Source organism: Phacochoerus africanus, chromosome 4 (genome assembly GCF_016906955.1).
Source record: "Phacochoerus africanus isolate WHEZ1 chromosome 4, ROS_Pafr_v1, whole genome shotgun sequence".
Classification (NCBI taxonomy): Eukaryota; Metazoa; Chordata; class Mammalia; order Artiodactyla; family Suidae; genus Phacochoerus; species Phacochoerus africanus.
In genome coordinates, this window is record NC_062547.1 from 27,502,039 (window position 1) to 27,646,217 (window position 144,179).

Consider the following 144,179-nt stretch of genomic DNA (forward strand, 5'->3'; position numbering starts at 1 on the left):
GTTGCTTAAAAAAAAAAAAAAAGAAATCAATCACGGGTCTGTTTATTTATTACAGTTTCCATGGCAAGAGCCAAACAACTGTTTCAAAGCAACAACAATAAAGGAAAGAACCTCTCAGGCAGGCAAACCCTACAGAGAAAGTAAAAGTTATAGGCCCCCGCATGAGACGATGCCATGTGTCCTTCCCCAAACCAAGGGGCCTGGCTCATCAGGGGGCTGGCCACATGCACAGACAAACTCCAGACAACAAGAACCCACTCCTAGAAAGGGCTCACTTTCCTATGTATGTTTGGGGATCCTGTTGCTAAGTTTCTCTTTCAAATGGCTTCCAAGTATCAGACCGTGAAATCTCTGGGGCTTTCCGGGCCACCTAATTCCAAGTAATCAGGAATCTGAGTAGGGGCAGAATGCTGGCTGACCTCTTTCTACAAGCCGAGACCTAGGATCCGGGCCACTGAGATGTTTAGCTAGCTCTCTCCACCTGGACAGAGTCAGCAGGTGAAATGTTTTCTAGGGCTTGGGGAGGACAAATCCAAAGCTGGCCCTTCTCCCTGTGAGAAAGCAGGGCCACCAGACTTATTAGTAACAGAGTAGTAAACTGCCTCACTGCAACCTCATCCCTACCTGTCACCTTTGCCCTGGACCCAAGTGCCTTGGCCTACGTCAACTGCAGCAAATTTGCTTTCTCTTCCAATAAAGGCTCCAAGTATCTAATCATTAGTTTCTCCAACCATCCAACCTAATGACAGTGTTCTTGACTAGCTTCCAAGAGGCCCCCCTTCCCCAAGGAAGCGAGTGGAAAATTAGGCAGAGAGAATGGTGAAAGCAGCAGTTTCTAATCATTAACTTGCCTTTTTTTTTTTAAAGGGAGGAAATTCCCTCTGTGGATTTCCTTACAGCAGAAATGGTATCTCAGCTTTGGACTTGCCCCTACATTCATTCATACTGGTACTTTTTATTCAGTTTTGATAGTAGGTAGGTTCCCCCCTGCCTAAAAACCCAGGGGAAAAAACCCAATTCTTTAATTTACTCACATCCTGCTAGGCTTTCTTAGCCTAATCACTTCACACCAGCTTTACCTTCAACTGCAACACCCTAGTGTGAAGGAAGGGGGACAGGTTTCTTGGAGGTTTCCCGGATCTCAGATCAGAGGGAACGAGGGACCTCTACTTGGCTCCCTCGCCCCCATCCCCAACAGCAGGGGTCCCTGAGGCTATTAAAAAAAAAAACCCACAAAAAACAAAAGGTCAGCATACTCAGTCCTAGAAGAAACCTTACCTCCAAGATTTGGGGGGGGGGGGGCAGAAAGAACAAATTAAGTAAAGTAACTGACAAAATCTGGTAACTGCCAGTTCCTGAGAACCCAAGAGATAAACAGTGAGAGTTATCCCCAACCTGTAGGTGGATGAAGAGAAGAAATAAAAGAACGGGGTGTGCTACAGATTGGGAGAGGAACTCCCCTCCTGTCCTGGGGGTGCCCCCGTGTCCCTGGCTTTGGGAGACCACTCGACCAGCAAGGTTGACAGCTGCTCACACATACAAAAGCACATAACACTTGTTCCACTTGCAACCTGGGCCTGGGGGCTGGTTTTATCCAAAGGGTGATTTTTAATTTTTTTTTTTTTTTCCTTTCGTGGCAGTTCACACTGTGCCTCATCCTGGCCTTTATATTGAGGCTAAGCCACACGGAGGCGGACATTAAAAGGTGGTCAGGAAGGAGGCACGCGTGGAGGAAGGAGGAAGGGGCAGTAAAGAGGGGCCATGGTGCCCCCTTTGGTTGATGATAGTTGTGATCTTGGGGGAGGGGTGGTGAGGATTGTGTGTAGATAATATGAGCCCCAGGCTAGTCCAGATAACATGTGAGATAGAACTATAAAATAAAGACACCCATTTTACTGCCTGGCTGCTGAACTGAATACGTATGTCAACCACAGGTCATTATTTTTTTAAAACCCCGGGCTGGCGAACCCACTTCCAGCTCCTCGTATGCAACATCGTTTACCACCAAGCCCAGTTCCACAGCCCTGGATGTATGGGCCACGGCAATGTGGAACTCTGCCCTCTGAAATCCCCATGCCTCCTTCTAGTTTACACGCTGACTCTGGCATTATATTCTTAAACTATAAAGTCTTCCATTTATGCCCATTCCGAAAGCCTAAGCAAACAAAACTAGTCTAAGAAACGGCCAGTTTACTCTGGAAATCTGATCCTCTCCTTGCCCAGGAACCACATGGATGGCAAAGAGCTCACATGTCAGTTCTCCCTCTGTCCCCAACAGCCCTTGGACTTTGGGAGAAGGCCTGTCTTTTCTTTGGAGTTTAGTTTTCTCCTTTTTTAAAAAATGAGGCGCTGTCTAGACAAACAGCCCGACGCCGTTTAGCTGTAAATTCTATGTTTTGCAAGGCTGGAAGATCTGAGACTGTGTGTGCCAAGAGGGCTTCAACATGTAAGTACTTTATTCACCCTTTTAATCCTCTCTAGAACCCTATGAGGCAGGTATTATAAGGATGACCCCGATTTTTTAGTTGGGGAAATCAGAGAGGTCGAACAGCTTGCCTTGTGCCACACAGCAGTGGGAGAGCGGGGGTAGGAACTCAGGCAGTCAGCTCTAAGGTGAGGGCTCGTAACCTCCATGGATACAGGACCACAGGGAGACCTGAGGACTCAGCTTTCATGTCTGCGTGCTTAGGTGAGAGAGGGAGTCTGAGAACCACAGTTTATCTGCCAGTGGACAGCACTTACAAAGAGCCAAGACAAAAAGGAGCCAGTGCCTTCTCTACCACCTGCTGGATTCCCCTGCATTATTTAGTGCACACATCACCATAGACAAACACAAGCCACTGTTTGGCAATGGATGATTCTGGCAGCAAAGCCAGAAGTCACTAAAAAACAAATCGATCGGGTTGGGATCTCTTTGCCACCTGCTGCCCTAACTGTGCAGTGAAGGGGCACGCAGGAAAGAGTCAAAGGATACTGGATGAGGGAACACCAGAGGCCAGGCAAGGAGGGCAACTTTCAAGACCGGTTTAGAAAAATAAGCCGTCTCTAAGGGTCTTCCAAACATGGTCAGAGGTCCTGACTGTGCATTCTGGACTCTCAGCTTTAGCCTCTTTAAAAGCAGGTGCCTTTCCCTAAGCCCCAGGCTAATCCAGCAAGATCTTTACGGAGGAAAAACACAACACGCTTGCTCACGTTTAAAACTGGTCCAGTAAGAACCCTCAACCCCAAGAACTCTACCAGGAAAGCTCTTGCCAGTTCACTGCAGAGAAGTAGTGATGAGCATTTATACGGCTATCTTGATTCTAAGCTTATAGCACCAGGGCCCAAGATCCTGAATTGGGCCTCTTTTCAATGCTTATTTACTATAGAGAAGTTTCATTAAAACGAGTGTTGTTTAGTTCTGTGCCCTTTGGGTTTTTTCCGTCATTAATCCTTTTGGAGCAGGGTGGGGCTGGGCTGTGAACAACACAATATAACTGGTTGCAGTTGTCCTTATGCAACCCAGCACATCCACATCCAACTTTTGGGGGAAACCAACATAACTAACTGTGCAGTTCTGTATGGCTTTAGGTTGCTAGGGGTCATTGATATGCGTTATCACCAACTTGGAGAAAGTCCTGTATAGTGATACTTTCTTTGACCGTATTGAGCAAATGGCCATGTGGCATACATGCTACCGCACTGAATGAAATACCTTTCTTGCCCTGAGCTAAAAGCACACTGTAATAAGAAGCTGTAGATTGTCTGCTACCATGTCACTGACTGTGCTGTTAACCCAGGAGAGCTATGAATCACCCTTCGTAACTTTCCAGCTAACAAAACAGGTTCCTTTTGATACAATCTCCCATTTATCTAGATTTATTTGTTCTGAATCCTGATGCATGCTTAGAGCATATTTCTTACCAAAGACAGCTCTCCCTCAGTGTTTGTTTAATGATAATTTTTATTTCAAGCTCTTCCTGAATAGTGTTTGCCCTTTCTCAAGGCTTTATATTCTTAGGAATACCTGAGTCACATGCTGTCAGAGTTCCAGCACTCACCAATCACAGGCGGGGGTCACTGAAGAGATTCCGTCTTTGAGAACTGAGCTCAGAGACAAATCCCTTGTCTTTTTCTTTCCTCTCTTCAAATTCATTTTAATTTCTGAGCATGCAACAGTTCATTTATTTGTTCAGCCACTGGCTGAGGAATTACCATGTGCCAAGCCCTTTTGCTGGATGCCGGAGACAGAGCTGAAGAAACATGGTCTTCATAATTGGGTGAATAAGAAAGGTCATGATTAGATACAGTGGGAAGTGCTCTAAGGAAGGATCCACAAGGCATTTGCAGGTGTGCAGAGGACTGTCTGACTCCACCTGAAAGGTCCCAGAACACACACAAGAGCTAAGAAGTGATGCTTGACCTGAGCTTTAAAGGGCAAGTAGTGGTCATTCTGAGGGAGACCAAACAAAAGATGGTTCCATGTGGATGCAGGAGAGGGACACAACTGAGGGAGAGGCTGGAGAGTCACGTTGTCCCTTGGGCTAAGAGAGGAGCCATGGAAGGAAAGAGAGCAGAATTCCAATACAGAATGGTATCATGAAAGGACAAAATGCCCGCTAAGTTTATGAAAGTTAGTGATTCTATTTCCCCCTGCGTGACGACTAGCACTGCTTTTTGGCCCCAGGGACAGCACACAGGGCATGCGGAGACTAGTCAAGGCTTAGCGCCGGTTCACGGCATCAGTCTACCTTTCCCAGAGACTTACAGCCACGACCTTCCTTGGGCTTTCAGAGAGCTGCGCTTGTCCTGACTCTGGTCTGCAGATGTCACAGTCTAGTGATCATCCTGGACGCCTTCCTGGGATAGGATCTTTCTGCCTAGGTCATGGAATGGGGGCTCCAGGTAGCAGAGAGCACTATACACGGCTCTTGCAGATGGGAGGAGAGTGGGATGGCAGAGACACAAGTGAGCAAGCCCCTCTCGTCTAACCTTCCAAATATGGGGGTGAGGGAAGCGGTGAGAAATGCAGTGTAAGGGACGGGAGACCAGTAGGTTTCCTTGGTGCCCTGAGCATGCTGCTGCTGCACAGAAGAGTCCACGTGTCCAAGCTGGAACAGCTAAGGTAAAAGGAGAGTAAACAGTCTCAGCCCAAATGTGAGGCACTAGCAACTTAGTAAAACAAGTCACGTGGTTTGCTTGCTGCTGTTTCCAATCCCTGTTCTCCATGCCCAAGAGCAGCCTGCCTGTCATACCAAGTTAGACACTTTCCCTTTGAAATTAGGCATTCACAGAGTTTAAAGAAGCTTTTAGATAGAAAATATCATTACTTAAAGCAAACTCAAATAATGCCCTAATCATCTATTTTCATGTCTATCTGTAGCATACCTCATGGACTAATGTACTTAAGGTTCATCAGAGGACCTGGAACCTGCTTAGGAGCACAATTTGATTCCCAATGATCCTTGAACAAGTCCTGCCACCTCCTGCCCCCAATGGGTTTTTACAATTTCCGTGAGAAGTTGTGGGTTGAGCTAATTAATAAAGAATAGGATTCTGTGAGCTAGTACAACTTCAGGTTTATCTGATTTCATGTGCCGGCCTCCCTGTTCCACAACCCATAATTTTTCCCCTCATATATGTTTTATAATTGATGTTTCAGGAATTTAAAAGACAAGTTTAAGGCTTTCACTAAGGCTAAGGTTCCTTCACTTTCATTAGTAACACACTGGCCAGGATGTGTTGTAGGGACAGAAGCAGTTTCAAAATTGCTGGCTCAGTCACGGTGCCTGCAAGTGACTTAGCCTGGGTGTTGTGACTGTCCCCAAAGGTACACTTACGGGGTATGTCACTCCCCATTTCTCCCCCCACGCCTCAGCTGGGTCGCATTTCCTATTTCACAGCTATAAGTCAGGTTCTGGATACCGTTCAGGGAATACAGGTGCAGTATGCTTAATGCAACAGGGGTATTTCTATGACCATTTACATCCGTGAGGATTTTGTAAGCACCATTTAAAATGGTGCTGTCGGAGTTCCCGTCGTGGCGCAGTGGTTAACGAATCCGACTAGGAACCACGAGGTTCACGGCGTTGCCGTGAGCTGTGGTGTAGGTTGCAGACAAGGCTCGGATCCCGCGTTGCTGTGGCCCTGGCGTAGGCTAGCAGCTACAGCTCTGATTCGACCCCTAGCCTGGGAACCTCCATAAGCCGCGGGAGGGGCCCAAGAAATAGCAACAACAACAACAACAACAACAACAAAAGACGAAAGACAAAAAAAAATAAAATAAAAAATAAAATAAAATGGTGCTGTCTATGTAACTTGATGATTTTCACAAAGCCGAAGACCTTCTGAAAACATGACATTATTTCCTACTTTCTGAGTTCTAATTTCAGGTTTTCCTGAACTAATTTTAAAAAACGATGGAGGCTCTCTCGTTCTTTTACATTTGTCGAGCAGGCTCCACACCCACACAGGAGCCAATCACACTTTGCTGTTAAGCTTTACTAAACAAAGACATGAAAATGTGGGCTACCGAGTCAGAACTTCCCCATGAGTCAGTAGCCAGCAAAAGATCTCAAGGTTCCAACTAACCAGCCTTTCACATGCAGCCCACAGCCTTTCATATCCAGTTCTGCTTTTTCAGTATTGTCTAAGGGCCTGATTTCTGGTTAGGAACTGAGAAAATGGGGTGGTTTCTACCTCTGTATGATACATGGTGGGGCTAGCCAAGATACCCCATGCCAACAGTGGTAGAAAAAGGGGCCAAGTCCCAGGATCTCAAACACGAGAACTCCCTCTTCTCAGCCCCCATTCTACCCTCTCCCCCATGAGGTTCCAAAGGGATACAATATATGAGCAGAGAACAAGGCCAGGCGAAGAAAGACAAAGTGGTGATGGGACTCCTGCTTCAAATCCTGATGTGAGGGATCTGGTGAGCTGGCTTGGACAGAGCAATGGTTCCTACGTCTGGTTGCCCATCAGGACCACTTGGGGAGGTTTGGTTTTGTTCTCAACTATAGTTTTGAGTATTATCCCAGATTTATCCCCAGGGGTAGGGCCCCGGATTTTTTTTTTTTTTTTTTTTCTCTCATTAGGGCCGTACCTGTGGCATATGTAAGTTCCCAGCTCAAATCAGAGCTATGGCTGCCAGTCTACACCACAGCCATAGCAACACGGGATTTGAGCCATGTCTGTGACCCACACCACCACAGCTCGTGGCAACACTGGATTCTTAACTCACTGGGTGAGTGGGTTAAGACAGACTGAATCCGTGTCCTCATGGATACTAGTTGGGTACTTAACCCACTGAGCAACGGGAACGCCCCAGATTCTGCATTTTAAAAAGCACAGCACAATGTTGCTGTGGCTGTGGTGTAGGCCAGCAGCTGTAGCTCCAACTGGATCCTAGCCTGGGAACCTCCATATGCTGCGGGTGCGGCCCTAAAAGAAAGCAAAAAAAAACAAAAACAAAAACAAAAAAAAAAACACAGCACATTGGGATGTCTCCTGGCCCCACCACTGCTGGCATCAGGGAACCAGTGATTTGAGTCGGAGGGCCTAAGGTCAGTGATGAGCTGAGGCTGGCTTGTCCCAGCTCACAAGAGCTGACTGCTGAATTTTCAGGCATCATGCAAACCGTTATCAAAAGTTATATAAGTTTACTATTAAATAAATTATATCAAAACCAAAGCTAATACTCAAAGCTCATCATGTCCTACTCACTCACCACACTTTACTATTGTCTGTGTTCTTGAGGTTTTCACATCTGTTGTATATGGAGTGGTGGGAAATGCTATGTAATGGTCCACAGCCATGCATCTCTTCCCAAGTCCATGCTCAGGGAGATCACGTTGGTAACTTGAGATCCAAACATTTATACCATGGAAATCAGCAAACACTAAAAATGGGGGCTTGATTTATTACTGATTGTCTCTAGATATAAGAAAATGATGGAAAAGTGTAAATAATGCATATTAAACTTAAAAACATGTCATGCCTGTAGCTAGCACATTGTGAATAGCGCAAAAGTAGAAGAAATAGTCTTTCAATATTTGAAAATTGCCTGACTTTAGAGAAGATGTTACTCTCTCTTTGCTGAAAAACAAGTAAAATTCCAAAATATGATGTCTTCCTTGTTTCAGCAATCAGTTGACTATTTCATGTAAAGAAAACCATCAACCAACATTCATGTGGGGAACCAGACTTAAAGCATTCTTTGAGAATCACTGCGTTGCTGTGGCTGTGGCGTAGGCCGGGAGCTGAGCTATATAAAATATATAATAAAGGGTATTGTATGTTTTATTGTTTGTGAACTTTGTATTTTATCGAATTCTTACTGTATGCATGTACTGTATTTAATAGTATATTAAATAAGAGTATATTAAAGAGAAAATTGTATATTCTATTAAACTTGTGAGTTACATGTATATTTTTTGTATATCAGGAAAATTTCTAGTAGACTTAAATTTCATTATATATGGATACACACTTCTTTCTAGAGAGCCGGTTGTTAGAACATTTACCAGCCTACCACCGCCCAAGCCAAGAACAAAAACAGGCTGGGCAGCTTCTTTGCTTTCTATCCTACAGGTCCACACCCTTATCTCAGCTCTTTAGTTTACCATTCCCCTGTCGAGAGAAACACAAAGAATTGTATAAGAACACAAATCAATAGGAAGAGATTTTCATGAAGATGCAAAGCAGGTAATTGAATTGGCCTAAGCCAGCCCTTCCTACGGAGGATGTCTTGAGATCTTCCAAGCAGAGGCAATCTTAGGCTGATCAGACACACCCGCCATGTGGAAAAAAATTAGGGAGAATCCTAACAGATGGCACGCTTGAGACCATAACCTAATAAATGTCCTTCCCCTTTAACCCACATCAATGGCTCCTCGGGAGCGGAGGAGGGATGGGTAGAGCTGTCAAAGTAGTGAACAAGAGGTCTGAATCCTCTTGTCAAATTTGGGACATGTCTGGGGTACATAAAGCTCAAAGATCTCCCCCTTTCACCAAGCAGAGAATACCATGGTTCCTTACACATTTTAATACTATCATTGCTCATGATTTAAAAATATCTTTCTCGGAAGTTCCCGTTGTGGTGCAGTGGAAACGAATCCGACTAGTATCCATGAGGACGCGGGTTTGATCCCTGGCCTCACTCAGTGGGTCAGTGACTCGGCACCGCTGTGAGCTGTGGTGTAAGTCACAGACACAGCTTGGATTCTGCATTGCCGTGGCTGTGGCGTAGGCTGGCAGCTGTAGCTCCAATTTGACCCTCTAGTCTGGAAACTTCTATATGCCGTGGGTACGGCCCTAAAAAACAAACAAAAAATCTTTCTAAAGGTAAAATAAAGCACAATTAGCAAACCAAGATGTATAGAAATTTTTAAAATTCTGCTGTAATCTCGTTGTTTGGTAACTTTAAACTAATGCTAATAGCCAACACTAACCTGTAAGGGGTTTCCTTTGTTGCAATGAAACTTCAAAGTGTTCATTTAACAAAATGGTTAGACCTCCCTAATCAAATCAGATTTCCAATTGTCCATGTTACTTGTGTGTCCTATTCCATGAATCTATTCAATACTATAAGCATTTTTCCGTTTATCACAATTTTATCTCCCCATCCAATTTCTTCCTTTCTTCCTTCCTTTTTAGGGCTGCACCTGTGGCTTATGGAAGTTTCCTGCCTAGGAGTCGAATTGGAGCTACAGCTGCGGGCCTACACCACAGCCACAGCAACGTGGGATCCAAGCCACATCTGTGACCCACACCAGAGCTCATGGCAATGCCGGATCCTTAACCCACTGGGCGAGGCCAGGGATCGAACCCCCATCCTCATGGATACTAGTTGTGCTCGTTACAACTGAGGCATAATGGGAACTCCTTCCCCATCCAAGTTCTTAATGATTCTTCTCTTAAAAAAACTAAAGAAGCAAAAGTCTACCAAATATCTGTTTTTATCTGAGTACCATGAGGCAGAAACTCCTGCTAAAGAGTCATCCTACAATTAAAGTGTAATTTTTCAATTATGAGAAAACACAATTGGTGCAGATAAGGTAAACTGCTTTTGAATGTTTACTTACGTTACTGCAAATATACATGCACAAAAAGACTTCTCTGATCTCCTAATAAGAGATGAGTCAATGCTACCATCATAAAAATGTTCACTTAACTACCCACCTGAAAAGGAAACTGACCTTGGAACCACTTAGAAAAAAACACCACGTTATGGGCTAGTCCTGACAAAAGGTTAAGTAATACTTTTACTTGATCGGTATGTTCCCGAAACCAAGGCACAGAACGAGACTCCCCAGGTCCTTAAAAAAGGAATGTGTTTGGTGAAGGTCAGACTGACACATTTAGGGGCTGTGAGGGATGAAGAGTGGGAGAATCGCAGCCAGCCCAGCATCCTACAACATATGAGCCTTGTGTTATATTTTATGAATTAATCACTACATTAGTGATAGTAAGGATGAGGGGTGGGAAACGATACACTTCAAAGAAAAACATAGCCAAGACAATCACAAAACGATCTGGGGAAAATCAAAGAGATATTTCTACTTACCACACTCTGGTATCCGCACAGAAAGAACATGTACTTTCAACCACAAAGACATTTATTAAGTTAAAAAAATTTATTAGACTTTTCTTTTTCCATAGCTCATTATCTCATAGCAAAACTAAAGTACTCTTTGGTCATCCCCCGATACCTTGCCCTCTAAATAAGAACACCGAGGTGTTTTCCTGTTGGCCCCTTAATTATTAATTCACGCCAGTTACCAGCCTTTCATGAATCAGGTTAAAGGGATATAACACTCATAAATATTAACATCTAGACGACACTAAGGTTATTGCGGCTTTAGACAGAAACTTATTTCCGTAATATTCTCATTTTTATAGTCCTGCAGCAGGTGCAACTGAGAAGTTCAAGAAGCTGTTTTCACATCAACAGAGAGACATTTCCCCAGCTCATTAAATGGGCTAACCTCCAGGATTACCTATTAGATTGCTGTTTTAAAAGAGGAATCTCTTATGGGGCTCTGGGACCAACCTGTCTGTCTTGAATCCCATCACTGCCACTGTTAGCTGTGTCATCTTAGACAAGTTACTTAACATGTCTTTTGTGAAATGCTGATAATACTAATACCTATCTTACAGGGTTGTGATGAAAACTTATGAGTTAATAATACATATAAAACATTGAGAACAATGCCTGAAACGCAGTAGTTAACTTTTTTCTTTTTTTTTTTTTAACAGCCACACCTGCAGAATATGGATGTTTCCAGGCCAGGGGTTGAACTGGAGCTGCAGCTGGGGCTCCAACCATGGCAACACTAGATCCAAGCCACATCTGCTACCTTGTGGCAATGCCAGATCCTTAACCCACTAAGCAAGGCCAGGGACCAAACCTGGTCATCCTCACAGAGACAATGTTGGGAGAACAGTCGACTGATCCACAACAGGAACTCCTAGCTATTACTATTATATTACTATATTTTCACAGCCAGCATGTGTATGGTTTGAAGAAAAGGTTTGAATCTACTCAATGGGAATGAAGTAACTAGGTAAATAGAAAAATTATATTGAAATATCTAACTATAAAACAGTAGTACTGTCAAGAATTTCTGAAATGACATTTTAAAAACATTAATTTATTTTACTGGATTTTCCATTTCTAAAGTTTTTCAGGAGGCTATTCCTCCCAATATTTTCCAAAGCTGTCATGACTCATGGAGGACTCAAGAAAACACAGAAAAGCCCTGTACCCCCCTGAATACTGAGTTTCCAATTTCACCCAGTTCACTCTCAGCTGAAAGGAATAATGCCTTTAAAGCATCCTCTGAATTTTTAAAAGGAAAGTTAGTTTGCTCTCAGGAACAGACACATCCATAAATCTTAGCATCCATTTCCATTCTTCTGAAGTTGCATCAAAGCATAGGTACAACGAGAATACCTGGAGTTCTCCTGTGGAGCAGTGGGTTAAGGATCTGGCATTGTCACTGAAACAGATCAGATTGCTGCTGGGATGCAGGTTCGATCCCTGGCCCAGGAACTTATACGCCATGGGTACAGCCAAAAAGAGAGAGAGAGAGAGAATACCTGGAAACTCATCATGACATTCTGATTAGTATTTAATTAACAAGTTGAGATCAAACACACTCTTAACAATTTATCAATACTTATATGATTTGGTGTCAAAATGAAATGCCCACAAACAGCATAACATTTAGTAAGCAATGAAACCTAGTTAACTGCGGGGGAGTATAACACACGAAGAGCTACGTGGTGCTCATAGGTAAATAAATTGGGCCTCCACATAGCAAACATCTGCTCTGAATTAATAAATTTAAAGAATAAAAGTTGATATTTAGCATGAAAAATACTGAGTGGTAAAAATAAAACTTGATTTTTACCTGCTCCTATAGTTGTGCTCAGTCAGCTGGAGAACTCAGAGATGATGAGGATTCTCTGAAAAGAAATGGGACAGATGGTCCCCCAAGAAGCAAAACAGTGGGTGTAAAGTTACCTAAAGAAGCAGCTGTCCTGGCAAATGACTTACTCCATTAACAAAATGCATTTGCACACATAAGACACCTTCAAAAAAGTAGGGGCTGGAGAAGAGGGAGGAAAGTGGAGGTGTTAAAACACCTTTCCATTACACAAAGCATGAGCCTTTCTTCCTACATCAGCCTCTTTCTCTAGGCATGATGAGCTGGCAAAGAACATTTTCTTGGCAAGTGGCAGGGTGTAAACCTCTCTCTGCCCATGCAACTCACCACTGGGTAGCCGTCCTTCCCATTAAGTTTCTAAGCTTTGTTGGAGTTAAAAGTTATAATGATATGTCCAGGTACTGAAAATGAACTGCTGAGTTTGTAATAACAGGTGCTAAATATCTGGCTACTAAAATTAGAGAGACCAGAAACCAAAAGGAGATCGTTATAACCAGCAATGTAAAAACCTGCTTCAAATGTTACTTCCTCTATGAAGCCATCCACTCAACCCAGGCCCTAGGCATGGACTCTGATTACAGAACTTACTGAACTGCATTTTACTTGGCCGGAGTTTAAGCTGACTGAAGGTAGGGACCATTAGCTATGAATCCTCAGTGCCGGCACACAGCAGACGCTCACCATTGCTGAATGAATAATATCTCAGTATTTTCTTTTGTGTCACATCTTAATGTCTCGCCTAACAAATAGGTGAATATATTGGAAATAAGTTCTACCCACAAAGTAGGTCTAACATAGACTGCTATACCTTACTGAGATGCCTTATCGTTTGGCGTTATTCCAAATTATAAGGTCACATTTTACTTCCCAGCCTGTCTGGCTGGGCTGTGGTGCCAGCCACCAATTTATCATTTCTAAGATTCAGTGGTACCCTTCGACAGCTGCTCTGAACTACTGCACAAACTGATGACTCTTCCAAGCATCTCTCCTTTATAGCAAGCATGGTAAGTTTCTCAGCAGAAGGCGCCTGAGAGACACTGTCAGTTCTAGCTGCTGCTGGCTACTCATCAGGTGTGGAACAGCAACCAGCGATGCTCTGCCCCTGCCACGTGCCCAGAATGGCAGCCCCAGCTCAGCCTGGTGACCACCTTCCCACAGGGCCCTCCCAACACAGACACCACGTGCTCCAGGTCCCCAACTTGCTATCTCACCATGACCTCCTCAGTGCACCAGCCCCGTGGCTGGGGCTGACCTGTGCCCTGCAGGGTGGCCTTGCATTTCCCAGTGACTGCAGACAAACCTAGCCTGGGCAATGCAATGAACCTGTCACCCAGTAGGCTGCACACATTGGACACTGACTGGTAAGGTGGTCAAAAGAGAAGTATGGATCCTGACTGATACAGTCATCAAAATAGAAGCCCAGAGCCTTCAAAAGAAAAACTGACGTAACGAACTTTAGCTCTGAACGTGGATTAAGGACATCTATGTAAAGTAAAATGTTCTACATCTTTTTTTTTTTTTTTTTTTAATCCTTAGTGGTACTAAGTCCCTAATTTCGTGGAAGCTTTTATTTTTCTAAGCCTTCTATTCAGGGGTAGAAGTTATGACATTTAACTTCAGCATTTCAGGTTAACAGTAGCTGTCCGTAATGAAAAAAAAATGTCTAGCACTTTCTGTGTACAATCACAGAGAGAACTAGTACAGAGAAAATATGCATTGATTTAAGGGTGGTCATATAGCAGACACATTTTACTACAGAAGAACAGGAACTTCAATTACTACAAGTGGAAAATGCCATCTCTGAATAGAGAACTACCTCATCAGCAATAAGACAGCCTAGGAAGCAGTATACTGCAATGTGGTGAGCTTGAATTTTGATGCTGCAAAGACCTAGGTTCAAATCCCAGTTGTGACCTATTGAGCTTTGGCTCAATAACATAATCCCCAAGCTTGTTTCCTTTTCCTGTCTTGTGATGATGGTTGTAAAGTGGGATAAACCTATGTTACAGAATTGAGAAGATTAAACAAGATAAGCAACTGTTAATTTTCCTTCCGGTTTCCTCATTTTAAAGGTAAGAGAATATTGAGGCGCAAAAACAAGGTTTTTACCGAGAGCACAGTAATTTATAGAAGAAGCTGAAACCAGGCTTAAAGTACTCTTGATTTATGTGCGCAAACTTGGGAAATAAAGTACATAGAGTACTCTATTTAGAAATGGAGTACTCATTGGAAATAAAGTACGACCAGTACTCCATTGAGAAGGACAGTAATTTATTAAGTACCATACTACAGCTGCCTGATAAATGCCACTCCTTATCACACTGCTGATAGGAAGTGTACAAGTGCTACTTTCGTGATTAAAAATTTGACCTATTTAACACCATCAAACTCCTAGAAGAGAACAGAGGCAAAACACTCTCTGACATCAACTTCATGAATATTTTCTCAGGTCAGTCTCCCAAAGCAACAGAAATAAAAGCAAAAATAAACCCATGGAACCTCATCAAACTGAAAAGCTTTTGCACAGCAAAGGAAACCCAAAAGAAAACAAAAAGACAACTTACAGAATGGGAGAAAATAGTTTCAAAGGATGCAACTGACAAGGGCTTAATCTCTAGAATATACAAGCAACTTATACAACTCAACAGCAAAAAAGCCAATCAATCAATGGAAAAATGGGCAAAAGACCTGAATAGACATTTCTCCAAAGAAGATATACAGATGGCCAACAAACACATGAAAAAATGCTCAACATCGCTGATTATAAGAGAAATGCAAATCAAAACTACCATGAGATACCACCTCACACCAGTCAGAATGGCCATCATTAATAAATCCACAAATAACAAGTGCTGGAGGGGCTGTGGAGAAAAGGGAACCCTCCTGCACTGTTGGTGGGAATGTAAACTGGTACAGCCACTATGGAGAACAGTGTGGAGATACCTTAGAAATCTATACATAGAACTTCCATATGACCCCGCAATCCCACTCTTGGGCATCTATCCGGACAAAACTCTACTTAAAAGAGACACATGCACCCGCATGTTCATTGCAGCACTATTCACAATAGCCAAGACATGGAAACAAACCAAATGTCCATCAACAGATGATTGGATTCGAAAGATGTGGTATATATACACAATGGAATACTACTCAGCCATAAAAGAGAATGACATAATGCCATTTGCAGCAACATGGATGGAACTAGAGAATCTCATACTGAGTGAAATGAGTCAGAAAGACAAAGACAAATACCATATGATATTTCTTATAACTGGAATCTCATATCCAGCACAAATGAACATCTCCACAGAAAAGAAAATCACAGACTTGGAGAATAGATTTGTGGCTGCCGGATGGGAGAGGGAGGGAGTGGGAGGGATCAGGAGCTTGGGGTTATCAAATACAACTTATAAGGAGATCCTGCTGAGTAGCATTGAAAACTATGTCTAGATACTCATATTGCAACAGAACAAAGGGTGGGGGAAAAATGTATACATGTAAGAGTAACTTGATCCCCATGCTGTACGGCGGGAAAAAAAAAAATTGACCTATTTATATAATACTTTATGCTTTATGAAGTGCTATGACTAATATATTTTATCATTTTTAAAGACCTATTTTTTTAGTGACAGGAGTAATAATTTCATAAACGAAGACACTTCAGGAAAATAAGTTATTTAAGGTGTGAATAAATGGAAATCATCACTAATTTATGATTTTGCTAATAATTTCTCAGCTTTTAATAAAAGTCCAAGTTTCTCTTAACAGTATATATCATACATAGCAGAGGTTAAAATTAGAGGTTTAAAAAGTAGCTACTTAACTGGGAAGAAAAAGACTGCTTGGGGAGTTCCTGCAGCAGAAACAAATGCAACTGGGATCCATGAGGTTGTGGGTTTGATCCCTGATCTCGCTCAGTGGGTTAAGGATCCAGTGCTGCCATGAGTTGTGGTGAAGGTTGCAGACGGGGCTTGGATCTGGCGTGGCTGTGGCTATGGTGTAGGCCAGCAGCTGTAGCTCCAATTAGACCCCTAGCCTGGGAACCTCCATATGCCGCAGGTGAGGCCCTAAAAAAAAACAAAAAAAAACAAAAAAAAACTGCTTGGGTTTGTTTGCAAATACAGATAAATGATAAAGAGTGAAAGTAAACTTTATATGATCAAAGAAATAAAAGACTGCCACTAACAGAGGCTAATGGTTTTTCAAAATACATCTTTATATACCTTATAATTTCAATTAAATGGTGTCTTCAATATTACGCGAGTCTAGACAAACTACATCCTGCCTGTCCCCATCTCTTGAAATCAATAAGAGACCCTAGAATGTCAATTTCGAAAACAATCTATAACTATTTACAATGATTTTATTAGAGGACTGCTGCGTTTCCCATTTATGAACAGTCTAAATGTCTCCTGAAATACACCACTTGCTGAACATAACACATCAGAATCTTAACCTTTTATACACTGGTGATGGGGGCCACTGAGGACTTGGGTTTTGCGCTGGGGAACAGCATCACTGTTGCCGCGTTCCCTGAAGGCACACACCCACCTCGTGGATTTCTAATATACCACAGCAAACAAACATGTCAAATATTCTTACATTTCTCCCTTCTTGAAAGCCACCTGACCTGGTACAGAATCTAATTCACTGAAGCTTTCATTATAGCAAAAGCTTCTAGCTGGTTCTGCTGACTGTTGCCCTTGACCCTGTTTTGACTTCTTTGCATACAATGGCCAGACTAATCCTAAAGTTAAGTGTGCCCTGTTACTTCCCTTTTCAAGTCAACAAGAGTTTCCCGTTAATAACAGCACATTACAAATAATGGTTAATTCTTACCTGCAGCACACTTGGTTCTTTCATTGCTCCACTTCGCCTGAGATAAAGTCCGTCGTGATGCAATGTGTAATGAGGACAAATTTTCCTTGAAAACTAAAAGTTAACTGCCATTGTAATTTTTCTCCCACACTCTAACTACAACATATTAACTTAGAGCACCACCTATCTTTCAATAGAAGGTTAGGAAACTAGTTTTACTTTTAGCAACGGCTGGCCTGTACAATTTAGCATGATATTAAGTCCCAAATGCAAAAAGAAAAGAAAATTCTAAGAAGGTTCATTTGACAGTGCATAAAAGATCATTCTACCAGAATACAGAAAATTCTTAGTAATGTTTTAAACAAGGGAGTCCGGCCAGCTGTGTACTGAAGATCTTAATCTTCCACAAAAATGGTCAGTGAACAAACTGTAGCTGGAAATGTTAACTAGAAGTTGCGATTAGGGAGAAGCAGGGCTGTTTTGACTTCGAAATTCTAACACTCCTTGATATTTTCAGGTATTAACTAGAATGTGTTGCTTTTTCTGTAAAAGTCTTCCCAATATTTAGGTCATTTCCCTTGTTTAAATGAGGATAAAAGTATAAATACAATATAAATATATTGTATAAATATACACTGTATAATATATTTATACAATATAAGTATAAATAAATATAAACACAAATAAATATAAATTTATAATGTGGGAGACAGTCTGCTCATACAGCACACAGTTCATCCCAGTCAAGAGCACCACACCCTCTTCTCAAATCCGTGTTATTCTCTGACCTCATGCTGCAACAGAATTATTTTTACAAATGGCAATTTTCTTACATAAACCTAAGCAGCACAACATATTGGAGAAAATACTTCTAGTCAGAATGAATGGGCATTTGTACCAAAAGTCAAACCATGAGAAACAACTGATTACGTGAAAACCTGGCTGTGACATCCACGAAGAATGGAAATGTCTTGAATTTATACAGCATTTCTCCTGAGCGGTTCGCCGCAGCTCTCTAAGGCAGGCGGGAGTGGGGATCATCGCCCATGTCACCTACAGGGAAACAGATGCACTAGAGTTTAAGTGTGTCAGACCACTGGAAAAACAGAACTCCCAGGGATTGATGGTGACCTACGGCTGTCTCATGCCCTATTCCTCAGATATAAAAATTAAGAGAAAAAAAATTTTACTTAAAACTGACTGAAAATCAATGTAACTCATCAAAGTTATTTTGTAAATAGCATTTGGTTACAATTTGCAGTATAACTCAATATGACAAAAGGTCTGGAGATTGTTTATAAAAAACGGCTCGTTAAAATTGAGTGGAATAAGCATCTTCTTAGCAGTTGATGTACTGGGGCTCTAAGCATTTCAGAAAGCTCTTTTGTGAGAGCCTAACTTGCTCATCGTGCCACAGCACACAGCTTGGACGACACAGTCACTCTCTTGGTGATTCATGGCAGCAAACACTAACATGAGTCTTTCTGTGACTGGTTATTTAAATCGTCATCCCATTCTGGTTATGATTACCTTGTCAGATGTAGCAGAATTGTTAAAAGAGAGATATCAAGCTCTTCTAACCTTTACAACAATCGGGCAAATTTTCATCTTATCAATGGAATAATAGGGACAGTTCTCACAAGCTTCATAGGCCTTCTACTCTCTTTCCAAAGTTTTACACTCCACATCCATTATTTTCCTAATGTCATTTTACAGTGGACCCTTGAACAACATGGTTTTGAACTGTGCATGTCTGATTATACGCAGAGCTTTTTCAATCCATATGTACTGTAGTCCTACTCGAGCCCTAGTTGACTGAATCCCCAGATGGGGAACCATGGATATGAGAGTCAACCATAAACTTTACACACAGATTTTCCATTTCATGGGTCCACACCCCTAACCCTGAGTGATTCAAGGGTCAACTATAATTTTAAATTCTTTCTCCTCCTATAGAGTCCCTTTTAAAGTGGAAATTACTAATCCACTTCAAGGCACTAAATCTCTGTGCCCTAACATGTAAAATACAACACAAATGTTTACTTTTTTTTTTACATTTTTATTTTGCAATATAAACATGATTAAAATGCACTATGAAACAACATTTTGTGTTTACATCAAAACTAACTTAAAATGTTTGGTAGGAAATAGCATAATTTTTTAAAATATGTTCCAACTCAGTATGAAGGTGAGCAGTTTATTTCTGAATTTTATTTAGGTATTTTAACTATAGTTTATTATTGAAACAAACAAAATTTTTGGTCTCTTTTTCTTCACTTTTGATTTTTCTTTAATTCTTCTTTTTTAGTTCACAGTGTCATAGATGTGTAAAATAGGACTGATAGAAACCACTCTAAAACATATGGCTTTATATACATTAAAAAAAAAATCCAATAATGTTGCCACAACCCCTAATACAGTGTGATGATTCTTATTTACTAGTATCCAGAATAAACTTCTGTACATATTAAATTGTTCAAGTATAGCTAGAGCAGTGCTTGTAGAAGTGAGGTCCCACCGCTACGTTAACGGGCATCTCTTTGAAGACCGCTTCTAATTTCAACACAACTCAGGTAGAGTTCTACCAATTAGTTGACTTTACAATATATCATACATTCTCAATTATTCTAAAATGCTCCAATAAGCCAAACATACGATTTAATTGACACCTAGTTTAACATCCATTTTGTACAGCACCAGTGGTTAAATTAAAAATGGATCTGACTAACCAAATGTTCTTCTTCTTAGTTACAGCTTGTTACTTAGTTCTATAACATTAAACCCGGGTTGATAAAGAGGATAACCTGGGTCAAACTCTTTCATCTTAAATAAATAAACATTTCATCCACTTCACACTTAAATACCTAATCGTTTTCATATAGTGTAGGTTTTTCAGTAACAGCTATACAACTGACGAAGTCAAAGACCAACTTCTTATCTCAGAGGACTAGGCAAGTCGGAAAGGATTCTCCAGGTTTGCTTTAAAACTTTCAAGAAATCTGGTGGCCAGCTCATCATCTACCACTCGGCTGTCGCTTGACATTGTGACGGTGATGAGCTGGTGCTGCTGCAGCTTGGCATTCCCCTCTTCATCCTGAGTGAGCTTCAGCACAGGTCGGAATCTCCCAACAGCCAAAATGCAGGCTTGCGGAGGGTTGATCACTGCAGTAAATTCATCGATGCCAAACATCCCCAAGTTGGAAATACTAGGGGAAAACAGAAAGCTCTGAAGGTGGGATGTCCTTAATCAAGAGTCATGTATTTTCACTTTATTAAAAAACTGTGCCACAGAACCTTATACCAAGTTATACAAAGACCAAGGACAAACAGTATCGTTTACAATGGTATCGAAAAACAAGCATCAACACATAAAAATAGTGCATCTAATATAAACATTTATTCGGCATTGAATCTAACAAACATTTATTCGGCATTGAACTGCAAGTCCTAGGGCAGAGGAATATGGCAAGAAAAAGACACATAAGGTATGAGGACTAGAAAAAAAAAGAACCTTTATTATTCACAGATGAACTGATTGGATACAAAGAAAATTTAGATCTCTACAGATAGCTAGTAAGATTAAAAAATGAATTTTAGCTAAATTACTAGATAATATGTCAATATAAAAATTTATCTTATATTTACACACGAGTTGCTTTAATTCTAAAATAAAATTAAAAATATCATTTACAGCAGTATAAAAATTAGGAATACAGCTAATGAAACACACATAAGACCTCTAAACAAAAAAATTCAAAACACAACTGAAAGAAATCAGGGAACTAAGTGAACAATGGTTACACCATGTTCACTAAATGGAAGACTCAACACTTCAAGGATGTCAATTCTCCTTAAACTGATCAAATGATTCAAAGCAATTTCAATCAAAACGCCAGTATGGTTGGTATGTATGTGTGTGTGTATGTATGTGTACAAAAAGGACAACTTGATTCTGAAATTTATTTGGAAACACAATGCCAGGAAAGACAATCTTGATGATGAACAAAATTGGAAGATTTTCATGATCAGATATCAAAAGTTGTAGTTTGCTGGTATTAAGCAAGGGAAGGACAAACAGACCAATTGAAGAGAGAACACAGGAAAAGACCAAATATCCATGATCACTTTCTCAAGTAAGCTTTTCAATAATTGAGGCTGAATCAATTAATTATCCACATGGGAATAAAAAGAGAATCCTGACCTTTATCTCTCCATGACAGATAAAGTCTGATTTCATATGGATTACAATCTACATGTGAGAAGTTATAAGGCTTCTACGAGGTAAAAAGAAGAATAACTTCATGACTCTGGGAAAGACAATTTCTAGCAGAAAATAAAGAGTACTGGAGTTCCCGTCGTGGCGCAGTGGTTAACGAATCCGACTAGGAACCATGAGGTTGCGGGTTCGGTCCCTGCCCTTGCTCAGTGGGTTAACGATCCGGTGTTGCCGTGAGCTGTGGTGTAGGTTGCAGACGCGGCTCGGATCCCGTGTTGCTGTGGCTCTGGCGTAGGCCAGTGGCTACAGCTCCGATTCGACCCCTAGCCTGGGAACCTCCATATGCCGTGGGAGCGGCCCAAGAAATAACAACAACAACAACAACAACAACAAAGACAAAAGACAAAAAAAAAAAAAGAAAGAAAATAAAGAGTACTAACCATAAAGAAAAATACTGATAAATAGGACTTTATTAAAATTCAGAACTGTTCATTAAAAAACACCATCAAGAAAGTAGTTTCAAAGGCAAGATACAAAGTAGGAAAAGGTTATTTGAAATAATATATACCCTACAAAAGTATGTATCTTGAAAAAGGAATGCCTATAAAACATTTTTAAAAACAGACAAAAGCCTTCAAAAGGTATTTTATTTGAGTTAGCAGATACCTAAATTGCTGAGAGATAAATGAAAACAGTATTCATGGGAGTTCCGACCATGGCTCAGTGGAAAGGAATCCAACTAGTATCCATGAGGATGCGGATTTGATTCCTGGTCTCCTCAGGGGGTTAAGGATCTGGTGTTGCCATGAGCTCTGGAGTAGGTCATACATGTGGCCCGGATCCCTCGTTGCTGTGGCTGTTGTGCAGCCCAGCCGCTACAGTTGCCATTCAACCCCCAGCCTGGGAACTTCCACATGCCACAGGTACAGCCCTCGAAATCAAAAACAAAATGAAAGAAAACAAAACACAGTACTCAACATCATTAACTGCATGTCTCTGACCACAAAGAGTACCACACCAATTCACATTAAAATGTAAATCCTAACAATACTAAGTATTAATAATTTGGAGCAACAGGAATTCTCACATACTGTCGATGGAAGTAAAAAATGGTATAATCATTTTGGATAACTCTCTGGCAGGATCTATGAAAGCTACTAACCCAGCAATTCTACTTTCAGGTCTAGACAATAAAAATACACACATTCACCACAAGATACTAATAAGAAGGTTCATGGCATCATTATTTGTAATACCACAAACTATAAACACAAATGTCCAACAACAGTGAAACGAATACTAGCATATTTATGTAGCCTACTACAGAATACTATAACTGCAATAATAAATAAATGACTGCTACACACAACAACATAGGTAATCTCACATTCATGTTGACGTGAAAGAAGTCAGACACTGAGGGATGTGTATTTATATAAGGATCAAGCTAGTAAAAACAAATCTTTAGTGCTAATATTTGGAATAATGGTCACCCTTGAGGAGGTGAGAATTAGGAAAGATCAAGAGAGGCTTATGGGATGCAGGCAATGTTCATTACCTTGCTTTGGCTGGTTACATAGGTTTCTCCACTTTGTAAAATGTTCTAGCTATACTCAGTGTACTCTACTGTATGTTAAGTTATAATTAAACAAAAATAGAGTTGCTAATAACTTGGGCCAAGTGTTAATATTTTCCCCATAGTACCTTAAAATAAATCAAAAGTAGAAAAAAAGTAGTTGAGGTTTATAAATCTATCGTATGGCAGACCCGGAATGTCATTCTATGAACATCTGAATGGGTTAACTAACCCCAATGGATTTCTACTAGCTCTGATATAAACACCTAAGCCGTCTGAAGAATATTTTCACATATTCTCTTGTCTAAATAAAGTATGACATTTAGTTTAAAATAAAAAGAAAGTTTCAGAAAATAAACAAAAGGTGTTGACATGCACCTCATAAGTTTTATATCTGTTTAATGCTACCAATAAGGAAGAGTTTAAATTTTACCTAAAAGATCCTCCTTGGTACTCTTCAGGTAACAATTTTCCATCTCTGGCTTTCTTTGACAGAGCCTGAGAAAAACAGAAACAGTATGACAATCGACACTATGTTATACAGTTGATTTTGTCATTTGAAATATTTGTATAGGGGACATTCATCTCTGATATGCCTTGATTTGACGTTATAAGAAACGTTTACAAATGTATATATGTGCGTACATACACATATGTACATATATGTATACATCTGTATATAACACACGAAAAGAAATGAGTAAGTTAGAGCACAGATAATCCAAGAAGCTAAACATGTGAATCAAAACTCCAGAAAAATAACTTCCCTTTAAAAATTCTTCAAATATTAGAATTACGTTATATACTATGTAGAATGTTTCAGTGGCTTTTTTTATGTAACAATGCAATTTTCTTTTTTGCCTATAAAATTTTTTTCTTGTAAGGCAAAGTATTAGAAGAGGCATTCTTATCAATTAGGTAACTTTTAAATAAGTTATTCAATGGCAATAAATTCACAACCAACACATCGATTTTTATCTTTCAGTGTCTGCTTCTTTTTTTACCCATTATATATGTGTGTGTATATATATATATATATATATATATCTAAAACTATATATTTATAAAGTTTATGAAGTATATATATATAAAAAACTTCATTTTTAAAAATTCACAGAATTTTATATTTACTTTGCAATATTATAAGCACCTCTGTGTTATTATTCTTTATAACTGATTATTTAACATCAGTTTAACATTTTAAAGACTGCATCTGCCACAAGTCAGTCACTTTCCTAGTGTTGTAATTGGTTCATTTATTTCTTTTGGATTATTTCACATAAATTCTCAGAAGTGGAATGACAAAACCTTAAAAAGTACACATTTTTTTTGTTGTTGTTCTTGATCCTATATCTAAAGCAGTTACTGAATGAGCCAGTTTAATTTAAACGACCACAAAGAATATAAGGAACATATAAGGATGTAGTAATTTCATATCACTCCAACAAAACTGATGTCTAAAAAACTTAGAGAAGACATAATAACACTCAGAGTGACAGGAGCAAAGTAGAGAATTTTCCTATACTTGCACTTGCTAATTAACCAGACTTAATTTTTATGTTTCAACTCTTTAAAAGTAAAGAGATAGAGTTACTACATACAAAAAACTAATGAATTATTTTATGGGGGAGAGTAGGTTAAAATGAAGCTTTTGTCATTTGGGTAGATGATATACATCAGGTCTTACTTAATATTCTGTATTATAGTCCTAACAGACATAATTACAATCACCACTAATAACTATCTAATTTTAAACCATAGATGATTTAATTTTTTAAAAATAAAACATTCTTTAAAAATGTAAAAATGATCTCAACACATCACTGTGTCTTACTGCCAAATGAAACAATTATAGATTTTTTGGATATAGTTGCTTATGAAACTCTTTGGATCGAAAATGAATATTAAGAGATGAATTTAGACTTGCACAGTCCTTGGAATATCAGAAGTAGAACAATCTACAAATGCATTTTCCTGCCTTAAGCAATCTAACCTCACATGATTTGAACAGGCACATAACACAAGAACTTTGAAAGGCATTTCTCTGAGGGAAGATGATCTCAGCACGTCCTGATGAGTTACCAGGCTAAAACAAATCAAAAACAGATTGCAAGCACATAGAATACACTTCCAAAAATCCCTCGGAACAAAAATACATCAGCAGGCTATTCCTATCAATGGATTCTTAAGAGCTTGGAACTAGAGTAGATTCTGATGAGGATCACTGATTTTGAAAATACCTAATTCTGATATTTCCTGGTAATGTGAGCTTAAAAAGCAAAGCACATGCTACCTGAACCATCCAGGTGACAGAACATAATATAAGCTGACCAATTAATTATTGACTAATAAATTATTTCTAAAGCATATTAATGCCTTACCAATTCATTCAAAAAATTTACTGGGTATTAATGAGGTAGACTTTGCCTCTGCCTCTTATAACTGTTATAATTAACACAGAACAGACAGGGATCTAAGCCTCGTTGCAGTATTACTTTATTGAGGGGAATACAAATTTGAACTTGGCTGAGGCATGCTTGTAGCCCCACATATTGACACTCTTTGGATTACGGAGGGTCAAAAAGGACTTGGTGCAGGCGTTCTTCACCTGGGGTCCATGGATAGATAGCCACAAATTCCTTAAAAAATTGTCAATACCAGTTTTTATTGATAATTTTCTTTTAAATAAATTCACTGAGAAACTACTATTTTCCAAGCACTTTCTAAACTGGACATACAGCAATGAACAAGACAGTCAACATCAGACAGTGGGGAACATAAAAGGGCTGACCAAAAAAAATAAATAAATAAACAAGGTAAATTCAAAGACTGATAAACCTTAGGAACACAATCAATGGGGTAATGTCAGGAAGCTACTTTAGCTATGGAAGCCACAGAAGGCTTATTAAGAAAGTAGCATTTGAACTGAGAAAGGCCTGAGTTTAAATAAATCTCACTTCTACTGCTTTCTAGTTGCAACACTGTGGGCAAATTTCTTAAAGGTGCTAAAACTCAGTTTCCTCATTTTCAAACTGGGGAAGTTAAGGTTCCAACTATACCACAGGGCTAATAGGATTAAATGAAGCACTTAGGCTAGCGTCTGGTACATCATAAGATATGGGAGAGTGGACTGCTGATGGCATATGGCAGAGCAGGAGAGAAGCAGGTAGAATGGGAAGCTCAGAAGAGTAGCTTCTGAGTGCAGCAAACCTAAGAGCTGCTGGAAATTACAGGAAATGCTCAAGGATGACCAGAGGCCCTGGCATATTCCATAAGGTTGGGACTGCCCTTCCCACTGCTGAGAAGCTGCTGACACTACATTCTTACCACCTCAACTTAGGTTCTTTTAGGATCCAAGGAATAGGGAATGCTAACGTAGCTGCTTGCAGAACTCTAATACAGAACTAAAATTGGTAAACTGCTTAGAATCAAAGAACTTTCCTATAATGATTTTTAACTCTACAGTTAAAGGAGACTCTGCAATCTGACCTAATCTCAATGGAATTTCACAAAACCATGAAAATACATGTATTCTCACTGCTGCTAAAAACCATTTAGAAACAAAGGCATCCGGGATCCTAGAAAACCAGCCTCTACCACTTTAGCTTTTGAAGTGGCCAAATACCACTTCTCAATTAAGAAAAGCAGTTGCATTTTTATCTATAAAAACAATCTGCAAATCTTTCCAAAGAGGAGTGAAGAAAGACTTAAATATGTCCACTCCACTAAGGTCCTCTCTAGTTATATTTAACTCTATGGTACAAGGCTATGCCTCTTAAACCAGGTTACCTTACTCTCATTTATATATTTGGGGCAAGTAGGGCAACATATTTATACAGCTTCCCAAAGAAGTCTTAGCTTCTACTTTTATTCCCCTTATAACTTATTTTACCATGATACACACCACAGGTCCTTGATAAATGAAAAAACAATCACCTGTTCAACTGAATCGGAAATTTGCAAAGTTAACACTTTACGACCTGTGATACTTCTGCCAAAAAATACCTTTGGAAAGCACTGAGGTTGTCAGAGCTGACCTAAGACCTGTGTTCTTCCCTATTCAATGTGATATTTTTGGTGAAACCTGATTCTTCCATACTGGACTGACAAAACTGCTTTTAAAGGAGTCCAGAAAGAATAAAGTACTTTTGCTCCTGGAGCACTAAGTATGTTTACTGGTCTCAATTCTAGAGAGGAAATGAATAAAATAAACTTTTAAGAACAAAATGCTGTAAAAAGTGAGGTCTGTCCATTACCACTTTCATAGAAATATAGTTTCAGCTTTAACTTTAAAATCTATCTAAAATACCATCTTTAGAGTTGAATTATAGACTTTGGGAAATAAAGCAGTTGTTCCTAACTTATACATATGTTTGCTTCTGGATTTTTGAATGTAAAATGTTCTTAAAATGGGTTATACCTGGATAAAAACCTATATACATAACGGGTAATCACTCGGAAATACCAAAAATATTTATTATTAAATTTTTTTTTTTTGCTTTTTAGGGCTGCACCTGCGGCATATGGAGGTTCCCAGGCTAGGGGTCTAATCGGAGCTACAGCTGCCAGCCTACATCACAGCCACAGCAATGCCAGATCCGAGCCGCGTCTGCAACCTACACCACAGCTCACAGCAACACTGGATCCTTGAGCGAGGCCAAGGATTGAACCCGCAACCTCATGGTTCCTAGTTGAATTTGTTTCCACTGTGCCACAACGGGAACTCCAGAAATACCAAAAATATATATCACACAAAGACATACATATCTGAGTGTAACCAGATCATGTCAAGACTTTTCTAGAAGGCAAATTCTAATGTTTTGAAAGTACGGTATTGCTTAAGACCTACCTTTACAGAGTCAGCAATTTCCTGTAGACCCTTAGCAGCAGCATCTTTTATGATTGGGGTAATTAAACCTTTATCTGTTGCCACCGCCACTGAAATGTCAATAAAAGGTAGCTGCTTGGGGCCCTCTCCATCCCAGCTCGCATTAACGTTTGGCATTTGCTAGAAAGCAGAAGTGGAAAAAACACGTTACTAAAGAAGTAGCTGGAGACCAAGGCTGTTACAGAAAAATAACTAACATTATTATTTTTGAAAGTGCATAGAGCTAGAGTGAAGAAAATAAATAAAAATTTGATTTGAAATAAGCAGTTTGGACCTCTATGTTGAACAGCCTTTATTTTTGAGAAGAATAACTAAACATAGTCTTTTTTGAAGCAAGCATGAGGAACTTCTGACGATGTACATTTGGATCTTTTTATATCATGGTTAAGAAAGGGGCTTCCTTTGTTAAACCTAATTGCTAGGAAGTATTTAACGTTTGTTAACCCTCTTGCCTCACATGATGACCGACATGACCCTGAGGAGAAGAGGGGAGGGTGGAGGGGTAAGGACATTCAATCACTTTATTTCTGTGGCATGAGGAAACCTGATATTCTACTGTAGCCCTGGGAGATATTAGCAGGCCCCTTAATAAATGACTACTCTTTTTAAGAGCGGTTTCCTAGGCTTCATAAACATATGCCATTTTCTATATATGAGCATGTATATATTTAATATACATACCACTTCACTAAGGATGAAAAGAAAAAAACAGAGGAAATGACTAAATGCCTGGAAACTGTGTATTGATAAAGTTGCCAAATAGCACATGAGAAAATGATGCCAAAAATAGAAATCAAGAAATAATTTCTCCTCTCAAAAATTCATTGCTTTCTACTAAGGTCCAAAACTCATAGTAAGTCATTTAATAAGCACAGCAAACCACAATTTGATTCCATCCAATCTATCAAATTTTACTTCTGACCACTCCCCTAAGATGGATTTTCACTTTCCTCAGGCGTCTCACTGTTATGCTACATTCATTTCCATTTCATCACTGTTAATTGCTCTTTTCACTTCTCCATCTTTCAAGGCTCAACTCTTCCATTCACCAATGCCACTATGTCAAAATAATAAACAGTAATGTCCCAACTCCTTAGAAGACTTTAAATTCTTCACAGACCAACAATGAAGTAAAAGAAGAAGAAAAAAAAACTTTCATAAATGAGTATCTGGCAAATAAATTTAATTAGAAAGTTATGTAACAAAAACCTCTGGGATAAAGCTTTCAAAGGGAAAGCATCTTAAACCTTCTTAGGAATAAAAAGTAATTATAATGAATTACACACTCAAGTTTTCTAATAAAATATTTCTAACCAAAATAAACCTAGGAAAAGGAAGGAAGGAACACATAATGAAACAATGTAAAAGGAGTGACAATACAAATATGTGGTAATAAAATATGTAGTCTGAAACGGAGTTCAGACTAAACCCCAGGCACTGAGGACTTTAAAAATTTATAGGAATGAAATGACGCCATTTGCAGTAACATGGATGGACCCAGAAATTATCATACGAAGTGAAGTAAGTCAGACAAATATCATATGAGATCACTAATACATGGAATCTAATTTTAAAAATGATACAAAAGAACTTACAAAACAGAAACAGACTCAAAGATTTAGAAACCAAACTAATGGCTACCAAAGTGGAAACATGGGTGTGTGTGCGCTAAATGAGGAAGCTGGGATTAACATATACCCACGGCTATATATAAAACAGACAAGTAACAAGGACCTACTGCATAGCACAGGGAAATCTACTCAATATTCCGTATAACCTATAAGGGAAAAGAATCTGAAAATGGATCTATGTATAACCAGTTCATTTTGCTGTACACTAGAAACTAACACATTTTAAGTCAATTATAATCCAATAAATTTTTTTTTTGGTCTTTTTTTTTTTTGCTATTTCTTGGGCCGCTCCTGCGGCATATGGAGGTTCCCAGGCTAGGGGTCGAATTGGAGCTGTAGCCACCAGCCTACGCCAGAGCCACAGCAACGCGAAAAATTTTTTTTAAATGTTAGGAAACAAGTGCAAATGACTCTAGGCTAATAAGTATGGAAATCCAGAGGAAATGCATGATTTTCTGCGAATATGTACATTTCTAAAATTGATTCAAGAAAAAGCTGAAAACTAAACAGCTTGATAATTACGGAGGGAGAAAAAAACAGGAAAGTTGCCAAGGCCCCCTCCTCAAAATAGAACTAAACGCAGATACTTTTACTGAATTCTATAAAGCTTCAAAAAATAAAAATTTTTATGATACAGAAATAAACACACAGAAAGGAAAGGGACAACACACCCAAACTTATTTTATGAAGCCAAAGATTCAACATAAAAGAAAAGCTTGAAAAAGCTAGCACACAATTTAAATTACAATTTATGGTTTGTTACAGATATATAAAATGAAATATTAATAAATAGCTAATGATCTCTAGAGAGTCACTTGAAGAAGGCAAGAAAGATTCTTAATTAGAAAATCATCAATGTAACTCAAAATATTATTTGGTCAAAAGATAAAAACCATATGAACATTTTGATATCAAATGGCTGAAAAGGCATGCCTTTAAAATTCTGATTGTACTCTCCAAGAAATAAAAATAAACTCATTATAAATGAACTTCATTTTCTTATTTCTATAAATTCATTAAAAATGAACTTCATTTTTTTATTTTTATTTTTTATTTCTATTTTATTTTATTTGGCTACATTCGAGGCTTGAGGACGTTCCTGGGCGGAGGATGGAACCCACACCACAGAAGTGACTTGAGCCTCAACAGTGACAACTTCAGAGCATTAACCTGCTGAGCCACCAGAGAAATTCTAAATGCACTTTAAATATAACTCTTAATAAGCGGTGACCCAGAAAATAGCCTAGTCACAGAAAGAAGGCATGACAGCAAACGGTGCTGAGCAGGAAGTGAGGAAGCCTGGGTTTTGGATCTACCTCTCTAGGCAGAAACCTCTCTGAACTGCAGGCTCTGACGTTCACCTGCCTTCTGGCCACGCCCACTGGGACACAATTAAGCTTCCCGAACTTAATTTGTCCCAAATCCAATTCTGCCTCAAACCCTGCCTCAAAGCTGCTCTTCTCCCATTTTCCCAATCACAGTGGATGGAAAATTCCATTCCTGCCACTGCTTGGGCCAAAATCTTTGTCTTTCTTTCGCTCACGCTCCACACCCAATCCATCAGCAAACCCCGGTGGCTCTGCTTTTAAAATGCATCAGCATCTCCATTTGACCCCAGCTCCACGGCTACCACCATAGTCCCACCCTCCACAAGGGCTCCCCGCTGACACGCTGGCCTCCCCACAGGCTGTGTTCCACACCAGCAGTTTTAAGTCAGATCATGTTAGTCTTTCACGCAAAACCCTCCAAAGACTTCCTCCTGATCCTGAATAAGACCTGCTCCTTCCCATGGCCAGCAGGGCCTCCTGCACCTCGGGCCCCCTCAGCCCCTCTCTTCTTTTACATTTAACCTCATCTCCCACCCGCCCCACTCCTGCGAGGTCCACTCCAGACACACCTCGCCCCCAGCACCACGTCTCTGAGCGACACAACCCACTCCTCGCAGCCTCGGGGTCTGCCGTCCCCTCTGCCGGGAGTGCTCTTCTACCGCCTCTCACAAGGCGCCTTCTCTCTTTCTGCAGCCCTTGCCTTAATTAGCCTCTGCCAGGTGATCACCCTAAGGACTGAAAATAACACTGCTCGTTACCTTCTCCCCTCACCCTGCTTTCTCTAGCTCCTCAGCACTTTCATTAACTGACATATGTATCTGCCTCTCTCCACTAGACTGTAAGTCCCAGGAGAGCTGAAAATATGCGGGCTTTTTGTTCACTACTATATGTTTGAAGCCCAGGGTTTAGCACAAGAAGGGGGAATCAATTAGTATCTGTAGAATAAATAGTCTTTCTTTTGCCATAATTAGTTGTAAGCCTTTTTAATTCTCAGTTTCTTCATCTGTAAAACCGAGGGAGATTACACGATAGAATACGTTTAGCACTAAAATTATAACATTTTTGTGACTTAAAAATAAGAGCTCTGTTTATCATATGAAATCGCAAGACATGAGACTACTTTAGAAGCCAAAATTACGTGGGGTTTGCCACTTACCTTAAGGGTAACAGCTGCTGCCTTGATGATAAAGTCATTTACTGATACTTTAATGTCATCTGAAAGAAAACAAGCATATTAAATAAAACTAGTGTTCATAATAAAACATTTGCATTATTTGAGGTCCTGGATAAATATTAACCATGAATGTAAAAGTTTACTCCTGGGCCTGATTACAGTTCTTTTAAATTGCTCAGATAGCATACTCAAGAACTTAAAGGATACATTATAACCACAATCAGAAAGAAAAGAACAACTCCTGTGTCTCTTAAAAAGACAAATGGCCTTGTCTATGGCATGTACAGTCAGGAAGTTTATATGATGATTCATTTTTTTCCCCACATCCTTTTCAAATGTTCGTATCCTGTATATGCTTTATAATTCCCTGATTATATCAAAACAGTGGTACATGCAGTCACTTTAACAAAAGAGAGAGAGAGAGAAAGAGAAGGGAGACATTCAGAAATTTCTTTTTACTAACGAGGTGTACAATGAAAGAAATTTAGGACTACTGCATTAAACAAGAGCTGCTTTTTAACTTAACAAAAATAGGATACAGTAAATGCCAGAGATGAAGCAATGTTGGCATGGGTCCTGATGCAATGAATAAAATGAGGTTCTCTGTCTAGTTTTATGATGAATCCATTTAAATCAATTTCCTTCCAGAATACATAATGATTTTAAGATAAAGCTGGGGCCCCCTCCCTTCCCAAAGAGCTGATCATAACTAAAGCATCTGGTAAGCCTTTTCCCAGTGGGCATGAAAGTGTTGGAAAATGTAAACTACATGTGATTCTTTATTGCAACAGCTTCCAGAAAGAGACTTTAAGATCAAGATCTAGTCAATGGTATGTGGCAGGATATACAAATCCTGTTACTATAGCATAATGGAATTTTACGTGAACAACCGCTCATACCAAAGGCATGCTAAGATTTCACAAAGACACTGGATTCATTACCATAAACCTAAATATTGCCAGACTGTCATGGTAACTGTCAGCTGCTCTTCTAATACACACCTCTTACAAATCAGATCTCCAGAAACACAAACATTTTGGTTTGTTTAGATTCCCTTTAGGAATAAATATATAAATGGATTTCCAGTGCTTAGGTGTTTAGTGATAACCACATACAAAAAGATTTGGTCTGCACAAATCCACATATGCAGACAGAAGACTTTATGAAGTCACTGTGCTTGCCTCTCTCAGCCTCCTTCTCACTTTGTCTACTTTCCATAGGGTGTCCACAGCAAAGACTTCCAAATCACCTACCAGCTGCTGGTTTCCAAATCTACTGCCCACACCCACAGTCCTCCCCCAAAATCCCCCACCCTCATCATGCTCCTACATTTGACCATTTTCTCCATCTTGAAACATGTTCTCTTTCTGGCTTCTGTGTCACTAGACTCTCCTGGTTTTATTCCACTCTGTGCTCACTCACATTTAGTCCCTGCCTCTCAATGTTGACATCTTCCCAGGTAATACCTTTCAGTTCGACACCCTTTATATGACAATGATTTCTCCAAATTCCATCTCTAATCCTGATGGCTCTGGAGCTTCAGACTCACACAGCCACTTTCTCACATGACATTTCCACTTACATGTCTAATATGCATCTCAAATCTAACATGTGCAAAGGAGATTTTTTTCAATTCCTTTATTTATTTATTTATTTATTTATTTATTTATTTATTTATTTATTTATTTATTTTTGTCTTTTTGCCTTTTCTTGGGCTGTACCTGCGGCACATGGAGGTTCCCAGGCTAGGGGTCGAATTGGAGCTGTAGCCGCTGGCCTAAGCCAGAGCGACAGAGCTGGCCTACGCCAGAACCACAGCCACAGCGATGTGGGATCCAAGCCGCGTCTGGGAACTAGACCACAGCCCACGGCAACACCGGATCCTTAACCCACTGAGCAAGGCCAGGGGTCGAACCCGCAACCTCATGGTTCCTAGTCGGATTCGTTAACCAGTGCGCCACCAAGGGAACTCCCAATTCCTTTATTTTTAAATGAAATTTAAAACCTACAGAAAAAGGTTTTTTTTAGTATTGAAATTTTCCATACAGAAAGGAGAACATTGGTACCATTTATTAAGAAGAGAGTAGGAAATACACTGTGAAGGGAATAGCAAATATTCTCATTTGCATATTGTTACAAAATAAAGTATGGAACACACTTATAGAATGTTGTATGCTATAACCTTATATAAGAAAGAGGAGTGGAGATACCCAGATAACGTAGGCTTTTTGAAGACATACCAGATAATCCTAACTGAAAGGATATACCAAATCTGGACCACACAAAAGTATTACACCAATCCATACCTCCACCGAAACAGTACTATTTCCTGCCTCATGAGAGGCATTAGCCTCCATATCATAACTAAGTATGATCTCAGATCTATAACGGAAGCATCCAGACTTAACCTTTTGAATACTGATCCGTCTCTCTGAAATAGGTTTCCGTTTGAACTGTTAAAAGCTGCCAGGTTTGAAAGGCTTGTACCTAAACTGATCTCAGTCCTGCTTTCATTTAGGATGTAGAAAGCCACAAGAGAAAGTTGTGCCCATCCTAACAAGGTGAAAGGAAATGCAAAATAAACTACAAAATCGTAACTTTCTTGGGGCCCTTCAGGAGCTAAGGTTACACCAAGCTTTACATCTACGAGTTATAGACATAACATTTACAATTAGAGTTCCAAGGAGAAAACACATTAAGCAGAAGATAATGCTATTTTTATGTAAAATAATGAAACAAAAAAACCTGTTCCCTCAAAATTCTAAACCCAGCAGAAATAGCTTTCAAAAATGAAGGAGATACACCCATTAGAATGGCTACTATCAAAAAAACCCACAAAAAGTAAGTGTTGGTGAGGATGTGGAATAACTGGGACTCTTGTGCACTGACAGTGGGAATGTAAAATGGTGCAACCACAATGGAAAACAGTATAGAGGGTACTCAAAAAACTAAAATTAGAATTTACCATAAGATTCAGCAGTAACACTTCTGGGGGTATAACCAAAAGATCTGAAAGCAGAGACACAAAAAGATGTTTGTACATCTATGTTCACACTGGTATATTCACAACAGTATATATATATATATATATATATAAAAATAGAGTATCACTCAGTCATAAAGAGGAAGAAAATTCTAACACATGCTACATTATGAGTGAACCCTGAGGATAAATATGCTAAGTGAAACAAGCTAGGGAGCTCCCGCTGTGGTGCATTGGGATTGGCAGCATATTGGGAGCCAATGGGATGCAGGTTCGATCCTCAGCCTGGCACAGCGGGTTAGGGATCTGGTGTTGCCGCATCTGTGGCTTACACTGTGACTGTGGCTCCCGATCCCGGGCCCAGGAGTTCCATCTGCCATGGGGCTGCCCAAAATGACTCCCCAAAAAAGAAGAAATATGCTAGTCGCTAAAGGACAAGTACTATATGATTTCATTCAAATCAGATAGGAGTCATATTCATAGAGACAGAGTAGAATAGTGGTTGCTAGAGGCATAAAGGGAAGAAGGAATTACTGTTCAATGGGTACAGACTTTCAGCTTTGCCCAGTGAACATGGATGGTGGCAACAGCTACACAATAATGTACTTGATGCCACTGAACTGTATGCCTGAAAATGGTTAGGATGGTAAATTTCACGCCATGTATATTTTACCAGAATTCATAATTAAAGGAAAGGAAAAAATGGAGGAGAAAAAGACTTTCCTAGACAAAACCTGGAAGAATTTATTGCCAGACAACCTGTACTACAAGAAATATTAAAGAATAAATAAAAAAAGAAAGTTCTTTAGGCAGAAGTGTGATATCAGATAGCACTCTGGATCCATACAAAGAGATGAAGAATGACAAAAATGAAAAATATGGGCAAATACAAAAAGACTTTTTTTTATTTTAAAAACTTTAAATAACTATATAGCTGATTTGCTAAAGTAAAAATATTATATATATATACATATATATTCTGAAGCTTACATCACATGTAGACATAAAACATAAGAATAAAGCATAAAGGATGAGGGAGGGAATACACATACTATAAAGTGTTTACATTATAGATGAAGTGGTACAATAAAAATGTGAAGGTAGATGTGATAAAGAATTATATTGTAAACCCTAAAGGAACCATAAAAAATAAACACATGAATAAATACTGAGAGCGAGAGATAAAATAGAGAATAAAACGAAATCATAAATAAAAAAGCAATCCAAAATGAGACAAGATACAGGAAACACAAAGAATAAGGATGGGACAAATTAAAATACAGGGCAATAATAGTACAAAGGAAAAATAAAGAACAAAATCACTAAATGTGAAAGGTTTAAACCTTAATAAAAAGAGAACATGGGATTGGATAAAAAAGTGAGAACCAACTATATCCTGTTTGCAAGGAACCAGTTTAAATACAGGCGTGTCTCATTTTATTGAAATTTGCTTGATTGCCTTTTGCCTTTAGGAAGCTTTGTGGCGATGCTGCTTCAAGGAAGTTTACTGGGGCCATTCTCCCAGCAGCATTTGCTCACTTCATGTCTCTGTCACATTTTGGTGATTCTGGCAATATTTCAAACTTTTTGGTTACTATTATATTTGTTATGATGATCTGGGATTGGTGATCCTTGATGTTAACTACTGTTGTTTTGGGGGATGCCTTGAACCACACACATTTATGATGGTGAATGTAATCGATAAATGTTTGCACGTGTTCTGGCGGTTCCTCTTTTTCTCTCTTCTTGGACCTCCCTATTGCGAGATACAATATTGATATTAGGCCAGTTAATAACCATTCAGTGGTCTCTAAGTGTTCAAGTGAAGGAAAGAGTCACATATCTTTCACTTTAAATCAAGAGTTAAAAATGATGAAGTTTAGTGAGGAAGGAATGTTGAAAGCTGAGAAAGGCCAAAAGCCAGGCCTCTAGCACTGAACCAATTGGCAAAGTTGTAAATGAATGCAAAAGCAAAGTTCTTGAAGGAAATTAAAAGAGCTGCTCCAGCGAACACATGAATAATAAGAAAGCAAAACAACTTTATTACTGACATGAAGAAAGTTTTAGTGGTTTGTATAGATCATCAAATCAGCCACAATATTTCCTTAAACCAAAGCCCAATCTAGAGCAAGGTCCTAACTCTGAAATTCTACAAGGCTTGAGAGAGTTGAGCAAGCTACGGACGAAAAGTTTGAAACTAACAGAGGTTGGATGATGAAGTTTAAGGGAAGAAGCCATCTCCATAACATAGAAGTGCAAACTGAAGCATCAAGTGCTGATACAGAAGCTGTAGCCAGTTATTTGGAGGATTCAGCTAGGATCATTAATGAAGGTGGCTACACTAACAGATTTTCACGTGGACAAAACAACCTTCCATTGAAAAAAGACGCCATTGGGAGCTCCCATTGTAGCTCAGCGGGTTACAAACCCAACTAGTATCCATGAGGATGAGGTTTGATCCCTGGCCTTGCTCAGTGGGTTAAGGATCCAGCATTGCTGTGAGCTGCAGTGTAGGCCACAGAGGTGGCTTGGGTCTGGTGTTGCTGTGGCTTTGGCATAGGCTAGCAGCTGCAGCTCCTGTTCAACCCCTAGCCTGGGAACTTCCACATGCCACAATTGTGGCCCTAAAAAGCAAAAAAAGAGAAAGAAACAGAGAGAGAGAGGAAAAAAAAGTAAGCAAGCAAGCAAGCAAGCAGCCATCTAGGATTTTCATAGCTGGAGAGGAGAAGTCAATGCCTAGCTTCAAAGCCTCAAAGGATAGGCTGACTCTTGTTAGGCAGTTGGTGATTTCTAAGTTGAAGCTGTGCTAATTTACTATTCTAAAAATCCTAGGGCCCTTAAGAATTACACTAAATCTACTCTGCCTGTGCTCTATAAATGGAACAACAAAGCTTTGATAACAGCATATCTTTTTACAACATGGTTTACTGAATATTTTAAGCCTGAGTTCCCATCATGGCTGAGTGTTAACAAACCCAACTAGGATCCATGAGGATGTGGGTTCGATCCCTGGCCTCACTCAGTGGGTCAAGTATCCAGCATTGTGTGAGCTGTGGTGTAGGTCGCAGCCAGGCTCAGATCTGGCGTTGCTGTGGCTGTGGCGCAGGATGGCAGCTGTACCTCTGATTCCACCCCTAGCCTGGGAGCATCCATATGCCACAGGTGCAGCCCTAGAAAGCAAAAAAAAAAAAATTAAGCCCATTGTTGAAGACCTACTGCTCAGGAAAAAAATAAAGTTGCCTGTCAAAATATTACTGTTCATTGACAATGCACCTGGTCACCCAAAAACTCTGATGGAGATGTACAATAAGGTGAATGTCATTTTCATTCCTGGTAACAACCATTATACAGCCCTTGGATTAAGGAGTCATTCTGACTTTCAAGTTTATTATTTAAGAAATACATTTCATATAGCTATAGCTGCCATAGACAGTTATTCCTCTGATAGATCTGGGCAAAGTCAACTGAAAACCTTCCATAAAGGAGTCACTATTCTAGATGCCATTAAGAACATTTGCAATTGATAGAAAGAGGTCAAAATATCAACATTAATAGGAGCTTGGAAGTTGACTCCAGTCCTCATGAATAACCTTGAGGGGTTCAAGACTTCAGTGGAGGAATTAATTGCAGGTGTGGTAGAAACAGCAAGACAGCTAGAATTAGAAGTGGAGCCTGAATGAATATGTGTCTGAATTACTGCAATTTCATGACAAAACTTGAAAGAATGAGGAGTTGCTCTTTATGGATGAGGAAAGTAGTTTCTTGAGATGGAATCTATTCTTGGTGTGAAGACTGTTGAAGTGACAACAGAGGATTTAGAATACTACATAAATTTAGTTGATCAAGCAGCAGCAGGGTTTGAGAAGACTGACCTCACTTTTGAAAGAAGTGTACTGTGGGTATAATGCTATCAAACAGCATTGTTGCTGCAAAAATTGTTTGTGAAAGGAGCATCAATCAAGAAACTCCACTGTTGTCTTTTTTTTTTTTTTTTTTGCTATTTCTTGGGCCACTCCCTCGGCATATGGAGATTCCCAGGCTAGGGGTCCAATCGGAGTTATAGCCACCGGCCTACGCCAGAGCCACAGCAACGCGGGATCCGAGCCGAGTCTGCAACCTACACCACAGCTCACGGCAATGCCGGATCCTTAACCCACTGAGCAAGGGCAGGGACCGAACCCGCAACCTCATGGTTCCTAGTCGGATTCGTTAACCACTGCGCCACAACGGGAACTCCTGTTGTCTTATTTTTTAAAAACTGCCACAGCCACCCTAACCTTCAGCTATCACCATCCTCATCAGTCAATTGCTATCAACGTCAAGCCAAGACCCTCCACCAGCAAAAACACTACAACTCACTGAAGGCTCAGATGATGGTTAGCATTTTTAGCAATAAAATATTTTTAGTCATAATGTTATTGTATGCTAAATAGACTACAGTTAGATGAAACGTAACCTTTATATGACTGGAAATCCAAAAAAAAAAAAAAGGCGTACCTTGTTTTGGCAAAGGATTTGCTTTATTGTGATGGTCCAGAACTGAACCCGTTGAGTTCATTAAGAGTACAAAGATGTAAGAAGACGTAATATAAAAATACAGGAGTTCCCATCATGGCTCAGTGGTTAACAAATCCGACTAGGAACAATGAGGTTGCGGGTTCGATCCCTGGCCTTGCTCAGTGGGTTAAGGATCCAGCGTTGCCATGAGCTGTGGTGTAGGTCACAGATGTGGCTTAGATCCCGAGTTGCTGTGGAGTTGCTGTGGCTCTGGCACAGGCTGGCTGCTGTAGCTCCGATTCGACCCCTAGCCTGGGAACCTCCATATGCCGCGGGAGCAGCCCAAGAAATGGCAAAAAGACAAAAAAAAAAAAATACAAATCAAAGAAAGCTGGAATGGCTATACAAACATCAGCAAAAGTTTGAGGATAAAGAATATTATACCAGAACAGCCAGAACATTATATGATGGGTATAACTCATCAAGAAAATGTAAAAATCCTAAATGTGTATGTGCCTAATAACAGACCTTCCAAATACTTGAAGCAAAAACTGATAAAACCAAGAAGGGAAACAGACAAATCTACAACCATAATTAAGGATTTTAATGCTACTCTTTTAAGAATTAATAGAACAGAGAGATAGGAAAACAATAAAGGTATAGAAGATAAAAACAACACTATCAACCAACTTCACCTAACCAATATTTATAGAACTCGCTTCAAAAAGCAGAACGTAACATTCTTTTCAAGTACACGTGAAACATTCACCAAGATAGACCCTGTTATCCTGAGAGAGAAAAACAAACCTGACTTCATGTTGGCTCTACTCCTTTAGCTCTTAACTTTGTGCTCTGCTGCCTGAGCTGAGTCATACTGGCTCTGCCCCTTTGCAAATGATTACCACCTACAGCCTGAAATATGCACAGTAGCTCTTACTAGAAGAGCTGCCTCCCAGGCCTGACCTTTAAGGGTGTGTACTTTCCTATTCATATAGAGATGAAAGCTGAAGAACAGAAAATAACAATGGCCTTGCTGGAGGTTTACAGGAACACTGTGACCACATTTACCTGGAGCCGTAAGAACAAAGGATTCCAGCACCAAGAGGTCTGCGATAACCAATCACACCCTTTACCCTTTTAGCACAAAAAGAAGCCTGAATTCTAACTCAGGTAAGATGGTTCTTTGGGACATGAGTCTGCCGTCTTCTCAGCCTGCTGGCTTCCAAATAAAGTTGCTACTATTTGCCTCAACACCTTGTCTGTTGAATTATTGGCCTCTCATGCAGGGAGGAAGATGAACCTGGACTCAATAACATTATGACTATCAAATAAAATCTCAAAGACTTTAAAAAATTAAATCATACAAAGTGTGTTCTCTAAACACAATGGAGTTAAACTAGAAATTATAATAAAGATAACTGAAAAGTCCCTAAATATTTGGAAATTAAATTTATAATTCTAAATACATAATGCAATAAAAAAAAGAAATCCTAAGGAAAATTACAAAAATCCTGACTCAAATAGGAAGGAAAACAAAATATGTAAAAATTTATGGGATACAGCTAAAACACTACTTAAAGGGAACTTTAAAGTATATGCTTACATTAGAAAATAAAGTTTAAGTTCCCATCGTGGCTCAGTGGTTAACGAATCTGACTAGGAACCATGAGGTTGCAGGTTCAATCCCTGGCCTTGCTCAGTGGGTTAAGGATCCGGTGTTGCTGTGAGTTGTGGTGTAGGCTGCAGACACAGCTCGGATCTGGTATTACTGTGGCTCTGGCGATTAGACCCCTAGCCTAGGAACATCCATAGCCAGGGGTGCAGCCCTAAAGAGGACAAAAAGACCAAAAAAAAAAAAGAAAGAAAGAAAGAAAACAAAGTTTACTAGAATAAATAAAGTTTATTATATTATATTGACATTAATTTTCACCTTAAGGAACTACAGGAAAAAAGAGCAAATTAAAGCCAAAGCAAATAGAAAGAAGGAAATAATAAAGTTGAGAGTGAAAATCAACAAAAACACAATTATAGAAGTAAGAAAAAGTTAGTAAAATCAAATACTGGGTCTTTGAAGATATCAATAAAATTGATAAACCTCGAGCAAGACTGATCAAGAAAGAAGACAGATTACTGACATAAAATATGGTAATCTCAGAGCTCCTGCTGTGGCGCAACAGGATCTGTGACATCTTGGGAGTCCTAAGACGCAGGTTCGATCCCTGGCCTGGCACAGTGGGTTAAAGATCTGACATTGCCACAGTTGTGGCTTAGGTAGAGACTGTGGCTCAGATCTGATCCCTGGCCCATGAGCTAGCTCCATATGCAGCAGGGTGGCCAAAAATGGGAAAAAAACCCAAAAAATGGTAATCTCACTTCAGAATATAGTCACCCCTCACCAACATCATATGCTATCACTTACATGTGGAATCTAAAAAAAGGACACAGTGAACGTCTTTGCAGAACAGATACTGACTCACAGACTATGAAAAAATTATGGTTTCCAAATGAGACAGGTTGGGGGGTGTGGGGGATGCGCTGGGGATTTGGGATGGAAATGCTATAAAATTGGGATGTGATGATCATTGTACAACTATAAATGTAATAAAATTCATTTAAAAAAGAGATTTTAGTCATCCCTTAGTATCTGAAACCTCTTGGATACAAAAATCCGAGGTGCTCAAGCCCCTTATGTGAAATAGTATAGTATTTGTATATAACTGATATACAGCCTCCCATATACTTTAAATCATCTCTAGAATATTTAGAGTACCTAATACAATGTAAATGCTATGTAAATAATTGGCAGTGCATAGCAAATTTAAGTTTTGGTTTTTAGAACTTTCTGGAATTTTATTTTTTTAACCTGTGGTTGGTTTAATTCACAGATGCAAAAGCTGTGGATAGGAAGGGCTGACTGTATACAGAGATGTTAAAAGTATAATAAGGTTGGAGTTCCCGTCGTGGCGCAGTGGTTAACGAATGCGACTAGGAACCATGAGGTTGAGGGTTCGATCCCTGCCCTTGCTCAGTGGGTTAACGATCTGGCGTTGCCGTGAGCTGTGGTGTAGGTTGCAGACTCGGCTCGGATCTTGGGTTGCTGTGGCTCTGGCGTAGGCTGGCAGCTACAGCTCCGATTGGACCCCTAGCCTGGGAACCTCCATATGCCGCGGAAGCGGCCCAAGAAATGGCAAAAAAAAGAAAGGACCAAAAAAAAAAAAAGTATAATAAGGTAATGTTGTGACCAACTTTATGTCAATAAATTTGATATCTTAGATGACATAACAAATTCCTTGAAGAACACAAAGTACCAAAGCGCATTTAAGAATAAATAAATATCTACTTCAAAAATTTAATTTGTAGTTAAAAATCTCCCCATAAAGAAAATAGCAGGCTTAAACAAGTTCACTGGTAAATTCTACCAAACAATTAAAAAGGAAGTAAAAACCAATTCTATTCAAAGACTTCTAGAAAATAAACGAATAAGGAACATGTCCCAACTCCTCATGTGATCTAAAAACAAACTCAGAGAAAAAAAAAAAAAAACCTCAATAAAAGAAAAACTACAGGCAGGTATTTCTCATGTACATAGGTGTAAAGATTCTCAGGAAAATTTTTGAAAATGGGTTAAAACAATATATGAGAAAATTTTTAATGATTAAATGAGTTTTAATCACCCATTAATGAGGAGTCACTCATGTAAACAAAGCTAATTCAATACTTGGAAATCAACCAATATAACTGACCATCTTAAAAGGGAACTGAAGGATTATTTCAAAGGATGCACAAAAAGTATCTGACAAAATTTCAACATTCATTCATGCTTAAAATTCTAAGCAAGATAGGAATACAAATTTTCTCAACATAAAGAAGGGACTCGTCAAAAAAACTAACAGCTAATGTTAAAGACTGAATGCTTTCCTTCAAGATAAAGAACAAAGCAAGAAAATTTGCTTTTATCACTTATATTCGTCACTGTAACAGAGGTCTGAGACAGTGTAATACTGCAAAAAAGTCAAATAAAAGCTATATAGATTGGAAAGAAAAAAATAAAACATAAGTTCATACTAAAAACTTGTCTCTCAGCAGCCTTAGTTTTAATTGATTTGGGGGAAGAACATTACAAATTTAATAACATGAAAGTACTTTTTGAAGAGAAACTGAAAAATTAAAATGTAAAAAGAAGAGTGATATCTATGATGTATTTATAATCTAAAACATTCTTAAATCAGTTTTGGATTTTATAGCTTCTAAAATACTAAGAATTGCTTGTTCAGACATCATACCAAAAAGTATGATTTATTCAGTACTATGGAACCAATTTATTACTAGTAGGAAAACAGAACCAATTCTTTCCTAGCACTAAAATATGCCCACGTGATGAAGCTGAAATTAAAAAGCTACACAGTATGTACTTTATAAACAAAGGATTTCATAATAGTTTAGCATGTGTATTACATTAAGTAAATTCAACTTTACTAACCTCTGGCCAGATTTTGTCTAACTTTTAAAACAGCTCCAAGGTCACAGTCAGCAGTAGCATAGGCATGAGGTATAGTACTTTTAGATTCAGTTAATCTCTTGGCGATGACTCTTCTAATATTGCTAGCAGGGATTTCAGTGAATGTGCCCTGCAAAGAGCAACATAACATATCCATTAAACCATAAATGGAATTGGAAAAAACAAGCAAACAAACTGTATAACTGAAATCCAGTTTTAATTACTCAACTTATGAAAATGAAGATGACTATAGTAAAAGTATTATTAATATTACTTTTTTTTTTTTTTTTGCTTTTTAGAGCCGCACCTGCAGAACATGGAAGTTCTAAGGTTAGGGGTTGAATCAGAGCTACAGCTGCTGGCCTACACCACAGCCACAGCAATGCCTGATCTGAGCCACATGTGCAAGTTACACCACAGCCTGCAGCCATACCAGATCCTTAACCCACTAAGTGAGCTCAAGGGTGAAAACCGCATCCGCATGGATACTACTTGGGTTCACAACCCACCGAGCCACAACAGGAACTCCAATAATTTTTAGTATAAAAAGGAATATAAGAAATCTGAGAAGTTTAACTTTATATGACTGTAGAAAAAAGCAGAAAGAAGTACTTTTCAGTTGTGAATGGAACATCCACATGACTATGTTTAAGACCATCAGGAAGAAATCTACCAAATCAGGGGAGTTCCTGCCTTGGCGCAACAGAAACGAATCTGACTAGGAACCATGAGGTTGCAGATTAGATCCCTGGCCTTGCTCAGTAGATCAAGGATCTGGCATTGCCGTGAGCTACAGTATAGGTCGAAGACACAGCTTAGATCTGGCACTGCTGTGGCTGTGGTGTAGGCTGGTAGTTGTAGTTCCGATTAGACCCCTAGCCTGGGAACTTCCACATGCCGTGGGTGTGGCCCTAAAAAGACAAAAGGACAAAAAAGACAAAAAAAAAAAAAGGAATCTACCAAATCATAAGTAATTTCCTCTCATGGGTGTGCTTATTTGAGGTATCATCTATAAGCCTTTAAGTAGCTTTTGGTAAAAATCACTTCTTAATAAAACTCAAAGCAATCAATAAATCAACAAAACTACAGGCAATTCTTAGGAAAAAAAAAATAGCCTACAGTAGAAAAAGATAATATAATACACCAGATAATCTGCCAAATCATTTCTATTTTGGTTTGGAATTAAAAATAAAAAAATCACCTGAATGTCTTATTTTCAAGAAACACAATATAAAGTATGAATGAGATAATAAATCTTCCTGTAAGCTACATGTTTGAACCTCTAACGAAAACATGATGGGCTTTAAGTTACATCTCTTTCCTTCCTTGTCCTTCACTCCATTCTGGGACTGGATTACAATCACTTAATATAAAACAGCCAAAAGTATGGCTGACTTCTTTTTCACAAATGGTCTATCAAGGAATTAAACATTTTATGTTAGCAAAGTGCTTGATCAAATACAATAAACGATACCTACATACTGTAAGAATCTGAATGTAAGGTTTATCTGCTGAATTTGAATAACTTCTTTTTAAAAATAAGATTTGATTACTCATGAACTTTTGAGTGTGTAGTCATGAATCATTAATGTGCGTTTTAAAAATCTTTTTCATGAACCTTGGACTGTTTTTAAATTTTTTTTAAATATTATATTGGAATATATTTCTCCATCAGAAAAAGCAGTGTAGGTTTACTTATTTATTTTTTTAAAGTGCCATCCCATTTTAAACAAACCTGATTATCCTGCATGTCTTCTGATGGGAAGCAAATGACATAAAAGGTACTAAGAAAGGGAGTCAGGAAAAATGGAGTAATTTGAAAACAAAAAAGGGGCTATTATACCGCATGTATCCAAGAAGGAAAGAATGATGAGCTTCACAGTAAGACTATCAATTCCCTTAGTCAAACAAAACAAAGCAAAACCCTATGTACAAAACAGAGCTGGCATCAACTACCAATTACTAGCATCACACCCAAGAAAAAAAGGACAGGAAAAGTTATCATGATTATAGAGCATACACATGGCACTGAAGTTATAGAACTTGCAGCAAATTTAAAATGAATCATAATTCTATTTGGAAGTTAGCACTTTACAAACAAACTTGGTTCATAGAAATGTGCAAAACAAAACATTTAGAGTATTTTTGTCTTTATCACTTAGAGCTACTATTAAGACAGATTGGCAGAAGTACTTGTAAGACATACAGTTAACGGTTCTCATTTTCCCTTTCACTTAAATCTGAAAAATAGCAATCCACTCAGATGACATTACCGCTACATTAGGCTGTCCAGGAATTGAGACTGGAGGGATCATTGGCCGGGGATAGGATGGCGTGGCTGTGGCCTGTGGGGGCAAAGGCGCTGTGGGAGTAGTTGGCAGGGCTGGGCTGGGTCTGGATTCAGTAATCTTGCCCATTTCTTTCAATTGGACCAGTTTGAGAGCATCCCTGGAGATAAGAAGGGAATCAGAAAACCATGATTAGAAACCAAGCATATGCAGGAGAACTTTCAGAAAGTGGAGGCCAGATGTGCAGGGAATATAAAGAAACATATAGATGTCCAAACTATAAAGCCAAACGGATTATTTGAGCTACACAAGAAAATCTTGTCTCTCACCTGTTCTACTGGTTTACATTGTCCAACGGCTACAGAATTTGCACATTTCAAAAACTAAAGAACAAACAGAATTTTATCAAAGTATTGGGTATAGACAGGTATTTTTTAAAGGAAAATCAGTCTTTTATTCTGAGGGGGTGTCTTTTGGTAGACGAGCAATTCACAAATTAAATCATATCCTCATTCTTTGTACTCGTGAAGTAATTTTCACATAGCATTCAGAAAGTAGGATTACTGCGCCTATGACTTTCATTAGGATATTTACTAAACCATTGTTTATTCTAGTGCAAATTAGCTTGCATATGGCCAGGAAATTATGCCATTTAAAATTCTGCTTAAATGCTATCACCACAATCTAATGCAGTAAACAGAACCCACAGCATCATTTAGAAGGAAAAATAACTAAACCAGTAACAGACTTGCCTTTGCATAACTCTGTAAAACAAAAGTGATTTTGGTCATTAAAAAGATATAATTAGACTACTATGTCCGGTTCTCAATCTATTCTAGATTACAGTGGGTATAAGGTCATGTGTTTTCTGAAACAAAACAGCTTTTTTTTTTGAAAATTTTAATCGACAATTCAAAAATACTTTAAAAATGTTTTACATTAAAATATATCTAAATTTTTTAATAAAAAAAGTTTAACATCTAAAAACAACTTCAGGGTGACACAAATCTAAAGGCAAATTATATCTTTAAAATTTCTTAAACACAGTTAATGATTTGGTATTATCACATGGTAGGCAGAATTCTAAAATAGCCCCAGTATTTCTGTTCCTGGTGTACACACTCCATATAATCCCCTGAGTGTGGGTAGGCCCGTGAATATGCTGGACGTCACTCCCATGGCAAAGGTGATGGATTTTGTAGGCATAATTAAGGTCCAAAATCAGTTGACAGTGAGTTAATCAAAAGGCAAACTATCCTGGAAGGGCCAAACGTATCACATAAGCACTTTAACTTTCAGGAAGTCCTGAAAGAAGAAATTTTGAAAGCCTTTTTTTCCCTTCTTCCTTTTTTGGCTGCTGTTTGGCAAATGCAGCTCCCACACCGGGGATCAGATTCAAGCCATGGCTATGACCTACACTACAGGTGTGGCAACACTGGATCCTTAACCCCCTGAAATGGGCCAGGGACTGAACCTGCATCCCAGCGCTTCAGAAACACTGCTGATCCCATCGCGCCACAGCGAGAACTCCAAAAAGAAGAAATTTGAAAGGAGAAAGATTCTCCTGCTTGTATTGGAGAAGCAAACAGGCGTTTATTTATGAACTGCCTATGGAGATGATGCAATGGCAAAGGCCTGAAGACAGCCTTTAGGAGATGAGAATAATCCCTGGGTTACGGCTAGCAAGAAAACAGGGGCCACAGTCCTAGGAAGTGAATTCTGCCAACAACCATGTAAGCCTAGAAGAGTCTAACCTTCTGGCCCACACCTTGATTTCAGCCTTGTGAGACCAAGAGCTGGAGAATACAGGACTTCTGACCTAGAGCACCATTAACTATTAGATAATAAATGGGTGTTGTTTGAAGTTAGTAAGTTTGTTGCAATTCGTCATGCAGCAATAGAAAACTGACACAGGCAGAAATGCTCTAGCCTGGGGAGGGGTGTGTATCATTAGAGAGATTTCCCAATATGTACTGGTACATTTTTGAGGAAGGAGGGTCCATGCTTTTTATGTCAGATCCAGAAAGGAATGCATAAACTTAACATTAAGTGCAACTAACTTACTCATTTCAAAATTAAAGAGTTGACATTTAAGGTAAGAGGTCACACTGACAAAAAAAAAATCTTAAATGTTGCATCATCCTCAATCCCTAAGTACTGAAACAAGGAATGAAAGTGTTAAAATGATCCTCTTGTGTCTGTATGGTGGTTATGTTAATGATATAATCTCACACAAGCCATGTGAGGGAGGTTTTATTACTCCCAATGTATAAATGAGGAAGGAGGCTCAAAAGGGTTCAATTCCATTTCTAAGTCGATTTCTCAAGCACCTACTCTATTCCAGTGTTGTAGATCTAATGTTAAGCAAAACACTTCCTATTAAGGAGTGTTATTTCTATAGGGGAGTCATATATTAATCAAGTCAACAAATCGATAGTGATGCACTATGAAGAAAACAAAGCAGAGGAATGAGACTGAAATTGAGAGTTGTGGGTGAGAGAGAAGGCCTTAAGAATGAATACTTCTATGGAATGACTCGAAGGAGCAAGTCTCAAGAAGAGTTGGGAAAAGCATGTATCTAGGTAGAGAATAACAAGTGTAAAGGCAGGGAAATTAGGGCTTCTAAAAACAGAAGGAAGGCCAGAGTGGAAAGAGTGCAGTGAACACAGAGGAGGGGTTTGAAAGATGAAGCTGGAGAGGCAGGCAGCTGCCAGCTGCCAGGGCTGGGACAGACCCAGGTATGGCCAACTCCAAACCCTGTGTATTTGCTGCTATCTTCCTAATAGCTATGCACAAAGTGTGCAGATTAAATATAAACTAAGGCAGAGTTGAGTAATTTTTTCTCATAAGAACAGGCTAGAATAGAATTAAATGAGCATATCTCTGAAACTAACAAAACACTGTAAATCGACTATATTTTAATAAAAAAAGAATAAAAAATTAAAATCTCAGAAAGAAATAAAGACTAAATGTCTAAGGGAGAGCTCTTTCTATTAAGGCTTTTGAAAACAAGCTTACTTCTGTTTGGAAATTCATTTTTAATTTACTTATGATATTTATAAGCATTTTTCCAGTTAACTGTGATAACATTTACATGTGAAGTAAGTGACTGCCAATACAATTCACGGCCACAGAGATAAAAGTGTAAGCAATGAATAAAATAAGGCCTTTTACTGATTCAGAAAAATGCTCTCAACAAAAAGTATTTCTCTTTTAAGAGCTCTTACAACCTAACATTACTAATTCCCTTTCATCATATAAGGTAATTAACTACATCTAACAAAATCTATTATTAATTTGAGTTTTAAATTGAATTAAAAGTTGAACATCAGAATGGCATATCCAAAATACATTGATCTCCTTATACAGGGATTCCTAGTGTATCTCTCAGCAATTGATTAAAAATAAACAACAACAAAACAATGAAAACTTGAGGAGACTAGAAAATCTAAAATAATGCCTAAATACATGAACTTGAAAAAAGGTTGGTCACACTAAAAAGACACATTTCATTTCACTATCAATATAACTATTACTGTTTTATCAAGAAATGACAGCTTAGGTTCATCCTTAAAAGTAAGGAGTCATTAGTCATAAACAAGTAGAAAAATAAATTTTGGCTACATGTCCATGGGTTCACAGTAAACTTTTACTGTTGATTTCAGTTATAAAACCTCATAAAGCAGAAATGTTAATTACTGTTCGGTAAGAATCATAATTTAGTGTCTGTAATTTAGAGAATGACTTTAATGATTTCTGTCCATTAAATGATTAATCAGTCTAAGCTTGAAGAATGAGGTGGACATAGACAGCTCTAAAAATTAGGAGAAAAACTCATATTCCATACACTTCCGCAGAAAGACACAGGATGTTTTTTGGTTGTTCACTTGAGGCTTCTTTACCATACCCCTTAATTCATTTGGGAGTGTTACGGATTAGTTTTAAAAAGAAATATTACCAAAAACACACTAGACACGACTGTCATGTCTACCACTTTTTTTTTTTTTCATCTTTTTGCCATTTTCTTGGGCCGCTCCCACGGCATATGGAGGTTCCCAGGCTAGGGGCTGAATCAGAGCTGTAGCTGCCAGCCTATGCCAGAGCCACAGCAACACGGGATCCGAGCCGTGTCTGCAACCTACACCACAGCTCACGGCAACGCTGGATCCTTAACCCACTGAGCAAGGCCAAGGATCGAACCTGCAACCTCATGGTGCCTAGTCGGATTCGTAAAACACTGAGCCACAACGGGAACTCCATGTCTACTACATTTGTGATGCTGTTATATGAATATGAACATTAGCTACAACTGTGATTTAAGTCATAGATATACCAAAAAAAGTTAGGCTGCAGGCCAAGAACCTACGTGTGTTCTGCTTCCAACAGTGTCCCTGACACTTGTTTTCTTAAAGTACATGTACAGGCAAAAAAAGTATGTATGCTTTTGCACAAAATATATTCTAAGCAATATGTTTGCGCTAATGTAACATTAAAACAGCAACCATGGAATGCCCTTGTGGATCATTGGTTTAAGGATCCGGCGTTGTCACTGCTGTGGCATAGATATGATCCCTCACACGGGAACTTCCACATGCCTTGGGCATAGCCAAAAAGAAAAAAATAAAACAAAAAAAAGCAACCGTAACACTTAGGATCTCCTTCCTAAATACAATGGATCATAGACATCTCCCCAGCCACTGTGTAATGACTTTTCTACTCGTGCTTTCAGTTGGCAAGGTAAGGAGGAAGGATGTCCCTCATTATTTCAAGAATGTGTGTGAAGGTATTTGGGGGCAGCTTATGCCAAAGCCTGCAATTTGTCAATCTTATCAGAAGATGACATTTCTGTAGATAAGATGAGGACTTTTTTTTTCCCCAAAGCTCACTTCAGTATTTACTTAAGACATCGTTATCTTTAATAGTAGACAAGGCAAAAATTCTCAATAATGCATGCTTTAAGGGTCCATTTGTCTCATAGAATCCTTTGCAATATGTCATTTTTTGAAGACAAAAGGTCGACTCTCTTAATGGTAGGGAGTTAAGGAATAAGGACAGGGAAAGGACTGGGTCACAAGAGGAAAAAGATGGCGAGATATTAACAACATAACTCTTTATCAGTCCTTCCTTAGGGTATCCACCAAAATCACACCGTTCAGTCCTCGTTAGGAAATGTCAGACCCCATGATAACTCTCAATGTGGGTTTAAAAAAGATATTTGTTCGGAGTTCCTGTCGTGGCTCAGAGGAAATGAATCTGACTGGTATCCATGAAGACACAGGTTCAATCCCTGGCCCCACTCAGTGGGTTAAGGATCTGGCGTTGCCACGAGCTGTGGTGTAGGTCGCAGACATGGCTCAGATCTGGTGTTGCTATGACTGCGGTGTAGGTCGGCGGCTACAGCTCCAATTAGACCCCTAGCCTGGAAACCTCCATGTGCTGCAGCTGCGGCCCTAAAACGACAAAAACAAAAAAAGATTATTTGTTCATCATCTATGTGTTAAGCGCATATAGAAAGAGAACGGACAAAGGAAGAAAGCTCTACTTTTTTTTTGTCTTTTTGCCTTTTCTAGGGCCGCTCCTGTGGCATAGGGAGATTCCCAGGCTAGGGGTCGAATCAGAGCTGCAGGTGCGGGCCTACGCCAGAGCCACAGCAACGCAGGATCCGAGCTACATCTGCAACCTACACCACAGCTCACGGCAATGCCAGATCCTTAACCCACTGAGCAAGGGCAGGGACCGAACCCGCAACCTCATGGTTCCTAGTCGGATTTGTTAACCACTGCGCCACGATGGGAACTCTGAAAGCTCTACTTCTTGATCCCACTGCTGTTATACCACTGACCTGCCCTCTAAAAGGTCACTTGTCACCAACTTCAAGAGCCTTTTCTTAGATCCCTTCCTCCTTAACTTTCACCCACCTCCTAGATATCATCCAACCCAGGAATTTTTGCCTTCTAAAAACTTTACCTATTGATAATCTCAACTATCACTTTATAAGACATCAAACTTACCTTTCTAGTCCTAAACTACCTCTGAGATGCATCTTCACCTCACTGATCCTAATATCTGCAATCTGGCTTGTCCACACTGACAATATGCTTCAAGCCTAACACATTGGTTATTCCATCCAGACATGCTTCTGCAAATCCCTTATTTCTATGTATGGGGCTAAAACATCATTGTCTGGACCAGAATCCCAAGTTCACCCTTTGACTTGTGGCTATCCTGGTCTAGCTCTGCCTCCTATCCTTTACAGACTTCTAGATTCTCTCCTGATAATGCCATCTTCATCAGTAACCCCCCTTTTATGTTCCCACAACATTCAAGTATTCGTTGTCTCTTATCTGGACAACTTTATGAGCCTGTTAATGTATCTCCTTACCTCAAGTCCTCTGCTGCTCCAATTTATCTTTCACAAGTTTATAAAACTGATCTAAGGTACATCTATGGTTATCTCACACGTCATCAAATTTTCAACAATTAATGAATTACACATAGGCTCTCAACTCTCGGATACACAGGTAAGTCTACCAAGTTACACAGAAAGTTGTTTTGTCTCATTTTTACAAAGACTTTTTTTACTAAGGTATGGATTGGTAAAGGATTAACCAAATTAAGATACAAGTAGTAGATACTAAATAAAGATTAATGTGGGGGAAAAAACTAGGCTAAATTGCCTTTCAGGATTCTTTAATTTTTTATGGAGAAGTGAAACTTTTAAGTTCATTAATTAAAAACCCAGGGTCCAAGTTGCTGTCTTTCAGCCAGGGGTCAGAAGATCTGATTTCCAACTCGTGTGAGTATGGTACAAACTTTACAATATGTGTTTAAGAAAACACACACATACATGTTTGATTGACAAATCTGTAAGGCTGTAATACAGATAAACAAGGAATTAAAGCTATATTGCTTTTGCTAAAAGAAATATCCAACAATAAACAAATGCTTTAATGGAGAACAAAGTAATCCAATTAAAAAAGTCAACTGGTCTAGTACTACCACTAATAATTTTATAACTTTGCTCAATCTCAACTTGTAAAAATGCTGGCCAATATTACTGATCACTTCTTATCAGTATTAGGTGAACAAGGAACAAGCGTTAACTCAATTTGAAAATTTAATGTTATTCTAGTAAAAATGTGGCATACACCACTACAGCTCACATTAGTTCATATGCTTATTTGATTAATTTTTGTCCTCCCCACTAGATTAAGCTTCAATAGAGCAGGGTCCATCTTTTTTAATATTGTTCTTGAAAGACACAAAATCTAAACAAATGGAAAGACAGTGTTCTTGAACAGGAAGACTCAACCTCATAAAGATGTCAGTTTTCTCAAAGTTATTTTCAAATGTGATACAATCTCAGACAAAATGTTTAAAATTCATTTGGAAGAATAATAAAACAAAAACAAACCAAGAAAACTCGTTTGTTGGAAGAGAATAAGGATAGTTTTATCAGATTTTAACACTTACTATATAATGTTTCTAATTAGGAGTGTGGTCCTAAAAATGTGAGGTACTAATTCATGGACAGATTGACTAATGGAATAGAAAAGAAAATCTTTTTTTTTTTTTTCCTAGGAATGGAAATAGACCCAATCGCATATGGAAATCCCTTTGATCATACACGTGAACAAAATCCAAATGGATAAGAATGAAATTTTTTCTTGAGGTATATTTGATTGCTTGCTTATTTCATAAAAATTTAAAACAATACAAAGTTTCACCATTCTGTACTCTAATTTTCTTCATTTATCATCATTTCTAAGGTTCCAGCTTAGTTGTCAAATTAGAGCTATACTTCAGTAATGCTGCAATTATTCAGAAAACAACCTCTGCATAAAATACAACTTAATACTGACAAAAGCAATTAAAAGTACCAAAGAACAATGTATTTCCCTTCAAATCTTAACACTGAATATTCAAGCCCTTCTTCATATACGTTCAGAAAAAGATGATCATGATAAATAACGGAATTGGTTATTGCAAAAAGCACACACATACTCTTTAGTGAAAATCCCTCGAGGGCCAGTGGCTGTGCCCTGGTTAGCATCCAGTGCATGTTTTTCCAGAATATTGCGAGCAGCTGGACTTAAACGGAACCTAAGAAGAAAACATGAAGATTAATGGAACCAATTAACACTTATATATGAATGCAAATATATATAAATGCCAGCAGTTTTGCTGATAATTAGAAAAATAAAAACTTACAATAAAGCTAAAACGACTCCCACAGATAGTCAAATAAATTAATCCGCAGTAATCTGCTTCATCTTACTAGCAAAACATTTTCATATAAATTTTAACTATTTACTATTTCAAAATATTCTTTTAATAAGAATAAATATTCATAGGGAGAAAGCTTCTATTATGACCAATCACTTTTCATATGGCTCCTCACCACATATACCAATAAGAAACTATTTCTTTTTATTTTTATTACAGTAAAATACATGTAAAATTGACCATTTTAAGCATTTTTAGGTGTTATAATTGAGTGGCATTAAATACAATTACAATGCTGTACAACCATCACCACCACCCATCTCCAGAACCTTATCATTCTCCCAAAATTAAACTATGTACCAATTAAACAGTAACTCCTCATCCTTCCCTCCCCTTAGACCCTGGCAACCATCATTCTACTCTCTGTCCTTACTAAAATGACTATTCTAGATAACTGATGTAAGTAAAACCATACATTAATTGTCCTTTGGGGACTGGCTTATTTTACCTAATGTATCTTCAAGGCTCATCCATGTTATAGTGTGTATCAGCATTTCCTTCCTTTTTAAGACTGAAGAGCATTTCATTGTGTGTGTGTGTGTGTGTGTGTGTCTCCCAGAAAGAGAACTGCTGGATAATATGGTAATTCTATCTATAATATTTTGAGGAACTGCAATACTAAAAATGAGTGCACCATTTTACACTTCTACCAACAGTGCACACAAGTTCTAATTTGTCTGCATGCTCGTCAACACTTGTTATTTTCTGTTTTTTGATAATGGCCATTCTAATTAGTGTGCAGGGACATCTCACTGTAATTGTGATTTACAGTTCCCCAATGATTAATATCATTATTGCTGAACACCTGTTTATCTGCTTATTGACCTTCTTTGGAAGAAATGCAAACGTTTGAGTCCTCTGCCCATTTAAATTGGGTTCTTTGTTTTGTCGTTGTTGAATAATATCCTCCACATATTTTTTAAAGTCCTAAGTATTTACATGAAAGCATTTCTGCTTTCTATATATTACAGAAGAGAGGCAAAAACAATTATGCTGATTCTACAGACAAGGAAACTGAGGTATACCAAAAGGTCACGTGCATAGTAAATGGCTACCTAAAATTAAGACTTTTAAACCAAGCAGCAAATACTACATAGTCAGATTTTAAAAAGAGTAAAATGAGCTGGATCTAGAAGTTTACAACTCTGAAATGGAGAGGAACAAATGTGGCACTTTGTTGCATTTCAGGGACACAGTTCTACCGGGTATGCACTCAGTGGCACCAAATTTTTAGCTATTTCAAGAGAAACTGAAAATGTAGATTTTTTTTTTTGTAAGATTAGTGAACAAAGCACTTTAAAAAAAAATTTTTTTTAAATCACTACATGGGCCAGTATTGTGCAAGTTCACAGGTCAGCTGGTTTTAAAGCTACACTGTGGAACCTCAGACCCACGCACATTTCTAACACTGCTTAACACACTGACAGAGTACAGGCCATTGCCTTTGCAAAGGTGAAAAGAGCATTAAGTACAAAGCATACATGAGCCAACCATGTGATTTTCACGATAAATAAAAGCAGAAAATAAAGGAGTCAAGGCAATGGAGTCAGAAATACTATGTGTGGTAATGGAAAGTTAAAACTCAGTACTTCAAACACACTGGGAATTTTTTCTGACAAGAACTGACAATGATAAACAAAAGGAAAAATATAAAAGGGCCTGCATTTTTATTTAAGTTCAAAAGAATTCTTAATAAAACTCTTTTTCTACAAATAACTTTTTTTAACAAAAAAGTAACAATATAATTATGCAGAATATTAAACAAATGAAACAGACTTTTCAGAGTCCATCAATTAAAGCTATGGTAAGCTAAAGTGAAACTGGGTTGACTAAGCATCTCTGTTGTTACAAAACAAGTGGACAAAATTGAACTCTATTATGCGTCAGAGACTCAAAATGCAGGGTAGTTAGAAAAGGAACTCATGTTAAAATGCGAATTCCATTTTATATCAGTTATACCTTTGAAACTGGAATTCACATTACAGTAATTGAGATTCCATGAATGGGAACAGAATTTGAAGTCTAGGTCACTTTATTCCATTCTGGAATCCTAAAACCTAATTAAAGCTCAATATGGATACAGACTGCTTTGTTTTCCTCAGGGTGTACAGGACCATCACAGGATCTGGAATATAGTAGGTATTCAATACTATGTGTCTGTGGAATAAACAATGATGGTAAAACAATCATTCCTGGACCTCAGTTTCCTAAGAGAATAAAAGGATGATCAGCAACTTCCTTCTTAACAGTACAATGTTTTAAATAGGATAATGACTAAAATACCGTAAAGGTTACTACAGCATTTTTTTTTTTTTTTACATCATTCAAGTAAGTATACTCACTGCAGTTTTCCCGGTGTGTGTTCCTTTTTGACAGGGGTAGAAATCTGTGGTTGTGGTGAGGGGGGAGGAGGCACTGATGGTTTTGAAGCTGGTGACGGAGGACCTACGTCTTTGGGAATTTCAACATGTTTCCAATCTTCTCCTTCTTCAACTAGCAACCCAATGAGGGAACCTAGCCGTATATTTTTAGATCCTTCGGCAACCTATATTTTAAAGAGAAAACCATTGCAGAGATGGAAAGGCTCATGACTTCGTCAAGTAGTTTAATCCTTGGATAACTCTGTACCGGTCAGCAAGCAATCTCGCTTCACATGAGCTAAAATCTACCTCCACGCCAGGCTGCCTCCTTCCACTCACGGCATTCCTCATCCTCCTTCCCTCACTTACACCTGCCTTCACCACTGTCCTCCGTTCCAGTGACCGACCCTGCCTCCTGAAATTTAAAACGAATGAACAAAATTCTATAATTTCTCCTTTTTCTGACAGGCTTCAAATATGGAGAGGCTACAGTTACCACCTTCCTTCTGACGTCATTCAGTACAAATCCAAAACATGAGATCCTAGTTACGTATCTTAACTATTTGTCTTTCCCAGACAGTTTCCAACACAATGACTTAGGAATTCCAAGACCTCATAAGGGATTAACACCTCTAAATTAGTCATATTTACTAAAATTAAAGTAAAATCCTGTCAGCAAACTTAGTTTCTGAAAAACAAAAAACAAAAAAAAACCCATCCCACCGTATAGACAGAATTGGTTACGTTCCACATTTTTGTATATTTTAATTTTTCCCTATATGTATATTTGCAAAACCTAAGAAATAAAATAAAACCTTGTGAATTTTCTCTAAGTACATGAGAAACATGGCAGTGTCTCAGCTAACCATTTTCATAGATAACGCCAATTAAAAGCATAAATAAGATCAAAGGTGATTTTTTAAAACTCAAATACATTTTAAGCATTTCAGGAACATTAATTTATAAAGAAAGGGTTGATTCTTATTTACTCATTAAAAGAAGTCTCTAGAGAATCTTCCGATGATAAGTTCAGTACTGGAAGAAATGTCATTCCTTTAAAATTTTCTATTATTTCCTTCCAATTACTTTAAATAAGGTTCATTAGAGATGTAATTTAATGAATAATAGAATGACAGCAGCAGCAGGACATTCACTAATATAGTAATTATAAGTAAAAGCATAACTCCTAGAATGGGTTTGACATTTCTAAGTTAATACTAAACTTTGAGGCTTATTAGTATGTGCCCTATTCTTAAAATAATAAGGCAAAAGTTCTGAGAGTTAGGAAGTTAAGTGTTCTACCTACTGATGGAGAAGAACAGGAATACTCTGGTGAAGCAGTGTAAGAAATGGGAATACAAAACTGAATAAGGATGTTCAATGAATTCCAACTGAGAAAAATGTCAAATAACCCAAGAACATTTTACATTTTTCTTTACTATGTCAAAAAAGATGAGTTACAATTATTAATAGGTTAATATTCTTTCCTTATTCTAAAAATGTCTGATTACCTGCTTATGAACTAACTAAAAAATCACAAAGTAAAATGACCAATTTTCTTGAAAAATTGATAGAAAAAAGCATTAAGTGATATGAGGTCCACTTGAAGTTAATTCCTATCAAACTGAAGCAGAAATAGGATCAATATCCAAATTCAAAGAAAATCACTCAAATAAAAAGCATTCTTAAAAAAGGGAAAGTTTTATTTTAAAAATATCAAAAGGTTTCTGAAATCTGAATCAGATACTATACTATGTCTGAAACTGACACCTTACCTTTTAATTTACTTCACTAAATCATATAAATGATTCCATATATACGCTACCTATTAAGACCTTCACAAATGGGCAATAATGAGCATTTAATATCACTTCAGTTTTTACCATATCTAGATATAAAGTGAATTTTATTTTATTTTAATTTTTTTTGTCTTTTTGCCCTTTCTTGGGCCGCTCCCGTGGCATATGGAAGTTCCCAGGATATGGGGTCTAATCAGAGCTGTAGCTGCCAGCCTACACCACAGCCATAGCAACTCGGGATCCGAGCCGTGTCTGAGACCTTCACCACAGCTCACGGCAACGCCGGATCCTTAACCCACTGAGTGAGGCCAGGGATTGAACCCGCAACCTCATGGTTCCTAGTTGGATTCGTTTCCGCTATGCCACAACGGGAACTCCGAATTTTATTTTTAACTACTCATTTTTTCCATTTGAAAAAGGCATGATAAAAGATGAAACCCAAATACAATGAATGATATACTACTACACAACTTGAATATATTAATAGAAGTTAAAAGAAATTAATATTATAGTTCCATTTAAAGTCATTGAAATCACTATAAAATTTAATATTACTTCTCTTTTTCTATCCCCTTAGTGCAGTAAAAGATTTTTTGGAGGTGTGCTAGCCGCCTGTAGACATTTATTTATGTTGTGTTCAGCAGATATTTAAAACTGGTGTAGACTCAGTAACGGAAGAAGAAACAATGCTCTCTTCAGTACTGTGTTTAGAAACCGAATGTTACCGCGCCCCGCTGCATCACCACTGTGGAGGCACTCGGCTCCACCACAGGCATCTGGAGCTTGAAGACACCTCAGAGCCCCAGGCCTTTTCCCAAGCCCTTGACTTTTGACCAAACTCTCTCCTGTTCTTGTACCACTAATTTCTTAATAGTAAATGCAGGATTTTTACACTTAGCTCTGCTAAATCACCTCATTAATGCTCAAATATTGTGTCTAGAGTCTGTCATTTAAACTACTATCCTTCCCTCCCACTTTTCTATAGGCTCCCTAGGCTTCAGTGCTGGCTCTGCTACTTGGCAGGTTATGTGACCTTAGCGAGGTTTCTTTTCTCACCGTGCCTGTTTCCTCATCTATAAAATGGAAATAATAATAGTAACTACTTCACAAAGTCATCAAAAGGAAGAAATAAGTTATATATAAGACACTTAGAATCCTATCAGATATCTAGTAACTGGTACATAAAGGGAAAGATGGTATTGTGATTATTATGATTGTATGGTGTTTCCCTCCAAGTTATTTTTAAAACAGGAGATACATTCAACATGGATTAAGACTAAACTGCAGAGGAGTGTCCCCTATTGGTTAGGGTAGGACATTCATACCTAAATGCCCAGCATGAGGCTGGTGGCACTAGAGAGTACATAGCAACCCGTGAGACACTGAGGTGGTAAGGCCTGTGGCAAACTATTTCTTGATAATACATATATAGAGTCTGAATTCTATCCCTAGACCCACACCCCTAGTATGAGGCCTCTTTACCAGAGACACCCCCTCGAGCTGAAAGGTATCATTTGCAGATGTGCTAAATTCAGCCCCCTAATAAGCTCAGCAATATACCCAAGGATAAGAATTCTGAAAAGTCAAGACGCAAAATATTTACAGCAGTATTTCCCAACAGAGAATTGAAGGGATTCATTCCATTAAAGGTGCTGGTAAATACTATCTGTTTTGATTCTGACATTAAATAATAATAATAATAATAATAATAAAATTTAAATAGTTTTCTTCTTGTACATAGTACAGTTTGAGAGCTGCTATGTGAACATGGAAGGAGCATGCACAATGGTTAGTGGGGAAAAGCTGACTCACATGAATAACTTGGTTGGTGTGAAAAAGTTTTAAATTGTTTTTATTCTTTAATATATATAAATTATGCACAACGAACCCTGGTTTAAAAGGAAGACACATAAGAAACAATGAAGCAGAAAGCAAACCAATGTTTTCTAAAACAAGCTAAAATGCAGAGGGGAGAAGAGCCATTCCTTAAGTCCTTGAATATCAGTCTGTCTGGCACTCAAGTGCCATGCACTGTTCTAGCACAGTATTAACTCATTTAATCTCTCAAAAACTCCTCCTACACTGTTGGTGGAAATGTAAATTGGTACAACCACTATGGAAAACAGTATAGAGGTATTCAGAAAACTAAACACAGAACTACCATATGACCTAGCAATCCCACTCCTGGGCATATATCCAGACAAAATTTTCATTCAAAAAGATACATGCATCCCTATGTTCACTGCAGCACTATTCACAATAGCCAAGACATGGAAACAACCTAAATGTCCACTGACAGATGAATGGATTAAGAAAATGTGGTACTGGAGTATCTGTCGTGGCTCAGCAGAAACGAATCTGACTTGCATCCATGCGGACACAGGTTTGATTCCCAGCCTCTCTCAGTGGGTTAAGGGTACAGTGTTGCTGTGACCTGTGGTGTAGGTCGCAGACATGGCTCAGATCTGGTGTTGCTGTGGCTGAGGTGTAGGCTGGAGGCTATAGATCCAATTTGATCCCTAGCCTGGGAACCTCCATAAGCCACAGGTGTAGCCCTAAAAAGATTTAAAAAAAAAAAAAGATGTGGTAAATATACACAATGGAATATTACTCAGTCATAAAAAAGAACAAAATAATGCCATCTGCAGCAACATGGATGGAACTAGAGATTATCATAGTGAGTTAAGTCAGAAAGAGACAAATACCATATTGACATCACTTATATCTGGAATCTAGCATATGGCACAAATGAACCCACCTATAGAAAAGAAACAAACTCATGGACATGGAGAACAGACTTATTGTTGCCAAGGGAGAGAGGGGAGGAAGTGGGATAGACTGGGAGTTGGGAGTTGGTAGATGCATTTGGAGTGGATAAGCAATGAGATCCTGCTGTATAGCACAGGGAACTATATCTAGTCACCTATGATGGTACATGATGGAGGATAATTTGAGAAAAAGAATGTATGTACAGCAAAAATTGACGGAATATTATAAATCAACTATAATAATAAAATTTTTGAAAAGATGTGGTACATATATACAATGGAATACAACTTAGCCATAAAAAAGAATAAAATAATGCCATAGTAGCAACATGGATACAAATAGAGATTCTCATACTAAGTGAAGTAAATCAGAAGAAAGACAAATACCATATGGTATCATTTATATGTGGAATCTAAAATATGGCACAAATGAACCTATCAACAACAAAAACCTTATGAAGTGCTATTATTATTCCCATTTATAGACAAGAAAACTGAGGCAGAGAAAGGTTAAATAACTTGCTTAAGATCACAAGGACAGTATGCTGGGAATCAAATGAGGTATGACACTAGAGACAGCCTTCAAAATGATCAGTACCCAATCTGCAAATTACATCCACACTGATCAAAATGATCATAGAGAACCTCAAGATAATGCTACTATTTTTATAAAGAAACTTTAAAAAGAAGGTATAGAGTAGATTATTAATGATTTAACTTTTAATGTATGGGGAACAAAGGCTCATTTACAATTTCAATATGAAAAAATTAGAACTGAGAATATATCCCATTTATAGAATTTGCTCTAAGCTTTGGAAGGCTATTTTCTCAATTAAAAATAGCAAAGCCTAGGAGTTCCCGTAGTGGCTCAGTGGTTAACGAATCCAGCTAGCAACCATGAGGTTGCAGTTCGGTCCCTGCCCTTGCTCAGTGGGTTAACGATCCGGCATTGCCGTGAGCTGTGGTGTAGGTTGCAGAAGCGGCTCCAATCCCACGTTGCTGTGGCTCTGGGGTAGGCCGGCAGCTACAGCTCCGATTAGACCCCTAGCCTGGGAACCTCCATATGCTGCGGAAGCGGCCCAAGAAATGGCAAAAAGACAAAAAAAAAAAAATAGTATAGCCTACAGAGAAGAATCAATTGAAGGTCTTACAACTTCAATTTTCACCCATTAAATTTCAAACTATAAAATGCAACTCTGAAGGAGATTGTAAGAAATTTAATAAAACATAAGGGAGAAAGGGAGGGAATCTAACAATAAAATAAAGCCATATGGAAAAAACCTATTCTTTAGAAAACACCAGTGACAGTCAAGTGAGATACAGCTAAGAACCTGATTGAATTAGAGGAAAAGTACCAAAAATAATTATGACTGTTGTTTTGTAATATTCAGAATTTCCAAATTCCAATTTGATAAATAATAAATTTAAGACTAAATTTATGAACTGATATATGTATAATAACTTAAGGTTTCTGCATGATAATTTTCTAGTGAGTAAATGAGAATTTAAAAACTCTCCCACTGTCTATAAAATGATCTACCCTGACAGCAATTATTCTTTATTAACATTATTAAGAGCATCTAAGCTTTTTTCTGGCTCTAACTCAACTGTAATAGTTACTATTATTTTAATCAAAAATGTAATTCAGATATAAAAATTATGGTTGAGTACAAAGAAAAGAATATAACTGTGGGGGGAAAAAAGAATACAAAAACCTCTCAAATGAGACTATGGAAATAAATTCCTATGAAGAGCAAAACAGATTATAATTCCTAATCTTTAAAAAATGTGGGCAAACTAAAAACTTGAGTTTTATATCATCACTTGCTCAATTACCCGACACTTTGATTCTGAAAGTAAAAAATCTCTTACATGCATTCTTATAAAAAAACATTTTTATTATGTGTGCTAATATGAGAATTAACTGCACAACGAAAGACAAAGGTGTAGCTTGCTAGTGGGGAGGGTGGGAATGAAATGGGGTGAAAGGTTAAAAAAAAAAATCAGTCATACCACCTTAAGCGTTTCCTCCATTTTCCTCCATAAAATTACATACATTGTGACATGAATATTCTCCTATGCCTATTACCTGGAATGCATGTGGAATAATAATGCCACAAAGCCCTAAACTATACATATACCGTCTTTGGCAAGGAAATAGCTATTTGTGCTGCTAAAGCCGCCATCAATCATACCCCCTACACATACCTTTTCAGAGCTTTCAGGTCAGATGAATAGGCACTACTGATCTATGGACATCCTTAGTCATTTGAAATGCATTACTAAGCAGCTGAGTGGAAAATACCATCAATTCTGAAAGGCTTTCACAGCCAAATAATTCAGAACGAGGGCCAAAAACACAGCTTGCCAGAAGCATACACAATAAAATGTAGCTGGGCTTATTACACATGGTGGTTCAATCTTATTTCTTTCCAAAATGCTGCATAAATTAGTTAAAGAAACTATTTTGGGTACTAAAAATTTATATTTTCCAAGTTACAAAGGTACTAAAATTTAGCCTTCCACTCTTATTTCCTCCAAGGAAGTATTTTCAACAATGTGTTTTAGCATGGTTATTAATATTATAGATGACAAGTAAGGGAAGATTGACAAACTAGAATGTAAAAAATAAAAGAGAGTACGACCTTCCAAAGTATGGTCTTTGGATAGAAAGTACAAAGGAAGGCATTATGTCCATGGTCAAAGCAGAGGTGAGCTGGTGGCTCAGAATAAAAACCACTACATCAAGAGAAAGAACTGATAATCGATGTGCAGCTTATCTGTAAAAATCAAACTACAAAGGCACGAATGGTTGTTTACTGTCTAGTCACAACCAACACAACTTATTAGACAAATACAAAGACTGAAATGGGGACTAATGGTCACCAAGACTGAATGAATAACTGTGTCATAATAACAACAACAACAACAGGAACAGTGATATTTACTAACACTTGGAAGGTGATAGGTTTGGGGATGAGTGTATACACTTATCTTTATCTCCACTATTACCCCATGACCTAGGTATATTATATCTCCACTTCATTATGAAGGTTACAGAATTTGCTAGAAGAACTTATTAGCTATATGAATCGGTCAGCCCTGTGAATCTAGAGCCTACAATCTTAGCGGCTATACCGTACTATTTTTTAAATGTCCTAGAAATTAAGAAACAAACTTCTTCCAGCAATGAGTATACCATGTAACCTTAAACAGGCTTTAAGCATCTTATTCTACTCACTTTTCACATAAATTCTAATATTCCATTTAAAAATAACATGCCTGTTACAGAAAATTTAGAAAATACGCTATCAAAAGACAAGACTGCCAACTATATTCAAGTATGTGAAATATTCTATATACATATCTTCTTATATTATCATATTTTAAATAATTATAAAAATGTAAAGGATGAGTAAAACTGTAAGAACAAGTAAGAAATGGACCAGGGCAGAGAATGGTTATGAACCCCACAGGCCAGACTCTGCAGAGGAACACTTCAAATAGTCTTGTCTAGAGAAAGGAGCTGAGCAGACAGTCACTTACACACTTCCCAGGTCTAGGAGTCCTAGGAATCAGTGAAGACAGGATTTCTCGTTCTCATATGATGCATAATGTATTCCTTTTTAAAAATTTTACCAACTACAAACTTGGAAACTGCTAGCCCTAAGCTTTAACCAACTGCTTTCTTTGTCTTCATATTCCACCTCAAATAGACTTTTCTCATCCTTCAGTGATAATGCATCTCATTTTCCACTCCAGAACACGGGGTATCTTTGTCACTGTTGAAACAGTTCTATGCTGGTTGATCAGCACTGGCTACTTTCAGACCTTAACACTGAAATATTTTAAATAGCCGAATTTAAAATGTATTACGCAGAGGTAATACACAGTAAACAGAGAGGTAAAAATAAAAGGTAACTCAATTTCAAGGAACTTTACATTTAAGGAATCTTCATTCTGTTGAAGACAATCAAAATAAAAACTTACCACTATTTTGGCCAAGATGCCATCATCACTTGCATCTAAGGTAACCACAGCTTTGTCAGTCTCTATTTCACATAAGGCATCTCCAGCACTCACAGCTTCACCTACAAAACAAGACTGGGTTTGTTTTTTTTTTTTTTAATATGAGTATTAGTTCTGAGAGGTGGTGTGTGTAAAGTGTGTAAAACACAATAAATACCAAAATATTCAGTAGGTATTTCTGGGCTCTGGAACTACAAATAATTCTCATGTTGTATGCGTATTTCTCTACATGTATGTATCTAGGTTTGCTGTATTTTTCAAAAGCTCTATTATGGACATAAATTATTATTTGTTATAACAAAGTTATTACAGAGATTACTGAGCAAAAAGGAAATCACCTTTTCTAGACAACAGCAAGGAATTACGTGTATCTTCCTCTGAACAAACCAATTTCACACCTCACATTCTGTCCTTTTTAATATATTTTGACTCTTATTCCTTAAGAAAACAGTTTTACACTTAATCCCACTTCTCAGCTAAAAATGTGAGTTCAGAAACCCTGTTGGCACCACAGAGCATAAATGAATAAAAACATTAAGCATAAAGAGAAAATCAAAGACACAGCTTAGGTAAAATAAGTAACATTTCTGTGCAAAAGAAACAGTACAAGTATTCAAAAATGCTGAGCAGGACCGGACTTGCTGGTTTCTGGGTCTAGAAGCAGCTTGTGGAGAGGAAGGGTGAAGTTCAGTGGTTTCCTTTGGACCACAGGGAACTAAAAGTGGCCTGCTGAAGCGGGGACTCAAATTGATTCTCTGCTTAAAGCTAGAGCTGGATCAGGGTTCCTCTACCCATATCAGGAGGCTGGTAAAACTAGCAACCAAAACCTTTAACTAGAACTATGGCTTGAAGTCACAGCAGCTGATCTAAGAAGGTAAGGAACAAAAACACTACTTCAATTCCAGGAATGGAGCTAAACTACCTTCTGGTTTCATTACTGCATCTGTCAATATCCCTAACACCAATAGCAAAATCCTTAGGTTGAGGGGTGGGAATAAAGAGACTCAGGGGACAGGTGGGAAGACATTAAAACTAAAACAAAAACATTCACTCAAAAGTAAATTGCAAAACAAAGTTCCAAAACATGAATAAATTTAATGCTAAGAAAGAAAACCATAGACATTAGTTACTGGCATAGAAATTCATTTCAATGCAATCCATTTAGTGCAACTCATCAAAGATTTAAAAATAAGTATCTTAAAGATGTTAAGAAAAAGAAATGAAGGTATAAGATCTATCACAAGAATGAGAGATTAAAAAAAATGATGTACAGAAATGCAACCCTATCAGGTTGAAAGAAAAAAACTAATTAGAAATCTTGGAAATGGAAAATATAATGAACGGAAAAAAAAAAAAGAAACAATTAATGGCAAATATTTTACACTGGACATAGTGAAAGAATGGATGAGTAAATTAAAGGTGGCTTCAGTGAACTGCCTGGAACTTAATATGGGCCCACAAAAAGAAAACAGAAAGAGCAGTTAAGGGACATAAATTGAAGCTGCAATATTTGTCTAAGGAAGAAATGGGGGAGAATAGTGGAGAAGCAATAAATGAAGAGATAACTGCTGAGAATTTCCCAGAACTGAACAGAGATATATCTTCAAAATGAAAGAGTACTGAATGAGTTTATCTATGGTGTATTGATTAGGAGGGGGTCCAAGTGAGCCCTGAAACTTCCTGGAAATATCCTGTATCTTAACTCGGTGGTGGTAATCTGGATAAATGTGTGTGTAAAAATTAATTGAGCTTATACGTTCTGCAGATAATACCTTGATTAAGAAAATTAAACAGAAGAAAAGAGTGTTAGATGGTATAAACATGACTCCACATTATAGGTACACTGTATAGAAATTACATGCTATCAACAACGGAAACACAATCTTAGAAGCTATCAGAGGGAAAAAAAAAATAGATTACCTCAATGGAATGACAGACTGAGAGCACACTTCTCAGCAGCTGCAATAGAGGTCAGAAGACAACGGAGTAATATCTTCAAAAAGCTGAGGAAAAATAACTGTCTAGAATTTTATATGCAGCCAAACCATCATTCAAGGATGAAGGAAAAGTATTCTTTAGACATATAAAGGCTAAGAAAATTTACCACTTATTTATGAGCTCTTACAAAAATGCAGTTCAAAAGGAAAAACAGACACAAAGGGGGACCCGTGGGCTACAAAAACAAGTTACCACAGAAATTGGTAAAGTATTAACTATTAATCATTTAAATGTTAATTTCAGAGGGGTTATAAAAGTTTATAACCCAAATGCTATAAAAATAAGATGAATAAGTAAATTTTTAGGTGATAAAACATGCTAAGAACTTTGATATGATAGGAGGAAAAAAATACTAGGTAACTCTAGACTCTACTGGCAAAATATAAATATGTGTCCTAAAAACATACTGGTGTACACTAAAAATGGAAACATAACCTACAGAATTCATGAAAGTAGAAAATATAGGAAATAAGAAAAACTATTATACATTGAAGGCAGACACATGAAGAGAAAAAAGCAAAGGATAAAAGCAGAAAAACCAAAAAATGGTAGAAATAAATCCATCCAAACATATCGGTAATTACAATAAATATAAATGGATTGAAACTGCCTACTAAAAAGCAAGAGATTATCAAAATGAACAAAAAATAAATAAAATCTGGGTAAATGCTGCTTACAAGAGACAGACCTAAAACAAAAGCAGAACAAAAAATAAGAGAAAAATATGAAGAATATAAACACACCCTCTCACACACACAGCAAAAATAGCTGGTACAGCAATAGGAATAGATACACTCAATAGGAGAATATGAAGAAAAATCTAAAACATTGAGATAACAAATACACTCTAAAAGTTCACTGTACTGAAACTACTTCACTGTATACCAAGAATTTCATATAGATAGTTATATCTCAGTTAAAATAGCTCAGAACCACCAATATAAACTATTTTAATCAAATAAACTTATCTGTTAGATATTTACCAACAACCTAAAAGGTGCTTGGTCTAACCCCAAGGAGATTTTCCTATTCAACCAATATTTATTGACAATGTATTAGGGCACTGAGAGGATACAGCAGTGGAAGAAAAAAAGGTTAAAGAGTTCTGAACTCAAGAAACTTCCTTACTATCTTGTAACAATTAATTGGAAATTACATGCTATGGGAACCTTTAGGAGGAGCATCTAATACAGTTTTTAGAAGGTTACAGAAGGTGTCTTTAAAAAAAAAAAAAAAAGATATCTAATCTGAGCCTAAAAAAGACGAGACAATTAAGCAAAGGGGCAAGTGATCCAGGCAGAAGGCACAACATACTCTCCAGGCAAAAGGGAACGGGAAACTTAGGAGGATCTGGCTAATATTACCTGAGAGAAGTGATGAGAGATTAGGCTGATGAGGTACACAGGAATCAAACCCCAAAAGGAAACTTCTCTGTCATACAGAGAAAGCTACAGTGCCAAATTATACAATCTTACATTACTTCTTTACATGACAGACTTTTTAGAGTAGTTAAGATAGACTGTATTTCAAAAGGAAAGGAATTACACCATAATGTTTCTGCTACAACCATGGAAAAAGCAATTGAGTCAGGCAAACTAGCAATTAAATACTTCTTCTAAGACCTAGAAAAGAAATTCTGGTCATAGAAAAATAATAATGCTTTATCATTTGTGATTGCTTATTTTAAATTCCAAACACCCTTTGAGAACCACTCAAAAATTCTCCCTCGTAGGTCACCTAGATGATTTTGTTCCCATTCCTGAATGCCTATAGTAGTTTTAATTTGAAATGAATCACAAATTACATGATGAAATGTTACTACCATCACTTACTTTTTTAAAAATTGATTTTCCTCTATTTACCAAACTATGAGCTCCTTCACAATAGGAAGGGAACAAACCTTATGTGTTTTACATTCTACCTCATTCCCCAGGACTCCAGCTCGTGCCTCAGAAAATAACTGTAATAATATCACAACTCATCATTTCCTCATAAGGTATATATCAAACTGTCCTTTATGCAGCTTTCAGTTCTAACATTTAATTTGTAGCATGCTTCTAACATTTAAAAACTTAGGTATTCTGTTTCCTTTTTATTTTGATTTAATTACATACCTATTCACATAATATAAACATCTATATTAGCTATATTAGAATGCTGAGAGCGAGAGAAAATGTAAAGAAACACACAAAAAAACATCTACCATGTGGTGTACTACCCCCAAGAACCACAGCAAGGTTTAAAACACTGTATTATTGGAAGTTCCCATTGTGGCTCAGTGGTAATGAGCTCAACTAGAATCCATGAGGACGGGGATTTTATCCCTGGCCTCGCTCAGTGGATGAAGGATCCAGTGTTGCTGTGAGCTGTGGTGTAGGTTGCAGACACAGCTTGGATCCCATGTTGCTGTGGCTGTGGTGTAGGCCAGCTGCTGCAGCTCTGATTCAACCCCTAGCCTGGAACTTCCATATGCCTCACAGGCAGTCCTGTAAAGAAAAAGCAAACAAACAAACAAAACCCACATTGTATCATTTTATAAGGCACATTACTCAATATAATGTGAATGCCAAAGAAAAACTTTGAGATAAATAGTGAGCCATGAAGATTCCAAATACAATCAGCTTCAGCCTTGATCAACAATTTAGTGCTGTGATTCGGAAAAGCTGCTGGCACAGGAGTTACAAGGAACTCTTACGACTCAGACACAGTTTGTAAATTTATTGCACTGATGCTGGAAAACCTGGGCATTGTGGTATATCTGTCCCTAAATAAATGTTGTTTTCTCCTCTTCGATGCTGCTGTAAACAGTGGCACCCATGTAGCTTCTGACTTTTCCTTTTTAATGTTTCATATGAAAACTACAAGCTACCTTAATTTACACGTTTCCTCATTGTAAATAAGCTTGTCTTATCTGGATTTTTTGTGTGTATCTGTTCTACCAATTAACTTCTTTTGCAGTTTTAATCCAGTATTATTTCTCCTAGCTTGTTTTGTGTAAAAGGTGAAAAATAAAAAAGTTGGAATCCCCAGCCCCTCGCCCAAAAAATTCCAAGCTCTGACACTAGTAATCTTAATCACAAATTACTTAATCTCTCTGACTCTAGGGGTTGTGAATGTGCAACTATTAAAAAAAACAAAAACAAAAAACCATGCTCTTCACATACCTCTCCAAGGAACACTTAGCAACATCTTTAGGTGAAAAAGTTACGTATGTTATTAATAATCATCAAGAACAGACTCATTCTAGCTCCCTGCTCCCTCCTCTATCAGTTCAGGCAGATCACTCAACAAGCACTAGTGTATAAAGCATGTATAAGTAGGCACTAGGTATAAACACAACAATACAATATGGTTCCGCTCATTGCAAGTTCAGTCTGGAAGACAAGACTGAGAAGCTAGAACACAGCATCACAGCTGGTGTGAGGTGACAGACGGCTCCTCAGCTGCCACGTTGATGGCTGACTGGCTGGAGAAGGAGATGGCAGACTTGCCGTGTTCCCGCGTGTCCCTGTGCCATCTCCCCGTGGTGCGGGTCAGCAGCCGAGGCGGAGCGGACCCGGAGCGAGAGTGCGGGCCCCAGGAGGGGCCAGAGCAGAGGCCCGCCCGGGGGCCGCTCCCCAGCACCGAAGCCAGCATCATCATCATCCTGTTCCTTTGTCCAGATGGGCGGCTGCCAGGGCTGAGGACTGACGGACAGAGGCTTCCCTTGCTCTTTTCAATTCTCGGGATGAAGAATAGTCTTGATAAACACAGTTAATGGTGATGTTTATTAACTAAACACATCCCATGACTTTCACAAAATAGTTCCGTTCTGACAAAAGGTATTTAAAAGGGGTGTGTGTGGTGGTCGTGGTAGGGGAGAGTCACACTTAGGTGCATATTAAAAAACAAACAAACAAAAAACCTCTTCTTAGCACTAAGTTCAACCATAATGACAAGCATGATTACAGACAAAAATATTTCATTCACGCAACAAATATTTACTCGCTGCCCCGATGGGAATGACGCAGTGCAAGATCCTAAGGCAGGAGTTCCCGTCGTGGCGCAGTGGTTAACGAATCCGACTAGGAACCATGAGGTTGCAGGTTTCGGTCCCTGCCCTTGCTCAGTGGGTTAACATCCGGCATTGCCGTGAGCTGTGGTGTAGGTCGCAGACGCGGCTTGGATCCCGCGTTGTTGTGGCCCTGGCATAGGCCGGTGGCTACAGCTCCGATGAGACCCCTAGCCTGGGAACCTCCATATGCCGCAGAAGCGGCCCAAGAAATAGCAAAAAGACAAAAAAAAAAAAAAAGATCCTAAGGCAAAAATAGCAATAAGACAGACCTGCTTCAAGAAGTCCCTAGTCTGGGAGTTACCGTCGTGGCGCAGTGGTTAACGAATACGACTAGGAACCATGAGGTTGCGGGTTCGGTCCCTGCCCTTGCTCAGTGGGTTAACGATCCGGTGTTGCCCTGAGCTGTGGTGTGGGTTGCAGACTTGGCTCAGATCCCGAGTTGCTGTGGCTCTGGCGTAGGCTGGTGGCCACAGCTCCGATTCGACCCCTAGCCTGGGAACCTCCATATGCCTCGGGAGCGGCCCAAGAAATAGCAAAAAGAAAAAAAAAAAAAGTCCCTAGTCTGACTGGGGAAGAATACAAACAAGCCAATCCCACCCAGTCAGTGCCTGTGGCAGCATGGAGGATGGAGGAGGCCCCCAGTGAGTGTTTGCCAACTCTTTTCACTTCATCTCACACGAAGATATTACTTGCATGGCCCAAGAACCCAGGTAACCTGATTCCTCGCCTATCTGAAGTCCTGCTCTGAGGGTTGAAGGCATGAGTGGTAGTTTGAGAAGGAAACTGCTGGACAAAGTTAACCTCCCTTACATTCTTCTGGCTCTCACATGTCACTGCATGGCCCATTTCAAGTACTCAACATGTGGGTGGCTGGCGGTTACTCTATTAGACCGTGCAGATAGAACATTTCCAAAAGCCACAGAAAGGTCTATGGAATAATACTGTAATCTACAATTTACTCACCAATTCTAGTTCTGACATAACAGAAATATTAATAATAAGTGTAAAAAAGCATAATGATGGAATGCTATCCAGCAATAAAAGGAAAGAACTGCCAATACATGCTACAATGTGGATGAACTGCCAAGTCATGCTAAATCAAAGAAGCCAGTCAGAAAAGACGTCATATTACATGTTTCTATTTACATGAAATGCCCAGAAAGGGCAAAATTTGAGAGTCAAAAACAGATGAAGGCAGGGATAGGAGAAAGAAGCGACTGCAACCAAGCACTAGGGGTCTTTGTGGGGGGTGATAGAAATGTTCTCAAAATGGATTTTGGAGATGACTGTACAACTCTATACATTCACTAAAAACCACTGTATTATGCACTTAAAATTGGTGACTGTTACAGTGTGTAAATTATACCCCAAAAGCTGTGAAAACAGTATATGGAGCATACACTCAAGTTATTTGTGAAATTCATAATATGAGAAATTTTCCATTTTCACACCCCAAAAATGTAAACAAATCCCCAGAAAGAACAGAAGTCAAAGCCTCACCTACATTAGAAGCCAGAGACCCATTTAACACTCTAGTAGCACCTGGTGATCACAAGTCACACAGTGATAAACTTCTTCAAGGCGGTTTTACTTCTGAATTTTACACATTATTATATTAGATACAGTCCAAGATTTACACAAAAATTATTTGAAATATTCAAAACTCCCAGTCACATGACAGAAGGAATGGCCACGTAAAATGACAGCCTCTGAGGGAAAACATACTGAGAGCAGTAGCTACAGCACTGGTGAAGCAAGTTCTGTGTTTGTTCCTTACAACATGTAGCCAAGTACTTGACATAAATCTCTCAGCCTAGTTTGGTTCCAGCACTTCTGGATATGCGCTTAAATATCTCACGAAAGAAAACAATGTTTTTACAGACCCTCAAATATTCTCTCACAAAAGGGGAGAACAAGAATATTTTCTTCTTTTTTGTTATTTTAACAGTGTGGACCTTTCAATTGATGAAAAACTAAACTATATCCACTTTAAACTAAAAATATCTGAAGCACACTTCCCCTGACAAATAACAAACTTGTTATAAAAATGTGGAATTACAACTCAATTCACCTTTCAAGTGATTTTGAAATTGTACATGGTACCTAGCACCTCTGAACTGTTTTCTCAACTAATTTAATGATACATATTCTTTACTCAATCCTCAGACTGAAATTAAATAGTCTAATATTCATTATAAGACTACTTTTCTGTAACATTCATGGGATCACCCAATACGAGAGTTTTGTACACTATTTCCTTATGAGAGATGTTATCAAGAGGATGTGACCACTGGAGCTGTACAACAGCAATCAGAGGGCCCTCACCCCCTCCCCGTCCTTGGAATATGCATTCTGCTTGCATTCCCAGTGCCAGAAGGTGCCCAAGGACACAGCCTTGCCATAATACTGTGGTGCTGAGATTATCTGGACAGTGTACATGATTGAGCCCAGCTAAGGCCTCTGTATACTTATAAGATTCTGGTGGGTGATGTGGAGGTCTCCTTGTCCTGTGCCCACTGGAAGCAAGCCCCACATCAGAGTACCAGTCTGCAGTGGTGTGCCTCTTTCTTCCTTCTCTCTCTCCTCTCCATGTACAGGACCGATCAGGAGAGGAGGTTGTGAATCAACACCATGACTTTGAAAAAGAACAGGAGATTCTGCGGGGGTGGGGGGGGGGGCAAAACGACTCTCACATAGTGGTTATTCAGTAAATAGTTAATAAATGAACAAATCTGTGCTCAAAACTCAGCAATGAATGACTTGTTGCATGATCTTGGCCAATGATACCACCTCTCTCAGTCCCAGTATCATCATCTGTATCATTTGGAAATAAGTATCATACAGAATTGTAAAAATTGAAATACTTGATATAGGTAAAACTTGGTATATAGGTAAAAACTAGGTGACTAACAAATGGTCAACCTGTTTATCAGACTCTACATTGGAGACATTCTTTTGCAAGACTGTATTTGAAGAAAACAAAGCTTACTGGTATCACTAGGGAAAAAAAAAAAAAAAACAACAATGGGAAGCTGAGTTATCTATCATATAATTCTAAAGCCAAAGACACATCTTAGATCTCGTCACTCCCAGATATTTCATGACAGAGTGTGAACCCTAAAAGACAAACCTAAGCCAGAGTTCTTTTCATTGCACTCTTACCACCTTGCTTAAAACACACACACACACACACACACAATAGTTGTGACCAGAGTCTCAGATTTTCAAGAAACCTTAGTTTTGTAAGACCAAACTGCTATAGACTAAAGCTTATCAGATAATTAGCCTTAGTTTAAAAACAAATTAGATTTGTAATTGGCTAACTTTTTTCTTTGTCTTTCTGCCATTTCTTTTTCATGAAAAAACTTCAATTCGCTTAATGTTTGCAAGCCTAAACTTATTGTTTTAAATAACAGTGACCATATAATAAAGATCTCAAGATAAAATTTTTTAAATAGGAGTTTCCGTCGTGGCTCAGCAGTTAGCGAATCCGACTAGGAACCATGAGGTTGTGGGTTCGATCCCTGGCCTCACTCAGAGGGTTAAGAATCCAGCGTTGCCGTGAGTTGTGGTGTAGGTCGCAGATGTGGCTTGGATCTGGACTTGCCGTGGCTGTGGCATAGGCTGGCAGCTAAAGCTCTGATTAGACCCTAGCCTGGGAAACTCCATGTGCTTTGGGTGGGGCCCTAGAAAAGACAAAAAGACCAAAAAAAAAAAAAATTTTTTTTAAATATCATAGTCATTAAGAAAAAAAGGTATATAAAAAGTTTTCTTGAAGAATATAAATGTTTTCCATACATAATGACTGAACCAAGTTACCGTAAATGTATAAAGCACCAAACATACTTAGATTATTATAAAGTCATACCCAGGCGTACAATAATAAATGTTAAAGAAATGAAGTAAATTATACTAAAAAAAAAAAAAAAATCACAAATCACAAAGGTGATGAACTTCAAAAAGAAGCCAGAGAATTATGGAGAACCAAGGATTAAGACTGCTCTCAATTATTTATGTGTACTGGTAAAGAAACATGTCTCCTCAGTTGGTAGATTATAGAATTTCAAATGCAACCTTCAGAGAAACGGGTTCTGGGGGCTGAAAGCACATCCTGGCTTGTCTGATATGAAAATAGCACATGTAATCAAAAGGAAAAAGAACAGAATAATGAAACCATTTGTCAACGGGCTCTTCATCATACGTGCCACATTCTAGTGGGTGTAAGTAATGTATCATTCTGCCTGTGACCCAGGAGTCTAAGAGATAAATGTGGTCCAAAGAATCCTCTTACCTTCTTACCTACCTGCTATCAGTTCTCAGTGTGAAGAAATTTAATCTTTTTATAATGACTGTAAAAGGCTGTTCTGCCGCTGAATCATTATTTAATGACACCAACACTCAGTCATACTGAATATGGAAATAACCAAAGCTCTGTAATCCATCAGGAAAAAAAACCTTAAAAATAGATTCCACTTGACTGCATTATTTATAAAGGTGAAACTTTCTTAGATACTGATAATTATTGTAAAAGATGGCAGCAGCCATGCAGAGCTGGTTGCTCAAAATGCTTCCTAAATGAAGTTCTGACTCTTTCATTTATACGACATACGTCTTTCTCAAATTCTAGAAAATTCTCTGCCATTTTTAATCACACTTTAAACCAAGCTTGAGTTTTTCATTTCCTAATTTTAGAGACAATATTTTTCATTCCTAGAAGTTCTATCTGTCCTTTTCAAATTTGTCTGGATTTTTGGATAGTGTTTTTCTTTTTTCATATTTTCAATTCCTTCTCTTATATGTTTTGTCATTTCAAATATACATTTTTACATATCTATTAATTGGAATTAAGTGAAGTTCTTGAAGGTCTAATCCTGCTGCTCGTTATGCCTAATGACTTTTGTTCCTAAAAGACATCTTCCGTGTGTACTACTAAATTTAGAATCATGAATTCGTGGTAAGTGGGACTTTATCTGGGAATCTTGTGTGGCTTGGATTAGAGGCTGTGTCCTTCCAGAATCATGGCTTCTGCCAAATGACCCAGCAAGACCATCAGCCCAGGACCACTTTACCTCTACCTGTGGGTAGAATACAAAGACAAATACTAGAAATTTGAATTCCAAAGTCTCATGAGGAGAGGCCCATGAGAGAACATTTTCAAGGAAGTAGGCATTTTTGACCCATCTAGATCCCAAGTCAAACAAATATACCTATCTGTTAACATATGGCATTAAATTCCATCCATATGCAGATGACTCTCAAATTCCTATTTCTAAGTCAGACCTCACTGCTGAACTTCAATTCCTATAATCAACCGACTACTGAACAACTTCCCTTAAATATCTAATAAGCATTTCGAACTTGACCACATCCAAACCTGGACCTAAATTCTTGATGTCCTCTCCTCCCCCCAAACCCATTTCCCAGTCTCAGTTATCCACCCTTCCGGCTCAGGCCCCGGGGCGGGGGGGGGGGGGGGCATGTGGTCAACTCCCACTCAAGTGACATTCTGGTATTGCTGACACTTGGTGATTCCTTCTTGCTGTATTACGTTCAACTTAAATTTGAAAAATGTCTTAAAATTTCTATCCGTAGTGAGCAGAACCCTGATCACATCTGTTTAGATGGTTATGCTGACAAGAAGTCCTCAGGACTGATTTTTCAAATGTGAGCAGGTAAAGCGAACTACTTAAATTATCTATAGTTAGCTTTTGATACTGGCATGCTCTTAGGGCCTGTTCGATTCAGTGCAAGGCTACCAACAGCACTCAAGAATGCATGTAGAGGAGTTCCCGTCACGGTGCAGCAGAAACGAATCCGACTTGGGACCATGAGGTTGCGTGTTTGATACCTTAACCTCACTCAGCGGGTTAAGGATCCGGCGTTGCCATGAGCGGTGGTGTAGGTCGCAGATTTGGCTCGGATCTGGTGTTGCTGTGGCCGTGGCATCGGCTGGCAGCTGCAGCTCCAATTCGACTCCTAGCCTGGGAAATTCCATATGCCATGGGTGCAGCCCTAAAAAGCAAAAAAAAAAAAAAAAAGCACGTAGAAACCACTTCCCACAAATAACTATGAGTGTGGATATATCTTGGCTTTAGGATAAGGACGCTCACAGACATCTTGCTTCCAAGACTTTACATAACTTGAATGTCCCACTTTCTCATTTTTTAAAAAAGCCTATGTATTTTCTAAGGACCAGCTCAAATAGTTCTTCATCTGCAAAGTCTTTTCAGATGCCTGTCACATTTCCTGCTCTCAGCTTACTCTCCACTCTACCAGTATATTTACTAATTCAACCACTTAAGAGTGTTGCCAGGTCTGTTCTAATTACTATGCTAGTCACAACAAGAAAAGGAAACATATTAAAACTCAGAAACACTCATGACTAAGAGACAGAAGTAATGCTTCCAATCCGATGCGGTATGTAGCCTAACAAGGACCAGTCATGCCCATCTGGACAGCCTGACTGTATCATGCTTCCCAACCTCCCCACTGGCCCAATCCACAGTCCCCAGCTCCACCATGAGGCCCCTTCTGCAATCTGTCTTGTTGCCTTTCCTAGCACCCCAGCTGCCCTCTCAAGGAACTGGGGCCTTTCCCCAAACTCCCAAGCACATCTGGCTAGGGTTCTGAAGTAAAGATTTGCAGCCTTCATCCCAATCCCCATACTTATCCTCACTGCCATGAATGGAATCACAGCATAACGCTGGAATCACAGCATAATGCTGTCAGACGCTGAACACCACCACCTAAATTCTCTAAGCAATTTTGTAAGCATTAGGCTGGACCACTCAATACCAACATTTGCCTGGATGACCTCCATGCCCACTGGATCACATAAAGAGACCCCAGAAGCCCTTGCCAGGGCTAGCCTCTGGAATCAGGCAAGTCCTCCCAGGCCATGTCCTTCATTCTTAAGTCATTCTTCCCTCTGCTCTTGCCATTTTTAACACTTGATTTACCATTTCTTTTCTTTTTTTTAATTTGCCATTTCTTAAGCTAAAGGAAGCATAATAACAGCCATGGGGAACACATCTAGTCAATTTCTCCATATATCTCTGTACCAAACACAGAGACAGAAGATTCATTTCTTTCCTCCACAAAAGTTGGACATGTTGCAGAATGAAATCATAGCGAAAGATGGCTACAAGGAGAGCTAAAAGAAGCCACCAGGAGTTAACACCTGGTTGGGGGGGAGTTACTCTACCAACACAAGTGGTAGTAACCAGAGGAAGGGAAAGGGAAAAGAAAGCAGCTGTAAGAAAAATTATATATATAATATATAAATATGAAAAAATATAAAAGAAAAAAATAAAAAGTCTCTTCTCCTTCACATTAATTTTTCCTCTGTCTTTCTATACCACGAGCACTGTAGCATCCTTATCTCTTTGGCCCTCATATGCTTAGTCTTATTTTTTAAGCACTACACTAAAATCTGGCAAAATAATTATAATAGCCAAGGTATGGCAACAACCTAAGTGCCCATCAATGAATAAATGGGTAAAGACGTCAGATATATGCATATACAATGGAATACTACTCAGCCATAAAAAGGATGAAAATTTATTTGCAACAACATAAATGGACTTTGAAGGTATTATAATAAGCGAAATAATGATTTCACTCATATGTAGAATGTAACAAACAAAACAAAATAAGTGAACAACAAAAAAAAAAAAACCCCAAAACAAACATGTAGCTACAGCAGAGAAAAGAGCAGCTATCAGAAGGGAAGGAGGCAAGGGAAGGAGGGAGGGCAACATGAGTAAAGAGGATCAGCTGTATGGTGACAGATGGAAACTTAAGTTTTTGGTGGTGAGCATACTATAGTAAATCAAAAGTAGCAATACAAGGTTATACACATGAAACAATGTCATAAACCAATGTTACTACAATAAAAAATGTATTTTTAAAAAGCTGGCAAAATGGTTGCTATAAACAATAGATTAATATGGCTTTATAGGTAATACTGTAGCAAATATTCTCTTAACAACAGCAAGATTCAAATTTCACTGGAGCTTATAAGAAGCTGAGGAAAGAGTAGTTTCTCACTCCATGTTATATCCCAAAGGCTACTGATTGTACAACTTTAAAAATATATATATATATACATATGTATATGTACAAAAATTTCAAATATATACAAAAGCTGTGAGGAACATTAATAAAGCCACATGTTATCCAATTTGCACAACTGTCAACTGGCTCATGAACAGTTATACTCTTATCCTCCCACCAGAGGTATTTTGAAGTTAATGCCAGACATACTATCACTTCATACATTAGGTATTTCAACTCATATCTCTTACAGATGAGATTTTTTAAATTATAACCATGAACAAAATAAGGTCACTACATTGGAACTGGTCTTTTAAATCTCCTTTAAGCTACAGTTCCCTTACCTCCTTCCTCTCCCCACCTCCCCAAATTTATTTGTTGAAGAAGCTGGCCTATAGAAATCCCCACAGTCTGGATTTTGCTGATATACTCCTCATAGTGTCGCTGAATACATCTCTCTTTCTCCTATATTTCCTGGAAAATGGTAGTTACTGCTGGGTTGATCACACTCAGGTCAGTTTTCTGGCAAGTCAGTCTAATAGTTGGTGGGGTGTACTGTCTGGTTTTCTGATATTAGCAACCAATGATGATCACCAGCTATATCCCTTAATTTATTAGAGGGTGCAAAAGTATGATACAGTGACATTCTATCATTCCTCTGTCTTTTAAAAGTTGGGATATGCCAATAATTAAAAAATTATTCTCATCAACTACTTGGTGACTCTGAGCTATGGTTCTCATAGGAAAGTCAGGGAAAAACACTTGAGTCTTTCCACTTACTACCAGTTTTCAAAATGAGTTAATCTAATAGCATCCCCTAAAGTAGAACAACTATTAGTGTCTTCTCCAGTATTACTGTAAAGTTCAAATTCGAATATATTTAATGTGTTTCAATTGACTGTAGTTATTATACTTATTGATCCTCAAATTGTCCCACCTTTGGCTTCTGAGTCCCCTTTAGGATGCCCTCAGGAGTTTTTGATAACTGATTTGCTTTCTAAATTGACAAGATGTTACAAATTCATCTTGTACATTTTCTGCTCCAGACCCAGAAGGAGCTATTTTCCAAGAAGCGTTAGTTTACTTTGGTGGGAAATGGCATTTAGAGACTACAGTCTCTCTGCTAGGGGGGGCTCACTGCTAGTGGGTTTGTTGTTTTCCCAGGCCCTGCCAGGGAAAAGAGCTGGAACATTTACTCATAGGATCTTTCTTTAACATTAGCTATCTTTCACCTATTTTTCCTTTAAACACCACCAAATGGCTGGGTTCCCAGTAATAGCATATTGATCACCCATTTGGTTTATCTCATAAAATTCATTTTAAAAAAACCTTAGAATAACAATACCAACATAACCACTATGAGTAAACAGTTTCAGATATTTTTAGAGATAGCGTTGTTCTTGGGTTACAATTTAGTAAAGATATATAGTCAAGTTTAGTGACATCTGAAATAGCTTCTCTCTGCACGGTTATATCAGCAACTCAATATATAATTAGGTTCTGTTCCACTTGGTTTCAATTTTTAGGGATCTTCTAAAATTAAACTTTGTTTTAAAATTAGGCAAAATATGTACACTGTTTCAAAGTTAAAGATACAAAAACAAGATATATTCAGAGAAATCTAGCTTCTACTCCTCTTGTCACCACACTGTTCCCTCTATTGCTCTCTAGGTAACGATTTTTTGTTGTTAAATTTTCGTTTTATCAGAGTTTCTGTTGTGGCTCAGTGGGTTAAGAACCCAACATAGTCCCCATGAGGATGTGGATCCGATCGCTGGCCTTGCTCAGTGGGTTAAGGATCCAGTGTTGCTGTAAGCTGCAGCACAGGTTGCAGGCACAGCTTGGATCTGGTATTGCTGTGGCTGTGGTATAGGCCTGTAGCTACAGTTCAGATTCGACCCCTAGCCCAGCAACTTCCATATGCCACATGTTCAACAGTAAAAAGATAAAAAAAAAAAAATTTGGTTTTCTCTTTTCTTTTTAATTTTCCAAATACTGGTACTCCCATTCCTTTCTTCAATAAATGATACTTACTGTATCTACTGGTCTTCACCTTGCTTTTTCCTTCGAAGACCACTTTACAATAGCAGAATACTGAATAAGAGAATGAAGAGAGACTCTCTATTCTATGATAATATTCTTCATTTCTTTTTATAGTTGTGGAGGCAGCATAAGTCATTCATCAAACTCTGTATGGACCAACATCTATATTGTTTCCACCTTTTGCTACTACAAACACTGTTGCAGTTCATTTGTGTGTTTTTTCTTATTTTTGCCTTGAGATAGGATCCTTAAAAATAGAACTGCCTCCTGGCCAAAGAGTAAATATAAAGGTAACTTTTCCAGGTGTTGACAAATTGTCACCCTTAGGGCTTATAACATTTGGCATTTTCTCCAGCAATGTATGAGGATGTCTGCTTCCCCTACTCCCTCCATAATCTCATCAACAAAACCACTTGTCAGACTTAAATTTCTCTCAATACGATTGGTAAGAAATTATATCTTAGTGTAATATCAGTTTGTGTATTTCTTATGAGTACAAAGATTAAGTATCTTTTCATATGTTTAAAGGCAATTTGCAATTCTTTTTCTGCAAACCATGTGTTCTTGTATCTTGCCCATTTTCCTGCTGAGTTGATAGTTTTCTTATTCTCTACTTTCAGGAATATTAACCCTGTGTGATAAAAACTGCATATACCCTTTTCCAATTTGTCACTTTTTTTTTAACCTTACTTATTGTGTTTTCAGCCATACCAAAGTTATTATTTTTACCATCAAATTTACTGACATTTTTCTTATTGCATCTGGAATGGAGTAGGGTGTTTATTCCACTTTCAAGTTTACCGGAATTCACCAGCTTTTTCCTAGTACTTATACCGTTTCATTTTTGCACATTAAGTATCTGATTCATATGTAACTTATCACTGGCATATCACAAGGAAAAAAAATCTAATATCATCTTCATTATTTAAACACTAAGTACTCATGTACAACTAAATCTATTTCCTTACTTCCATTCAGTTCTATTATGCTGACTTTTTAAGCACCAATACCAAAGTTTTAATTATAGAGGCTTAATAACATGTTTCAGTATCTGCAATGCTCCTCTGCTGCTCTTCTTTCAAGAGTTTTTCTTATTACTGGTATTCTTTCCAATGAAATTTATAATCAGTTTGCTTAACTACAGGAAACACACACAAAGAATCATTATAAAGTTACAAATTAACGGGACTGACAAATTTATGATGTTGAAACTGAAAGCTAAGCATAAGAACTAAAACTTGGAAAAAAAGCCTTACAGTAGTTTACTATTCTCTGCTTGTGAAAAGATAACAAACTGAATCCAGAAAACCTTTGTTACAGTATCATGAGAATTTTTATTTAACTAATTAAGATTAACCTGCAAAGGAACCAATTATTGCAATTATATCACATACTGTGTAAACCAGTTGATTGGAAAAAAAAATCAAAATGATCAAATAACACAGAAATTAATAAATGCATTGCTCACCTTCCTTTTTCAGCCACTTTACAATGTTTCCTTCTTCCATCGTAGGAGACAGGGATGGCATTAATATCTTAATAGGATCAGCTGAAATTGAAAAAGAAAAAAGATTAAACACAAAAACTAATGCACCTCATGAGGCATCAATAAAATGTTCAAGTAAATTAACATCAAATTTGATTTGAGAAAGAAAATATTCCACAGTCTGAAAGCCATCCAACTGATCAAACTAAGTGTCCAGTAAACAGTGGGGAAACATAAAATTTTTAATTTTTTTAAAATAAAATTCTTGGGGAGTTCCCATCGTGGCACAGTGGTTGACGAACCCGACTAGGAACCATGAGGTTGCGGGTTCCGTCCCTGGCCTTGCTCAGTGGGCTAGCGATCCGGTGTTGCTGTGAGCTGTGGTGTAGGTCGCAGATGCAGCTCAGATCCCATGTTGCTGTGGCTCTGGCGTAGGCCAGGTGGCTACAGCTCCGATGAGACCCCTAGCCTGGGAACCTCCATATGCCGCAGAAGCGGCCCAAGAAATGGCAAAAAGGAAAAAAAACAAAACAAAACAAACTCTTTTTTGGAAATGCTCTTAACTCCTTTTTCATAGTTCCCCAAGTCCTCTATGAATATTTTCAAGCCAGCTGCTTACAATATTAAAAAAAAAAAGTTGATTTATGTTTCATCTTCTTCTCTTTTCCCTTTGCCACTGCAAAAAAAAATACTTACAGGTAAAATGACCAAAGGACAAGATAAATAAGAAAGAAAACTAAGGTTCTACAATGAAACAAGATTAGACCTACAACAGAATAATCAAGATTAAACTTTAAGAAACTGACGGTGTTTTTTTTTTTCATCCTATACTATTCAAGACTCAAAAGTTCTTGCTGCTGAGTATGTGAAAGGAGAGGTTTGCCTCATCAAGGAAGACCAGGCAAGTGAATCTAAGTGGTTAATTTAATCTCAGGTTGTGTTCCATACCACAATTCAACTGGGGATCCAAAAAGGGTGACTCACACCAGGGTGACCCCTCAATAAAGCATAGCTGCTTTTTCTTTAGACACCAAAAATAGAGACACTCTATATATTTGGCAGGATGTGCTTCCCATAGTCCCACTGTCCAGGACCATACTCAAAGAGCACCCCGCTGTTAGATTAAAACTGATATAAAGTTTACACTAACAAAAAAACAGTTATCAGCATCCTCCAGTGCTTAGCAGTAGCCATAGTAACAAATTACATTCCCAGAAATGTTCCAAAGAACCTATTCTTTCCTCCAATTATTCAACTCTTTGACCCAAAAAAGCAAAACATACGACATCTAACAAATTTCAAATGTGGAAAAGGTCAGAATAGGGCCTTTTTTTTTTTTTTTTAATTGCTGTTTTAGAGTTAAAAAAGGAAATTGAATACTAACATTAAATGAAATTAAGTATTTCCTTTGGGAAACTGAATTAATTTTACTGAAATTTCAAATACAGAGTTTCTATGGCTTCATGGTAAAGAAGTTTTATCTGTGAAGCATTGAGAAGGAAAGCTCTATCCTCCCTCTACTGCTCATTCACTTCTCTCTAAGGCACTGGGAAAAGGACTCAGACAAATATACCCACCTTAGCCTTTTCCTTATTTTAACACCCGCCTCCTACTGGGGACCTGCATTTTCCTTTCAGTTCTTCCACACACTAGGTATAAACGGACCTGCCTTTAAAAGGCAGGTAGCAAGCCCGCCTCTCTCAGCTCTTACCATCAGGGCCTACTGGGTGCTGGGAAGCAAAGAGGTTGGGTGTTTGCTTTGTATGCACATATTCTCCCTCTCAAAGAAAAGCCCGAAGTCTAAATGTGGGCTTGTACTGAGAAGGCCAACTGCACAAGGCCACAGATTTAAGTCACATTTTCCAATCCAACAAAACCATCAGCATTGCAATTGCTATCTGCATCTCCATCTGTCTGATTTTTCTGCCTCTTTCTCAATAGGTACCAAATTATAAGAAGGAAAGAAAAGTAGAATTATCACTCTTAATACACCAACAATGACAGCCCAAACCAAACTCTAAGTCAACATGCCCATTTCATCAATGAAAAAACTACAATCCACTGAAAAGGGATTTGAATTCTGCCTAACTCTCAAGGATATACTCTCCTACACTGTACTATTGTTCTTTATGGATGAGCTTTACCCAAACGGATGATCAATTAATTAATCATTGGGTATTTATAGCCTATTACACAGCAAACCAGACATATCAGTTCATGTGCACATTCTTCATGTGTCCAAATAGCCTAATAATCTCTCTCCATCCAAAAGTTCAAACCTGGCATTACAAGATAGAGTATTTCATAATCATATATACAAATTAAATGTATACATCAAATAGACTTCTATGACAAAGAAGCAAAATAAATGGACTTCAATGATTCTATGTCCAGATTCTAACATTTGACAAACACCCAATCGATTCTCTCAAAACAAGGTCTCTCTTCAATATTTTTATACCTTGGTCGCCATGATATGATTAATATTTACTTTGTGATTCTATCTCCTATCATAATCTCTCACCCACAAGACTTTCACATTTCCATTATTCCTGACATTGAGGACATTATGCAACTTTTGCATGTATTATTTTACAAATTACCACATCAAGAGCCTCAAAATTTTTTGTATTTTAAAAATAAAAAACATAATCATTCCTCAGATAGCCACGCTTCCATGGATAAACTGAAATCGTTTCTCTGAATAATGACCATAAAATAGAAAAATTCTGTAATAGATCACTATCCTTCCTCTGAAATAAAGGCGACAAAAACCAAAGAAAGACATTTGGGACATTTCCATTATTCAGTACTATCTCTTGATTGATCACACCGGCTTATTTTGGAGAGTAAAATGTGCGATGCATTTTCTGATTAATCTAACCAATCTATCTTCACATTCTCGTGCTAAAAAGTCATTTCAAAACATAAGTATTAATTTATTAATAACAGAACATACTTCATTCTAGTATATCCTCTTTCAACTGGAACGTTCTATGCATCTTTTCCAAATACCTGTTTTTCCAGTGGGAAAGTAATCATATGATCATAGCATCATGACAGGACTGAATGACAGGACTGCATATAACTACTATCTAGCCTTCATCGCTGTCAATTCTACTGAGATAGTGTAGGCTTTTCCAGACTCCTTGGAGTTTTAACCTATACCTAATTTTGTTTAATTTCATTAGACATACATAGCTCCCTTTTCAAGCAGTATGTCTACCTTCTCCTCTCAAACTGAGAAGGCCTTGAAATAGGCACCAATTACATTTCCTATTCATAACTGAGCAGAATGATAATAAGAATAAAGGAAATGTGGGGTTTTGCTTCACTGGTTATACAGGTTATTTCAACTAGTATTCAAATAATACCCTAAAGTGTATTAGAATTTAACCCTATGCAGTCGTTTTAGTGTTCTATTTCTTTTTTATCAAGTGAATAAAGTGTAACTAATGGCTTATAAAGTCTGTCCTTCCGTAGCAGTTAAAAAGCTTACTTTTAAATTGTTAAACTAAGGAAAGAAATAATGGCATATACAGGCAACATGGCTGGACCTAGAAATTATCACACTAAGTGAAGTTAGTCAGACAGTGAGACACCAACATCATATTCTATCACTTACATGTGGAATCTAAAAAAAGGACACAATGAACTTCTTTGCAGAACAGATACTGACTCACAGACTGAAAAAGTTACGGTTTCCAAAGGAGACAGGTTGGGGAATGGGGTGATGGGCTGGGGGTTTGGGATGGAAATGCTATAAAACTGGGTTGTGATGATCGATGTACAACTATAAATGTAATACAATTCATTGAGCAATTTAAAAAAATAAACTACAGTAGTGTGTATTTCCAGTTTACATTTGAACATAGGGATTTTAAAAGCAGAGTCTCATAAATTCATCACAAGTCTTACCTCTCTTTTTTTCTTTTTTGCCCCACTAGAATGACACAGTAAGTTAACATTTTTGCTCAGTATATTGCTGCTTTATCTTCCACATCAGGCACTTGAATAATCTATCAAAAATCACTGAATCTTACAGCAGTTTCTCCAAGCAATTCCTACATTTCTTTAAACCTGTTCTCCCAATCTTTCTACAGCCTAATTCTGTCTTCAACTTCAAATATGGTATACTGGTCTAATTCTAATTTCATGTCCTCTCAAATACTTCTTTTATCCCAGGAGTAAAACACTCATACTTCAGCAAAACCCATCAAAGCTTTAAATTGATGATCTAGACATCAAACCTAAAAGGTCCCCAGATTAATTAAAAAAAAATTACTATAAGCAAACTCTTAAAATACAAATGTAGAACAAATAGCTTTGTGGCTAATATGAAGTAGACCTAAGCTCCATTACTCTGACTAAATAAAAAGGAAATTCAGCCAATTTACACGTGGCCCTGCTTGAGCGTCATGCTCTAATCCACTTACGTGACTATAAACCAAACGCAAAAATCATGAAATAAAGACAGACCGAATGAAGAAATAAATTTCCCAGTACTTTCTTAGTGCAGCTCTCCGTTCCTTACATTCACTTGCTTATTTTCTAAAGGGATGCTGCTCATTGAATCACCTCTCTTTTCAAAGCAAGAACTCATTAAATAAAAATAACCTTTAATACTTCTGCTCAAATAAAACAATTCTGCCATCTGCAGGCCAGATGAAATAAAGCCGTATGAAGCAATGTAATTTGAAAATCAACACCAAGGCACAGAATAACATTAACACTAGCGTTTTGAATAAAGGCAGGTAAAGCCATTAAAAAAAAAAAAAAAAGAGCGCTTGTCATATGAGTCTTCTTTGCTGAAATACTGATTTTGGTGTTCCCTAACCCCTAGCCCAGGAACTTCCATATGCCATAGGTGTGGCCATAACAAAAGAGGGGGTGGGAGGGGGGGAATTGCAAAATAACTATCCTGGGAGAGAAAACAAGAGGATAACACTGATCAGAAGTCATCCACAAATAATATACAAAATAAAAGAGGAAAATGAGCAAATGCCAAAAGAAAGACAGGCAAAATTTGTTGCTTCTATGGAGGAAGATGACAGGGGAAGTAGGGAAAGATGCATCAGACCCACAGTACTGTTTTAACCTTTTTACACTAGTTAACTATTTAAACTATAGGCATATACTATTGTGTTAAAATATTGTATTATTTAATAAAATCATTAACTTAAAAAAAACACCTCAACCAGCAACAGTGTACCTCTATTGTGATTTAGAGAACAGACACTGGAGGCAAACTGCCTAGATTCAAATTACCAATCCACCACCCACAAATTACCTAGCCATTCTGTGCCTCAGCGACTGCTTCTGTCAAACAGTTCTATAAGGACTAAATAGAGTTACACATGCAAAGTCGTTACAAAAACGTGATGGTTACACATGCAGTCATTACAAAAATGTGAAGCTCCTTATTGTTATTTATTAAGCCTCGAAAATGTTAGCTGTTTGTTTTTGATAGGCAGCCCAGAGATGGTTAGGAGGGTGGATGCTGCACGCATCTAGACAGCTGGCGAGAGGGATCACAACATCCTACTTTACAATTCCTTCCTCAGGTAATGAGATGGATACACAGGTTCCTTTCACCTTCCCAACCTAAATGTGAAGGTTTCCTTTCTAATCCTCCCTTTACCTAATCCAGCCGTGTTCTCACTGCTGAAGTACCCACCCTAAACTCTTGATTTCTAGTTCAACTGTATTGCACACTTGCACATCAAACTCTCATTAACACATCACTGGCGAATGTCTCACCTTCTGTGGTACTGTCCTAACATTCATTACCAAAGCTAAGGGGCAAGTTCGGCATTCAGTAAATGCTTACTGAACTCCTGCCACCTGGACCCTAGACCCGTATAAGGCCAGAATCTTGACCTCAAAGGATTATAATTTAAATGGGAAGTCAAGACAAATACACAAGTAGGAGGGAGTGGTAGATAAACGTGCCATGAGAAGACAAAGAGCTCTAAGAGCAGAGATTCTAGCTGATGAGAAAAGGAAATCTTGATGTGTGTGCTAGTAATACTTGATTCTCATAAAACCCCAGAAAACAAGTGTTGACAAGATGGGGAGGAATTAGAGCCCTGTGCACTGCTGGTGGGAAATAAAAGAAGGCAGCTTCTGTGGAAAAACAACACAAGGGTTTCTCAAACAAACATGGAATTACCATTTATTTGATCAAGCATTCTCTTTTGGAACTGAAAGCAGGAACTCAAACAGGTATTTGTACATTCATGCTCAGAGAATTATTCCCAACAGCCAAAAGATGAAAACAACCCAAATGTCCACTGACAGATGAAATGGATAAACAAAAGGTGATATATACATACAATAAGATCTGGCTTTAAAAAGCAGTGAAATTCAGATACCTGCCAGAACATGGATAAAACTTGAAGACGTTATGCTAAGTGAAATAAGCCAGACACAAAAGACAAATATTTTGATTCTGCTTTTACGAGGCACCTACAATAGGCAAATTCATAAAGAGAGAAAGCAGAACGGGGACTGGGGAGGGGGGAAGAGGGAGTTACTGTTTAACAGGTACAGAGTTTCAGTTTGGGATTATGAAAAAGTTCTGGAGACAGTGTTGACAGGGGCACGACAATGTGAATGATATTAATGCCCTGGAAATGCACACTGAAAAAGAGTTAAAAAGGTCAATTCTATATACATTTTACAAGAAAAATAACTTTTAATTTAAAAAATCTGCTAGGTAGAGTTCCCATCATGGCTCATGGCTCGGCAGTAACAAGCCCGATTAGGATCCATGAGGATGTGGGTTTGATCCCTGCCCTTGCTCAGTGGGTTAACGATCCGGCGTTGCCGTGAGCTGTGGTGTAGGTCATAGACGTGGCTCAGATCTGGTGTTCCTGTGGCTGTGGCGTAGGCTGGCAGCTGTAGCTCCGATTCAACCCCTAGCCTGGGAACTTCCATATGCCGCACATGCGGCCCTGAAAAGCAAAAAATAAAAAATAAAAAGTAAAAAATAATGAAAAGTAAAAAATCTGCTAGGCGAGGAGTTCCCGTCATGGCGCAGTGGTTAACGAATCCGACTAGGAACCATGAGGTTTCGGGTTCGGTCCCTGCCCTTGCTCAGTGGGTTAACGATCCGGCGTTGCCGTGAGCTGTGGTGTAGGTTGCAGATGCGGCTCGGATCCTGCGTTGCTGTGGCTCTGGTGTAGCCCAGGGGCTACAGCTCCAATTCGACCCCTAGCCTGGGAACCTCCATATGCTGTGGGAGCGGCCCAAGAAATAGCAAAAAGACCAAAAAAAAAAAAAATATGCTATGCGAATAAAACAAGGTGAGTGACGGGCAGAGATATTCCAGGTGAAGGAATTGTCCTATGCAAATACAGAAGTGAGAACGACAGCTTAATGTGGCTAAGAGTAGAATATAATGAAAATGAAAAATGGGCCCGTAAGTTAAAAATTTTGCGACTATCCCCTTACTGTAGGTGGCCATTGTACCTTCTGGTACCCTAGTTAAGGGGTTTGACATTAAGCAGTAACAGAAAGCCATAAAAACAAGTTTGAGCAAGTAAAAGAAATAATAAAAACTGAACGTGTTTGCAGTTCCACATACACGGCACACACATGGTTTCCAAGTCTGTAACTAACAACAACAAAAACTGCACGTGCTTTGAGATGATCACCACCATAAACCTTGCAGGAAAGCTAAAATAACAGGCTATGGGATTTTAAGTACAAAGTAAAGCGACCCATGGATGTGTGAACTGTTCCCCTTAACTCACGTAGAACACTTGACCTGAGAGACAGAAAAGGTATGTAGGGAGGAGATCCTTCTAAGAAAAGAAAGGAAGGTAAGGGAACCAAGTTGCAGGAGAGGAACCATTTTATTGGTTGATCAGAGAAAGCCTCCTCTGACAAAGTGAGCAGAGCTGAGAGGAAGAAACCATGCAAATCTCTGAGGGGAGCACCGGAAACAGAGGAAGCAGCTAGCACAGAGAATGAGCACGATGTGCTTCCTATGTTGAGAGCCCACACTGGGAGCTCGCGTGCTGGGGCGGCGGGGGGGGAGGGGGGGGGTGTCAGTGTCGAAGTCAGAGGAGGAGGGTTCATATCACACTGGGCCCTGTCAACCACAGTAAGGACTTGGGATTTCCCTCTCATTCTAATGGGAAGCTCTTGGAGGGTTTTCAGCAGAGGAGTAACAGGATCGGATTTATAACTTAACGGAGGCACTCGGAAAGCTACAGGAACAGTCTGTACTGGGCCAAGGGTGGTGGGAGGGACATCTACCGGGACACTCCTGCAATACCCTACATAAGAGGCAATGGTGGCTTGGACCTGTCTGGTTGGTGGGAGTAGACATGATGAGGAGTCAGATTACATCTAAAAGGCTGAGCCAGGAGTTCCTGATGTGGTGCAGCAGAAATGAATTAGACTAGGAATCATGAGGTTGTGGGTTTGATCCCTGGCCTCTCTGGGTGGGTTAAGGATCTGACATTGCTGTGAACCGTGGTGGAGGTTGCAGACGAGGCTTGGATCCTGCATTGCTGTGGTGTAGGCCAGCAGCTGTGGCTCCGATTCAACCCCTAGGCGAGGAACCTCCAGATGCCGTGGGTGCACCCTACAGAGCTTTAAAAAAAAAAAAAAAAAAAAGGCTGAGCCAACAAGAATTTCTGATTGAGGGCTGTGGCATATGAAAGTCAGGAATCAAGGATGACTCCAATTAGAAGCACAAGAAAAAAACCAAAAATCCAAATTAGATGCCATTGGTCCAAAAAGAAAATTCTTCCCATAAAAAGTGCCCAAAGAGCCTGCACAGACTTGATTCTTATCTATCCAGCTAGTCAAATGTAGACCAAAAAAAAAAAAAATCCCATAAAAAAATCAGGTCAGTTATAAAGAGGCTGTGCTTACTCTTCTACAAAGCACTGGCCTAGGGAAACCACCCAAGGAAACTACACTAGATTCTTCCAAGTGTAGAGACTACACCTGCAGTCTTGCCCTGTCATAGTGTGAGACCTACCAGACATATACACACAATCCAGTACTGAATTGTTTCGGTGCTATAACCCGGGTATGAGGTGTAATGACAGATGGGTGTGTCAAGTGGGTTTGTGAGGTATCTCCCATCTGCCCGTCCAAATGTACTCACTTGTCAACCCTCCCCACACAACTGTATGGGCTACATCAACAGCCTTCCTTGAGCTTTGGCCTCCAGGTACGTTTAGCCAAAGTGCAGCCTAAGCAGACGTCTGAAAGGAGAGAGGAAAGTGAGGTCAAGATATTTATTTTCCTGGCTCCCTCTTCGTGGAGTCACCCTGGGCCTGGCCAGATCCTTCAACTGAAGAACATAACTCCATCAGAGCCCCTCTCCACAGGCTCCCACCTTTCCAGTTCTGTGAAGTGATCTTTTCCATGGTTCTTCAAGCCTAAGGGCGGTCACAGCACCTTACTCAAAAGAGGCCCTTAGAACACAGCATCTCTACATCCTAAATTCACAAAAATGGTCACTCGTTAAACTCTCCTCAAATTACTCATTTTTAGAGCGTCATCAATTCCCTGCCAGGACCCTAAAAAGACTTACAAGGGTGGCACTTAAATAACAAGAAAAATTTCAAACTACAGGGAAGGTCACTGCATTTGAAGGAACAGTATGAGCAAAAGAAAGAGAAGTACAGACGTTTAGGTAAAGATGAATAGTCTGATCAGCCTAAAGGCACAGGTAAACTTAACCCAAGCCCAGTTATAAATCAAGATTTCCAAATTACTGTCTTTGTTGCAGTCATAAATGTAAATGCATCTGAGTCATTTGTTTATAGTTGGAACCCTTATATTAAAATAACATCTTTCTTGTTCTCAGATATGCTAAATACCCGTGCAAAGTAAGCACGATTGTTTTTTGTAGGGAATGACCAAAATGTTTATGGTAATAAGTCGGAGACTAAGTGGCACTTATAAATTACAGAGAGATCTACAAGTTCCCTGGAATCACAGAATATAAAATTCTGCATGTATGCATTTTTCTGAAGAAATGATACAGCTTTTACCAGTTTTCAAACAGATTTATGCCCCTTGAAAAATCAGGGCTGGTCGATTCTCAGAGAAACTCTTGAATATAAACTGACCAACCTTAATTCTTTCCTAGAAATGTTTAATCAATATATGAAAATCCCTGAATGCAGAAAAGTATCTAATAGATCACCATCTCGAGTAAATGTACCACTCACCACACACTCCATTTTGTTCACAGAGTCTGTTGATTCCTTCCTGCATTTAGGGTCCAATGACATGTTAGTAAAGACGCTGGCAGGAAGTGCTAGGTATGTCAGCATGGCTGCAGAGCTATTTCCTCGGCCTGAAATAAACACTTCAGAAGATGTTTCCGCTTGCAATATCAGCCTTCTTGGTAATAAACTATGAAATCAAAATTTTACATGAATCCCCATTTATTCTGCCATCTTGAAACAAGGGCAGAAAGAAACCACCACTCCATTTAAGAAGGCAGCAGAAGAATGAACACACACATTAAGAGTTGGAGAATTTACACATTTTGTCATAAAGGCAAATGAAGCTCTAGACAACAAGAAGGCATATTTAAGAGTCTATCATCTTAGGAGTTCCCGTCGTGGCCATGGCGCAGTGGTTAACAAATCCGACTAGGAACCATGAGGATGTGGGTTCAATTCCTGGCCTTGCTCAGTGGGTTAAGGATCCGGCATTGCCGTGAGCTGTGGTGTGGGTCGCAGACGCGGCTCGGATCCCACGTTGCTGTGGCTCTGGCGTAGGCTGGCAGCTACAGCTCCGATGAGACCCCTAGCCTGGGAACCTCCATGTGCCGAGGGAGCGGCCCTAGAAATAGCAAAAAGACAAAAAAAAGTCTATCATCTTAGAAAACTACAGAGAGGACATTAACACATACTTTAACTCTTAAATGAACCTATCTTCCTTTATACAGTCTAGAATTTTAGTATCTTAAAGTATTTAAAATAGTGATATCATGACTGTTGCTGAAATACTATTTCACAATGTGGATATTACTAAAATGTCTCACTTCTGAAGGAAAAAAAAAAAAAAAAAAGCAGGGGCAAACAATATTTCAGCATGCTGACACTGTTCTGCTGATCCCTGTAGCCAAGCTACACCTTGGCACTGAGGAGAGCTGTGGTTTGGAAAAGGAATAGGCTTTGGGGTCAGGCAGCCCCAGAGCTGAAACTGGATTTCTAGCGCCAGAGCATAGCATTAGCTGTGGCGAGTACTGAGTGAATTCATGTAAAGTGCTGAGAAAGGGGCAGGGTACATGGTAAGCTCTCAATAAATGCTACTTACTATTTCCAAACCCACTCCTCCAACTTCTTTCTTGCTGGCAGAGGCCCAATTTTGCTTGGCTGCATCCCCTTCTTGTGAACATGTGCCCTGAGTTAGTGAGCCGACTGCCCAGTGTCCTAGTCTGTTCAGACTGCTATGACAAAATACCTGGGAGACTCTTGGCTTATAAACATTTATTTCTCACAGTTGTGAAGGTTGGGGAGTCTGAGATCATGCTGCTGGCCAACTGGGTGTGGCGGCTGATGAGGAACCGCTTCGTGGTTCACAGACAGCATCTTCTCACTGAGTCTTCACATGGTGGAAGGGGTGAGGGAGCTCTGTGGGTTCTCTTTCCAAGGGCATCAAATCCCATTCATGGGTGCTCCCCTCATGACCTAGCACTTGCAAGGCCTCTACCTCCTAATACCCTCACATAAAGCATTAGGTTTCAACATAGGAATCCAAGAGGGAGGACACAAAGGTTCAGTCTATGGAACCCAACCCTGTGATTAGTCAAAGTCAATTCACTCCGAGATATCCAACAAGAAAGGACCCCTTTACTTGCTCTGTATATTATCATGTGCATAGTCTCAAAGTAGTCATTTACTTTCTAACCTTGGGCAAACAGCTAAACCTCACTGAGTCTCTATTTCTTCACCTATAAAACACAACCAGCCTTTGCAAGCTTCTTCTGATGAGAAGTGAGAGAAGTCAAGTCTCTACAATGCAACCTGGTAAACAGTGAATGCTCAATGTGATGGCTCCTTGGAATGTCCCACTCTAGTATCCCCAATGGAATGTTTTAAAGCAGTGCAAATATGTACTAAGTTCATCCTGATAATCCAAATCTTAACAGTTTCTCCTGCTGCTGCTTCTACTAAGATCTCATTTTACCCCTTCCTATTTTCCCTTAGATGACCACACATCTCAACTAGCAAGCAGACTATATCTGCTCGGCGTAAGTGATCGTCCGTTTTCTCTAGTCAATACATAACCCAAAACAATGAAAATGAAGGACTTTACTGCTCTCCTACTTTAATCAGATCGTCAGAATAGCAGGCGTCATTGATTCCCAACTCACACTTTCTTTTGAAAGACAATGCCCAAACTGCAGTCTTTGATGGAATCAGCCCTGTGTACTCTAAACTACAACTGACCTACATTGGGTCATCAGATTCTCTGCCCAGGAAATCTGGAATTAGATCACAGAAATGATGGTGTGCACTTGAACTAAAGTGAAAACACAATGGAGCATAAGGGCCTGAATCAGCATCAAAGCAAAGCAGGCTGATATGACCGAGAAAGAAAAGCCATGAGTAAGCAGACTGTTATGTTCAAGAGAAGACGAAAATCTCCATTTTTATCAAAAGTTCCCAGTTGTTAAATGTTATCAATAAATTTAATTTTCTTCCAAAATGACATATGGTAGGATTTGGAGTCCTACTACAGACCTCTTTGTCCTTTTACAACTTTCTAGATTTTTACCCTTCCCCAGATATGTTTGTTTAACATCTACATATGCAAGGCCTGAAGCTATATATTGGGTGAGGCCCTACAAACAAGGTATCTCATTTATTTTTCTACCCACATGTTATTTTAAATTCAACATGTTATTCCTCCGGGACAACTTAAGACCACTGTTATTAACATCTTAGTAATTATTAACTCCAAACCAAGCCATCTTCTCTGAAATGGCAGCCGTGGAAACAATCACTTAGGGTAGGGTGAAGACTATTTGCAAATGCTTTGCCAATTATGTAAATGTCACATCTGGCCCCCTTTATATCTGCTCTTCTTTTAGCCTGGGAGGGCTACCACCTCCAGAAAGCCTGCTTATGTTGTCCCTTAGCATCCTGAACTTAGTCCCTCAGAGCTCACTGCACACACGACTGAAATCATGCCCTAGTTGTTTACATCCCCATAACTTTAAGGATAAAGCTCATACAGAATTTAGGGCTGCCTCTCCAGAAGCTGAACATGACTAAATGGGCCATGTGCTAAAATACTAAGAATCTGTTCCTCCAGCAGGCCACCTACTTTTCAAGCAGCTACCATGTACCTCACATCTGGGGCTCATTCCTTCACTCTGTTTGAGTAGAATGGTGAGTAACAGTCTTCATGAACACTATAGTTGTGTGGCTCTGGGAGTTCCACTCAATTTCTCTGAGGCTTAGTATTCCTGTCGAATAACAAGGAAGATAATGCCAACTTCACTAGGCTTTTGTGAAAACTGAAAGAGATTCTACCAAGTGCTAAGCACATGTCATATGCGGTAGTTCATAAAAACGCTGCCAACAAACATTTTTAAGGAAACCAAAACTCCAAGTGACTTCCCACCTGACAGACTTTTAAATCCTGGATGGACATATGAAAGAGGAAATAACTCAATAACTGAACCTAATTCACATAGTCTGTAGATGACCAAACCGTTGCTTAATTTTATAAACTTAAGTTTCTACTATGCTCAGACAAAAAGGAACACCATAGATCCATGCTTTATAATGCAAATAGTACAAGGATTGCCACAAGTGTTCATCATGGCAAAACAAAAACCTGTATGTGAAAGGCGAGGAGACAAATTTTGGCTCAGTATTAGGAAAAAAAAAAAAAATCCAAGATTTCCCAATAACCTAGAGTTACCCAACAACACACAGCCATCAGCTTATGGGGCAGAGAGAATAAAACGCCCTGCCTCCACCCCAGAGATGTAGTATGTCCTAACCCCCAACCTATGAGTATGTTACAATGAGGGGGAATTAAGGTTAAAAAAGAAATTAAGACTGCTAAAGAGCTTCACCTTGTAATGGAGCAAGAATCCTGGATCATCCAGGTGGGCCCAATATAATCACCAGGGTCCCGTACACATGACAAAGAGGGAGGCACTAGGAAACACACAGCTTCCTTGGGATTCCTCACAGATGATGTCCAGTTAGACAAGTTGTTCACGGTGTGTTATAGGATAAGCAAAATGTCATGATGCATCAGTTAAGAATTGCCTAAGAGAGTTTCCAAAGGCAGCAGTCCTTAAATTGGGTCTCAGGAAAACTCCTGACACTGCATGCACGTTTTGGGGTGTAACCACACTTTGCCCCTTTCTCTGTAGAGAGGGTCTAAAACGGTCAAAGATTCTCAAAAGGAACTGTTTTATAAATAAGATTAAGAACACTCTTCCCACAATATTTCTAACACTGAGCTCTTCCTACTCCATGATTTTCTAAGAGAGCAAGTCTCAAAGTGTAGTCTATTAAATACCAACATAAAACATCAAAATGCACCGAAGGTTGTTTGTAAAATGCAAATTGCTTAGCTCTACCCCAGACAGAATCTCTGGGAGCTGTAGGAAAGTTCAATATTTAACAAACTGGAGGAAGGGAAGACAGTAAATTGTAAACACAGTTAAAAACAAACAAAACAAAACAAAAAAACCCCACTGCTCCAAGAGGTTATTTTTTAAACATTAAGTAGAAAAAATTGAAATAAACTGTTCTCATTACAGGATCATAAAATCTCAGCGCACTCATCATACCCTGTAACTTCGTGTAAATATTCTTCTGTTCTGAGCTTCAGAATACGTGGGCAATGCCTACTGCACCTAATTTTTCATATTACAATTCATCCTGCGGAGGAGTGACTAAAGACTGGCAGAAAATACATCACACTCAAAATTCGCCCCACCCCCATCCTCATGTAAAGAAAAATAATGCAGGGCACACTACAGTATATACCATTAAACAGCGTAAGAATTGTGTTAGCTCTGTCAATATCACTACTTAAAGACAACTTTCAACAATAAGTTTTGTAAACAAAGAAGAATTTCAATGGCAAATCCAGTTCTACAAGGGTTAAATCATAACCCACTGCAGTTGCCCAGCGACAGACAGTGCAACCTGAGAGGAATTCAGGATGAAGCACTGGGTGTTTTGGATAAAGAGGCCCTTAGATAATTCAAAACACATTTCAAGAAGAATTTCAATGATCCTGAATTCTTATATCTTCCCATTCATAGACAAATACTAAAACCATTAACCTGAGATATCTGCTCTTTGTGATTAGCAGTAATCTTTTATCAACCTGTATGCCTAAACGCATCTATCTCCTAGCCAAAAAATTCACATACAGTCTGGCTTCTCTACCTCTGCAGAGCAGTTCCTCAGAGCAGAGCGGCTGTCTCCCAGGCTAAAATCCTCACTCATATTCTGAATAAAACTTAAAACTCACAACACTTAGGCGGCCTGTCTTTAAGTCGACACTTCTTGGTAAGCTTCTCCACCTAAATTTCCACTCTTCCAAGCCATGTTTCGCATAAAACATTTTTCCGGACCTATGCCTATGATGCCTAGACATTTACAAATTGAGTCCTTTACCAGTACTCGCGTGAGGCAACCCCGCTGGCCTCTAAGATCTTCCAGTAGACAAGGGTCAAAAAAATGAATAAAACCCACTAACGTGACGTCTGAATCTCAGCAAACTTGGGCAACTTGACAACTCTAAAGGAAACTAACAATGACTAGGAAGGGGCTTGAGAGAGGCCGAACAACCCCAAATCCAAGGCAAGGTCACGGAGAAGCCACACCAACCAGGAGGCCAAGGAACGGAGTCAAATTCTCCTAGCTTCCAAAAAACCCTTTGCGGCATGCACGAGGCCAACTCAGCAGAACCCTCCCCGAGACAAAGCCAAGGGAGCGGGGAGGCTAGGGGCACCTCCACACCCAGGTGCAGGCCCTTAATCAAAAAGCCCCTGCCCCAGGCCCGTTGCTCAGATACACAGAGAAGCTGAGCGCGTCCCCGCCACTCACCCCAAAGAGACTGCGTGCTGTGATACCATCTCCAACTAGCTCCGCGGCCGAGAGACCATCCAACAGCTCCCTTCACCAGCCCCGGGCTTCGGCAACTGCCGAAGCCCAGGAGGCAACGCATCACCCGCGGGTCACAGCCTAGCCTCCAGGAGGCCGCCATCTTCCCAGCCTTCTCCCGGGCTGCCCTCAGCACAGCCTGTTCGCCCAGTCATCAAGGCCCTACAAGGCCCCGCCTCCCACCCCGTTGGACACGCCCCCTGGACGCCCGCGACTCGTAAACCGCAGGAATCAAGCAGCTCTTCTAGCTCCGCCTCCAAACTCGTTGGCCTCGCCTCCCGGTCATGAGGCTGCGCGGTTGGGCCTCGGGTCAGCGAGGCCCTCCCGGACCCGCCTTTCGTCTTGTCCGCCCCGCCTCCGTGCTGCCCTCCGTACCGCCTGATTGCATTTCTGGCCTCGCCGTGTTAGCCCCAACTGAGCGCCGGGAGCAAAGCCGTGCGAAGACCGGAGGGCGCGGGTACCTCTGCTCCCGGCCATGTCTGGCTGTCACGCTCCAGAGGGAGACTGTGGCTCGCGGCAATGCCTCGCGCAGGTAGGGGCGGGGCCGCCGGCGCCTTCTACTCCTTGGAAGCGAGGCGCCTGCGGGGCTCGGCGGCGGAAGCTAGGCGCGGGCGGGGTGGGGTTTCGGGCCGGACCCAACGGGACCCTCACGCACCGCGGTTTCCGCTCCGGGTGCTGACCTAAGGCCCCGGCTCCCGCTGAGGTCTTTGCTCCACCGGCTGGGGTTCTCTGGAGACAGGAGCTGGGCACCAAACCTTGAATAAGGAAAAATAACGGAGGAGAGCGGTATTAAGTGTGTATTTCAAAGTAACTTCTCATGAAGACAGGCGAAACGGGGAAACGTGAGGCCGCGGGTGAAACGGAGCTCAGACTGTGCGCTCTTCTGCGCCCTGGCGACCAGCCTGACATTTGGCGCGTAGTAGGTACTTCGGAAACGTCCCCGAGCCGGATCTGTTCAGTAGCTGGCACTTTTTCTCTGCGCAAGTTGCTCTTTGCCTGCTTCTGTTTAGATTGGTTGTGGGATGATCTAGGAAGGATTTTTCCTTAAGCAGAAGTCACAGGAAGATTCCACCCTCGGGCTGCACATAACTTTTCATTCACTTCTGCATGCCAAGAATTTATGGAACACCCATGTGCTCAGGGTGGTAATTAAGACAATGGCCTGGGTTCTGGAGGAGAGCTAGACCAGTAAACCATTACAAGTGAGAAGCGCTGCTGAAGAGGCTGGGAATTCCCCCTCAAATCACGACCTGATTCTTTATTCCTCCTATTATTCTTCCTTGGGGCAGAAGGTCCCAATTAAAAAGTAAAAGGTGGCAGATTTTATTAGGAAAAACTTATCAGCCAGTATCTTCTGTGAGATGAGCAAAGTCACTTGTTTTCTTCCTCTCACTTATTACAATTTACGTATTTATTCCTCTTTTCACTGCCAACTAAAAATTGTCACCCACCCGCTGCCTCCGCAAGGTTTAGGTCATTAGCCCCTGCAGTCAGCCGCTGACCTTCAGTGCACTCTTGAAAGGAGTCCAGGGAGATCAGGAATGAGGCACTCTGTGTTCTGTGAAAAACTGGCAGACTAGGCCTTCTGATAGTTAGATATTTTCAGGAGATTTTATGACCCCAATTTCTTGTATCTTCTCATATCTAGAAGAGCAGTAAGATCATTAATGGTGCCGTCTGCTCCTCATGATTAGCGAAATCCTCTGCAGAAGCATGTGCTTGATTTCAGGTATCCACCTTCCCCCAAATCACATATATACTGAACTCCCCACACCCCCGCTTCTAGCAGTTCCTCCCTCAGCGCTGAGAGGCTGTCTCCCAGGCCTCATTTTGCCCCAAATAAAATTTAACTCATGATTCACACGGTGCCTATTTTTCTTCAGTCAACATCACTTTTTTTTTTTTTGGTCTTTTTGTTGTTGTTAGTTGTTGTTGTTGTTGCTATTTCTTGGGCCGCACCCGCGGCATATGGAGGTTCCCAGGCCAGGGGTCGAATCGGAGCTGTAGCCACCGGCCTACGCCAGAGCCACAGCAACGCGGGATCGGAGCCGCGTCTGCAACCTACACCACAGCTCACGGCAATGCCAGGATACTTAACCCATTGAACAAGGCCAGGGATTGAACCTGCAACCTCTTGGTCCCGAGTTGGATTCACTTCCCCTGTGCCACGACGGGAACTCTATTTAACTTAATTATCTTCCAAATCCATCTCTGCCATCGCTCCCTTACAATTTCATTTTGAAGCTGTTTCCACAGCCTCTCTGCTGGTCTGCTCCTTTCTTGATCATCACCCTTTAGCCTCTTCTCTCTACTGCCACGTAGAAATGTTTCAAAAATAGGAGTTCCCGTCGTGGCGCAGTGGTTAACGAATCCGACTAGGAACCATGAGGTTGCGGGTTCAGTCCCTGCCCTTGCTCAGTGGGTTAACGATCCGGCGTTGCCGTGAGCTGTGGTGTAGGTTGCAGACGCGGCTCGGATCCCGAGTTGCTGTGGCTCTGGCGTAGGCCGGTGGCTACAGCTCTGATTCAACCCCTAGCCTGGGAACCTCCATATGCCGCGGGAGCGGCCCAAGAAATAGCAACAACAACAACAAAAAAGACAAAAGACAAAAAAAATAAATAAAAGTAAAATAAAATCTGATCGTGTCATCTTTTATTTAAAACTGCTCAGTGGTTATCAACCATCTAGAGCATAAAGTCCAAACTCCTATGCATAGCATGGACAATCCTTATAGTCTTTTCCCGTCCCCTCTCCATCCCACAGAACCTAATTCCAGTTCCAACTACTCAGAGTTCTCTCTGACGAAAATGCCCTTTCTCCTCTTCATCTACCTTCACACCTCATCTCCTTCATTAGAACTCAGCTCAGGGGAGTTCCTGTCATGGCTCAGCGGTAATGTACCAGACTCGTATCCATGAGGAAACGAGTTCGATCCCTGGGCTCGCTCAGAGGGTTAAGGATCCAGCGTTGCTGTGAGCTGTCATAGACGTGGCTCAGATCCCGGTTTGCTTTGACTGTGGCTGTGGTATAGGCCAGCAGCTATAGCTTCAATTCTACCCCTAGCCTGGGAACTTACATAATGCCACAGGTGCGGCCCTAAAATGACAAAAAAACAAAAATAAAAAAACTCAGCTCAGCATCCCTTCCTCTCTGAAGCCTTTCCTAACTCCTGCTTCCTTCCACCAGTAGCTTCTACTCCAATAATGCCCTGGACCATCATGTTTTCTACACTGCTTTGTCACTTCACAACTGTTAATAACTTCTTTACTAGAGTTAGAGCCCCCAAATGTAAAGATTTTATCTTACTCTTGTTTATTTCTTCAGAGCCATTAGGAATCCAGGAGAGTTTAGCTCAGGGTTTCTCATAAATTGGCAGTCAAGCCATCAGCCGGAGCTGCAGGCATCTCAAAACGTTACTGCAGCTGGGGTCTGTTTCCAAGCTCACTCACACAGTTGTTGGCAGGCTTCCGTCCCTCACATGTTATTCATCACTTGAGCTGAGTACCCTTAAAATATGGCAGCTGGATTCCTTCAGCGCAAGTGACCTGAGAGAGAGCAGCCAGGACAGAAGTGATAGTCTCTAGTAAGCTGCCATCAGAAGTGACATACTCTTGACCTCTTAAGCTGCCTTCACATAGACCAGCTGCATATAGTGTAGGATGAACTCTAAGCCAGGGTGTGAACACCAGGGTGCAGAGATCATTAAGAGCCATCCTGGAGGTCAATTACTGCAACTAGGTTGACTAGAACTGAGAGGTTCATATAAAAATGTGAAAGAAAATATTTGCAAAGTTGGGGCAAGAAAACAGAAGGACTTAAGCAGGTGGTATTTGAGCATTCAATGATTTGAGGAATGGAGCTCACTGACTAAAGTAGTGTTATTTTAGTACTAAGAGTGAAAGGTACGCTGGAGAAAAAAATTGTAGGCAAGGAGGAAAAAATAATCGGAATCCTCAAATATAAATCCCTGAGAGTTTTTACTGGACTATTACACAAGAAGAAAAATAAGGATAATGGAAAAGTGGATTTCACAATATTAATTGCATTCAATTTAAAGGACTATCTTTTATTCTGACATCATCCTACCTACTCTTTAATGTAAAAAAAAATGCACTTTTTTTGAAGACTGTGAAAATAGATGGTTAAATATGATTAATATCATAACTTGACAACCTTCTATCTGTCCCTAAAACTTAAAAAACATCAATGGAAACTACTGGTCTTGAAATTCACAAACCTGGGAATCACCGATCCAGATTATTAATCTAAGGAAACCGACACTTAGAAAGGGTCACTGACTCTCCATAGGGTACTTAGCTAGTGTGGGTCAAAGCTAAAGCCAGGCCCATTGTCTTCTGATTTCTAGTCATCCTTAACTGGTAAGAGGAATTTTTAGTTTGGTGAAGGTGGGAGGGAAAAATAGGACTTTTGGTGGAGGTGAAGTTGTAGAGAAAACCAGTCTGCACAGAGAGGAGAATGAAACAGATGTGCCGAAAGAAGCAATGACCAGAGCCAGAAAACGCTGACACCTTGCTTGTGCCTGCCTCTTGTCCCTTCCTTAGGCCAGTGTCAGGAAAAACTTAGACTGAAATGAGCAAAAGAGACTACCACGTGCCTTGAGGCTCTCTATGCACTATTTGACAGGTCTGTAAATTGTTGAATGCTGAAGGCAATGCAAGTTGTGTTACAGAGATTCAGTTTATTCCTGCGCAGTAGATCTTGTCCAGTTTTTATTTGTAAACCCAGGATTATTGATTACTTTTATGTGTATGTGTTTTGAATTCTCTTTGGACACAGTCATATCATCTTCTTGGTTTCCTCATTAATCAAAGGGTTAAATAATACCTTTGACACGTGTATATTTCATGTCTGTATGAGAGTCATCCCCCCCACCCCCGGAAAACCTCTATCTGAGAAATACATGCCTGTTTTGTTTAAATTGCAAGAAAAGGTTGGGGAGGGGATTTGAATCATTGAGGACTGTGAGCGGGTCATCTCAGTGACATTGGAGGCTGGTTTCCTCAAAATGAGTAGATTGAAAAATTGGGAAAATGATGTATTGACTCAAAAACTCTCTAGACTTTAGTGTTTTTAATATATACAAAATACTGTCAAATATTTTATCCTCACTGTACAGCACCTCCACTGTAAGAAGTTGATTGTAATCCATAGTAGTTATGTCTTTCAAAATTCTTTTTTCTACGTGAAAGCCAGACCTAACAAGAACAGACAAGTATGGAGTTTCCGCTGCAGCTTAGCCAGTTAAGGACCTGACATGTCTTTGTGAGGATGCAAGTTGGATCCCTGGCTTCGCTCAGTGGGTTAAGGATCTTGTGACCACATAGGGTCATAGAGCCACAGATGCAGCTCAGATCCGGTGTTGCCATGTCCTCAGCTGCAGCTCCGATTTGACCCCTACAACTTCCAAGTCTGGCTGTAAAAAGAAAAAAGAAAAAAAAAAAGACAAGTAATATTGACATTCAGGAGAGAACTAAATATTAACTAAATCTTTTTTTCTTGTCAATTCTTATTAAAATATATATTCTGATTTTTACTTTTCTTGCCATTCTTGCCATTAGTAAGGAATTTTACTAATTCTTGCCAATTATCTGGATAATTCAAATGACAGCATTTTTACTAAATGTATCTCTGTTGGTTCCTGCTGCTAGTGATTATTTTTCTTGAAAGTGTAATTTTGTGGGTTTGAATGATTGAGTGAAATTTTATTAACAACAGCTGCCTTATCATTATTATTCCTGTAGCATGGAGCTGGTGCTAATTGCTCTAATACCTCAGTTCTAGAAAGACAAAAGGGAAAGGGGAGGCCCTTAATAAGAGACTATTTTCTGTAATGTTTGCAACTTGCTGTGCAAAAATTGATGGTTTTAAGGAGTGGAAAACTTCAGGAGTCTTCTCATTAGCTATACTTTAATATGTAATTAAAATATCATTTATATCCCTAAAAAAGGAAATAGCAAACTATACAAGGCATGGGTAACTTTGGCTAGATAGTGTAAGGAAAGGTATAAGAAAAACCAGTGTAACTTTATTATTCATTTTAATTCAGGAATTTTCGACTCGTTAAAATGAGAAGGACACTAACATTGACTATGCACACGTTGTGCTACATCTTTATATCCGTGATATCTCATTTTAATCCTCATAATGTTCTTATTTTATGGATGAGTAAGTGGAGGCCCCAAGTCATGTAAGCAATAAATGTGTAATTGGGATTTGACTTCATGTCCATCAACTCCTCTAAGCCTGTGTTGAATCAGAACTTTATAAAATGTCAACATTCCCATGTTCTTAGTATTTTTAAGTCTATACCATCACATTAGCATTCATAATGCATATCTAAAATGAAATGTGTATGTAAAATATCAACAGTGATTTGGGGAAAACACAATTTCAGAAATCCAGTTAAGTAGCTGAAACTTCAGTCTGTTTAATAATAATCCCTCTTTGGACTCAAAGATGTTTTTGTCCCTGGTTACACAAGTGCCAGGATTTACATGGGCAAGTTTGCTTGCTGAGCTTTTCAGCACAGGGCATCTATTTCTTGTTCATTCTTACCTGGGGGTCCCATGCGCGGGCAGGGATTTTCTATTAGATACTCCATGTTGAGCACACCTGAGGTTTTATCTTGTGTTTCCAGTGACTTGCAAAATTGAAACTCAAGGTCACCAAGAGTTTTGCAAATACCTCCAGGGGAATTTTGGCTTTGGAGCCCACTCCCATCCCGGGTAGATATTCTTTTTTTTTTTTTTTGCTATTTCTTTGGGCCGCTCCCACAGCATATGGAGGTTCACGGGTCAGGGGTCGAATCGGAGCTGTAGCCACCGGCCTATGCCAGAGCCACAGCAACACGGGATCCGAGCCGCGTCTGCAACCTATACCACAGTTCACGGCAACGCCGGATCGTTAACCCACGGATCGTTAACCCACTGAGCAAGGGCAGGGACCGAACCCGCAATCTCATGGTTCCTAGTCGGATTCGTTAACCACTGCTGTTGTCAAGGTAAGGGTTGTATATCATACTGCCAAAATGGAATTCATTGTCTTTATTGTTGTTTTTGTTTTCATTCATTTTAGCTTTAAAAAGCAGGGGGAAGTGCTTTGTTCTGTGTGTGTTTTTTCCCTAAAGAATCACTAGACATATAAAAGTAAGGCTCTTATTTCAACTAGAATTATTGTATTGATCATTTGCCGTGTAGGCAAATATGGAATCATTATGCTGTACACCTTAAACTAATGTTATAGGTCAATTAAACTGCCGTATAGGTAAATAATTGACTCAATGTTATCCCAACATATATCTTCATAGATTTAGGCTTAGAAAATATTAATTTAATTATGATTGTTTTCTGACTGCTTTGTATGTTATTTTCTTGACTTTATATCCCATAACGAGTATATATTGTTTTTGTAATAAGAAAAACAAGACAGTTAACTATGAGAAAAGGACATTTTTAGAATAAGAGTAAAATTAAACCAACAAACAGAAAATGAACCAAGAACTCTCATAGTATATCCTATATATCATAACTTAATTGAATAAGATGTTTTTGTGTAAGGAAACTTTCTGGACAGACTGAAGCTTGTTCCTTTCTGTACTGGATTCTATTTTATTAAAGCCATTTCAATAGATACTTTATAGTATAATCTAGACATTTCCCCACCTTGTTCTTGCAACTTGTTTCATAGTATTGGACTGCATGGCCCTTCACTGAATAATTCCAGGTTGCCAAATAATATAGTAGATCGACTTCCCAAACATTAAAAACAAAGTGTATTTTCTTGTAATTTTCTCCCTCATGGTGCCCTCTCTATGGCAGATTTTCTTAACCTTCCTTAAATTGGTTTCTTAATAGACATGTCATCTGGAATATGGTCACTTGATAAAATAATATCTATTTTAGAAATCATCATCTTCTTTTTAAGGACAAGGAACATCCACGGTACCTGATCCCAGAGCTTTGCAAACAGTTTTACCATTTGGGCTGGGTCACTGGCACTGGAGGAGGAATCAGCTTGAAGCATGGGTACGTTTCTGGCTGATTTCATTTCTGAGAATTCTTCATATCTGATTTCATTTCTGAGAATTCTTTATGTAAGTAGACCACAGAGAGCCTAACAATGTGTTATAGCCAAAGAACAACTGATTATCAGTTTAATATGATACTGAAGGTATTTAGTTTCTAAATAGAGAAATAAATTGTTGCATAACGAAGTAGAATAAGTGTACAGATGTTGCAGACATAATAAATATTTAAGGATTTAAGAAACACAATTTCTAATCAGAATAATTTGGGAGTTCCTCTTGTGGCTCGGCAGGTTACAAACCAGACTAGTACCATGAGGATGCAGGTTCAATCCCTGGCCTCGCTCAGTGGGTTAAGGATCCAATGTTGCTGTGAGCTATGGTGCAGGTCACAGATGCAGCTCAGATCCTGCATTGCTCTGGCTGTGGTGTAGGCTGGCAGCTGCAGCTCTGTCTGATTCAACCCCTAGCCTGGGAACTTCCGTATGCCACAATTTTGGCCCTTAAAAAAAAAAAAAAGAATAATTTGGTCCTTGGAGTACCAAGGTTAAATAACATTCTGCCAGGTATGTTCATACTTCTGAAACTTTTATAGAGTCTCCTCTGGGTAGACAGGATTTGTTTCAAATTTTCACATACATATTTTCAAGTCACTTAAATAGAGATTACTAACTATCCAAAATCCTAAAAATAACATTTTATTGAGTCAAAAAAAAGATAATACACCTTCCTAAATGCATGTATCATTATTAATAGACATAGTACCTGCAGGTCCATGTTGTTCACTGGACAAAACAAGAGGTATTAGACTTGAAACAGAAGGAATGAATAGTATTTAATTGTTCATTAGACTTATTCAGCGTCTTTAAGAGGATGAAGAAATAAGTAACCTACTACTAATGAAAATAAAGATTGTGGAATTGCATTCTCTTTAAGTGTTTCTGGAACAGGATCAAAGTTTTTCCTCCTAAAAAGTTTCAGGAATGTTATTGTCTGGAGGCTGAATGTTAAACTGTGTAACTTGATTTACTTCTTTATCCTAACCCACTTTCTTTAACAAAACTGGATTACTACAATATTTATGTAATATTGAATATATGAAGTAATGCCCCCACAAGGAGGCTGCAGTGTTTAGAAAAGAATGGAATGTAAAATGTAGTCAGAATATTTTGAACAAAAGGGACTGTATGGCACACCACAAGATGATGCTATTGAAATGTTAATTACCCGGGAACTCATGAAATGTTAATTAAACTAAGGGAAACAACAGGAGGGGCCGAAGTCAACAACTGTCACAGTTACATGTGTAGGGAGGCTCTCAGTCTGGAAAGATCCTGTTCCGCGTGGTACATGGTACATCCATCAATGCGTCCTCTCTTAGCATCAACCCAGTGCTAATGTGCCAATCAGCATTTTGCAGGTTTTCAGATTATTTTGCCAAAACCTTCAACTTGACCTGTCCACAACAAAGTCCTATGATAACAATATATGTTGCTGTTTCATTGATTCATTTAGGAGTTGAGTCCTAGCAATTTGGTTTCTCAGCTGCTTTATTTACAGTACATCATAGTCTAAACATTGCCTTTAGTCAACTGCTTTTTATTTGTATGTGCAGAAATAGTTTGTGTATGTACAAAACAGAGCTTTCTACCAAACTGAGAATAAACTTCTTTTTTTTTTTTTGTCTTTTTGCTATCTCTTGGGCCGCTTCCGCGGCATATGGAGGTTCCCAGGCTAGGGGTCGAATTGGAGCTGAAGCCACCAGCCTATGCCAGAGCCCACAGCAACGCGGGATCCGAGCTGCGTCTGCAACCTACACCGCAGCTCACGGCAACGCCGGATCGTTAACCCACTGAGCAAGGGCAGGGACCGAACCCGCAACCTCATGGTTTCTAGTGGGATTCGTTAACCACTGTGCCACAATGGGAACTCCCAGAATAAACTTTTCTAACTGGCTCTTTAAAGAAACAGCAAAATTAAAAATAGAGTGCACGTTAGGGGCCACTGCAGATCTTAAGAGGGAATTTTTTTGATCATAATGACGTAAGATATATGAAATTTGTGTAGAACTAAAATGTGGAACCGTGTACTAAAATTGTGTATGGTCACCCTAAACTATTCACTGGCACATTTTAAAATTAAATGGTTTTATAACACTACAGTCGGTTTATAGGGAAATTGCATCATATTTGTAGAATGCTTTTCTATAGATTCTTAATTGGCAAGGAGCGCCTCCTGGAGGTCACAGGTGAAAACAGCCACAATTTTATGGCGCTGTACTTGGGAGTCTTACTGAATGTGTGCCTTTATCATCAGTATTATTCTCATGTTAGTGAAGGTTTGGTTTTCTTTGTCTGACGCTTGGAGCAAATAAATTTGGAATGAAGTACAAACCCAACAGATGATGTTTCCAGAATAATGCTGACAATAAGCCTTTAGGGGATATGAAATTATTTCCTGATTCCTAGGTTTGGCTGCTGTCAGTCCAGCTTCTGCTGCTGGTGTATGATGCCAAAAGAGGTATATAATAAGAGACATCCTATCACCCATAAATAGCTAAATCAGAAGGAAGAAATGGAGAACCAAAAAAAATAGCAGTAAACAAGGCAATCCAGGATATTCAGCAGCCACTGTGTTCAGGCTGGGTTCCTACCTTCCAAGTGTAGCATTTCCTGTTTTCACAGTGTAATATTGTTATGTGTCAGATACACTAAACTTGTTTATGCTATTAGAATTAAAATGAATAAACCCTGATTGTATATAAGATAATTGAGGCATAGTAAGATTTAAAGGATTTTTTTTTTTTAAGATAGAGAGTAAATAAAAATAGAAGTAGTTCATGGATGTGTTATGGACTCTCAGGTTTCACTCTCCACATAGTGAAAGAGCAAGAGGTATGGAGAAAATAAATTCCCAAACTTAATACTTTGAAATGCAAAATGCTTTTTGTTTGTGGCTTACAGTGCCAAGTAAATACCTCACTTATAGTCTTTGCCTTGCTTCTGTCCTAAAATAAAGCTCTGTCACCTTTCTCTTTTTATGCAGGTGTCTCCCTCTTTGTAGCTGTAAATATATTTTTCCTAAAACCTAGTTAGCTAATTTTTAATTAAAGTCGATCAAAGTCTAAACTAATTTCCATTTTACAAAGGCAGTAATTAAGAACAGATTGAGCATGCCAAATCACTTGAACAAACAGAATAAAAGCCCTGGATTTCCCCGCTTTTTAGATGGAGTTTATTTACCAGCAGACTATTTTGAACTTTATTTGGGTCTGTTCCCAGGACTGCGTAAATATCTCCCCGCAGGAGAGGACCTACGAGTTCATTTACCAGCAGAGGTGATTGAACATACCTACCATACACGGTTCTAGAGTCTCTTTCTTGTTGCAGGACAAAGATTTGGATCCCTGCTATTTGTCTGTAAGGGGGCCCTTTTAACAGCATGATCCTTACACATTCCCACGGGTTCCAGAGGAATGCCACTTTGTGGTTTTTCTTATGCAACAGAGTTCTAAAGCAATAGATACTTTGTGAAAAAGAATGCTTGGACATAGCTTACCCTGCTCTGAATTTCACTCCCATTATCAGGCATTTATTTTCTAGACCTTAATGTACAAGTACACCCTCAAAAGGAACTTTCTTGCATTTTTGTCATTTCCAGGTATAGGTTTATTAGTAGCCCCAGCTCCAACAGCTTGATGCAATATGGGTAGTCCTCTTCGTTTTCACTGGGAAACAGTTAATATTTATTCAGTGTCCCTATGGCCTCACCTCAGTGGCAGAAGCTGGAATGTGCAGGTGCTGGTTTTTCCTTGGTTTTGCATTATGTGGCAGCTTTTTTGGCAGCAACTGAAACTGTGAAATGAGCCAAAGGATCTTTGTTGAGGATGAAAAGAATTTAGAGAAGATTTTGAAATTAATTTCCAAATTCTATCTGAAAGCACCTTGTGGTAAATGGCATTGCTGTAGCATCTCCCTTAGCACAAAATACTGTGAAACAGAGAGATTGTCAGATATGGCCATGCCTTTTATATTTTTTACTTTCTGCAGTTGTTTTAGCTTTGTTTCCAAATATTGTTGAAGTGTTTTCCAATTAAAGAAGCATACTATTCCATTCCAAAAGTAGCCCAGTGTTAATGCTGTAATTTAATTAACTGTCCAGCAGAGGTCTCTGAACTTCATATTTTGTAGTACCATCCATGCAAGACAGAGATCTACACCTAGTGAGACTATTTCCCCAATTAGATTTTAGAATAACTGTGTTCCATGTATTGTAAGATAAACTGCATATTCATGCTTAAAGATGCTTGTGTTTTCAGATTTTTATTTCCCCTAGTTAGATAAAAGCCATGGATTTCACACCTTCAAAAGAAAGAAATATATATGAAAATGTAGGAGGCAGAAGCAACTCTCAGCATTTTACTGTGTCACCAGCATTATAAAGACATTAAAGTCACTTGGTATTCTTTCTGTAAAGCCTGTATCGATTAAGTAAAGCGGCTATTCGTATGACTTTGATTTACAAAGATCACTAATGATGGACTGCAACAATGTACTTTTCTTTGTGCAAAAGCAGACCATTAGAGTTAAATAAATGCCAATTTGTATATTTTGTGTTTCCAGCAATGAAATCTACATTGCTCCTTCAGGAGTACAAAAGGAACGGATTCAGGTACAGTAAAGGGGTGCTTCTTAAACCCAAATGCCTGTTCTTCTTTACTTGATTAATATTTTGTGAAATGGAATTAATATTAAAAGAAATGTTAGTTTCGAAGGAAGGGGTTATATTCTGATAATTTAAATAACTAATCAACAAACATTTGTTAAGTAACTTAAATTTTTTTAAAGTGGTAAGGACCTGCATGCAACAAGGTGTTTTGAATTCTCATTCAGCCTCTAGAGGGCAAAAGTGAATAGTGCAATCTTAAGTCATAATTAAAAATGAGTATAACTTGGCAGCACTATCACTCCACCTTCATCAGGCTGATAGGGTACTCAGGTTGGTGGTGTCAAAATGATTCATATTTAATAATAGCAAAGCTCCTTCGATTTAAAATTGTAAAACTTGGAGTCCCCCTTGTGGTGCAGCAGAAATGAATCCAACTAGGATCCATTAGGATGCGGGTTTGATCCCCTAAATAAACAGCTAGTGAGTATTGGGGCCAGAATTCAAACTCAGAATAGTGTGACTCCACTGTGCGTCGGGGATCAGGGATTGTCGTGAGCTGTGGTGTAGGTCTCAGGCGTAGTTCGGATCCCATGTGGCTGTGGCTGTGGCTGTGGCTGTGGCATAGGCTAGCAGCTGTGCTCCAATTCAACCCTGAGCCTGGGAATTCCATATGCCATAGGTGGGGGCCCTAAAAAAAAAAGAAAAGAAAGAAAAATTGTAAAACTTTATTTCAAAATTTTGAGGAGACCAATTTGCTAGAATAATACCCAGCATCTAGTTAAAACAAGCACATAATACTTAACCTCTAAGACCTAATGCTTAATTAATAAAATGTTTATATTGTAGTTTGTAATAAACTCTGGCAAATGAAAGTTACAGGTTAGAGATACACATGTTTTACTAAGAAAAATGTGTGGATCTATGTAATTCCTAAGAATTTTAAAAATAATGTACTTTGTTGAGATGAACATTTCTGAGTACCAGTTAAATTTCTCAAGGGATAAAAAAATTTTACTCTGTATTTTTCTTCTTATATTATGAAATGTGAGAAAAACTGTAATACCCATCTTAGAATGATGATTCTCTCTGAAGTACAGTTGTGAAATTACAGGGCAAAGTTGAGAACCTAAACTAGTGAAATGATATCAACATCACTACATGCATATTTAATTTTCCATATCAGTTTTTACTTCCTATCCTAAAGGTCAACTTTTAAAAACTTTCTTGAGAATATTTTTACTAGTAAAAAACATTTTTTTGGAGTTCCTGTCATGGCTCAAGGGAAACGAATCCGACTAGGAACCATAAGGTTGCAGGTTTGATCCCTGGCCTCGCTGCGTGGGTTAAGGATCCAGCGTTGCCATGAGCTGTGGTGTGGGTCTCAGACACAGCTCAGATCTAGCATTGCTGTGGCTGTGGTGTAGGCCAGAGGCTACAGCTCCAATTTGACCCCTAGCTAGGGAACCTCCATATGCTATGGGTGCGGCCCTAAAAAGCCAAAAAAAAATTTTTTTTTAATTTCTCAAAATAGCTAAAATTTTTTGAGAAACTGATTACATGAATATGTAAAACATGAGTTAAATATGTGTATATGTATTAACACTGTATATATACAAGAAAGAGGATATTTCTAATTGATACTGTATTAGCCCTCCTCTTTGTCTCCTTCCCTCTCTACATAGCCTGAAGATATGTTTGTGTGTGACATCGATGAACAGGACATAAGTGGACCTCCACCGCATAAGAACCTGAAGAAAAGCCAGTGTACGCCCCTTTTCATGAATGCTTACACAATGAGAGGTAGGCAGAAAATGTATTCAACCTAATGAATATTGCAGAGTAGGCTCCCCTAGAGAATGGCAATTATCGTTGTAGTTAAGATTTCTTAAGTACCTACAGTGTGTAAGAACTTTCACTATATTGACGTCTTCAGTCCTCACATCAGCCTATGTGGAGGGCCCATTATTTTTCCATTTTACGTGTGAGAGGATAGAGGTTCTGGGAAGATGTCCCCAAAATAAACAGCGAGTGAGTACTGGGGCCGGAATTCCAACTTAGAATAGTGTGACTCCACTATATCGTCCAAGTAACCACCTAAATATTCTATTTACAATCCAATTCCCACTCCTAGAGTTATACTTCTGGCAGCTTGTAGTAGAAATTAATCAGGATACAAATGAGGGAAAATCATGGCCTTTTCTTCCCTTTAGTGGGAGTGGTCCTCTCTTTTTTGAAATATTTACTGTATGATAAAAGCAGGACACCTATCTTAATTCCCAAATATTGTGCTGGAAAACCAGCCCGGAAAGGTTGAACCCAGAGGCAATGTAAAAATAGAAAAGTATAACTGAAGTACTGGCTCAAGCATAGCAGTGAAGCATGAGGATCACACTTTAATATAGCCCCTGAATAGAATCAGTATCACGTAATCATGCCATGTTCGGTTCCCGGTTTATCATCAGCTACTCCTGAAAGGATACAACTTCAGCAACAGATTCTAACAGTTGCAAAAATAGCCATTACTAAATTTTATAGCATACAAATTCTTTTTTATTTTTTTATTTTTATTTATTTTTTTGTCTTTTTGCCTTTTCTAGGGCCGCTTCCCGTGGCATATGGAGGTTCCCAGGCCAGGGGTCCAATCAGAGCTGTAGCCACCGGCTTATGCCAGAGACACAGCAACGCAGGATCCACACTGCAGCTCACGGCAATGCCGGATCCCTAACCCACTGAGCAAGGGCAGGGACCGAACCCACAACCTCATGGTTCCTAGTCGGATTCGTTAACCACTGTGCCACGACGGGAACTCCTGCAAATTCTTTTTTAGATAAATCCATTGCATCTATATCTTCTAATGCCTACCCTCCCTCATGCTGCCGAGATGTGGCCTACACTGTGAAGCCTAACTTGGTGATTAAGGGTCAGATGAACTGGGCTCAAATCTAAGCTCTGCAGCTACTGTCTGTGAATAAACAAGTTACTTAACATCCCTGGGTCTCCATGTCCCTGACCATTAAATGGGGGGAATGGTCATTGTGATGATGCTAAGAGGTAACATCCGTAAAGGGGATTTGCCCAGCGCCTGGCACATAGGAATCCCTAAGTAAGTGGTAGTCGTATGATGATTACGATCTTCATATTATTATTGCTGTTCGCACACCAGCTAAAAGGTATTGATTGAGAACGTACCAAGTGTTGTACGTTGTCCTGATGCTGGATAAAGTTGTCTTCTTCCTGACTCCTCCATTACTATTTCTCTTTTCTACCTCCCCACCTCTTCTCCTCTCCTTTGCCACCTTCTTAGTCCATGCCAAGGAAAACAAGTCTGTAACCATGTACAAATGTGTGTGTTTATGGAGATATGTATATTCCCCCCGCCCCCCCGCTTTACAAGGTGTGACTTAGTATTCACTGAGCAGTGACTGTCTTCTTCCTCCAGGAGCAGGTGCTGTGATTCACACCCACTCTAAAGCTGCTGTCATGGCCACCCTTCTCTTCCCAGGAAGGGAGTTTAAAATTACACATCAAGAGATGATCAAAGGAATAAAGAAATGTACCTCGGGAGGGTATTACAGGTATTTCCCCCTGTTTGGGGCTTAAATAATTTACAAAGTAGTCTTCCTTCTCGTGCTAAACAGGATGCTGACCTTTGGACGCACTGAATGAGATGTTGGGGATCTGTGTTAGATCGTGCTCACTTGGTACCGTACTTCCAGATGTGCTCTCGGTGACACACATCAGTTGCCTGTCTCCTCCTCACCACCCCCAACCCAGCCTTGGCAAAGTAGTGCCAGCGTGAACAAGGACATGATTGTCAGAGTAAAATGAAAGACCTTGGCTGAGATTTCTACAGAGAAGGGAGGATGGTGTCTTCCCTTCAGGAGAGAAGTGCCGCTCTCCTGCCCTTCTGAACTTCATCCTCAGGAGGTTTTAGCTCTGACTAAAGCTTATACCTCATTTCGATTTAATTTTGTATTTCTGGAATATTTTCATTTTTTAAAAAGTTTTATAATTAAGTAGCTCCCTGTACTTTTATTATTTTTCAGTGAAGAAAGTGACGTAGTTTAGAACAGAGGCCTTCAAGATAAAATGAACAAAATCCACCAGCCCACAAAAATATAGCAATTATTCATCAATCTGGAATACGGGGATATGAAGAAACATGTTCCTGGTGTCCAGGGACAAGCTCGGCATTTCGTTCGAACATACTGGCATGCTTTTTTGTTCTTTGGCCGCACCCACAGCATGCAGAAGTTCCCAAACCAGGGATCAAACCTGAACCATAGAAGTGAGTGATAATGCCGGATACTTAATCCACTAGGCCACCAGGGAACTCCTGTACTGGCATTCCTGTCCCTGAGCCTTCACCCTTCTAAATTTCCTGAAGGGCCTGAATCCACTCTGCCATGTTGAGAGGAAAAGGGTGCTTATCTTTCTAAAGTGTTCTTACAGCAGTATCTTACCGCATGTAAGAAAATGTATGTATTTAAACTAGTGTGCCGAGAAATTAATTTGATTTTAGTTAATATTTGTTGTGTGCCTAAAAGCATTCCTCAGCACTGGGAAACACCTGTTTACAAAAGTTAAATATTTAAATTATGAGCATGTACATACTAACAAAAGCATAGCTTCATATTGCCTTTTCCATATCTGGGTATTGAAGGAGAGGCACTATGTGTGCTATCAATTTCAATGGCATTTGATTGCTTTGGTGAAGAAATAAAAATAGGTCAGGAGAACACATGAAAGGGTGGGTAGAGGAATAGAGCACAATAGAGAGCCTTTGGAAAAAGAATGACATGAATGAAAAGAAAAGATGCCATTTGTTATGATGACATATACATTTTATATATTTTGAATGTTTCGGATTTTGAAGAGTACAAAGTTTTTGAGATACGTTTGCAATTCTATTTGAGCCTGGCTGGGAAATTAGCAACAGAGTCATTATCACAGCTCAGGGGCAGTGATATTGCATCAGTATTGGGGGAGAATCCTGAGTGTCTAGTCAAAAGAAGGGCCAATGAAGGCTGGATGAAGTAAGAAAGGACAGGATTTTTACATTTTCTACTCTACTTTTTAAATTTTTAAGTCCACTTTTAAAAACACCAAAACAGAAAACTTTCCAATTCCTAATTTTTATTGGGGGAGGAGGTTACCATGTTTAAATATAATTAATTGTCCTACCTTTTGGAAGCAATATGCCCATGGTAGAGTGAAAAGAATGCTGTTTGATGCTCAAGGGACTGTCCTGGCTTTGTTCCTGTAAAGTGGGTAGATTGGATTAGATTAGCTCGCAGGTCTTATTTTGCTGTGGGGTTATTTAGCACTTGTTATTTAGCACCTATATTCTGACTGTTCAGTATATGGTAGAGGACAGTGTAAGTTTGTGGTTCTCTTGGCCAATATCAGAAAAGATTTGAGACTAGCAATTTATTCCTTCCACATTTAAGGATATTTTATAATTACCTCTACTTTACATTAAGTGATAAAATGTGCAGCCTCATACTGTTAATAATGGTTGGCCAAGTTCTTTATCCCATGACAGCTACATAGCCTGTACCTTCCTTAAATAGTAATTTCTGATAATATACAGCTAGAATGTATTTTGGTTAAGTTTAGCCATTATAAAGGTGGTGAAATGAAAAAGCAGATGTTACATTAACAAGGCAAGAGAAATTCATGTAAAAAGGAAAACATGTCTGAATTTTGATTGGTTATAAATGACCTCAAAAATGGACTAAATTTTACCAGTGACTAGGTATTTGCTGAATTACTATTACACAAACAAAATGAAAAATGCATATTTTGACTTCATCACATGTACTTACTAAAAATAAGGTAGAAGAAGTTCTATGTTACAGATTTGAGAGTATTCTGAAAATATTATCATACCTTTAATAGTTAGCTCCAGAAGGTCTTTGCCATTCCAGGGCCACCAACCACACCTGTATTTATATATCTGCCTATCCAAGACACTGTTGGGTCCTACAGAGAGAGCATAAAATGATTTTATATCATTGGGAAATTTCTGCTTTAGTAAGTAGCTCAGTTGTTAATCCGTCCTACGCTTCTAATTCTGAGATTTATCATTTTCTCATCTCCTGTTAAAAAACACCATGATTCTCTATGCTTCAAGGAAATACTTGTATGATCTTGATAATTTCTTTGTTAGGTTGTGGTATCCTGCACAAATTTCTGCCACTTATACTTAGGATTAGAACAATGCCTGCCAAATTCCCAAGGCGTCTTTTGTTACAGATATTGATGCAAGATACACAGAATAACATGCAACATCTTGTTCATAAATTGGAGTGGCTTTTTAGATATAAAGAGAACGTCCCACTGGTTACTTGAAAAAAATTGTAAGTTTTATGTATGAACACCGTTATTGTCTTGCAGATATGATGACATGTTAGTAGTCCCCATTATTGAGAACACACCTGAGGAGAAGGACCTCAAGGAGAGAATGGCCAGGGCAATGAATGAATACCCAGACTCCTGCGCCGTGCTAGTCAGACGGCACGGAGTCTACGTCTGGGGAGAGACGTGGGAGAAGGCCAAAACCATGTAAGTGTCAACCAAAGACCGTCGAGAACAAGTCGCCACATTCTAAACGTAAGAGGGATCGAAATAGGATTTTCTTATTTAAAATGAAGTATGATTTTTGTGTGGGTGTGTCGCTGGTCAAAATGGTTTACATTTAAATAGTTTATCATTCTTATTTCTAGAGATTTTATTTGCATTATGTATTCTTTTGTGAAGAAATATTTTTCGGGTGAGCTGTTATTTGGCAAGGCACTATGCTCTGATACAAAGGAGGAGATACAGATCTTGGTTCTCCGAGTTGAAGGCTTGAATAAAGCTAACCCATGTTATACAATGATTTGCTACATTTATTTCAAGAAAGTGGCCAATAGTTAAAAGATAAAAATCTAAATTTATATAGGTAGTATGTTTTAAACTCCCTTTTATTTTCTGAGACGTATATGACATGATGGCGTGATTCAATGATTCCATGTTTTAATGTTTAAAATAAAAACTGTGCCTAGAACTGAGAAAAAAAAATGGGCAAGGAACAGGGTTAACTTGGATGCAGAGGAAAGATACGATTATTAGGATTGGAGAACTCTGTTTCACTACTTTTGGTTCTTTTTGCTTTTTCTTTTACAGGTGTGAGTGTTACGACTATTTGTTCGATGTTGCCGTATCAATGAAGAAAGTAGGACTGGACCCTACACAGCTTCCTGTTGGAGAAAATGGAATTGTCTAAGCCAAGTGGAAGTTTATGATATACAGAGACAAAGCTTAATTATTACTTAAATGACATGGCTTTTTTAAACAAACTGAAAATTTCCATGAAGCTATTGTTTGTCACTAAATATTGCACAGACACTGGATTTTATTTGCTTATATTCTTGTAATTTTAAATGACAATACAATGGGATAAAATTTTTATAATGAATGTTTTATGTTCATTTCTAAATCCCTTAATAGCAAAATATTTTCTTTTAGTTAATTTTTTATATATTCTCCCAGAGGATTCCTCTTATGCTTTAAAGGTATTTGTGATAAAGAAATTCATTGGAAAACACCAGGCACTCATTTTTTTTTTCAATTATACTGATTTTCTTTAAGTTTATATGATTTTTATTTTTTTCCATTATAGTTGATTTACAGTATTCTGTCAATTTCTACTGTACAGCAAAGTGAGCCAGTCACACACATATTTATATTCTTTTTCTCACATTATCCTCCATCATGCTCCATCACAAGTGACTAGATATAGTTCCCTGTGCTCTACAGCAGGATCTCATTGCTTATCCTCTTCAAATGCAATGGTTTGCATCTATTAACCCCAAACTCCCAGTGCATTCCAACCCCTCCCCCTTGGCAACCACAGGTCTTTTCTCCAAGTCCACAAGTTTCTTTTCTCTGGAAAGGTTCATTTTATATTGGGATCAGTTGTGAAATTCAAACCAGGTGATACTAACTCAAACTCTCCTGGCCAGATAAACCCTGACCATCCAATGATGTAATCAGAAAGTGCTTTTTTTAAAAATGTAGGCAAAAGCAACATCATCTTGATGATAAGGTTTTATTTGGTTAATGCTTTTATTTAACTGGGGGAGAAAAAAATGCACCATCTCCAAAGTCAGTCTCATACCCCTCCGCCTCAGTTTATCATCTTCTAGTGTTGGAGTTTTCTTTCACTCCAGCAATTCTTCAGCCGCATCCAGACCTCCCATCGCTTGACCTTACCATTTGTCATTGTCTATGAACCTTTTCATGTCCTGGCTTCTTCCCTTAGGTAGCATAGATGATGGCCAGCACTTGATGGCAAACATCCTAACCCCCTGGTATCTTGCCCCCTCCATCATACTCACCCGGCAAACCCCTCAGGCCCTGTGAGCCACTTACTTGGCACTTGTACCCAAGCAGAAGGCCTGATGGGAGAAATTGCACAACTGTGTTGACTGATCTCACTGCAGATTTATGACCACACATCTCAGGTGGGCACTTGATGCTGCCAAACAAATCCACTACAGTTCCCTCGTAAGTTTATTTCCCCACCTGGCGTCCATTTCTCCTCACAGCCTTGCTTACCTGCCATCTAATATCCGACATTCTTCCTGCTACCATTTCTCAGAAGATAACCTCCTCTCATACTTTTTAGAGATAAATAGATTTATTCCAAAGAGAACTAACTTATCTTCCCGTTTCATGTTTCCACCAACCTTCCTGGCTCCAGCCCTCTTTGGCACTTTCCTTCTACTGAATTTTAAGGTCAGTTCTTCCCCTTACACCTTGGATCCAATTAATGTCCTCTTGCCTTCTCATGGGCTTTGCTTCTGCATTTCTTTCTTGTATTGTCCTTTTTTTTTTTTTTTTTCCTGCACCTGCAGCATGCAGAAATTCCCAGGCCAGAGATCAAACCCAAACCACTGCAGTGACCTGAGCCACAGCACTGGATCCTTAACCCACTGAGCCACCAGGGAACACCATCAATTTTTTGCCCTCTTCTGTTGGTATAAAAATGTGCTGTAGGAGTTACCACTGTGGCAGAGTGGGTTAAGAATCTGACTGTATCGGCACAGTCACAGTGGAGGTGCAGTGGGTTAATGGATCTGGTGTTGCCACAGCTGTGGCATAGGTTGCAGCTGCGGCTCAGATTTGATCCCTGGCCTGGTGACTTCCATATGCCGTGGGTGTGACCATAAAAAACGAACAGAAACAAAAAACCTGCTGTAACGTTTTCCATCGTAAAATATACACACAAACTGCCTTCAACCAACCTTCAACTAACTCCAGCACCGATAGAGCCAACCTTTTTGAAAGGGTTGCCCACTTTGCTGTCAACTTCTGTTCTCTGAATTGCTCCTTGGCCCACTCCAATCCAGCCACCCCACCCCACTGAAACTGCTCTACCAAGAAGAAGGGACCCCCCACACCCTCAACCTTTTGAATGCTTCCTTTCTTTGCTCTACATGAAACCTCTTTCTCCTGGGGACATGGTTTCCCCTGAAGCTCTCAGTGGCGGTTATTTTCACTTCCTCTTGCCTCTAGGGCTGGAATGAGTGAATTCCTTGAACACCAAAAGGCTTTCCCCTCCTCCTGTTTCTTTGTGCTCAGCAAACCTTCAATCGCAGTTAATTCCGGCGCTCTTCTAACTCCGCCACTGAGGGAGAACACAACCGCATCAAGGTCAAGTGGGCCCTTCATGCTGAATTTTATTTAATTACCCCAGTCTTTTCATTCCCCTCCCCTCCTTGACAATGACTTCTCCCTTCAAACGTCAAGCACTTCTCTCCCATATTCACTGCTGGCTGATGACTTGATGGCTATTTCACTGAAAAAAATCAAAGCCACCATGAGAGAATTTGCACAGGCTTCCCCCTGCCTGCTCGTACTCTCGTGATGAACCGTCAATGCCTCCTCCCACTAAGACCAGCCTCTTCCCTTAAGCAGTAGATCTCCTCCCAAATCCAGAAACAATTCCCCACTTCCTGGAGTCTGCCCTAACTCAGTGGCAGCTCCATCCTTCCAGGCACTCAGACACATCCTGCGAGGCAGTTTCTTTCACACACCACATCCAGCTCATCAGCAAATCCCCTCGGCTTTACATGGACAATAGTTTCTAAACTTATGACGGCATTCAGTCACCACCTGGCCCAAGATCCACCCTTTCTCACCTAAATGACAGCAGTTGCAGCCCCCCCACCCCTTCCCAACAGTGTCTTCTCAACACGGCAGCCAGCCCAGCGCTCCTCTGCTCAAAACCTGGCCTTCCTGCCTCACAATGAATGCCCCTCGCCGTTTCCACCGCTCCCCAGCCTATCAGTCACCTCCTTTGCACTTGTTCTGCTGCAGCTGCTCTGCCATCCTGCTGAAACCTTCGGGTTTCTAGGCACTTCCACACGTGTTCTTCCCTCTCAGGGGCCTTCCCCCAGACTCCGGCTTAGCTCATTCCCTCTGCTCACTCAGGACATCACACGTTATCTCTGTGCTGTCTTCCTAAGTACTCTCATTTTACGTTATTTATTTATTATTTTTTGAAATGCCCAGTATCTCTAGCCTCAGAACATTTGCCCTGGCTGGGGCCTCTTGCTAGAATGCCCTTCCCACATGTGGCTCCATGGTTATCTTTTTTTATGTTCTTATCTGCAGCATATGGAAGTCCCCAAACTAGGGGTCGAATCAGCGCTACAGCTGCTGGCCTACACCACAGCCAGAGCAACACCAGATCTGAGCCACATCTGCGAGTTACGCCACAGCTTTTCGCAACACTGGATCCTTAACCCACTTAGGGAGGCTGGGGATTGAACCTGCATCCTCATGGATACTAGTCAGCTTCTTAACCTACTGAGCCACAATGGGGAACTCCCTCCACTGTTATCTTCCAAAGGTCCTCCTTGTATGAGCTCCTCTGACTGCCAGCAACTGACAACTAGGAGGGCTTGCTCTCCCAGGACTATAGGCAAGATTTCACTTGCTAAGGTGGGATCTTTCCAGTGGGGCCACACCAAGGGTCCTTCTGCCTGCGTCCTTCAAGTTAACTGAATGAGACCGAGTTCAATTCAGAAGCAAAGGGAAGCTTCATTCTTGGATGAAATAATGGACAGGTGCAAGCTCCAGGTTGATTGCCTGGTTACTCTTATTTTAAATTGCAACCCCTCCCTCCATACCCAAAATGCTCTCCTTCCCTGCTTTAGTTTCCTATAAAGTCCTCAGAATCGACTAGCATACTATGATTTAATTGTTTATATTCATTCTCTCACCAGTATGTGAATCCCACGAGGGCAGGGGTTTTCCTGTTTCGTTCACACCCGTATCCCTAGTCCCTTGAGGAGTACCCAATACAAAGGTAAATACCTACTGAATGAAAGACCACCTTTTTGCCAAAACTAGTGGTCAGGTCTCTGTATTTTATGTGACTTTATCGCAGCATCACTACTGAGCAATCCCTCCTTGAAACTTTTCCTGAAAATTTTTCTCTTGGCTTCCATGACCCCGGATTCATTGGATTTTCTTCTTACCTCAGTGATCACTTCTGCGGTTCTTGGATATTCTCCTCTGTAGACAGCTAAATGTTGGAGGGGCTCAGGGCTCCCTGCCCTTAACCAGGTTCCCCACCTATACTTTTTTCCTAGGAAATCTAATCAAGGGCCATAGCTTTATTTTATTTTATTTTTTTCTTGTTACGGCTGCACCTGCGGCATATGGAAGTTCCTGGGCTAGGGTTCGAATCAGAGCTGCAGCTCAGCTGCAGCCTCTGCCACAGCCACAGCAACACTGGATCCAAGCTGCATCTGTAACCTATGCCACAGCTTTCAGCAACACCAGATCCTTAACTCACTGAGCGGAACCAGGGATCAAACCCACCTTCTCACAGATACAAGGTCATAATGTCAGGGCCTTAACCCACTGAGCCACAATGGGAACTCTGCCATAGCTTTAAATATCTATATGTCGATGACTCACAGTGTCTTCTCTCTACCCAGATGTGTCCTTTACATTCCAGACGAATCTCTCCACCTCCTACATCTCACCTCTGGGATGTCTAACGGGCATCTTAAACTTACCGTGGCCCAAAACAGTGCCATTGATTTTTCTTCTGTATGAGCCTTCACCCTCCCCCCACTCCCAAACACTTTCTGGACAGCGGCACCAAAACCTTGATACAGACCTCTGTCTTGTTCACGACAACCAAGGAAAAATGCCTGGACACACTGTCAGGATTCCATAAAACTGGTTTTCTGGATTCTTGGTGAAGGTTCGTCCACCAGGGAGAAATCGTTTGTGTTACTTCTGCTTAACGTCATTTTCCTTATTCTTGAAATGGAGCTAATGAATGAGATAAAGCACGCGAAGGAACAAGCTATAGTGCTCCACCCACAGAAGCCATTCACTAATTATTCATTACCCCCCTTTCTATACGTCCCATTTAATCTGCATGAGAGGACTTCAAGGTATTATCCCATTTTTTTGGATGAGAAAATTGAGCTCAGATTGGAATAATAATTACGTAGAATTTAAGAGAAAGCATATAAAGTCCTTACCACAGTGCCTGCTGTATACTAGGAGCGCACTCAAACTATGCACTTCCTTTCCTAAACACCCCTTAGCTACCTCCCCCCCCCAAGGTAACTGTAATGCCAGTAAGTCATTTAAGCTGTGCCATAGTACAGCCTGTCTCTGATTGTATGCTGTTATTTTTACCAGTGGGCATATAGAAAAGATGTGCAAAACCAAGTTTAGAGTTGGGAGTAGTTGGTGGAAGTCTGTTAGCTACTGCTGTTGTTTTTAAAGAAGAATACAAGCCCTAGGATGTGACTGCTAGGAGCTGAGGTCCACAGGCGACCACACACAGCTCAGGGAGCGCTTATTCCCAGGGTCTGACACATGGGTGCTTGGTGAATATTTGTGGAAGGGAGCAAAAGGCATTCTTCACAAGCCCTTGTGACTGTTTTCCTCTCAATTATCCCTACTTCTTTAAATAAGGAGGGGAAAAGTTGGTTATGAATGAAAGATTAAACTGGTAAGAGATCTAGATCAAACACTTTTATTGCATTAAGTGCAGGACATTCCATTCACTCCCAGATTGAAAAAGGGATTAACATTTTAGTCAAGAGTACTATTTGTTTCTCAAGTGATTTTAGAAACTTCTGGTCCCACCCAACTCTCTTTTGTGAGAGGCACAAAATAATATAGTTCCCCAGAGAGTGTCCCAATCAGAATGGTAAAGCCTTATATTTCAATCGGCTCAAATACCTCTCATTTTTTTGTTTTTTTGTTTTTTGTCTTTTTAGGGCTGCACTCATGGCATATGGGGATTCCCAGGCTAGGGGTCAGAGAATTGGAGCTGTAGCCACCGACCTACCCCACAGCCATAGCAACGCCAGACTCCAGCTGCATCTGCAACCTACACCACAGCTCATGGCAACGCCAGATCCTTAACCCAATGAGCAAGGCCAGGGATAGAACCTGTGTCCTCATGGATGCTAGTCAGATTCGTTTCTGCTGAGTCACAACAGAACTCCTCAAATACTTCTGTTTTGATTAAGAAAACTGCCTTGTCGCATCAGCAATTCTGGTCAAGGTAGTCAGATGTGGGACTTCTACCTGACTTCACTTTTCAAGAAGCAATTAGAATTCTCCCATCAAGTTCTTTAAAACAGGACTACAAGAGAAATAGATTTTTGTTTTCATTTCATTGACCTATAATCTATCACCACTATCATCACATTTGGGATGATAATCACTGAAATAAGTATTCGTTTGTGGTTATAAGTTATACGCAGTGTTCAGTTCCTTATCAGACACCGTTGTCTCTAACTGTGTAATTTTACTGTGAAATTTTTCTAAAAATTAAATAAACCGGGCTAAAGACAAAGAGCTATAATTTTCCTCCACTCACTTCCTCCCTGTTGAAAATTCTACAAGCTTTTCATTATTGAACTTGTAGAAACCAGACTAAGCAAGACAATTAAATATAGTATTAATCTTCTCTATAATTATTCTTAAAATTTTCCAATTTAGAAGATTGTTAAAGAAAATGAATTTATTCAAGTCATTAGAATATGCCCAGCACAGGCTGGATGTAACTGCAATAATCATAGATGTCCCTATTTTTTAGGAGCCCAAGTGCTATGGTCAGGACTTTATTTTTAAGATTTATATTTTTTCTATTATAGTTGATTTACAATGTTCTGTCAATTTCTGCTGTACAGCAAAAGTGACCCAGTCATACATATATATACACATTCCTTTTAAATACATTATACCCAGTTCCAACAAAAACCCTTGAAGGTATTATTACCCTCATGTAATAGATGAAGAAAGCAAAATTCAGAGGTTAAAGTACCCAGGTAAAAGATTTACCAAGTTCACCCAGCAAGCCCTCTGCACTTTCCCTCAACCCAGTTTTATCTCATCAATATAATATGTTACTTGCTTATATGGGTATAAAGAGTTTTCTTCTTACAGCATATGTGGCTTCTGAGATAGGCATTAGGGACTTAGGAAAAGAAGTTTATTTGGCTTTATTGACCTAAAAGCTCCCCAAATTTCTTTTGGGGACAATTTTTTTAAATTTTTTTCTTTTTGCCTTTTCTAGGGCTGCACCTGTGGCATATGGAGGTTTCCCAGGCTAAGGGTCGATCGGAGCTGTAGCTGCCGGCCTACACTACAGCCACAGCAACGCGGGATCCGAGCCGCATCTGCGACCTACACCACAGCTCATGTCAGCACCGGATCCTTAACCCACTGAGCGAGGCCAGGGATCGACCCCACAACCTCATGGTTCCTAGTCGGATTCGTTAACCACTGAGCCACGATGGGAATTCCTGGGGACAATTTCTTAATCATGCCTTGGCTTTCCATTTACTATTCAACTGTATGATTATCTTTTTCCCTTTTCAGTACAGAGTATTCTCTTCCTTCTATTATTTTACATACCCTTTTACTAAGTACTTTTTACTTTCCTACTTGATTTTTTTTTTTTTTTTTGAAAAATGGGCCACATCTTTGGAAAGCAGAGCTGCGCCTTAGGTTTGAAAGTTAATGAGTAATAAATTGAAAATCAACAAAAGTCAAGATTACTTTTAAAAAATCCTTTAAATCACCCATAAAGTATAGTCCTTTGTGATTTGTGAATTTAACCTAGTTTCTTTCATTCTTTCAATAGTGTTTACCCATGGCCCTCAGTCATAATTCCGCAGTTGCCGTCATGCTCAGTGGTTAACGCCCCTGACTAGTACCCATGAGCATGCGGGTTGGATCCCTGGCCTTGCTCAGTGGGTTAAGATTCAGCGTTGCTGTGAGCTTTGGTGTAGGCTGGCAGCTGCAGCTCCAGTTTGACCCCTAGCCTGGGAACCTCCATATGCTGCAGGCACGGCCCTCAAAAGACAAAAAAAGAAAAAAAAAATTGTATTTTCTTCCTTTCTTAAGAATAGTGATCAAGCCATCATCAAACATTTATCTACTACTTGAACAATGGCTTTTAAAATTACTCACAAATGTTTCCACTGGTTTGGGGTTTCAGTGTATCAATCACTTTTCTTATAAGTAAGGTAAAAGGGGATTTCCCTGATGTATGACTCCTTTAAGTTAATTTTAACATGATTCTACACCACGGCAACTGGAACTCACTGGCTAGCTAACATCTGTTCTCTTTCCTTATGCAAATTTAAACTTTCCAATGAATAAAGTTTTATTTGCCATGCTCTAAATATAAAAATCTTATGCTCATTTAGGCTTGTATTATTTTATAAAAACTGGGTGAAAACCAAAATAACCTATCCCAAGGAAATACAATGTATTAGTATAGCAAGCATTGTCTTAAAGCAGGTGCTTGTGTCAGTGTTGAATGTAAGATTCCCAGTTGAAGCACTGATGACCATCTGTAAGCTTATCAATTTGATATAAATGATCTAAAAGATGCCCCAAGAATGATACCATGGGCAAGAGAATGGAGTAGACATTTCCAAGGCACTGAATGTTCCTGCCTAAATGGGAAATCTTTACCAACCTCAAATGATATTGCTGCAAACCTAGGATAGTAAGTAGATGTCAAGAGATGTTGAATGAATGACTCTGGGCTCCCTATATATATATATATGCTTTTTAGGGCTGCCCCTATGGTATATGAAAGTTCCCAGGCTAGGGGTCAAACTGGGAGACGCACTTGCTGGCCTACTACGCCACACCTACAGACATGCGAGACACAAGCCCTGTCTGTGACCTACACCATAGCTTGAGGCAATGCCAAATCCTTAACCCACTGAGTGGGGCCAAGGATTGAACCCACATCCTCATGGATACTAGTCGGGTTCGTTACCGCTGAGCCACAATGGGAACTTCCCCCCCACCCTCAGCAATATTAAAGCAGATGGGAATTAGAAGGATGAAAAGTTTGCCTCACCTCCTCCTTCCAATTCCATAGGGAAAGAATTGAGCCTGGGAAGGATGAATGTCCTTCATGTTAGAATTTATATTATGGACACAGTTGGTCATGGAGGATGACCACAGTTGGTTAATGGAGTAGGACGGGGAAAGCCTTAAATCCCTGTGGACGGAATTGAAAGGGGAAGTTATAAATAAACAAATCAGTATTATATTGCAAAGGAAGGGGTTGGGAAGAATAGTACTATAAAATCTTGTGAGGCAATAGAGCTTATCTAATATCTCTTTACTGAATGTCTTCAATTTTTATGAGTCTTCCCATTAGCAAACTATGAATCACTTTATTCATTTATAACAACTGCATAAAATCTTAGAGTTTAGCAAATACTTTCACTCTTCTAGTCATCGCAGCAATCCTATGAGTGCAGTGTTATCACTATCTGCCAAAAAATAGAAGCTTCTGGCAAACCTTGACCATGACCTGTGGATTTCTGTATCCCTGTGCCCACATGCAGTACACAATCAAAAATATTTGTTGCTTGAATAATCTCCACTGTTACAAATGAAAACATAAGTTTCAAAAAGTTAACTTGTCCAAGCCTTGTGAGTGGTAGAGGTAGGAATTTATCCTAGGTTTTTGGCTCTAAATTCTGTGACATTTGCCCAAACAGCAGGAATAAATATCTCTCAGCAAATGTAGATATATGCATTTGATTCTGAAATTTTTAAATTGTTCAAGATAATATACATAGGGACATTTTTGGATTGACTTGTTTTCACTCTTTATAGAAATTTCAGATATATTCTCTCTGGACGTCTTAGTAAAACTGCATGTGTATTTTAACAATATTCATAGAGTGACTAACATCACAATGTTAGAATACTAAGCTATCATTAGAGAAGCAATTTATTTCCTATCTCCCTCTATAATTCTTAAGAATGAACTTACACGCTCATGAACCTGCATGTTTCCGGTCTTCACAGATATGAGGATCCTGATAACCTCTGTCTCATGTAACCTAGAAATGTGTTCATTCTGTCTTAAATTCCAACCTCTAAGGCTATGCACCTAAGTGACACTTTTCCAATGGCACTTTCAAAGTTATTCATCTTACAGAATGTCAGGTAGAATTCTGCCATTTCAATTCCCTTGTTTTTAGCGATTATTGCAGTGAATTTAATTGCATGGCATTTCTAACTAGCAAGTGATCTTAGCAGACAATGGAATGAATGAACTCACTTCAATCTACATTCATCAATGTCATATCGACAATCAACATGTGCTTTTTCTAGAAAATCTCTGAAAAAGACTTTTCCTCCACATTCCTAAATTTCAGAACCTATTGTAATTTTCTCCTTTGCCTCTTTTTACCCAGAAAGCAAAACTGAATTTTTTAAGTGGTGATTCCCTTCCTAGCCAAGGATACCGGTTAAAAACCTTGCTGTGTCTTAAGCAGGATATTACTTTTGCCCCAGGTAACTTCATAAGAATTACCATTTATCCTTTAGAATGATTCTGACTCACCAAGCTTACAAATAAGAGTGATTTTAACCCAGGCCTTAACTACTTCTATCTGTTATGCTTCAAACATACAATGCCATTCGCATTCTTCAGGCGTTTTCCTTATTTACTTAAGAAACAAGGAGTTCCTGTTGTGGGGCAGTGGTTAATGAATCCGACTAGGAACCATGAGGTTGGGGGTTCAATTCCTGGCCTTGCTCAGTGGGTTAAGGATCCAGCGTTGCCATGAGCTGTGGTGTGGGTCGCAGACGCAGCTCGGATCCCAAGTTGCTGTGGCTCTGGTGTAGGCCAGCAGCAACAGCTCCAATTCGACCCCTAGCCTGGGAATCTCCATATGCCGTGGAAGCGGCCCTAGAAAAAGGGAAAAAGACCAAAAAAAAAAGGAAAGAAAGATACAAATCACCACCTATAGTTCCGAAAGTATGTTCCTTAATGCTTTCACAGCCTAAGACTGAGGTTTTCCTACTGGTTTTCCTTTTCTGCAATTCCTCCTGCCCATCCTTCCTAATAAAGGAGATTTTATTTGTTGCTTTATTACTCCCCCCCACCTTTATGCCTTTTTCTCTTCCTTTTTATTCTTTAAACATATGTCTTTTATTTTGCTCTTTTAATCTGTCCTGACTTATACTTTCTCCCTTGACACCTATAGTCTCAGCATATGTGTTAGCATCTTTAATATTTTCACATTGCCCTTGAGGAGAATCACTTAACTTTCTTCTGTATTTTGGGTACATTGCCTAAGGATCTTTTTGTTTGTTTGTTTGTTTGTTGTTTTGGGGGCCACACTTGCAGCATACGGAAGTTCCCAGGCTAGGGGGTGAATCAGTGCTATAGCTGTTGGCCCACACCACAGCCACAGCCACGTGGGATCTGAACTTCAACTGCAACTTACACCACAGCTCATGGCAACACCAATGCCAGATCCTTAAACCACTGAGTGAGGCCAGGGATTGAACCCACATCCTCATGGATACTAGTCAGGTTTGTAACCCACTGAGCCACAACAGGAACTCCCCTAAGGATCTTTTAACTTCTAATTTCAGCTACTCTTCTTTCATACTCAGCACTTCCTCAGTTCTCAGATATTGGTACCCATGTAGTTTGGTAAGCTGTCACTCAAATCATCTGCCCAGCTCCCCCCATTCACTGGACTCATTTCTACAACCCTGCCAGCATCCCCTGAGGTTCCAGAATGACTATTGATCACAGTGCCCTGCCTACAGGCTTAAGCACATGACCCAGACCTGGCCAATCATGAGGTGCTGTTCCCCTGCCCACAGGGATGCTTCCAAATATGGTTTCTGCCTCAAGGAGAGCTGCCAGGGGCCACCTCCCCCTGCCATATGGAGGAAACCTAACTCTGGCTGAAGAGAATGAAACCAGCACACATACAGAAGTATTAACAGCAGATACAGAAATAGAAAGTTCTAAAGGAGAACTAGCTGCTGAAATAATGAGATTCAGTATTTGGTTTCAGCCATGCCTTTGGAGTCACCGCAGCCTTCTGAGTCAGAAGGATAAACAATTTAAAAAAAAAAACAACTTAAATTACGTTGAGATGAGTTCTTTCCTTAACAGAGTCTTAACTGATACAACACTTAAGAGTAGGTGCTGTGCAGTTGAATGAAATAAAAGGCAAAGTCACATAAATGTGAATGGGACCAGAGGTTTTTTTTTTTGGTTTGTTTGTTTCTTTTTTTTTTTGGTTGTTGTTTGTTTTCATCTTTTTAGGGCCACACCTGCAGCATATGGAGGTTCCCAAGCTAGGAGTCGAATTGGAGCTGTGGCTGCCGGCCTATGCCATAGCCACAGCAACAGCAGATCCAAGCCACCTCTGCCACCTACACCACAGCTCACGGCAATGCTGGATCCTCAACCCACTGAGTGAGGCCAGGGATTGAACCTATGTCCTTATAGATACTAGTCAGATTTGTTTCCCCTGAGCCACGATGGGAACTCCAGGACCAGAGTTTTTGATGTAGATTACTTTCTACAGAATTGGTTAATAAGGACATGATGTTGGTATATTGCTAAAACATGGAAACGGTTGTTGGTTAGTACACAGTTTTGTTTTTTTGGGTTTTTTTTCCAGCACACTGTTCAAAGCAATCAGGGCAAGTTCTCACAATTAATGAGAAAGATATAGAATTTTATGAAAACTTTAAGAGGAAAGGTGAAAATGGACACAAGTTTGTTTATTTATTTATTCATTTTGGCCAATCACACAGTATGCAAAATTTCCCGCGATTGAACCTGTATCACAGCAGTGACTGGAGCCACAGCATTGACAACACTGCATCTTTAACCACTAAGCCACCAGGGAACTTCCACACATTCATTCTTTATTGAAAAAAAAAATAAAGTCTGATTTAATAGCTTCACAAGCTCTCAGTATTTTCACCTGTTCAGGTTATATTTTCTCCTGTATAAAACAATGGGTCAATGAAGAAGATGTCAGACTGGCTTAGATTTCTAAATTTGATTTAAAAAAAAAAACAGAGTCTTTCAGAAGCAAAAGCTATCTAAGGCCTACTCTTAAAAGGAGAAGAGCAACCCCATGGAATTATAAGGAAGTAAATGATTAACTAACAGTGATGCCTGGTGCAAATACTGGAAAACTGCTAGCATATTTATTAGTAGCTTTACTGTTTCTTATTAGTGTTCTAGTTACATGGTATCATAAATTTTTAGTGGTCTACTTCAGCCTTGTTGATTCCATATGCCTTATTATATTCAACCCGGCATGGAACATAAATATGGTGTGAGAAAATATTTCACGTGTATATACCAATGCTCATTCCGAAAAGGACTGAGGATAATATAAAGTTTACATAATAAGATGATCTGGCGGGGAACAGGGAGGAAAGGAAGAAACAGAAATATAGGCATGAACATTGAAGGGTGACATTACAGCTAAAACAAAATGATGGCTGTAAAGCAGTGTTGTGGATATATGCTCTTGGGATTTTGTGTAAAATCAGGTGGCAATTCCATAACACACCAGCTTATTACTATTCCTACTCATCTCACGCTACCCAAATGGCTATGTTGGTTTAGACTGAAAAATAAGAACATAAACTGAGTAGAATTTATACATTTGCACTCATTTGATTAACTAGAGATGTAGCAGATTTTTAGATCCACTAGAACAGGGTTTTTTTCTATATTTCACTTTTGGATCTCCAGGATCCTGGCAAGGAATAGTTATTCCAGAAATATCTGCCCAATGAAAGTTTAAAAAATAAAATGCTTTACTTCCTTAGGTTCTGAATTATTTCTTAATTTATTTTTATTTATTTAGTGAATAGATATTTCAACGTTAAGTTCATGTCTACAAAGTACATATACCCTTAACATGATAGAAAAATTCAAACTGTAAAAAGGACTGTCTCCTTAGAGTATTTCCTCCTCCCACCCTTCTCCTGGTCACTTACACCCTCTCTTTGGAGGTGACTACTGACACCAGTTTTCTGTGCATTCATCCACAGAGGGTCTGTGCAAACACAGGAGTATGTCTGCATAATCTGTATTAGACACAGGAGTGCAACACCCAGATCCTGTGTCCAACAGTGATTGAGCGCTTGGCTATTCCCCCTTCCCCCAAGAAAAATAAGCCAACGCCCGTGTCTCAGAGCTTTCTTTGTCAGGCACCCTCGGAATTCATTCCCACGGAGTCTGTCTGGCTCCCTTTTCGTGGAAGGATTGATTGCCCCAAATCCTAGAAGCGCTGTGAGCAGATAGCCTTTAGCTGTTGGCCCCATTCTAAGACTGTCTCAGCTGCTGAACGGCCCACATAAGACCATGCTCTTCTCAGGGCAGCCCACCTCCAATGTCTCAGGGAAGAGGAGTGTAGAGGCCTGGCCATTTCAGTTTGATGCTGGACATGTCTGATGGGCCAATTTAATTCCAGAATTCTTCCTCTTTGGGGTCAGCTGAGGCCATCAGGCCTGTGTTACAGCTCCTCCCTCTACTCAACCCTGCTCTCAACCCCTCATCATCACACAAGGGTGACCAATAGTCCTGGTTTTCCAAAAACTGAAGAGTTCTCAGGATGCTGGATTTTCAGTGCTAAAATCAAAAATGTCCCAGGAAAACCAGGATGAATGGGTCACCCTAACTACATGTGTTGAACCCAAGGATACCACCTAATAAACATCCTGTACATTAAACTCAGTTTCAGAGTCTACTGACCAGGGTATTTGGCCTGTGACAGCAGCAAAAGTGATCTGAGAAAGTAAGTAAAGTAGGTATAAGACTGAGCTTTGGAGCAGAAACTCTTACCACCAAGTAGGCATTGAAGACCCCACCAAGTGAGAGGTGGAGCAAAAAGCCCCCGACACAAGTTCCAACTGCGAACTTTCACCAATGGAAACGTGGCAGGGAGAATACAAGCACACACAGCGTATCAGGCATATGAAAATGATGGAGGCAATAGTCACCATAATGACGGTGGGACTGGATGGCTACTGTGATTGTTGCTCAGGTAAAAGATAACAAAAGACTGACAGTGATTAATAGGCAATTGAAAGCCAACAGTGAAAGCCAGGGGGTTTGCTTGGTAGCCAGGAGACTCTCATCTGCAGTAGCAAAGCAAAGAAAGCTGAGGAACCGGCCTGGGTTTTAATTATCAGAGTATTTAAGATTTAAAGACTATTCAACTGGCAACGAAGGCCGGTTAAGGCTGGTCTGTCATAACAAGGGCAAGGCTCTTGTTAAGAAGAACGGGACCTTGACACATTTGATGAAGATATCAGAATTGATGGGCCTGAAAATCATTAATTCCAAGATTTCAGGAATTTTCTGAGGTGGCAGAAGTGAAATCTTTTATTAGGAGCTGCCCTGCTTTGTTGCATCCCTTAGGATCTATTCCTCCCTCCCCTCCTGGCCGCCAGGCACATAGGTAGGTTTAGGCCTCAGAATAGCCCAGCCAGGGTTGGTGCTAGGTCTGCTAAGAGAGGAAGGGGGCTGCAACCCCTCGCTACAGGTGCAGCAGGAGCCAGAGGGACTCCATGGGAATGAATTCCAAGGGTGCTTGACAAAGAAAGCTGAGACATGGGTGTTGGCTTATTTTTCTTGGGGCAAGGGGGAGGAGCCAAGCACTCAATCACTGTTGGACAGAGGGTCTGAGGGGACCGTGATAGCTAGAGACACAAAGCATCACCCTGGCCTCCCTGTTCGAGTGGGTTCAGAAGCAACCAGGCTGCAAAAGGACTTTGACCGGGTTCCGGCTGAGCGTGGGCCCACTGTATATTCCAGATGTATAACTGGAACAGACCTGGTTAGAAGATGCTGCAAGCCCCACACAGAATCCTTGGCCTGTGGGTAAAACCATCTATCATAGCAAAGGAGACCAAGCCTTTGAAATGGATACCTACTCCCAGCCACGTTATCAAATAAAAAACAAATCCATATCCTCGAAGGGATGACAGAAATTCATATATTAATTTCATCTCCACTTAATTCACCAATTTGGGCCCCTGCAGAAATCAGTCAGATGTCCCAGAAGATGGCAATAGCCTATAAAAACCCAACTGTAGCTGCCATGACAGCTATGGCATATTTGCTAGAAAAGATTAACATGGCCTCATGTTATACAGCCATTAATTCCTTCCTTCCTTCCTTCCTTCCTTCCTTCCTTCCCTCCTTCCTTTCTTTCTTTGCCATGCAAGTTCCTGGGCCAGGTATTGAACCCGCACTGCAGCAGCAACCTGAGCCACAGAAGTGACAGCAGCTGGATTCTTAACCCGCTGAGCCACCAGGGAACTCTGAGCCATCAATTTCTATATCAGGAAAGAGGATCAGAAACAGTTCCCTTTCATGTGACATAGGTGATAGAGTTTTCCTCCAGGGCTGGTTAGTGCTCACTCTCAAAATATAGTCCAAAGAGGCTTGGACTTTCTGTATATCTCCCAGAACACCGTATTGACCCATTACATTACTGACATTTTGCTAAATGAACTGGATGAGCAAGAACTAGCTAGCATGTGCTCCAAGTGAAGATTCAGGAGCTTGACACATGAGGAAAATGCTAAAGGTCCAATGGTCAGGGACCTGCTAGCATATTCCATTGTAAGTGAAAGGCAAAGTTTTACCTCTTATACTTCCCACTAGGAAGAAAGAAGCATAATGCCCCGTGGATCTCTTTAGGTTCTGGAGGCAACATATCCCTCCTGTTCTCTACTCCAGCACATCCACTGGTTGTCTCGGAAGACTGCCGCTTTGAGGGACAGTCAGAGGAGGAAGGAATTCTGCAGCAGCTCCAGCTTGTGGTGGAGGTAGCTCTGCTACTTGGGCCGCATGGCACACAAGACCCTATGGTATCTAAGACTCTGTGGTGGAAAAAGGTGTCATATGTAGATTATGGCAAGTCCCCGTGGAAGAATCACCATGCAGGTCCCAGGCTTCTACAATGGAGGATTATTTGCCTTTTGAAAAACCACAGTGTACTCCTGGGCCCTGGTGGAACTGGCCTATGAGACAGGAAAGGTGAAGGTTAATTTTATGCGGCAGCTTAGGCTATGGTACTTAGAGGTCTGGTCAAATACCAGTCTAAATGTCATTTGAAAGGTAGGTATTTATTTTTAATTTTTTAAATTATGTGCTTATTTTTGCTTTTTAGGGCTGCACCTGTGGCACATGGAAGTTCCCAGGCTAGGGGTCGAATCGGAGCTGTAGCTGCCGGCCTACACTACAGCCACAGCAACTTGGGATCCAAGCCATATCTGTGACCTACACCACAGCTCATGACAACATCAAATCCTTAATCCACTGAGTGAGGCCAGGAATCGAACCTACATCCTCACGGATACTAGTTGGATTTGTTATCTTTGAGCCACAACAGGAACTCCCTTGAAAGGTATTTTTTAGATGTGATTAAAATTTAAATCAGTAGACTTGGAATAAAGATGACCCTGTATATAAGGCTGGGCCTCATCCAATCAGTTGAAGGCCTTAAGGGAAAAGACTGAAGTGCTTTAAAGAGAAATTCTGCCTCCAGATTGCTTTGGACTCAAAATTGCAACGTCAACTTTTCTCGGTGTCTCCAGCCGGCTGGCCTGCTTTGCAGATCTTGGACTTATCAGCCCCACAATCATGTAAGCTAATTCCTTAAAATAAATCTCTCTCTCCCCTCTCCATATGCACATATACACATGTACATATATATATATATACACACGCATAAACACATACGATTGGTTCTGTGTCTCTGGAGAATCCTGGCTAGTAAACTAAGTGACTGTGCATCCAGAATGCCCAACATCATCATGAGCTGGGTTTAGTCAGACTCACAAAGTCGTAGCTCAGACAGGCCCAGCCACAACTGATACCGTGGCAGTGGTAGCCCTGTAGTCAAGTCTGAGCTGGGCCAGAGGTCATAGGAAAGTTGCAATAGCAGAGCTCAGCCTTTTATGCTGTTCATTGTTGCACAAGCACTTCTCCCTTATCTCACACCTATGGTCACATGGTAGGTTCCTTAACCAGCTGACAGAGGAGGAAAAGCCTGGGCTTGATTTATGGATGGTTAACTTAGCATGTGTGTGCAAGCCCCAAACGTCCAAAAGCTCCATCCCCACCCATGGGTGATCTCAAAAAAAGTGATGAAGCCAAAATTCCTCCAGTGGGGGAAGTCTCAGGTGATGAATCTGGTCATCCACTTTGTATGAACAAGAGAAGTGGCTTAAGGGGTTCCTGTTGTGGCTCAGCAGATTAAGAACCCAACTAGCATTCGTGAGGATATGGGTTTGATCCCTGGACCTTGCTCAGTGGGTTAAGGATCTGACATTGCTGCAAGCTGCAGCATAGGCTGCAGATGCGGCTTGCATGTGGCATTGCTGTGGCTGTGGTGCAGGCCAGCAGCTCCGGCTCTGATTTGACCCCTAGGCTGGGAATTTCCACATGCTATGGCTGCAGCCCTAAAAAAAACCAAAAAAACAAAAACAAAAACACAACAAAAAAGAGAAAAGTGGCTCAAGGTTAAAACATAAACAGACTCATTGGCAGGGGCAAATGTCCTGACCGGAATCAGAGATTGAAAAATTGGGATCAGACTGGTCTGGGATAGGAGCATGAAGAGAGACCTCTGACAGCAGCACAGAGTGTCAAGAGCTTTGAATCCCATGTTCCTGCCCACCAGAGGGCACATACTGTAGCTGAGGTACAAGACAATTAAGTGGACGTGACGACTCTGCCAGTAGATGTCATTCAGCCTCTAGGTCTCCCTCTGATAGCACCTCCCACAAGTCATCTGATCAATTACTTCAGACTAAACAAATCGTCAGTAGATCACACCCATAATAACTAAGGACAGCCACCAACTTTGGTACCCACAGGCAGGTTTCATGTGAGTATCTGAGGAACCACAGCAGAAGGAGGCAACCAAGAATCAGATCTGGAGGCCCTGATAGGATCATGACCCTTCATGGCCATGAGCTCATTGTTCTTCCATGCCTAGACTTGACCTGGCACCCAACCCAAAGCTACATTTACCCAATGACTGTGGCAATAGTGTCACCCTTAAATGAGCTACCCAGTCGCTTTGGATGCAGCAATAATTCTCCATCCATTTCTTCTTAGCAAGAACTCCACCCTGTAGCTGTACTCCCAAAGGAGCCCAAACCCGCATCACTGGAAGAATTAAGCTGTAATTCTCCCCAGTAGAAAGTCTATAACCCACTTTGGAAATATGGCTGCCTCCAATGGGAAACCATGAGAGAGTCCAGCTGGCGTGGCTGGACCAGAAAATTGTTTAAGCCCTCAATGGTACCACCAAACTCTTCTTGCCATTTCATAGCAATGGAAGGACACTATGGTGGAAATATCCAGTAGGTAGCTGGAAATATGGTTCTAGACCTTAGAAAAAAGAGTGACAGAATTTTCAGCAGACCAGCGATTCTTCCATTCATTCGCCCATTCATTAATTCAATGATGTTTACTGAACACCTACTGTGTGTCAAGCACTTTGCAGGATGCTCAAGATTTTCTAGTGCATAAGACAGATCTAGCCTCTGTTATCCTGGTATTTAGACTGGTGGGATCATGGAAGTGTTGACTGAAGCCATGAGTACAGATGATCCTTCCTAGGCTGTAGAGAAACACTAAACTTTGGAGCACATTCTAGGGTGGAAAAGAAAGAAGAGAAACCAGCAAAGGAAATAGAAAAAGAGGAAGTAGGCATAAAATCAGAAGAGACTGGCATTTAGTTTAAGATGTGAGACTTTCAAAGGGAGAGAGAAGTTAAAATATTTGCTGGTAAAAAAAGTATAGATTGTATTGTTGAAAACATGGACTTGACCCAAGGAACTAAACCTGATCACTTGTGATGGAACATGATGGAGGATAACATGAAAAAAACGTGTATATATATGTCTAACTGGATCACTCTGCTGCACAGCAGAAATTGACAGAACATTGTAAATCAACTACAATAAAGAATTTTTTTAAAAGAAAGAAAACATGGACTTGAGTCTCTGAAAAACATAACCTGGAGGCCTACCTCCCCCATTTGTGGGTGAGGTGACTTTGGTGGGGGTGGGCATGCCTCCTTTAAGGGCCATATAAATGAGGTCATGTACACAGGTGTCAAGTATACTGCTTAATAAGCAATAGTTTAATTTTTTTATTTGGCTTTTTGGAGGGTACCTATGAATTTGGTGAAAGGAAAATTGGTGCATTCTAGGAAATTTGCTTAAAGTCCTTAAACTTCAAAATCCAATATGCTCTTCCTCATAAACTTTCAGTGTCCATGTACTCCAGACTGACAGTCTCCTACTATGCACCTGTCTGGTAAGATGTAGGAAGAAAGGCAATATAGGGACATATGCAGTAACAATTTAGGACCCCCATTTGATGCCCAAATGCCTCAGCCTTTTAACTTTGGGGACATGCCCAGTCACACAGCTGGAAATTGAAGCAAAGTATATCTCAACTCAGAACTTGGTGCTGAAAGGGACTCTGTCTCCCATGCCAGTGCCATATGTGAATAACTCCAGCATCAGACTTGCCTCAGTTAAGAAGGCTACAGAATCTTTTTCTCTTGCCCTTATATGGACTTCAGAGTCATGGATAATAGCAGGGAACCATTAAGAGAAATGGCAGGGGCAAGCCCAGAAAGTACCAAAAAGCTTGGACCCAAAAGAGGAGATGGCCAGGCTTGGAGAAGACTGAAAAATACAAGGCAGACGTCAGAGGGACAAGGAGAAGACCTTGAGAAGCATGAATTGCCCACTAATTGGAGAAGTTTTACAGAGAGAGAATTCTGGCTGTGCCACTGTCAGAGTCAACCTACACTTAGACCAATTATTTAAACTAAGTCCTATTTGATGAGTTGGCTTCTCAAGCAAGCAATCTGTCTATTTCCCAGGGCCTGGCTTTCTCATGTTCCAGAAGCAGAGAGGATCATAATCCCTGATGAGATGTCAGTGGAAAGCTCTACTTTCTAGTATGCCCAGCCTGCAGGTAATGATCTTGGCTAGAAGATTACAGGCAGTTAAGAACAGTTAAGGTGCCAGGTCACACTGTCCTCGTTCTCACTGGGAAAAGATCATTCTTTCTGTGCTTTAGCTTAGGAAAAGAAACAATCACTAAAAGCCCCATTCTCTGCAGTGAAACCACGTTTCACGTCATGTCCCATTCTGGATGCAGGTACGGCAGCATATAGATCATCTAGTCGATCTGGCCTTGTAAATCACTGACAGGCTATGGATTAACTCTAGGGTCACATTATTTTCAGGAAGAAGGGCTAGTCAGTGATGAATGATGAAGATTGTGGTTTGGCTCACATTTTTGAGACCTCCCTCTCATCCCAAATTTATTTCAGAGCATCTTCTATTGTGCTCCATTTGGTCCTAATGAACTCAGGGGGACTGGATTTTCCATTTCTGGAAACCCTGCCCTTATTTTCTGGAGTGTCCCTACCAACACATGTCTACATAGCTGGATTTACCATAGTGTCTGCCTTTGACCTGCTGTGGGTACCAGCCACCGAGGGGGGTGCCAGAACATTTGCCCCAATAGTCAAAAAGCATGATGACCAAATATTTATGGTGATGTCTGGCTGATGGGTTTTAAATCCCCCTTAAGATTGAGATCTATTTGTTTTCTTTTCTGGCTGCCCCGTGTCATACAGACTTCCTGGGCCAGAGATCAGATCGGAGTCACAGTTGCAAACTACACTGCAGCTGCAGCAATGCAGGATCCTTGAATCCACTGTGCTGGGGATAAAGCCTGCATGCTGGTGCTGCAGAGATGCCGCCGATCCTGTTGTGCCAGCTGGAACTCCCCGAGATCCAATCTTAAAGTTAATCTACATACTAGCCTTGTGGCCATACTAAGAAACTTCAAGAGGAGTCCTTTCCAGGGCTGCCTTCTGAGTATACTGGTACCTGGCATGGGTCCTTGGCTGGCCTAGGACAGGTAAGCCTCTCAAAGTAAAAGAGGGAATCCTCTTATAGATTTCCACTGTTGGATTTAAATTTAAATAAAACATTCTAACATTAGGTTGCTCAATGATGAAGAAAGGAATAAAAACAGATATGTTTTTATATTTATTTATTCATTCATTCAACGTGTATTGGTTGAGCGCCTGCTATGTGCCCAGCACTGTGCTCAGTGCTGGAGGTATAGTACGAGCAAAACCAGCCGGGTTTCTACCCTCAGGGAGAGGGAAGAAATTAGCCAAATCACAGGCAAACGGAAGAGTGTAAGTGTTATAAAAGAGAGCTATAGGGTGCTATGGGAATGTCTGATAAAGAAGCCTGACCTGGTTTTGGTTGGTCATGATGGTGGACTAAGGGAATATCTTCAAGTTCAATTGCTAAGAACGCAGGGGCCATTCATAGCTCATCATACTCGGTAGCCTTGGGAAAGTCTTAGCTATGGTGACCCTCCTCCATTCTTGGTGAGTTGTTCCAGGTTTCCTTCTGGATGGATGGAAGGAAAGACTAGAAAGTATCCGTGAAGGTTTAGGGGATGCATTTGGACAAAGAAGTCGTTCAATAACAGAATACAATTTCTTGATGTACTAAATTCAAGGCAGACTAGGCTAGTTGCTCCTTCCTGAATGAAAATCTATCAGATAGAATCTTAATAAGTTGACTGAATTCAGTCTTTGTGAACCATAAGAACAGCCAGTTCATGTGGTTTGAGTTAACTCTGCAGACACTTCAGATAAGGAACCTTGAAGTGCAGTGATGATGAACACACTGATCTGAAACCACACAAGGAGGAACCATGCCCACACAGTATTTTTGGAGGACAAAGGTCAGGAAAACTCTGTGGAAATAAAAAGATGTAAAAGAAAGACCCCTAGGCTGAGTGTCAGGGGACTCGGCTTTAACCCCAGCAAGGCCACTACATTTCCTTTGTGACTTTGTATAAGTTGCTTTCTGTCTCTGAAGCACCTCATCTGTGAAGTTGTGGGGTTTGACCTGTGATATTTCAAAGTCCATTCCTTCAAGACTCTCCTTGCTCCTTGGTCCTATAAGAGTAAGACTTAGAGTAACAAATGGCTGAAATCTCCAGCTCAGAAGACAACTGTCTCCCAGTTTCGACTCCTCTCCGCATGGACAGGTACAGACAAATATTTGCACACATCAGCCCGTATCTATCTGTCCATTGCATGTGCTAGGTTCCATGTGCACCAACAGAGGAAGAGATTCACGTTTCTTCGACACATGACTTGTGTGAGCTAAGAGCTCAGATCTGGATCTCAGCTAGCCAGCATTAACCATTGACTACCTGTGTGACCTGGGTAACTCATTTCAACTCTCTGAGACCCTATTTGCCCATCTGTGAAAGGACGATGACAATTGTCACATCTCAGCGTTGTCATGTGCCTGGTATACAATAGATGGCAGTAGATAACTTTGTGGTTATGTGCTAAAATGCTCGACTCTGACTCCTGGGTTTGAATCCTGTGTCCACCACATACCAACTTTGTGCTCTTGGTCAGGTTACTTAACTTTCCCTGCATTTCACTTCCCAGTCTGTAAAAGGGACATGATAATTATAGTGGTGGGCATCAAATGCAATAATCCATATACACACAAAGAATAGGACATGACTCTTAGCTGAACCTCAATAAAAGATAGCTATTATTATTAATAAAGAGTAGCTAATACTTTTTATATGAGTGCATATTACATATCAAAAATACAAACATTCAGCAGGAAACCATTAGGGAGGGCATTATAGCCAAAGAATCAGAAAATAATTGAGGAGTTCCTGTTGTGGCTCAGCAGAAACGAATGTTACTAACATCCATGAGGATGCAGGTTTGATCCCTGGCCTGATCAGTGGGTTAAGGATCTGGCATTGTCATGAGCTGTGGTGTAGGTCCCAGATGCGGCTCGGATCTGGCGTTGCTGTGGCTGTGGTGTAGGCTGGCGGCTACAGCTCTGATTAGACCCCTAGCCTGGGAACCTCTATATGCCACAGGTGCGGCCCTAAAAAGATAAAAATAAATAAATAAATAAGAAAATACTACTACTAGCTAATGCAAATGCAAACTCACTACTGAGCATTTTGTTTTTACCCTTGATGAAATTAGAGGAAGAACTGCTCCGCTCTCAGAAGCTGAATCCAAAGGAATCGGGAAGAAAATTCTTTCCAAAGTCCAGCTTGGCTGCTGGCACACATCATCTCCACCCTGCTGACCAGGGTGATTGCAGGCCAGCAGCCGAAGCATCGCAGCTCTCAGCAGAAGGGCAAGAGGTAACCACGTAGGATTTAGGGTTGTCAAGAGTGAGGTCGTGATTCAGGGGTTTGACTCTGTCAAGCAGTGCTGACGAAGACACACTGTTTTCCCTGACAGTACAGACTCATGTTACTGCACACACAATGTCTCACACCTGGGAAAGATGAAATTACATTGAGCTTAATCCTCTGAAACCAGATCAACAAGAAGTGGCTTAAACATTTAGGATAGGAGTTGTCTCCTGGCAAAGACAATACTGCAAGGCAAGTGGGCAGTTTTCACTAATTAGAAGGGCCTGCCCTTGTCAGTTGAAATCATCTTTGATCCTTTATTCTCTTTATTAATTACACCTTGAGAGGTCTAAGCAGTCTCTGGGCACTTAGGTCTGCTGCACTCATTCTTACTTGCGGAGGAAATCAGTCCTTCAGTGAGGTTACATAAAGATATGAAAGCAAAGCAGATTGATACCAGATACTTCACTAAAAATAGATATATAAATGCATCACTTTCAG

General features: G+C 39.7%; 2 protein-coding genes across 5 annotated transcripts; one reads left to right on the plus strand and one right to left on the minus strand.

Moving 5' to 3' along the window:
- Positions 1-18,151: 18,151 nt before the first annotated feature.
- PDHX (pyruvate dehydrogenase complex component X) lies at positions 18,152-99,491 on the minus strand. 2 transcript variants are annotated; one of them, XM_047776009.1, is made up of 11 exons: positions 99,283-99,491; positions 83,189-83,269; positions 65,532-65,632; positions 56,957-57,159; positions 54,333-54,431; positions 46,314-46,488; positions 44,023-44,170; positions 32,045-32,103; positions 27,891-28,049; positions 23,475-23,539; positions 18,152-18,302 (listed from the first exon to the last, which is right to left on the minus strand). In XM_047776009.1, the coding sequence occupies exons 1-11, from the start codon at positions 99,440-99,442 to the stop codon at positions 18,299-18,301; spliced, it is 1,254 nt and encodes a 417-aa protein (XP_047631965.1). In that variant the 5' UTR covers positions 99,443-99,491; the 3' UTR covers positions 18,152-18,298. The 2 variants fall into 2 exon arrangements, with proteins under 2 accessions (XP_047631965.1, XP_047631964.1); XM_047776008.1 differs by lacking the exon at positions 18,152-18,302 and adding an exon at positions 19,386-20,455.
- A 121-nt stretch (positions 99,492-99,612) lies between these two features.
- APIP (APAF1 interacting protein) lies at positions 99,613-119,513 on the plus strand. Of its 3 annotated transcripts, none has more exons than XM_047776010.1 (7): positions 99,613-99,871; positions 107,284-107,384; positions 112,006-112,054; positions 113,734-113,851; positions 115,491-115,626; positions 118,451-118,618; positions 119,222-119,513. In XM_047776010.1, the coding sequence occupies exons 1-7, from the start codon at positions 99,815-99,817 to the stop codon at positions 119,319-119,321; spliced, it is 729 nt and encodes a 242-aa protein (XP_047631966.1). In that variant the 5' UTR covers positions 99,613-99,814; the 3' UTR covers positions 119,322-119,513. The 3 variants fall into 3 exon arrangements, with proteins under 3 accessions (XP_047631966.1, XP_047631968.1, XP_047631967.1); XM_047776012.1 differs by having other exon boundaries at positions 99,694-99,871; positions 118,451-118,666; positions 119,222-119,266; XM_047776011.1 differs by lacking the exon at positions 112,006-112,054 and having other exon boundaries at positions 99,729-99,871.
- The last annotated feature ends 24,666 nt before the right edge of the window (positions 119,514-144,179 follow it).

What these genes read in the sequence shown, in the direction of transcription:
- PDHX (XM_047776008.1), bottom strand. Translation starts at nt 99,442, where the DNA reads ATGGCGGCCTCCTGGAGGCTAGGCTGTGACCCGCGGGTGATGCGTTGC. An exon ending in CGAGGGATTTTCACTAAAGA is followed by an intron (nt 46,489 to 54,332) that starts GTATGTGTGTGC and finishes TCTTATCTCCAG; the next exon opens with GGATGCTCTCAAACTGGTCC. An exon ending in CTGGACAGCCTAATGTAGCG is followed by an intron (nt 44,171 to 46,313) that starts GTAATGTCATCT and finishes TGCTCTTTGCAG; the next exon opens with GGCACATTCACTGAAATCCC.
- APIP (XM_047776010.1), top strand. Translation starts at nt 99,815, where the DNA reads ATGTCTGGCTGTCACGCTCCAGAGGGAGACTGTGGCTCGCGGCAATGC. An exon ending in GGAATCAGCTTGAAGCATGG is followed by an intron (nt 107,385 to 112,005) that starts GTACGTTTCTGG and finishes TTGTGTTTCCAG; the next exon opens with CAATGAAATCTACATTGCTC. An exon ending in TGGGAGAAGGCCAAAACCAT is followed by an intron (nt 118,619 to 119,221) that starts GTAAGTGTCAAC and finishes TTTCTTTTACAG; the next exon opens with GTGTGAGTGTTACGACTATT.